The 121,446-nt window shown below is 36.4% G+C and overlaps 3 protein-coding genes across 3 annotated transcripts; 2 read left to right on the top strand and 1 right to left on the bottom strand.

Annotated features, from left to right (window-relative positions):
• Window positions 1-43,435: 43,435 nt before the first annotated feature.
• LOC140147827 (protein DD3-3-like) lies at window positions 43,436-62,871 on the bottom strand. The gene is made up of 14 exons (XM_072169581.1): window positions 62,721-62,871; window positions 61,510-61,563; window positions 60,741-60,827; window positions 57,729-57,824; window positions 57,094-57,232; window positions 54,730-54,846; window positions 54,108-54,269; window positions 52,826-53,034; window positions 50,301-50,408; window positions 49,056-49,196; window positions 48,027-48,197; window positions 46,698-46,933; window positions 45,061-45,277; window positions 43,436-44,001 (listed from the first exon to the last, which is right to left on the bottom strand). The coding sequence occupies exons 1-14, from the start codon at window positions 62,798-62,800 to the stop codon at window positions 43,503-43,505; spliced, it is 2,316 nt and encodes a 771-aa protein (XP_072025682.1). The 5' UTR covers window positions 62,801-62,871; the 3' UTR covers window positions 43,436-43,502.
• Window positions 62,872-67,352: 4,481 nt separating this feature from the next.
• On the top strand, window positions 67,353-87,200 carry LOC140147829 (protein DD3-3-like). The gene is given in 14 exon segments (XM_072169583.1): window positions 67,353-67,543; window positions 72,944-73,021; window positions 76,220-76,415; window positions 77,226-77,408; window positions 78,253-78,445; window positions 80,485-80,648; window positions 80,798-80,872; window positions 80,875-81,040; window positions 81,679-81,741; window positions 82,382-82,539; window positions 83,257-83,400; window positions 84,529-84,600; window positions 85,445-85,616; window positions 86,098-87,200. Coding segments are annotated over 14 exon segments (2,013 nt in total). The 5' UTR covers window positions 67,353-67,402; the 3' UTR covers window positions 86,306-87,200.
• Window positions 87,201-92,081: 4,881 nt separating this feature from the next.
• On the top strand, window positions 92,082-113,370 carry LOC140147830 (protein DD3-3-like). Its single transcript, XM_072169584.1, is given in 15 exon segments — window positions 92,082-92,538; window positions 94,643-94,793; window positions 97,514-97,591; window positions 99,230-99,407; window positions 100,281-100,460; window positions 101,740-101,840; window positions 101,842-101,933; window positions 102,973-103,136; window positions 103,790-104,039; window positions 104,240-104,302; window positions 106,895-107,052; window positions 107,928-108,071; window positions 109,084-109,155; window positions 110,971-111,142; window positions 113,098-113,370. Coding segments are annotated over 15 exon segments (2,001 nt in total). The 5' UTR covers window positions 92,082-92,536; the 3' UTR covers window positions 113,294-113,370.
• The last annotated feature ends 8,076 nt before the right edge of the window (window positions 113,371-121,446 follow it).

Consider the following 121,446-nt stretch of genomic DNA (forward strand, 5'->3'; position numbering starts at 1 on the left):
AGAAGGACATTCCTCGTATTCAGAATTCAATTCGATATGTCTGATGTGATGTGCTCTCATGTCCCACAAAAAATACTAGGCCGATCTAAACGTATTGACCACAACCCTTAACCGAACCCGTAAATAATTTCTTTGTTACTTGCGCGCCATAAAAAATCGTCAAGAGGATCCAATTTTTACAATCGGAAAAAAAAAACATGCTTTGTAAAAACGGATGAATACGAATCATTTTTAAGCTACTAAAACTGACTGATACCTGTAACTGCATACCGCCACCGTAAAAGAAGGTGGTCCGATCGTGAATTGCAAATGCCGCCACCGTAAAAGAAATTGTTCAAATTCCCACTGGTTTGCTCATACGCTTAATATTCAAGAATCTCAATACTTTTACCATTTTCAACATTCATAAATTGCTCACAGGTTTATTTGTGTATAAGTATAAACTTCGCCGATTATTATATTCTGAGCAGATCTATTCATACTTATCCAACACGAACGTCTCACTTATACCGTCCTCATAATATATCTTTTAAGTTTAAGCTTGTTCGGAACACAATCAGAAGACCGAGGTCCGTCATTAACATTGTGGAATTCTTTTGATGTTAGGTTAAGAAACACGAAATCACAGTTTACTTTTAAACGCATTTATCAGGGACTTTTGTTTTCGTCTTATAATTAATCAATTAAGTACTGTTATGTTATTAAATTTTGCATGCTTACATATAGACCACATGTAGATCTGTGTATTGATGAAGTAGTGCATTGCTTACATCTTCTGTAGATCTGTGTATTGATGAAGTGGTGCATTGCTTACATCTACTGTAGATCTGTGTATTGATGAAGTGGTGCATTGCTTACATCTACTGCATGTAGATCTGTGTATTGATGAAGTAGTGCATTGCTTACATCTACTGTAGATCTGTGTATTGATGAAGTACATGAAGTAGTACATTGCTTACATCTTCTGTAGATCTGTGTATTGATGAAGTGGTGCATTGCTTACATCTACTGTAGATCTGTGTATTGATGAAGTAGTGCATTGCTTACATCTACTGTAGATCTGTGTATTGATGAAGTACATGAAGTAGTACATTGCTTACATCTTCTGTAGATCTGTGTATTGATGAAGTGGTGCATTGCTTACATCTTCTGTAGATCTGTATATTGATGAAGTAGTACATTGCTTACATCTTCTGTAGATCTGGATATTGATGAAGTACATGAAGTAGTAGGGGAAGGTGGGGCATAACGGAACACTTAACTTTGAGGATGCTCTGTGACGTCACCATAAGTAATATGACTGTAAAAATTATATGTTCAGTTGAAGTTTGTATTTACCTTTAATATACCATTAACCAATATAACTTGAATCTTACAATTCTTTATAAAAATGAAGAAATATTTTCAACAAAAAAAAACCGTTTGCCCCACTATCGGGGCAAAACGGAACCCCCTATGGGGCAAAATGGCACCCTGGGTGCAAACTTATATCAGTTGTTCCATCGGTAGGCCCTAGGCCTAGTTATATGTAGGCCTATATTCAGTTACAATATTAAGTGGGCCTACCATCTCTGTGGAGTGAGTGGTTAACTTCTTATAGGCCTAGTAGGCCTATAATATGTATGACCAATATTTGATCAGAAAGAAATATTCAGTAGGCCTACCATCTCTGTGGAGTAAGTGGTTAACTTTTAATCATTAATTATATCTGTAGGTCTAGTTATATGTCTATGTTTCAGCGAAGTGTTTACCATGTTCGAGTAGGCCCCTAGATAACGCCTACATTTCCTTGAGTGAAGACAAGTTATGTCCAATTGGGGCAAAACGGAACCCATCTGTGGGACAAAACGCCCGGGGCAAAATGGAACCCTGTTCCGTTATGCCCCACACCTAGGGTTCCGTTTTGCCCCATACCCGATTTTTTAGAAATAGGTTGCATGCATAATACATCGTAGCATATAGGCCATGCACTTAATACAGCTCATGGCTAATACCTTCGTGTTTACAATATACACAATTATTTGGGAATCCGATATTAATGAAGTAAAATTTCAGCGCATTAAACATCTACATATCTTACACCAGACAGGTAGTAATTTTTGACTCGATCTTGCTCGAATGTCAGTGGATTGTTTCAGATAAAATTTTGTTGTAAATCCTCGTAGCCATACTTGTGTTCCTCAATATAATTTGCATAGACGGCAGTATTGCGAAGGCCTATTTTTCCAGGTGGTTCCGTTTTGCCCCGGGGGTCCGTTATGCCCCACCTTCCCCTACATTGCTTACATCTTCTGGAGATCTGTATATTGATGAAGTAGTGCATTGCTTACATCTACTGTAGTTCTGACTATGAAGTGGTGCATGCATTGCAACTGTAACAAAATCCCGAGCTAACCATATCATAACAGTGGGATTTCCCAGACAAATATTTTGTGTTTGCTGGGCAGGTGGTCTATATGTAAGCAATGTACAACTTCAACAATACACAGATTTACAATAGATGTAAGCAATCCACTACTTCATCAATACATCAGATCTACAGAAGATGTAAGCAATGTATTACTTCATCAATACACAGATCTACAGTAGGTGTAAGCAATGCACTACTTCATCAATACACAGATCTACAGTAGATATAAGCAATATACTACTTCATCAATACACATATCTACAGAAGATGTAAGCAATGTACTACTTCATCAATATACATATCTACAGAAGATGTAAGCAATGTACTACTTCATCAATATACAGATCTCCAGAAGATGTAAGCAATGTACTACTTCATGTACTTCATCAATATCCAGATCTACAGAAGATGTAAGCAATGTACTACTTCATCAATATACAGATCTCCAGAAGATGTAAGCAATGTACTACTTCATGTACTTCATCAATATCCAGATCTACAGAAGATGTAAGCAATGTACTACTTTATCAATATACAGATCTACAGAAGATGTAAGCAATGTACTACTTCATGTACTTCATCAATATCCAGATCTACAGAAGATGTAAGCAATGTACTACTTTATCAATATACAGATCTACAGTAGGTGTAAGCAATGCACCACTTCATCAATACACAGATCTACAGTAGGTGTAAGCAATGCACTACTTCATCAATACACAGATCTACAGTAGATGTAAGCAATGCACCACTTCATCAATACACAGATCTACAGTAGATGTAAGCAATGCACCACTTCATCAATACACAGATCTACAGTAGATGTAAGCAATGCACCACTTCATCAATACACAGATCTACAGTAGATGTAAGTAATGCACCACTTCATCAATACACAGATCTACAGTAGGTGTAAGCAATGTACCACTTCATCAATACACAGATCTACAGTAGATGTAAGCAATGCACTACTTCATCAATACACAGATCTACTACTTCATCAATACACAGATCTACAGTAGATGTAAGCAATGCACCACTTCATCAATACACAGATCTACAGTAGGTGTAAGCAATGCACTACTTCATCAATACACATATCTATAGTAGGTGTAAGCAATGCACTACTTCATCAATACACAGATCTACAGTAGATGTGAGCAATGTACTACTTCATCAATAAAAATAAAATACACAAATCTACAGAAGATGTAAGCAATGCACTACTTCATCAATACACATATCTATAGTAGGTGTAAGCAATGCACTACTTCATCAATACACAGATCTACAGTAGATGTGAGCAATGTACTACTTCATCAATAAAAATAAAATACACAAATCTACAGTAGATGTAAGCAATGCACTACTTCATGTACTTCATCAATATACAGATCTACAGTAGATGTAAGCAATGCACTACTTCATCAATACACAGATCTACAGTAGATGTAAGTAATGCACCACTTCATCAATACACAGATCTACAGTAGGTGTAAGCAATGCACCACTTCATCAATACACAGATCTACAGTAGGTGTAAGCAATGCACTACTTCATCAATACACAGATCTACAGTAGATGTAAGCAATGCACCACTTCATCAATACACGGATCTACAGTGGGTGTAAGCAATGCACTACTTCATCAATACACAGATCTACAGTAGATATAAGCAATATACTACTTCATCAATACACATATCTACAGAAGATGTAAGCAATGTACTACTTCATCAATATACATATCTACAGAAGATGTAAGCAATGTACTACTTCATCAATATACAGATCTCCAGAAGATGTAAGCAATGTACTACTTCATGTACTTCATCAATATCCAGATCTACAGAAGATGTAAGCAATGTACTACTTCATCAATATACAGATCTCCAGAAGATGTAAGCAATGTACTACTTCATGTACTTCATCAATATCCAGATCTACAGAAGATGTAAGCAATGTACTACTTTATCAATATACAGATCTACAGAAGATGTAAGCAATGTACTACTTCATCAATACACATATCTACAGAAGATGTAAGCAATGTACTACTTCATCAATATACATATCTACAGAAGATGTAAGCAATGTACTACTTCATCAATATACAGATCTCCAGAAGATGTAAGCAATGTACTACTTCATCAATATACAGATCTCCAGAAGATGTAAGCAATGTACTACTTTATCAATATACAGATCTACAGAAGATGTAAGCAATGTACTACTTCATGTACTTCATCAATATCCAGATCTACAGAAGATGTAAGCAATGTACTACTTCATCAATATACAGATCTCCAGAAGATGTAAGCAATGTACTACTTCATGTACTTCATCAATATCCAGATCTACAGAAGATGTAAGCAATGTACTACTTCATCAATATACAGATCTCCAGAAGATGTAAGCAATGTACTACTTCATGTACTTCATCAATATCCAGATCTCCAGAAGATGTAAGCAATGTACTACTTTATCAATATACAGATCTACAGAAGATGTAAGCAATGTACTACTTCATCAATACACAGATCTACAGTAGATATAAGCAATATACTTCTACTTCATCAATACACATATCTACAGAAGATGTAAGCAATGTACTACTTCATCAATATACATATCTACAGAAGATGTAAGCAATGTACTACTTCATCAATATACAGATCTCCAGAAGATGTAAGCAATGTACTACTTCATGTACTTCATCAATATCCATATCTACAGAAGATGTAAGCAATGTACTACTTCATCAATATACAGATCTCCAGAAGATGTAAGCAATGTACTACTTCATGTACTTCATCAATATCCAGATCTACAGAAGATGTAAGCAATGTACTACTTTATCAATATACAGATCTACAGAAGATGTAAGCAATGTACTACTTCATGTACTTCATCAATATCCAGATCTACAGAAGATGTAAGCAGTGCACTACTTTATCAATATACAGATCTACAGAAGATGTAAGCAACGTACTACTTCATCAATACACGGATCTACAGTAGGTGTAAGCAATGCACCACTTCATCAATACACAGATCTACAGTAGATGTAAGCAATGCACTACTTCATCAATACACGGATCTACAGTAGATGTAAGCAATGCACTACTTCATCAATACACGGATCTACAGAAGGTGTAAGCAATGCACCACTTCATCAATACACAGATCTACAGTAGATGTAAGCAATGCACTACTTCATCAATACACGGATCTACAGTAGATGTAAGCAATGCACTACTTCATGTACTTCATCAATACACAGATCTACAGTAGATGTAAGCAATGCACTACTTCATCAATACACAGATCTACAGTAGATGTAAGCAATGCACCACTTCATCAATACACAGATCTACAGTAGATGTAAGCAATGCACTACTTCATCAATACACGGATCTACAGTAGATGTAAGCAATGCACTACTTCATCAATACACAGATCTACAGTAGATGTAAGCAATGCACCACTTCATCAATACACAGATCTACAGTAGATGTAAGCAATGCACTACTTCATCAATACACGGATCTACAGTAGATGTAAGCAATGCACTACTTCATCAATACACGGATCTACAGTAGGTGTAAGCAATGCACTACTTCATCAATACACAGATCTACAGTAGGTGTAAGCAATGCACCACTTCATCAATACACAGATCTACAGTAGATGTAAGCAATGCGCCACTTCATCAATACACAGATCTACAGTAGATGTAAGCAATGCACTACTTCATCAATACACGGATCTACAGTAGATGTAAGCAATGCACTACTTCATCAATACACGGATCTACAGTAGATGTAAGCAATGCACTACTTCATCAATACACGGATCTACAGTAGATGTAAGCAATGCACTACTTCATCAATACACGGATCTACAGTAGGTGTAAGCAATGCACTACTTCATCAATACACAGATCTACAGTAGATGTAAGCAATGCACCACTTCATCAATACACAGATATACAGTAGATGTAAGCAATGCACTACTTCATCAATACACGGATCTACAGTAGATGTAAGCAATGCACTACTTCATCAATACACAGATCTACAGTAGATGTAAGTAATGCACCACTTCATCAATACAGATCTACAGTAGATGTAAGCAATGCACTACTTCATCAATACACGGATCTACAGTAGATGTAAGCAATGCACTACTTCATCAATACACGGATCTACAGTAGGTGTAAGCAATGCACTACTTCATCAATACACAGATCTACAGTAGATGTAAGCAATGCACTACTTCATGTACTTCATCAATACACAGATCTACAGTAGATGTAAGCAATGCACTACTTCATCAATACACAGATCTACAGTAGATGTAAGCAATGCACTACTTCATCAATACACGGATCTACAGTAGGTGTAAGCAATGCACTACTTCATCAATACACAGATCTACAGTAGATGTAAGCAATGCACTACTTCATCAATACACAGATCTACAGTAGATGTAAGTAATGCACCACTTCATCAATACACAGATCTACAGTAGGTGTAAGCAATGCACCACTTCATCAATACACAGATCTACAGTAGGTGTAAGCAATGCACTACTTCATCAATACACAGATCTACAGTAGATGTAAGCAATGCACCACTTCATCAATACACGGATCTACAGTGGGTGTAAGCAATGCACTACTTCATCAATACACAGATCTACAGTAGATATAAGCAATATACTACTTCATCAATACACATATCTACAGAAGATGTAAGCAATGTACTACTTCATCAATATACATATCTACAGAAGATGTAAGCAATGTACTACTTCATCAATATACAGATCTCCAGAAGATGTAAGCAATGTACTACTTCATGTACTTCATCAATATCCAGATCTACAGAAGATGTAAGCAATGTACTACTTCATCAATATACAGATCTCCAGAAGATGTAAGCAATGTACTACTTCATGTACTTCATCAATATCCAGATCTACAGAAGATGTAAGCAATGTACTACTTTATCAATATACAGATCTACAGAAGATGTAAGCAATGTACTACTTCATCAATACACAGATCTACAGTAGATATAAGCAATATACTACTTCATCAATACACATATCTACAGAAGATGTAAGCAATGTACTACTTCATCAATATAGGCCTACATATCTACAGAAGATGTAAGCAATGTACTACTTCATCAATATACAGATCTCCAGAAGATGTAAGCAATGTACTACTTCATCAATACATAGATCTACTAGATGTAAGCAATGCACTACCTCATCAATATCCAGATCTACAGAAGATGTAAGCAATGTACTACTTCATCAATGTACAGATCTCCAGAAGATGTAAGCAATGTACTACTTCATGTACTTCATCAATATCCAGATCTACAGAAGATGTAAGCAATGTACTACTTTATCAATATACAGATCTACAGAAGATGTAAGCAATGTACTACTTCATCAATACACAGATCTACAGTAGATATAAGCAATATACTACTTCATCAATACACATATCTACAGAAGATGTAAGCAATGTACTACTTCATCAATATACATATCTACAGAAGATGTAAGCAATGTACTACTTCATCAATATACAGATCTCCAGAAGATGTAAGCAATGTACTACTTCATGTACTTCATCAATATCCAGATCTACAGAAGATGTAAGCAATGTACTACTTCATCAATATACAGATCTCCAGAAGATGTAAGCAATGTACTACTTTATCAATATACAGATCTACAGAAGATGTAAGCAATGTACTACTTCATGTACTTCATCAATATCCAGATCTACAGAAGATGTAAGCAATGTACTACTTCATCAATATACAGATCTCCAGAAGATGTAAGCAATGTACTACTTCATGTACTTCATCAATATCCAGATCTACAGAAGATGTAAGCAATGTACTACTTCATCAATATACAGATCTCCAGAAGATGTAAGCAATGTACTACTTCATGTACTTCATCAATATCCAGATCTACAGAAGATGTAAGCAATGTACTACTTTATCAATATACAGATCTACAGAAGATGTAAGCAATGTACTACTTCATCAATACACAGATCTACAGTAGATATAAGCAATATACTACTTCATCAATACACATATCTACAGAAGATGTAAGCAATGTACTACTTCATCAATATACATATCTACAGAAGATGTAAGCAATGTACTACTTCATCAATATACAGATCTCCAGAAGATGTAAGCAATGTACTACTTCATGTACTTCATCAATATCCATATCTACAGAAGATGTAAGCAATGTACTACTTCATCAATATACAGATCTCCAGAAGATGTAAGCAATGTACTACTTCATGTACTTCATCAATATCCAGATCTACAGAAGATGTAAGCAATGTACTACTTTATCAATATACAGATCTACAGAAGATGTAAGCAATGTACTACTTCATGTACTTCATCAATATCCAGATCTACAGAAGATGTAAGCAGTGCACTACTTTATCAATATACAGATCTACAGAAGATGTAAGCAACGTACTACTTCATCAATACACGGATCTACAGTAGGTGTAAGCAATGCACCACTTCATCAATACACAGATCTACAGTAGATGTAAGCAATGCACTACTTCATCAATACACGGATCTACAGTAGATGTAAGCAATGCACTACTTCATCAATACACGGATCTACAGAAGGTGTAAGCAATGCACCACTTCATCAATACACAGATCTACAGTAGATGTAAGCAATGCACTACTTCATCAATACACGGATCTACAGTAGATGTAAGCAATGCACTACTTCATGTACTTCATCAATACACAGATCTACAGTAGATGTAAGCAATGCACTACTTCATCAATACACAGATCTACAGTAGATGTAAGCAATGCACCACTTCATCAATACACAGATCTACAGTAGATGTAAGCAATGCACTACTTCATCAATACACGGATCTACAGTAGATGTAAGCAATGCACTACTTCATCAATACACAGATCTACAGTAGATGTAAGCAATGCACCACTTCATCAATACACAGATCTACAGTAGATGTAAGCAATGCACTACTTCATCAATACACGGATCTACAGTAGATGTAAGCAATGCACTACTTCATCAATACACGGATCTACAGTAGGTGTAAGCAATGCACTACTTCATCAATACACAGATCTACAGTAGGTGTAAGCAATGCACCACTTCATCAATACACAGATCTACAGTAGATGTAAGCAATGCGCCACTTCATCAATACACAGATCTACAGTAGATGTAAGCAATGCACTACTTCATCAATACACGGATCTACAGTAGATGTAAGCAATGCACTACTTCATCAATACACGGATCTACAGTAGATGTAAGCAATGCACTACTTCATCAATACACGGATCTACAGTAGATGTAAGCAATGCACTACTTCATCAATACACGGATCTACAGTAGGTGTAAGCAATGCACTACTTCATCAATACACAGATCTACAGTAGATGTAAGCAATGCACCACTTCATCAATACACAGATATACAGTAGATGTAAGCAATGCACTACTTCATCAATACACGGATCTACAGTAGATGTAAGCAATGCACTACTTCATCAATACACAGATCTACAGTAGATGTAAGCAATGCACCACTTCATCAATACAGATCTACAGTAGATGTAAGCAATGCACTACTTCATCAATACACGGATCTACAGTAGATGTAAGCAATGCACTACTTCATCAATACACGGATCTACAGTAGGTGTAAGCAATGCACTACTTCATCAATACACAGATCTACAGTAGATGTAAGCAATGCACTACTTCATGTACTTCATCAATACACAGATCTACAGTAGATGTAAGCAATGCACTACTTCATCAATACACAGATCTACAGTAGATGTAAGCAATGCACTACTTCATCAATACACGGATCTACAGTAGGTGTAAGCAATGCACTACTTCATCAATACACAGATCTACAGTAGATGTAAGCAATGCACTACATGTACTTCATCAATACACAGATCTACAGTAGATGTAAGCAATGCACTACTTCATCAATACACAGATCTACAGTAGATGTAAGCAATGCACTACTTCATCAATACACGGATCTACAGTAGGTGTAAGCAATGCACTACTTCATCAATACACAGATCTACAGTAGATGTAAGCAATGCACTACTTCATCAATACACGGATCTACAGTAGGTGTAAGCAATGCACTACTTCATCAATACACAGATCTACAGAAGATGTAAGCAATGTACTACTTCATGTACTTCATCAATACACAGATCTACAGTAGATGTAAGCAATGCACTACTTCATCAATACACAGATCTACAGTAGATGTAAGCAATGCACTACTTCATCAATACACGGATCTACAGTAGGTGTAAGCAATGCACTACTTCATCAATACACAGATCTACAGTAGATGTAAGCAATGCACTACTTCATGTACTTCATCAATACACAGATCTACAGTAGATGTAAGCAATGCACTACTTCATCAATACACAGATCTACAGTAGATGTAAGCAATGCACTACTTCATCAATACACGGATCTACAGTAGGTGTAAGCAATGCACTACTTCATCAATACACATATCTACAGTAGATGTAAGCAATGCACTACTTCATGTACTTCATCAATACACAGATCTACAGTAGATGTAAGCAATGCACTACTTCATCAATACACAGATCTACAGTAGATGTAAGCAATGCACTACTTCATCAATACACGGATCTACAGTAGGTGTAAGCAATGCACTACTTCATCAATACACAGATCTACAGAAGATGTAAGCAGTGCACTACTTCATCAATACACGGATCTACAGTAGATGTAAGCAATGCACTACTTCATTAATACACAGATCTACAGAGGATGTAAGCAATGCACTACTTCATCAATACCCAGGTCTACAGTAGATGTAAGCAATGCACTACTTCATCAATACACAGATCTTCAGTAGATGTAAGCAATGCACTACTTCATGTACTTCATCAATACACAGATCTACAGTAGATGTAAGCAATGCACTACTTCATCAATACACAGATCTACAGTAGATGTAAGCAATGCACTACTTCATCAATACACGGATCTACAGTAGGTGTAAGCAATGCACTACTTCATCAATACACAGATCTACAGAAGATGTAAGCAGTGCACTACTTCATCAATACACGGATCTACAGTAGATGTAAGCAATGCACTACTTCATCAATACACAGATCTACAGAAGATGTAAGCAGTGCACCACTTCATCAATACACGGATCTACAGTAGATGTAAGCAATGCACTACTTCATTAATACACAGATCTACAGAAGATGTAAGCAATGTACTACTTCATCAATACCCAGGTCTACAGTAGATGTAAGCAATGCACTACTTCATCAATACACAGATCTTCAGTAGATGTAAGCAATGCACTACTTCATCAATACACAGATCTACAGTAGGTGTAAGCAATGCACCACTTCATCAATACACGGATCTACAGTAGGTGTAAGCAATGCACTACTTCGTTAATACACAGATCTACAGAAGATGTAAGCAATGTACTACTTCATCAATACCCAGGTCTACAGTAGATGTAAGCAATGCACTACTTCATCAATACACAGATCTTCAGTAGATGTAAACAATGTACTATATACTTCATCAATACACAGATCTACAGAAGATATAAGCAATGCACTACTTCATCAATACACAGATCTACAGAAGATGTAAGCAATATACTACTTCATCAATACCCGGATCGACAGTAGATGTAAGCAATGTACTACATCATCAAAACACAGATCTACAGAAGAGGTAAGCAGCACTACTTCATCAATACACAGATCTACAGTAGATGTAAGCAATGCACTACTTCATCAATACACAGATCTTCAGTAGATGTAAACAATGTACTATATACTTCATCAATACACAGATCTACAGAAGATATAAGCAATGCACTACTTCATCAATACACAGATCTACAGAAGATGTAAGCAATATACTACTTCATCAATACCCGGATCGACAGTAGATGTAAGCAATGTACTACATCATCAAAACACAGATCTACAGAAGAGGTAAGCAGCACTACTTCATCAATACACATATCTACAGAAGATGTATGCAACACTACATCATCACAGATCTACAGTAGATGTAAGCAATGCACTACTTCATCAATACATCAGATCTACAGAAGATGTAAGCAATGTACTGCTTCATCAATACACAGATCTACAGTAGATGTCAGCAATACTACTTCATCAATACACAGATCTACAGAAGATGTATGCAACACTACTTCATCAATACACAGATCTACAGTAGATGTAAGCAATACACTACTTCATCAATACATCAGATCTACAGAAGATGTAAGCAAATGTACTACTTCATCAATACACAGATCTACGGACGATGTAAGCAATGCACTACTTCATTAATACACAGATCTACAGAAGATGTAAGCAATGTACTACTTCATCAATACACAGATCTACAGTAGATGTAAGCAATGCACTATATATTCTTGATTAAGTTCATCAGGACTGTAATATTACATTAATTCAGCATTTTCTTCTATACAAGTCCAATTGAAACACTTACTATATGGGACGTTTCAAGAGCTAAGGTCTGCTCTTTTCATCAGCCAGATGATGCACTGATCTGCTTGGGTTGCCAGTTGACTTTTTGTTGGTATTGATTGAAGTAACACTGTCATCACCAAAAATCTAGACGTTCTAGCTAAAGGCCTCAACTTCGCTGTTAGCCCCAAAGAGTTTCCTGTGGATGATTACATAGCTGCTACTGAACAGGCATGTAAAAAACTTCCGTACAATGAGGCAGTTCAACTAAGAGCAGAAATAGTAGGGGCTGTTAAGTCATCTAAGCTGCCTAAACCTAACCTCACAAAAGTAGAAAGGAAAGCAATCTCTGACTTGAAAAAGGAGAAATCCATCATGATCATTGGAGCGGATACGGGAAAAGCGGTTGTCGTTGTTGACCAGAAAGACTATAATGAGAAGGTTTCCAACATGCTTGCAGATGAAAAGACTTATGAAAAGTCGAATAAGGATCCAACCGCTGTGTACAAATCCAAATTAATTCGCATCATAAATAGACAAACAGTAGAAAAGAAAATCACCACACAACAACGGGATTTCTTGTATCCTACCGCGGAAAACATTCCCAGACTTTACGCGACACCAAAAATTCATAAAGAAAATTGTCCTTACCGGCCGATTGTTGACTACACAGGCTCAATGGCTTACAATGTGTCCAGATCACTTGCTGACATTTAGTAGGGCAAACAATACACCATGTCAACAATTCGGGTCAATTAGCTGAAGAACTTACTAGCTACGTAATTGATGATAATGACATGTTCAACTCACATGATGTAGTGTCATTATTCACAAATACCCCAATCGACGAGGCGCTTAACATCATCAAGTCTAAGCTAGAAGAAGACAAATCATTAAAAGATAGAACTCTTTTGACAGTGGACGACATCATAGAATTATTAAAATTTGTCCTCACCACAACGTATTTTGTCTTCAGAGGCACCATGTACAGACAAAAATTTGGTTCGGCTATGGGAAGCCCGGTTTCACCGATTGTGTCAAACTTATTTATGGAGTGGTTAGAACAACAGTCCATCCATACTTCTCCCCTAGACTGTAGACCAAAGTTATAGAAACGTTATGTTGATGACATTTTGGAAGCAATTCAGAAAGGATCGGTAGACAAGGTTACACAGCACCTCAACCAAGTAGACCCAACCAATAGTATCAAATTCACCCATGAGACAGAGCAAGATAATCAGATTCCATTTCTTGACACGCTTATTGTGAAAAAACCAGACGGTTCAATTAAACTTCTTGTTTACCGGAAAAAGACACACACCAACCAGTATCTTAACTTCCAATCCCATCATCCGCTACAGCATAAGCTAGGTGTCATAAGAACTTTACTAGACAGAATGAACAAGGTAGTAACAGAAGAGGGTGACAAAGAGGCTGAAAAACAGACCGTCCAAACAGCTCTCCAGAAATGTGGTTACCCTCAGTGGGCCTTTGAAAAAGTGGAAAGTGCCATAAAACAAAAGCAGGAGCAAGTTAAACCAGCTAAACAGAAAGATGATACCAACAGGAATAAAGGACTTGTTGTTATCCCTTATGTTCAAGGTTTGTCAGAAAAAGCACAGCGGATTTTCAAAAAACACAATATTGCCACAGCAATGAAGCCCATGACCACTCTGCGTAACATTATGGTACATCCCAAGGACAAAAGAGAAAAGTATAAAATCACAGACTGTGTATATGAAATTCCATGCCAAGGTTGTGAAGCTACATATGTTGGAGAAACGGGCAGAGCGTTTGGTACCAGAAAACAGGAACATGTGAAATCAGTGGAAAAAACATCGAAAAACAGATTTACCAGGGCAAACAGAAAAGCATCTGAATCGGAATTTCTCACTTCTGCATTAGCTGAGCACGTACCTCAAAATAACCATGATATAGGCTGGGAGGATAGCGCAATTCTAACAACTGAAAATGACAAGTATACAAGATGGGTAAGGAATCCATTTGGATCCGGAGGCGGGGCACCCAATCTATGAACAGAGTTAATGGCACATTCAAATCAATCCACCTTTATGACGTATTGATTTCTGGTGATGACAGTGTTACTTCAATCAATACCAACAAAAAGTCAACTGGCAACCCAAGCAGATCAGTGCATCATCTGGCTGATGAAAAGAGCAGGCCTTAGCTTTTAAACGTCCCACACAGTAAGTGTTTCAATTGGACTTGTATAGAAGAAAATACTGTTAATGCACTATATACTTCATCAATACACAGAAGATGTAAGCAATGCACTACTTCATCAATACACAGATCTACAGTAGGTGTAAGCAATGCACTACTTCATCAATACATAGATCTACTAGATGTAAGCAATGCACTACCTCATCAATACACAGATCTACAGAAGATGTAAGCAATGTACTACTTCATCAATACCCAGATCTACAGTAGATGTAAGCAATGTACTACTTCATCAATACACAGATCTACAGTAGATGTAAGCAATGCATTACTTCATTAATACACAGATAGCTGATATAAGCAATGCACAAACTCATCCAATTATTTGAGCAGGTTGCCATTAATGTTGATGTCAAGGTCGACTTTTTGGCTGCTGAATAGTTGTACTTCGGTTTTACTAATGTTAATCTTTCATTTAGTCCAAGGTTTGAGCTGCTACGATCGACCTTGTCCACTGCGGTCTGTAGGGTACTGGCAATGTCGTCGGCGAAGCGGAGGATTGATCAGATGTCCCAGGATCAATGACGTAGAAAAACAGATCGCTCATGGATCGCTGCGCTCGAGCTGGTACGTTGCCGTTTCATTGACAATCACACACTGAATAAGCCATAATAAAATGAAGGGACCTAACAAAATCAGCATAAACTGCAACTAAAATGGGAACTGAATTTACTCTAGCATGTATGGATTAATAAAATTAAATAAATTACTTGTTTTAGCATATTCAACTGTACTGTGTACCATTTTTTTATCAAAAAATTGCTGAATAATGAAGGCAAGCACGCTCCTAAATCTGGTTCATTCGCCCGTTGCCATGAGGGCTCTACAGAGACGGCGACTGAAGGCGAAATTTCGAAAAGTGGTAGAGTTGTTTAGCGTGGCAACACTGGTGATATACCAGATTCAGGCGTGCGTGCCTTTATAATTCAGCAATTTTTGATAAAAACAATGGTATACTGGGAAATTTAATGCGTTTTAATACATGATTTGTTCAACTTTGTGTATTTATACAGTACCCAAACCGGGACCCAAACCGGCTTCACAGATTCGGCGAGCAGGGCACTCTATCCTTTCTACCACATTACCCAGGATTAATCCTATGTCGATGTCATGGGTTAGAGCGTAGAGCATAACAAGTTCAAGAACTATGTTGAAGAGTTCTGATGATATTACACGGCCTTGCCGCACTTCCACTGCTGTCAACCATTCACACGCACACTGTTCGATATACTGCATGCTTGGAAAAGCCTGATGATTTTACTGTGAAGCCGAAGAATCCCATTGATTTCCACAAGCCATCCTGCCATATGGTGTCGAAGGCCTTTTTAAAGTCAACATATAACAAAGATTCAGATCCTTACCTTTCTCAAGGATTTTCTCTCTGATTTGACGTAAGGTGAAAAGTTGGTCGACTGTTGATTTCTCAGGACAAAAGCTAGAGGGATTATGAGATGGCCTCCTCGTGTGAATAATTTCACCCGTGTGGCTCAGTAGGCTTATGCCCCTGTAGTTTGCACAGTTTAACTTGTCTTTTTGCTTGAATATAGGTGTCGTCATATTGTCATATCCAGGTGCTTTGCCATCAGTTAGTTTTTTATGGCGCTGGTAATCTCCTCCTTCAGAATGCCTGGCTCCTTCTGTCAGTCACGCATTTGTGGGATGATGTTTGCTAACTCTTTATTTTGAGGATTTTGATTGTTGTAAAGTTCATAATTTTCTCTCCGTCGGTTTTTCACATCCTGTATAGTTCAGTAAATGTATCTCTACTTCTTAGTTTTTAGTCTGAATTTTGATGCTTGGTTTATTAAGTGATTTTCTTTATTGTAGAATACACCTCTTTTGACTTGGCAGCTTGGTATGCATTTCTGTATAGGTCTTTAACAGATGTCGTTGTAGTCTGGTTTTTTGTTTGATTTCCCTTGTGAGATAGTTATACCTTGTCTTTTTCCTCGCTTATCCAGGGTGTAGGCTTTACGATACGATGTTCTTTAACTCAGGACTCAAGCTATAAAAAGAATGTTTGAGATCGAAATAACTTAGAACTATTCTAAGTACTTAGGAATAGTTCTTGGGGGAGAGCTAAGCTCTTGTTTATGTTAATGACATACGTGTCGTTCTTCCTTTTCTTTAAACAGTTCTCTTGTTCTTTATGCTGTTGATACTATTCTCTTCAAACATACTCTGCTCATGAAGATTACTTGACTTCCATCCAACATTGATGAATATTTGTACCAGGCCCTGATTCGCCCTATTCTGGAGTATAATGGTTGTACTTACCCAACCGTCTGGAGTCTACTCAAAGATACGCATGGCGCGTCATTCTTCAGTCTTGGAACCTTTCCATCGGACCTTCTCTTGAATTCCGACCTGCCTCTTTTCAGCAAGCGCAGTGATGTTGCTTCTTTTTGTCATTTGTTTAAAATATTTGCCAATCTTTGTTCTTCTCCCAATCCTTTCCAGGCTCATCCCAGACCCGGTCTACGCAACCTCAATTCATGATGCCGGACTATAGTTTGATCAGCTCTTAATCGGCGGGAATTGTTAGGCTTTTACCACTACTCGAACTGATATAGTTGGCATATCTGATCTAATTTGTGCGTGTTAAATAAAGTAGATAGAGTATAGGACTTTGAATTAATAATTTGTGATACTCTCAAAATAAAATATATTTCTAATAATCCGCGATGTTATAAGGCCCGCCAATATTACGAGCTGATCAAATATAAGGAGACATTAAGGAATCAAAGGGGCACTATTTCAAGAAGGACGCAACTTTATTTTCAGAAGAAACCCAAATTTTAAAATGAAGAAAGATGAGCAACCATTGGATCAACTTTAAAATGTCGAGCAAACTCGAGAGGCAAAGTGAAATATTTCGTCTGAGAAAAATGTGACTCCCGTCCATTCCTCCTGGCGTAAATATTTAATGATTACGTAACTATATGTTAATGAAACAATGATACAAAAGTTTTTGATTTTGATTTTATTAAGTTATACGTGAACCATGTAAATAAATACGCACATAAATGTGTATGTCAGGTAAGCTTTAACGTGCTTTAACAGTGACCTTACCAAATTACCACACAAATATTTATATAACAACATAATGCTAAATAATATTTACACTCTTAAAATTATCTAGTCGATATGACTAGATTTCTAGTAAAATAAGATCTCACCAGATTTTCGAAGTCAAAATTGACCCATAATTATGTCTAGAATCAATCGTGAAATCTTATTTCCCTTGAAATTTAGTCAAAGAATGTATAAACTTTATTATACCAAACTTTTATCAAATCAAATCCTTCATTTTACAAGGAAATACCTAGGGCTTAGAACGCCTATTACGTGTTGCTTCTGCAGGCACAGAAGTATTTTATTTCATATTGACCATATAAAGGAGTATTCGTGATCCTAGCATGCTCTTTTTGTGACATTTGTCAGTAGATATCCACGAAAAAAGCTTATTCCCAAAATGTCAGTTGATTCCGATTTTGTGTTTGCGAGTTATGTATGATTATGTGTATTTTACACTGCTCCATAGACAATGTGTTTTCTTTCTGGTGTACCAGAACGTAATTCAAATTTCGCGATATTTTTGCTAAACGAATTAATCTGCAAGAAATATTTGGTACATAAACATTATGCATGTTATGTAACCAAAGGTTTCCAGTGGTATAAAAATCTCAACTTTCTACTCAACTTTCTGAGCTATCTTCAGGACACAGAGGAAAGGGTCGACCGCTACTCCGCTTCAAGGATGTCTGTAAGCGTGACTTGAAAGCACTTGACATGGACTGGGTCACCTGGGAATCTGCTGCCAGTGACAGAAAAACTTGGAGGCAACATCTCTCTGAAGGCCTGAAAAGGGGAGAAGACGTCATCCAGAATGCTGATTATCATATGATGATGACAAACGAGCAAGGCGCAAAGCCAGTCAGTGAGAAACATTCAAACCAACCCTACCAGATGCATCAGTCTTCAGATGCCAGGTCTGCAACAAAATCTGCAAGTCTCGCATTGGTCTATTCAGCCACACAAGACGATGCTTTTCAACCACCTCAGACGGCGCTACGCCATAGTCTGCGAAGACTCAGGCGGCATAGGAAGCGCAACACGTGACGTACGAGGCTGGCGAAGATACAGGGCTGACAGCCCCATTCAAAATACACGGTTAGCAATTACAAATGGAAAATTAACATACTTGCAGTGTGGTACATTGTCGTACCCCGACGGTTTTAGAGTAAGATAATTTTGCTTTGACACCACATAACAAATTTAGAATTGTTTGTGAAGATTTCATGATTATGTGTTAATCCAATGGCGACCTCAAAATTGGCGATATCGCTTCCATCACCGCCTGCGAAGACTGACGGATGCCAACGAGGAATATAGTAATTTTTTAGTATAGAAGAAAGATATAAAGAAATACATCTGTCTTGTGTGTTTCTTGTCCTCTATCCAAAACTCAATTTTAATCAGATACCCGATTGCTAAATGGCCATCCGCAATGGCCGTATCATTCGTTTGTAACACATTCTTATATATGTTTACAAAATGAGAATTTGATGCATTTTTGTTACAAAATAATATTATTAAACCAAATATGCAATGCACCGTATTCATTTGGTCAGCCAATCGCCACATGCAATATAAAAAAGACTGCTGACAATATTTACCATTCCACATTAATTCCGAGCAAAATCGGCAATTTTATAAGACCTGACTCATTGTATATTGTACGACTAATCGGTAGTGTTTGTGGATTGACCGTTATTATTGTCCCATAATTAACGGAATAATTATATATTATTGTTTAAGGCCTAATTGGATATTTTTCAAGAACAAATATCAATAACATTGTGTACCTGACAAGGTATGATCTAAAACGATACCAGCTAATTCTTTAATTGAACATTCCAGGTCTACATACAATGTGCTGGAAAATTACTTCGAAATTGTAGTGGGAAAATGTTCATGTGCAGACAACAATAACATACCAAAGAAATTCTGTTTCTGGATCAGGCTCCATCTTTTTTGGTACTCTTCTCTCTTTGCCTCTCCCTCTTCCTCCCCCTCTTCCATCCATCCATCTCTTTTCACTGTATTTTTGTCTCTTACATGCGTATGCTTTCATACATCATTTAGGAGGCTTACATTCTTACACACATACATTCATCGATCCATTCATCGATTCATCGAGATTTATGCACACATTATTATGTATATGTATATATATTTATCAGTGGCCGGAACTTATTTTCCTACATACACATTTTACATTCCCCCAGGTTACACTCAAACACACCCCTGCACACCCCATATCCACATACACCCACCCCACATACAAAAAAGAAACACACAATCTCTCTCGCTCTCTCCTCCTTCATCTATTTCCCCTCCCTCTCTCCTTCTCTCTTTCTCTCCCACTCTCCCACTCTCCAACTTTTTCAGTTTTTCCCCCACTCCTTCCAGTATGTTTTCCTCGCTCACTTTCTGTACCTTTATACATCAAAGCTCTAAAAAAATTGACAAAGCATGATCTTTACACATTGGACTCTTCTGCCCTATTAGACGTAGTAGGCATCATGTCTTCTGAACGATGTTGACTTCTCACTTGCATATGTTGAGAAATAGACATACTTTGTAGCTCTGTATCTTGGGTATGGGATGGCTGTTGCCGCGATTCTTGCTGATTCTCAGATGGTGTAACTTGTGCTTGTTTACGACGCCTGCTGATGATGCCAGCAATAGTGTACAGATATGGGTTGATTGCAGAATTAATAGGTAAAATAACTGTTACAGACCATGCGAATACTGAAGGAGGCAGAGACGTGAGTACTCCAGCTTGCACCAATATCCCCAAAAGAATAATTGGCGCCCAACAAAAGAAGTCCGTAAGAACAATACCAGCCACTTTGACAGTCATCCTGATCTGTTCTGTCATATCTTTATTTAATCCAGCCCGTTTCGATGACTTGAAAACAAATCGTACAATCTCGACATAACACAGCAGTATGACGAAGTAACAGATGCCGTTAAGACCTAGGAACAAAGCTGTGGCATAATATAAGCCAGGAACATGACCGAGTGATTGAGATTTGACTAAGTACTTGTCATAGTAAATGTTGGCATACTCCGGGTAAATCAATTCTATAGATACATTCTTTGAGAACTTTTCTATCTGAGCCAGAGGGAGGCCAATGCACACGTGAGAGTTATCATAAAATTTATAATTTTTACCCGCTAAAACGGAGGGAATAATTCCCAATGCAAAGGAAATCAACCAAAGTATTATAACTATTGCAACCGATGATTTCTTTCTTAACTTGATACGGGAGTAAGGAAATCGGATGTTCATGAATCTGTCAATGCTGATTCAAATTCCTTCATCAATAAAGTTGATATCCGAGATGAGGCTGTACAAGCTACTGAGAGAGAAGATCAGCGAATAAGATCAGCGGAGTGCAGCCAAATGCAACAAGTTTTCTAACAGTTCTCGACGATTAAAACACACAGGGAAACCGCTTCTATGTCTCGCATATAAAATAACTTTGTCACTTCAATTACAAAATAATTGTAAATGATAACAGTGAATTTAAGCGTGATAAGAAAGATTCAAATTCCTTCATCAATAAAGTTGATATCCGAGATGAGGCTGTACAAGCTACTGAGAGAGAAGATCAGCGAATAAGATCAGCGGAGTGCAGCCAAATGCAACAAGTTTTGTAACAGTTCTTGACGATTAAAACACACAGGGAAACCGCTTCTAAAATGTCTCGCACATAAAATAACTTTGTCACTTCAATTACAAAATAATTGTAAATGATAACAGTGAATTTAAGCGTGATAAGAAAGATTCAAATTCCTTCATCAATAAAGTTGATATCCGAGATGAGGTTGTACAAGCTACTGAGAGAGAAGATCAGCGAAGTGCAGCCAAATGCAACAAGTTTTGTAACAGTTCTCGACGATTTAAACACACAGGGAAACCGCTTCTATGTCTCGCATATAAAATAACTTTGTCACTTCAATTACAAAATAATTGTAAATGATAACAGTGAATTTAAGCATGATAAGAAAGATTCAAATTACTTCATCAATAAAGTTGATATCCGAGATGAGGCTGTACAATCTACTGCGAGAGAAGATCAGCGCTGAAGATCAGTGGAGTGCAGTCAAATGCAACAATTGTTTGTAACAGTTCTCGACGATAAAAAACACCACAGGCTCGACGATAAAAAAAAACACAGGGAAAACCCGCTTTTATGTCTCGCATATAAAATGACTGTACAGGTACTGAGATAGAAGATCAGCGAAGAATATCAGTGGCGCAGTGCAACCAAACGCAACACGTTTTCTAACAGTTCTCGATGATACAAAAAAAAAAGAAGGGAACCCCCGCTTTTATGTCTCGAATACAAAATAACTGCGTCACTTCAATTACAAATAATTGTAAATGATAACAGTGAATTCAAGAGTGACAGGAAAGATTCAAATTCCCACACCAATAAAGTTGATATCCGAGATGAGGCTGCACAATCTACTGAGATAGAAGATTAGCGAAGACGATTAGCGAAGTACAGCCAAATACAACTTTTTAACAGTTCTCGACGATAAAAAGCACAGGGAAAACCGCTTTTATGTCTCGCATATAAAGGTACTGAGATAGAAGATCAGCGAAGAAGATCAGTGGCGCAGTGCAGCCAAATGCAACAAGTTTTCAAACAGTTTTTGATGATAAAACAAAAGAAGGGAAAATGTCTCGAATACAAAATAACTGCTTCACTTCAATTGTAAATGGTAACAGTGAATTTAAGCGTGACAGATTCAAATTCCCACATCAATAAAGTTGATATCCGAGATGAGGCTGTACAATACAATCTACTGAAGTACTTTGTCGAAATATTGGATAATAATTAAAGTAGTAAGTTTTAAGAATATAACCCAGAAAATGTCTCACTCAAACACAGAGAACCGAACATCCAGAAATAAATTCCCGAGCTGTGGTGTACAACAGTACCAAATGCCCACCTGATGAAACCGCACTATTTTCGCAATGTTACAAATGAAGAAAGATCAAGGTAAGATGGTAAGCAATCACTGTAACAACTGCTATGAAAAACCAATATCTTACATCATTTTAATCGTAGCATGCGAACTCATGCGAAATTATTACACACACCAGATAACAATGGCAAGTTTCTAAAGTTTTGTATTTTTCAATTTTTAAAATATTTAATAATAAATTCCTATTATACATCTGAAGTCAAGGCCATTTTCTGACGATAAAAATTAATATTAATACTGAAAATCTATTCACTGACCAAGGAACCAAAGGATGGTTAATATAGAGGATGCAACCGTGATATTAATTTGTAATGTAAATGAAATTATCACCGCGTCGGTTCACCAGACTCTGTCTGTTTGTTTGTGTGTTTGTGTGTTTGTCTGTCCGTCTCTTTTCTCGGCGACTGGGGATCGCGCGTTCCTCAAACTTGGTGGGTGGGTGTATCTTGACCCCAGGCAGAACAAGTTTGTATTGGTTGGTGGGTCAAGGTCACCCAAGGTCATCCAGGGGTCAAATTAGTAAATGTTTGTGTGTTTGTCTGTCCGCCTCTTTTCTCTGAGACTGGGGGTCGCACGTTCCTCAAACTTGGTGGGTGGGTGCAGCTTGGTATGAGGAAGAACGAGTTTATATTGGTTAGTGGGTCAAGGTCACCCAAGGTCATCCAGGGGTCAAATTAGTAAAAACTGTTTTTCTCAGGGACTGGGGGTCGCACGTTCCTCAAACTTGACGGGTGGGTGCGTCTTGACCCGGGACAGAACAAGTTTGTATTGGTTAGTGGGTCAAGGTCACCAGAGGTCATCTAAGGGTCAAATTAGTATAAACTGTCATATGGGCATGCAACTTGGTGGGTAGGTGCATCTTGACCTAAGACGGAACAAGTTTGTATTGGTTAGTGGGTCAAGGTCACCCAGGGGTCATCTGAGGTCAAATTAGTAAAAACTGTTTTCCGCCTATTTTCTCGGAGACTAGGGGTCGCACGTTCCTCAAACCATAGACCATTTAATGTCTATGCTCAAACTTGGTGGGTGGGTGCATCTGGACCTCAGACAGAACAAGTTTGTTTCGGTTAGTGGGCCAAGATCACCCGAGGTCATTTAGGGGTCATCTGCTCTCTAAATTCCAGGGACTTATTAAAATGACAAAACTTTGAAAAGACTTAAAATTCAAATCTAATGGATTTAAATTATACTCTTAAGATTTGAATTTTAAGTCTTTCAAAAGTTTTGTCATTTTAAATCTTAGGAATTTAGAGAGTGAGGTCATTTAGGGGTCATCTGAGGTCAAATGAGTAAAAACTGTCGTATGGGCATGAAACTTGGTGGGTACAATCAACTTTTAGAGTCAAATTTTTGGACGGTCATTTTGGGGTCATCCAAGGTCAAATTACTAAAACTGTCGTATGGGCATGAAACGTGGTGGGTACAGTCAACATTTAGAGGAAAAGTTTTGGAGGGCATTTTGGGGTCACCAAGGGGTCATCTGAGGTCAAATTAGTAAAAACTGTCGTATGGGCATGAAACTTGATGGGTACAGTCAACTTTTAGAGTCAAATTTTTTGATGGTCATTTTGGGGTCATCCAAGGTCAAATTACTAAAAACTGTTGTATGGGCATGAAACGTGGTGGGTACAGTCAACATTTAGAGCCAAATTTTGGAAGGTCATTTCAAGGTCACAGTGGGTCATCTGAGGTCAAATTAGTAAAAACTGTCATATGGGCATCAGTCACCATCAGCCAGGTAACCGCGACAGCCGAGAACCGCCAAATACGGGTAACCGCCTAGTAACTAATAATAAGCATGGGAGACCATATCTAATGAAATAAAACTTTACGGTACGGTTTTAACTTCACAACGCTGGGTTCGATCATTGGACATCTTTAAGTGAATACGAGTTATACACGATACACACTTGTTTCTACCATCCGCATTGCGTGCGTCTCAATCTTGCAAATGAGTCATGTCCAAAAGCTCAAGTCTTTGGATATGTAGACCTACTGTTCATATCAACCTCCACGAGTTTATTTAATTTTATAATCTGTAGTACCAAAATCTTCACTTTTATGCCAATGTACCTTATTATGATCGCTAAAAGATCAAACAATTCTTTAAATTTGCGTCATACATAACGTAGGGGATAGACTTAAAGAGTTGCTAGAAATTTTCAAAATGAGCCATGAGCGAATTGAAGCCATTTGGTGGACCCTTTGTACACTATTGTAATTGAAGTTTAGTTGGAAAATGTTCAAAATTGTTCAAAATGAAGGGCCCAATTGAAGCAATTCGCGATCCACTTTTTTTTGCAATGTGCCGAAGGTTTTTTGGTATACGTTCATATAATATAAAAGATGCGTTTTGCATGCTGAGGGGGAAGGCAATTCAAAGCAAACTGGTCGAGAAATATTAAATCCCTATCCATCATGTCCATTTGGTTGAGAAATATATTTATTGCTGAAAGTATCCTAACCATTATTGTAATTTAATCCGAAAAAATATCAAAATAACAGAGTCCCCTCAAATAAAAATGAATACCACGAACTTTAAAATTGATATCCATTCTCACACAGAAATATTCAGACAAAAAGAAAATAGTTGCAAATTGATTACTAGCTAACATACGGCGGCTTCGGGATATCATATAACGAGGTTTGCATCTGAAAGCTTCTAAATAATTATTTAACATTCACTGTCTGTGGAATATATTATCAGATCCAATAATGAAACAATTTAAAATTGCAGCTTTATGTTGGTTTCTGTTGAGGAACATAATAAATATTTTTGTTTTACATTAGAACCGTCTTTGTGCGTGTATTTTTTCCTTTCCTTTTGTCATGTTTGTGATGCGATTATTAATAATTTTCAATGAAATCTATCATGTGTACGGTGGAAATCGGGAAGATACGAAGTGTGCGTGGCAAAATATAATTTCAACATGTAGAAAAAATCTTCCCTTATAATTATTAAAAATGTACATAAATTGAAAGGACCATACGTTTGAATGCATTTTAACAAATATGACGAGTACATAAATCCAATGGATAAGACAGACGAGTCTGGTCGAGATGAAACAAATTTTGAAATAATTGAGAGTTGAACCTCAACACTGCACTCTTTTTCGCTCACCTGGAACGTTTTCACAAGCTCGACTAGCGTCTGCAGCAGATGGTGATGCTGTGATGATATCTTGTCTCATCGGGATATCCCTCACATGATGTCAAAGGATGTTACAATGTAGTGCCCCCCGGCATCAGCAGGTTATCCCAGATAGGGTCTATTTCTAGTCCTTTGTCATGATTCAGTCTCGGTTAGTAAACACAACTGCCGGCAGTTCCAAATCAGTGGTCAGAGAGCATCTCGTAATATCTAAAGGATACCAGATTGACTGTTCATCAACACACACATCTACAGTAGATAGCAATGTACTACTTCATCAACACACAGATCAACAGTATATAGCAATGTACTTCTTCATCAATATACACATCTACAGTAGATAGCAATGCACTATTTCATCAATACACACATCTACAGTAGATAGCAATGCACTACTTCATCAACCCATATCTACAGTAGATAGCAATGCATTACTTTATCAATACACACATCTACAGTACATAGCAATGCACTACTTCATCAACCCATATCTACAGTAGATAGCAATGCATTACTTTATCAATACACACATCTACAGTACATAGCAATGCACTACTTCATCAACCCATATCTACAGTAGATAGCAATGCATTACTTTATTAATACACACATCTACAGTACATAGCAATGCACTACTTCATCAACCCATATCTACAGTAGATAGCAATGCATTACTTTATCAATACACACATCTACAGTACATAGCAATGCACTACTTCATCAACCCATATCTACAGTAGATAGCAATACATTACTTTATCAATACACACATCTACAGTACATAGCAATGCACTACTTCATCAACCCATATCTACAGTAGATAGCAATGCATTACTTTATCAATACACACATCTACAGTACATAGCAATGCACTACTTCATCAACCCATATCTACAGTAGATAGCAATGCATTACTTTATCAATACACACATCTACAGTACATAGCAATGCACTACTTCATCAACCCATATCTACAGTAGATAGCAATGCATTACTTTATCAATACACACATCTACAGTACATAGCAATGCACTACTTCATCAACCCATATCTACAGTAGATAGCAATGCATTACTTTATCAATACACACATCTACAGTACATAGCAATGCACTACTTCATCAACCCATATCTACAGTAGATAGCAATGCATTACTTTATCAATACACACATCTACAGTACATAGCAATGCACTACTTCATCAATACACACATCTACAGTAGATAGCAATGTACATCTTCATCAATACACACATCTACAGTAGATAGTAACTGGGCCTATGGACTTTTTGCTATATATAAACGATTTGCCACTTAATATAAACTCACACGTGAAGCTATTTGCAGATGATTGTATTGTTTATAGGAAGATAGCTGGACCAGAGGATGCGAGCGAACTGCAAAAGGATATGGATACACTCACTGAATGGCAATCACGGTGGCAAATGAGTTTCAACGCAAAAAAATGTTTTGTGTTAAGGATAACACATGCAAGAACACCACTCATACATATACTCTCAATCATACAATATTAGCTGAAACAAATGAACACCCATACTTGGGTGTTACACTTAACTCAAAATTATCATGGAACCCACACGTGAATGGTATAGTGTCCAAAGTCCAAAGCAAACAGAACTCTGGGGTTTGTTAGGCGAAACCTGTTTTCATGCTCCCAAAATATAAAAAACATGGCTTACAAAGTTACAAGTCACTTGTGAGGCCGTGTATGGAGTTTAGTGGATCCCAACACACAAGAACTCAAACAGAAACTAGAGGCTGTTCAAAATAGGGCGGCCCGATTTGTATGTCAGGATTATGAACGAAAAAGCAGTGTAACAAATATGAAGACCAAGTTGGAGTGGGAGCCTCTGGAGGTGCGTAGGAAGATTTCAAGAGTGACAATATTCCACCAAGCTCTACAGGGTAGCCTCGCCATCCCAATGCAAAAGGTCTTGCGCCCAACCCAACGTTCATCAAGACACGTCAAATACACCCAGATTCAAACCAATAAAAACTGCTATAAGTACTCCTACATTCCAAAAACACTGGTAGATTGGAATGCCATGGTGCCATACCCGAACACATAACCTCAATTGAGGACAAAGACAAGTTCAAGGCAGCAGTAACTCAGTATTACGCCAACACCAAGTAACCAAGCGGTGCACCGCGACCGTCTTGCTAGTTTGGCTCCCGCAAGGGGGGCGTTTAGCAGTACCTGAACCAGAACCAGAACCAGAATGCACTACTTTATCAATACCCTCATCTACAGTCAGTCGTGAGCACGGTCGCTAATGAGCTGAATCGGCTAGTTGTGAAATGAGGATCTCGAAGAATCTCATGGTTTCTCGCTCGCAATCCGTGTACAATAATTTAGACAAAAACACGCTCAGCACTGGCTGACCTGAAAGATAAGGTATATACTGTCATCTGTTTTCTGAAAAACATTTCAAAATTGCTTCAAAATTGCTAAGGAGGCATGTACATTTAATTATGTGACAAAAAACGAGACCAAGTTTGCTTTATTTTTGTTGTTTTTGATCATTTAAATGACACTAACTTTTTGTTCAATTTTTCCAAATTGAAAACCTTAGGCGACATTCGTCTACCTCCCTCCGATTTACCTAATCATGAACTTTTTTGACTTCATTTTCACGTAGATCACATAATTCTGCTTCGTTTGGTATATTTATAGGTATGTGTTATTTAGATTAAGTGTCTAAATTGTTCTTCAAAAATGATGGAAAAATGCGAATTTTACCGAATTACAGGCCTTTCTCGTGGTGTTTTTTGCGTCACCTATCAATCAACATTCGGGTTGTACGCGCCCTAACACAAATACCGCGCCGGCGCGCGCTTAACTGTGCGTGACGCTCGCGCTATGCAAGTGGTGTACAGTGTGATACGCGTTTAAGTTCGCCAAAGCATAAATAAGTAAACAAAAAGTTTTAAAAAACCTGAATATTTTCAAAGCTCATTTCATCTTCGCCGATAACTGTCTACCTCCCGGGTGATTTACGTCAATTTGTACAACATTTTCGTGGCATTTGTGTACAAAACCGTTTTATCTTTCATATTTGTGATTTTTACGATTGTGTTATTTAAATTACAAATACAAAATTAAGTTTAAGTATGATGCTTTTTTTCCCAACTTTTTACTGAAATTGTTTAGTTCAAAACACACGTTTATTTTTCATCTAAATAATCTTTGATTTCCTTCTTTTTTGTGACATGCAAGTTCACTAGTTTGGAATGCTAATTTGAGAGAGTGATAATTTTTCGTGTTAAAATAAAGAAATTAGAGCTCTTCAAACAGGGAAATGTCATGGGCTGATTGTTCTCGAACCTCATTTTACCTTCCCATAAAAGTGTCTACCTCCTGGTCGATTTACGCCAATTCGTACGGATTTTTCGAGGTATTTGTATTCAAAACCTTTGTATCGGTCAAATTTTTGAATTATACGAATGTGTTATTTCAATTACCGCAGAAAAATGGAATTTAATACTGTGTTTTTCCGACATTTGTACTGAAATGTGCTAGTTCAAAACACACGCTATTTATTCATCCGAATAAACTTGGATCTACTTCTTTTTTCGCAACGTGCAAGTTCATTGGGTTGGCATCATAATTTGAAAGTTTCGTAATTTTTCGTGTTAAAACAAAGAAATGAGAGCTCTTCAAACAGGGGAATGTCATGAGCTAATAAGTATGCATAATTGGTGACGGAGCATTACGCGCACTGGTTGTTATGCATATTTACTTTCACACAGAGCAGCGTTTTGAGCGTGCTCACGACTGACTGTCAATACACACATCTACAGTAGATAGCAATGTACTACTTCATCAATACACATATCTACATTAGATAGCAATTCACTACTTTATCAATACCCTCATCTACAGTAGATAGTAATTAACTACTTCATCAATACACACATCTACAGTAGATAGCAATGTACTACTTCATCAATACACATATCTACATTAGATAGCAATACACTACTTCATCAATACATACGAAAATAAATCTACAGTAGATAGCAATGTACTACTTCATCAACACACATATCTACAGTAGATAGCAATGTACTACTTCATCATTCATCAATACACATATCTACAGTAGATAGCAATGTACTACTTTATCAATACACACATTACTACTTTATCAATACACACATTATCTACAGTAGATAGCAATGCATTACTTCACCTATATACATATCTACATGCAGTAGATAGCCATGTACTACTTCATCAATACACATCTTCAATAGATAGCAATATACTACTTTATCAATACAAAAATCTACAGTAGATAGCAATGAACTACTTCATAAACACACACATCTACAGTAGATAGCAATACATAACTTCATCTATACACACATCTACAGCATATCAATTTGTAAGCGCTCTTTTGGCAAAGTCATAGTTCATTGAATTTACAACCGTATGACAAACTTTTTGCACAAGATTTGCAATTTAAAGAGAATTGGCCATTGCTCATTCTAGTGACTCTAGTGTGTGGACAATATAAGTGTGCTTAAAATTTGACCAATATTGTAAGGAGCACTTGAGGTTTTGACTTTTAAAACCTACATTTTGGTCAAAAAATGTGCTTTGATAGGTAGTTTTCAACAGATTTACCACATTCGCCTTGCTATAACATTGAATTGCGTTATATGTTGACCTAGTGACTAAAATTGCTTTTAGGGGGAAGTGTTAGCTTTCGTTTGATATTTTAAAAAATCTGATTGGATGAAGGGAACACTTGTGGTTTCGACCAAAACCCAATCAAAGAGGCCCATTTTCCAGCTAGAAGCTCCACAGCTCTCACATTGCTATGCACTCAACCGTGTAGTGTAATCAAAGACTGTGGTGGAGACATTCACTGCTTGGAAGCTCTTGGAGGAAAATATGTGCTCAGGTGTATCGAGGTGGAAACTGCGCATGATGGTTTATAAGAGAATCGTTTTTGTATAGAAACCTTTCCATATGTATTGGCAATGTACTACTTCATCACTACATATCTACAGTAGATAGTAATGTACTACTTCATCAATACATACGAAAATAAATCTACAGTAGATAGCAATGGACTACTTCATCAACACACATATCTACAGTAGATAGCAATGTACTACTTCATCAATACACACATCTACAGCATATACCAATGTACTACTTCATCAATACACACATCTACAGTAGATGTAAGCAATGCACTATTTCGTCAATACAAAGATCTACAGTAGATGTAAGCAATGCACTACTTCGTCAATACACATCTACAGCATATACCAATATACTACTTCATCAATACACACATCTACAGTATATAGCAATGCACTACTTCATCAACACACATCTACAGTATATAGCAATGCACTACTCACTGGGAGAATGAGTTGGCGCAGCGGTTGTTCCCTCGCCTTGCACCACTGAGGTCCCGGGTTCAAGCCCCGGCCGCTTAATTTTTTTCTGCAACCATAACTGGACACAAAATTTTTATAACCCATAGGAACACATAGGAGAGGGTTAGGGTTAGGGTTAGGGTAAGTGTTAGGGTTAGGGTAAGTGTTAGGGTTAGGGTAAGTGTTAGGGTTAGGGTAAGTGTTAGGGTTAGGGTAAGTGTTAGGGTAAGTGTTAGGGTTAGGGTAAGTGTTAGGGTTAGGGTAAGTGTTAGGGTAAGTGTTAGGGTTAGGGTTAGGGTTTAATAAAATTTATGGTTGCAGAAAAAAAATACGCGCCCGGCCGTGCCCAAGGACTGTATGTGCACTTGGTTTATCCCGATTCCTTGCTCTTGCAGGTTTTCTCCGAGATCTCCGGTTTCCTCCTGCTTTCAAAAAATCGGTGATTAGTTGTTTGGTTATCAAAAACTTCCTTCACCCAATGGAATTTGGGGAGCTGCACAGATACTTGGTGGATGTTACATTCTAAGTGCGGATAGGTTTGCGCCATGTTCTGCTGCAACTGGCCTAGTTGATGCGATCTGTGATGATTCACCATGGCAGCGAAATTACAGGGCTTTGAATCCTCGAAGATCTGGAAAAAGGCGCTATATAAATCAGAAATTTATTTATTATTTATTATTTTATTTCTACTTCATCAATACATACATCTAGAATAAACATCTACAGTAGATAGCAATGTACTTCTTCATCAATACACATCTACAGTAGATAGCAATGTATTTCTTCATCAATACACACATCTACAGTAGATAGCAATGTATTTCTTCATCAATACACACATCTACAGTAGATAGCAATGTACTTCTTCATCAATACACACACCTACAGTAGATAGCAATGTACTTCTTCATCAATACACATCTACAGTAGATAGCAATGTACTTCTTCATCAATACACACATCTACAGTAGATAGCAATGTACTTCTTCATCAATACACACACCTACAGTAGATAGCAATGTACTTCTTCATCAATACACATCTACAGTAGATAGCAATGTATTTCTTCATCAATACACACATCTACAGTAGATAGCAATGTACTTCTTCATCAATACACACATCTACAGTAGATAGCAATGTACTTCTTCATCAATACACACATCTACAGTAGATAGCAATGTACTTCTTCATCAATACACACATCTACAGTAGATAGCAATGTACTTCTTCATCAATACACACATCTACAGTAGATAGCAATGTACTTCTTCATCAATACACACATCTACAGTAGATAGCAATGTACTTCTTCATCAATACACACATCTACAGTAGATATCAATGTACTTCTTCATCAATACCCACATCTACAGTAGATAGCAATGTACTTCTTCATCAATACACACATCTACAGTAGAGTGGCAATGTACTTCTTCATCAATACACACATCTACAGTAGATAGCAATGTACTTCTTCATCAATACACACATCTACAGCAGATAGCAATGTACTTCTTCATCAATACACACATCTACAGTAGATAGCAAAGCAATGTACTTCTTCATCAATACACACATCTACAGTAGATAGCAATGTAATTCTTCATCAATACCTACATCTACAGTAGATAGCAATGTACTTCTTCATCAATACACACATCTACAGTAGATATCAATGTACTTCTTCATCAATACCCACATCTACAGTAGATAGCAATGTACTTCTTCATCAATACACACATCTACAGTAGAGCGGCAATGTACTTCTTCATCAATACACACATCTACAGTAGATATCAATGTACTTATTCATCAATACCCACATCTACAGCAGATAGCAATGTACTTCTTCATCAATACACACATCTACAGTAGATAGCAATGTACTTCTTCATCAATACCCACATCTACAGTAGATAGCAATGTGCGTCTTCATCAATACACACATCTACAGTAGATAGCAAAGCAATGTACTTCTTCATCAATACACACATCTACAGTAGATAGCAATGTACTTCTTCATCAATACCCACATCTACAGTAGATAGCAATGTACTTCTCCATCAATACACACATCTACAGTAGATATCAATGTACTTCTTCATCAATACCCACATCTACAGTAGATAGCAATGTACTTCTTCATCAATACACACATCTACAGTAGATAGCAATGTATTTCTTCATCAATACACACATCTACAGTAGATATCAATGTACTTCTTCATCAATACCCACATCTACAGCAGGTAGCAATGTGCTTCTTCATCAATACACGCATCTACAGTAGATAACAATGCCCTACTTTATCAATGCATAAGATCTAAAGTAGATAGCAATATGCTACTTCATTCATACACACATCTACAGTAGATAGCAAAGCACTACTTCATCAATACATAAGATCTAAAGTAGATAGCAATATACGACTTCATTCATACACATATCTACAGTAGATAGCAATGCACTACTTCATCAATACACACATCTACAGGCCCAAAAATATAGATTTGTCTCATGTCCCCGCGCGCATTGGATTTCTGATGGTGAAAACGTTCAAAAATAAAATTTTATTTCATAATTCTTATTTTATTTTTTTAAACTTGCCATTGGCAAAACATAATTGGCCAAAACCGTTGAGTTTTCAAGGGGGTAACCTCCTGAACACCTGCTTTATTGATAAAATAAGAAAATAAAAAACCGCATTCCGCATTATATTTCAAACTCCCATGGGACATGAGACAAATCTATCATTTTTGGGGACGTATTAACATTTTATTTATTTATTTATTTATTTATTTATTTATTTATTTATTTATTTATTTATTTATTTATTTATTTATTTATTTATTTATTTATTTATTTATTTATTTGCTTGTTTGTTTGTTTGTTTATTTATTTATTTATTTATTTGCTTGTTTGTTTGTTTGTTTATTTATTTATTTATTTATTCATCAATCAATCATCCATTGATTCAGCTCTTTATCACTTATTTGTTACTTAAAGGAGGATTTCGTCATCCTAGCATCCTTTTTTATGACATTTTTCAGTAGATATCCACGAAAAAAGCTTATTTCCAAAATTTCAGTTGATTCCGATTTTGCGTTTGCGAGTTATGCATGATTATGTGTATTACAGCGCTCCATAGACAATGTGTTGTAATTTCGTTCTGGTGCACCAGAACGAAATTCAAATTTGGCAATATTTTTGCTAAACGAATTAATCTGCAAGAAATATTTGGTACATAAACATTATGTAGCCAGAGGTATCCAGTGGTGTAAAAATCTCAACTTTTTTTGGGAAAAGTGGGGGATGAGGCTGTGGATCACGAAATGCCCCTTTAACCATTTGCCTTCTACACAAGGGAAAGTAGAAATAAATCAAATTATTAACGCAACCCACTTTTGCTTAATAGCTGTTCCCCCTGGCAAGCTGGACATTTTTGGCCCTGGGGGTACTACTGTTGTCATAAGAGGTACATTGTTGACAGTTAAAAAATCATATCAATAGAGGCTTTGTTAATTGCTAATCTTCCAGATCACTTTAGATGGATTAATAGAATTAAATTTTATTCATACACAAGTGGAACAGTATAAAGCATGTTGACTACACCAGTCATGGTTAAAGATATTTCTTATAGATCATCTTTTCACAAGTGGAAAAGTATAAAAGCATGTTGACAACACCAGTTTTATAATAAAGATATTTCTCGTATGCTCCGAATTCACCTGTAGATAGGAGCTCCCCCTGACAAGAAACACACAGCTTACCAGGGGGAACAGCTACAAATGTTATGATGGGACATTCTATATTTGTTTTGCTGCAGTATTTTTCATTTTTGTTTGTTTGTTTGTTTTTTATTTTATAAAAGGTTACTTAACAAGTTAATTATTTTAATACAAAACACCAAATCAATTAATCAGCATACAGATCTACAATAAATTACTCACAGTGCACATGTCAGGCCTACTACTTCATTAATATGCATATCTATACTCACATTAGTTTTGAAAATTATTTTTTTAACAAAAAGACATTTAGGTTGACAATTGGCATCCCTTTAGAAAATAAAATAAAATAAAACAAAAGAAGATTTTCAAAAGGGATGCCAATTGTCAACCCAAATGGTTTTTTTAAGTAAATTTCAAAAAATAATAGCACCACTTCATAAATATATACATAGTATACTATCAAAATTAACTGTAATACACTACTTCATCATTACATGCATTCACCTGCAGTAGATATAAGGAGGCTCGTAATAGGTCTGTCACACTACGACGGACTGGATCAACGTACATCACCGAATACAAAAATATTTTATTCGGTGGAAAAATCACCAGTCCGGCAGAAGATTCGGTGGGATTTTGGGTCCGATTCCCGTTCGTCTCTCTATGCGTTGTGGCCGCTAATAATCCTGCAGGCGTCTTATATCCGATCGTTCAACGTCCGACAAATGACCGGATTTGGGGGTCCGATTCCCGTTCGTTTCTCTATGCGTTGTGGCCGCTAATAATCCTGCAGGCGTCTTATATTTGATCGTTCAACGTCCGACAAGCCGGATTTGGGGGTCAACGTCCGACAAATGTCCGGATTTGGGGGTCCGATTCCCGTTCGTCTCTCTATGCGTTATGGCCGCTAATAATCCTGCAGGCGTTTTATATTCAATCGTTCAACGTCCGACAAATGACCGGCGAATCCGTGGCATGTGGCACCAACAGGGACGTCCACCCTATCAGAAAAGTGGGGAGGAGAGGGTGTTTGAGAGGGTTTTTGACCCCTTAGAGGCAGTGACGTAGCAAGCACTTTTTCAGAGGGTGAACCTAGTGGGGAAAGACAACTTTTAAGGGGAAAATGGGGAAAACGAAAATGGTCAAATATTGGCTAATAAGTACAAAAGGGCTGCAAATCTGATATATCAAGGCAACCAGCGTCCGGGGGCAATAGAGGTGAGAAACCTTTGGACAATGAAGGCCCAATTGAAGCCATTTGTCATTTTTTGGATCAATTTTAGCACTATTATTGGGTACTATTTTAGTTTGAAACAGCCGCAAATTGGTGAAAAGAAAGCCTAATTGAAGCCATTGAAAAGTTTTTACCATTATTGTATAATATAAACAATTGTTTTAAAAATAACACGTGGATGTCCATAGCAGAAGCAATTGTGCCTATTGTGTAAAAATTTAGTTTTAAAGATGGAAAATTGTTTTTGGTGCATCATTTTTACACTATTATTGCCTTAAACAAAAAGCAAAGAAGACCCGAACTGAATTTGCAAAATTTAAAATGTTACACTGATCCACTGACACTTAGATATAAGACTTCAGACTCGTAATTTCAGGTAAAGCATGCATGGATTGATATGTTAAAGTCAGTAATAGACCTAAGTCCGTCTTAAATACTGATTTTGGTGACAAAATATCACGGGCCCTACATATCGACGGGCCGGCAGTAATTTTCACAGGCTTTTGGGCCAAGGAACCACATTTAAGCTCTGCCTATAATAATCACAGGACTATACTTAGGCTTACTATATACTATCCCGGGCCTACTCAATAACGTACAATTTAACCTTTTCCATGTTTTCTCTTCTTTTTTCTTTCTTGTCAATCACTAAAACTGGTAGGAATTTTGATATTGCGTCCTCTACCCTTCAGAAAGTGCCCCTCCCTCAATGCTACTTACATGCATAGGCCTACTAAATTACGTGTAATTTAACTTTTTCTCTTCTCTTCTCTCTTCAATTTTTCTCACTTTCTTTTCTTTTTCTCTCCTTTCCCCTTTTTTTCTTTTTTCTACTTGTCAGTCACTAAAGTACTGGGGGAAATATGATATTGCGTCACACACCCTTCAGAAAGTCCCCCCCCCCCGCCATGATCGATGCATATGTTCGCCATAGGCCTACATCCGGCACAAGCGCCTGCGAAACCTTGCAAACACCTGCGGTATATAAACGAAAGAATAACGAACAAACCCAGGGTATATATACAGAACAGTACGAACACACATCGGACAACTTCCGAACATGTGTATTCGGCACACTCCGTTTCAAGTTTTGTGCATGCACAAAACTTGAAACGTATTGTCGACGGACTAAACAAACATCACCTAACACGAAACGCACTTGGCGGATAATAGCAGGACATATGAAGAACATAAAACGAACATTGACGAACACTAACGGATTTGCTAAAATACCATCCGTTTCTTATACGGAAGACCGATCCGGTGTAGTGTGACACTAACACGGTCTGGGTCAACGTACATCACCGAATGCAAAAATATGCTATCCGGTGGTGAAGGCCTCACAGGAACGTATTTGCAACGAACACGGGCCGAGTGCAACGAACAAAGAACGAACATGAACGAAAGGAGAGCGAACAAACTCCGGCAATATGCAGCACTATACGAACACACATCGGATAAATACCGAACATGTGTATTCGGTACACTCCGTTTCAAGTTTTGTGCATGCACAAAACTTGCCGACGGACTTAACGAACATCACCTAACACGAAACGCATTTGGCGGATGATAGCAGGACATAAAAAGATCATTGACGAACAACAACGGATTTACTAAAATACCATCCGTTTCTTGTACGGAAGACCTATTCGGTGTAGTGTGACAGGCGCATAACCAAGAAGTTTGACACAGCACCGCAAAGAATTACTTTGTGCAACGTGGTACAACAGGCCTGAGAGTTGGTCGGCCTGAGACAACATGGAGGCGGACAGTGGAAAACTTGGTAATAACACAAAATGTATGCATTTTATGTGAGTTTGGATATTTTCCCCAATCCCAAATGTCACTGGGCCTGATCAAAAAGTGAAATTTGACGGACTAAGATGGCAGACTTATATGGTATACCTATATCTCACCATTTTTGCTGTGCTTATGTGTCACTTTATTTGCTAAAATTTTTCTGTTTTTGTTAACTCCTTGGTCAGCTTGATCAGGAGTATGATCAGGGCTCAATTCATATATTTACAACTTTTCTTGGTACCATTTTTTTGTTTTTGAATAGTGCAAAATAATGCATACTTCATGGATACTCTGATCTACAGTAGTAAGCAATGCTGCCTCCAAATTAAAATCCTAGTAGCAGGCAGGGCAGCGAAAAATAATTTCCTTTCTGGGAACGTGAACTGTTGTTTGAAATATTTTCTGCGAGCGTGGAGCCGGAGCGCGAGTATGAACACAATTATTAAACAGGTGGGGTCCAGGGGCAGTCTTAGAATTAATTTGCGCGAAGCGCACAAAAATTGGCACTTTTTATTTTAAAATGACCAAATATGGGGTTAATTTTGGTTAGAAACCCATATACAGGCGTCAATTTTGTGGGGATGATTGTATGGACCATCCCCTAACAATATATTGGGGGGATTTATGCCCCCTCCCACCCCGGATCTACCCCTATGTCATTAGCTAAAAATGACTGTTTGGAGTTATTACTCATTGGAGTCATAGTGTTACACCCAAATTGTAAAGTGCGCACATTTTGTTGATTTGTAGCTTGAGATTACAAAATTGAATACTTAACATTCGTAAAAGGAGCGTGCAAAATTTTGGAATGTACATGCCTTCTTGTACATTTTACTCCGGAATTTTACCCTCGAATTTTTTTGATTATTAAGGACAGAATTTTTTTTGATCACCCCTTTTTAGGACCCAAAATCCTAGTTATTGAACATTGATTTAGTTCCAAAGATGTGAACAGTTGAAGTTTTTCCAAACATTATGCAACAAAAAAAATTATTTCCCTTGGCAAATCAATGAAAAACCTGCTTTTCTGGGGAACGAATCCTACTTATGCTATATTCATTCCTGTCACTGGCATTTAGTTTTATTTATCAGTTATCGTCGCAGAAAGTTCGCAGAAAATATTTCACGAGTGATCGTGTTCACAGAATATTTTCAGAGCTTCAGAAAAATGATATTAAAGATTATTTTTCCCATCTTGATTTTTTTCTGCGACTCTGAACTTTTTTCTGGGAACGCCGGTACCACGATACCGGTGATTTCGTAGCCCTGGTAGCAGGTCAGCTGTTCCTCCTTTGAGAAAGGGTTGCTATTCCATATTTTTCCCCCTGAGATATAGCTTTTTTCTATCAAAATCATCAGACTATTATTCTTTTGTTTGTTCATTCTTTCTATCTTTCTAAATTCCTTTCATTTATTTTCTAAATTTCTTTTTCTTTCTAAATTTCTTTCCTTCATTCTTTCTAATTTTCTTTTGTTCATTCTTAATTTTTTAATTTCTTTGTTTCTTTTGTTCATTCTTTCTAAATTTCTTAATTTTCTAAATTTCTTTTGTTCATTCTTTCTAAATTTCTTTCATTCTTTCTGAATTTCATTCTAAATTTCTTTCCTTCTTTCTTAATTTCTTTTGTTCATTCTTTCTTTCTAAATTTCTTTTTTTTTTCTCAATTTTGTTATTTCTTTCTCAATTTTTTTTCTTTCTAAATTTCTTTCCTTCTAGATTTCCTTTATTCATTATTTCTAATTTTCTTTCATTCTTTCTAAATTTCTTCTAAATTTTTGTTCTTTCTTTCTAAATTTATTTCCTTCTTTCTTTCTTAATTTTTTTCCCAAAATTTATTTCAAAATTTATATTGATGAGGTAGTCCCTAAATGCCCCCTTGCCCACCCGTTTATATCCCCTGTGCTATCTAATTGAAAAGTTGGTTTGGTCATTTTATGTCATGGTACAAAAAACAAAACACAAACAAAAAAATCAGTACACAAAATATATATTGTTAGTACATAAAAGATCAACTTTTATTATACCTATGATTCATGACAAAAATAATAAACCATTGAATCTGCATGTATTCTAGCCTGCAGAATACCATGTACATCATGAAATGGATATCAACATCTTATAAAAAACACGTTTTCATTCTAATTAATTGTATAAAATGTTGTCTTCCACGTTATTACTTTTACCAAAGAGCATATGGTAATACACCCGGTAATACATTGCTCTCTATTTACCAAGTAAACATCTTAAAAGTACTTGACTTTCAATCATTCTAATAATACCTTGCCATAATGGGCAATTCCAGTTAAAATTCATACACCCCCTACAGAAGACTTGACCTTAATCTCCCACACAGCGAGTGTAGATTTTAAATGGTACACCATTTAAAATTCACACTCCATGTGTGCAAGATTAAGATCCTGTCTTCCATAGGGGGTGTATGGATTTCAACTGGAATTGCCCAATCCCTTTACATTTACACTTATTTTGAAAAATCAATCTCCAGAAAATACTGTAAAAAACAACTTGCTTCAATGGATTACTCCTGGCAACTTGAAACTCTGTTATGCAGTATGCAGTATTAGACGTACAATATTGTATGTAACATATCTACGTTATTTAATCTATTGCCATTCTATTTCCAGTAATGTTCTAACGAATGTTTGATGAAGTAAAATCGATAATATGTTACGAATAATATCTGGTAGAAATATATTATCGATCTTACGTCATCAAACATTCGTTAGAACTTAAACATTACTGGAAATAGAATGGCAATAGATTAAATAACGTAGATATGTTACATACAATATTGTAGTCTAATAAAAAGTCTGCATACTGCTTTAAAATCATCATAAGCATTAATATTCCAATGAGTTGCTCCAAATCTTTTTAAAGAAAAAGTGATTTTTTGTTGTTTTTATTTGGAGCATTTCCCTCATGGTGCCACACTGAAAACAATCTATTATTATCTGAATGAACTCTTCTGAAGTCAAACATTTTATTTTCTATAAACAATCCTGAGGTTGTCTTGTTCCAAATGCATAACAAATCAATTATGGAAGATTTATGCATCCATTCTCTCCCTCTTAAACACACATAAATGGACTTATGAGTTACATGGGCTGATCACACACTTCTTAAAAATACACAATAAACTTTGTATAGCCCCCTCATAGTCAAAACTAAATCTACATCCCCTGAAACAAGTTACTGTTTTACTGAAATTATTTGTACATAGTTGATCTTTAATGCTGTTAATCATTAATAAGTTAGAAAAATACTAAAAACATCGTAAATATGTTTCAAAATAGTGACTTCTTTGTTAAAGTACTATGATATAAGATACATCATCATACTTGAATCATCTTATAATTATTTACACAATACTTAATTTATTACACGACACAGGCCAACAGAGTATTAGCTAGCCACCTGTCCACTCCTCATTTTGGATGTGCAGTTTGCTCCTGGGACAGGCCAAATTAATGGCTGTGATATATGATAAATTATAAATATAATGCTTGTATAAGTTCTGTGAACTCAAAACAAGACTAGACTAATAAATGAAGGCTATAGTGAAAGCTTTATGAACTGACAGGACCCCTAGAAGGGGCAGAGGTCTAGTTTATGTTTTCAGGGTCAAAGTTTGGACAGGCAGTTTTGGTGAAAATGACAGGCACATGTCAAATTCTAGCTAAGACCCCGCAGGGCAATTACACCATTACAATAATCATGTTAACATTTTTAATAAATATCAAAACTTACATTCATTTTAAACAACATAATCCGAACTTGCAACAACAGCGTTTGAAGACTTCAGAAGCAAAATCCGATTAATGCCATTTTGAAGTTTTTTGAGTTCAGGCCAACAACATCTGCTCTTTAATGATAGCTTTAAATTGAAATTCCAAGTTAAAGTTTTGAAACTATAATTAAAAGTAGCACATTATTTTCTTATTTTCTTTATATTTAATCAGTTATATTATATATGTCGGATTGAGAAATATGGATATATCGGTTTCTGCATCTGAACTCATCATTTTGTACTGGTGGAGTTGAAAGACTTTGTTACTAAACACTTTTGACAAAATAATGTTACTGCTAAAAAACAATCCAACCTGAAATTTGTCACATTTTATCTACTGTTATAAAGAGAAAGAAACAGGCAGTACTTATTCTAATACCTTTGGCTTTTTGTACTCTTTTAACCCCATGGACACTACCGTATGATTTATCAGTCTCTAAGAACTATTTATCATATATTGAGCCAATCAGAGATATGGTAAGAATAGTCAGTATGGCTGAAAGGGGCTGAGCTTAGAATCACCAAGAGGTCTGAAAGCTTAATTCTGATTGGTTACTGATATGATTATATCATGTAATTAACCAATCAGAGGCACTGTAAGAAAAGCAGTAGTGTCCATGGGGTTAAGCTATATTTTGATTGGTTACTCAGATGATCATATCATGTAATTGACCAATCAGAGACATCATAACAAAAGCAGTAGTGTCCATGAGGTTAACTGAGAGCTAACTCTGTTAAAGGCCAGAATATAGTTGACATCGGTTTGCAGATTTTTTACTACAGCATATTTTTGCTGCAGAAAATAACAAAGCCCCAAACCAAGCTAGTCATTTGAGGGGAGAATCACAAATATAATGTATGTTGTAACAGAATATTTCTGGCCTTTATGCAGTTAATCTTTGAAACATAATTTATAAAAAAAAAGTATGACTAACTTAACACACTGAACCATTTCTTACTTTTTATTCTTAATTTATTGCATGTAGACTCAAAAAACAAATCCATCCTGACCAAGGTAGGTACATTTTAAACTTTCCCACCAGTACCAGAACATGCACCTGTAATGCTCGACCACTTCTCGGGATTTCGTCTGAAGAACACAACAGCCCCAACAATTAATACAACAACAGCTACCGCTACAATAATACCTACAATCAATGCTACATTACTTGTGGCTCCTCTTATGACATACGCACCGCCACCTTTGACGGCTATATTCGCCGTTTTCCCGCTTTGTTCGTGGTCTATCTTTTCCCACATGGCAAGATTGTATGGATCACTTCTGTACACACCGATGCTGTCATACGAGCTGCCAATAAGGTTGATTGAGATAGTAAATGTGGCATTGTCAGTAGTGAATTCATGAGTTGGCTCTACTATGATGTATTTGCTAGCATATCCTTCTCCTGGTAGATCCACCTCGTTGCCCTGGTCTTCAATCTCCCACTCTCCCCTTTCTGGCTCCCATTCTTCAAGTTTGATGTCTTCAAGATGGTCTAGTGTACCCTTTTGGAATTCCAGATTACTGGGGAAGAAAAACAAAATCGGGAGCATAAATAGATAGATGTAAAACATCTCTATAGTTTTCAGCAGAGAACTTCAGCGGTCTGCCAATTTGGTGCAGTTTATGGCGTATACAGGCATGAGACTGCACTTTCCTAAAAAAAACTGAAAAAACTGAAAATGCGCGTGAAATTGGGCAAAAAGTACCAAAAACAGGCTGAAATTAAATAAAGTTGCGGAAATTTTGACTATAAAAAAACTGAATTCAGTTTTTAAACTGAAAATTCTCATGCCTGCGTATCACGGAAGTGTGGTTCTGATTGGTTAATTGAATCACGTCATCATAACATTGGCACCTCATTCGCTGGTCAAACTGTGTAGCAATGCGTGACCTAGTTCTTTTTACGCGATAATCAGACAGAGCAGACGAACACCGCTGAAGTAATTTGCTGAATGGTATAGTAAATTAATCATTTAAAAAAATTATATGCCACCATGCACCCAATGTTTTAGAATTAGGACTGAAATATTTGTGGATTTAATGATGATAGTTTGGTATGGACAGGGATGGATCCAGGTATATGACAGAGGGGAGGCTCTGATTATGAAAAAAATGAGTCAGACAACTTTTCAAAATATATTTGAGCTCTATTGCCATTATGCCAGGGGGGGAAGCTGCCTTGAAATACCGGTATAAAATTGACCAAATATTGCAATGTGTTTCTTTCTTTGGCTCAGTTTTCGGCCACATTTTGACCCATATTTAGCGATAAAATTGCATATTTTCACACAGTGGGTTAGCGGGATGATTGAGAAATGTTGCCCCCTTTGGTTCGGTGGCCCAGGTAAACCCCTTCCCCTGAACCCACCCTTGGGTACCAGTATTACATCCAGAAAATAGGAAGGATTCAAACAAAAAATAGGGAGGTTTCAAGAAATATGGAGGTCGCCAAATTTGGGTGTCAAAATCCTGGGTCAAAATGGACAAAAATGTTTCCAAAAATAGGAAGCCACCCTCTAAAATAGGGAGGGTTGGCATCTCTGGTATTATTCTAGAACATCTCTGAAAACTATTACTTACCCAGATGGCCCAGTAACATTTCCTCCAGTGTACCCAATAGATTCATATTTGACCACCTCGTTCTTGGCGATAAGGCGTCCTTTTTGACTACGATTTGAAAAGTTGTTGTTTCTAGTGCACATGTAATGGTATGTCCCTGCCTGGGTAACTTTTTGTGGACCAAGATCAAAGTATGTACCGGCATCATCTAGCTCAGACATCTCACCACGGAACTGATCTGTAAATTATTGCAAAATTTAGAATCAACAATAATGACCTATTACCGTAAAAACTCGATAGTTAACACATGTGCTTACTATCGAGCGCTTTTAATACATGCAAACATGAAGTGCCCCATCTACAAAAGTGTAAAGGGTTTTGAGAAAATCATTGATACACATAGTTATATACAAACAAATAAACAAATTTGTGTCTCAACCCCATTAGCTCAGTTGGTAAAGTGCAGGACTTTGGTACAATTTCACATTTTCAAAAGTGCTTGATAGTAAGCACATAATGCTAACCATCCAGTTTTTACGGCATCATATTAAAAGGGCATTTCGTGATCCACAGCCTCATCCCCCCACTTTCCTCAAAAAAAGTTGAGATTTTTATATCACTGGAATACTCTGGCTACATAATGTTTATGTACAAAATATTTCTTGCAGATAAATTCGTTTAGCAAAGATATCGCGAAATTTGAATTTTGTTCTGGTGCACCAGAACGAAATTACAAGGTATTGTCTATGGAGCAGTGTAATAAACATAATCATGCATAACTCGCAAACGCAATATCGGAATCAACTGAAATTTTGGGAATATGCTTTTTTCGTGGATATGTTCTGGAAAATGTCATAAAAAGAGGATGCTAGGATCACGAAATACTCCTTTAACTGCCACAAAATATTTACAAAATAAAACATGTCCAATTCAGGCAAAACACTGTCATAAAGAAGAGACTTCGACCATATTCTAACACAGCGGCATAACTAGTGGGCTATAGCCTCCCCCCCAGTCATGATGGTCTGTTGGTATATTACTGGCCGTCATTGTATGATGGGTCCCTGGAACATATTAACAAAATCTTCGATGTGCTCTTTTTTTGGTCTGTTCAATTGAAATTAATGATTTTGTCCCAGTTAAACATGAATATTGCTAATTGTTTTTTCAGTGAAATTTTTAAAAGTTGCTACGCTACGCTACTGAAACTATTGAAAGGGAAAGGGACACTGATGTACCACGCTTAACAAAAACAAGTCGGTGATATTGTGTTTTTGTCATGGTACATTCACATGTTTAAGCCCCCATTCCAAAAACCCACATTTTAAAACCGCTATTTAGTACTACAATTGTTGGCTTAACGTACAAAAAAGATTTGTTGCCTACAATGAAGTGTTGAGGTACTTAATGCTGTACAATTTCTAGTCTACAATCTTAAACAATTAAAGTTAACAGGATTCCTAACAAAATAAGATCTCACACAATGTCTATATTCAAATTCAAATTCAACCAGAAATCATGTAAAATTAGACCAGCATTGTGTCAACCTTGGCATGATTTCTGGTCAAATGTGACTAAATATATCAGTAAGATATTATTAGGCCTATACCATGAAATAAAAAGTCACGAAAATTTCCAGCTATATAGTATCCACTTACTTGGCTGTGTGACTGCCATGTTGGTCATAGTTTCAATAGTAAATCCAGCAAATGTTGAGTTCATGATTTCTTGTGGATAACTCCTTCCAAAGTGACCATATTTGATGTTAGGTGCATAATAGGATGACCCTCCTTCTGAATACACCTGCTCTGCCAAAGGCACCATATTGGAACGGTCAGTACCGGGCAGTCCTTGACCATCATTGTTGTTAGGGTTGGTGTTTGAACCTGTCCATCTGAAGAAAAAATGTGAAAAGTGTATTTTATAATGTGACAAGAAACGTGAACATTCAACTCACTTGCCAATCTTTTCATATTGTTTTTTTTGTCTTACATTGAGGCTAACCATTCAAACAATATGTTTCCAACTTTGATATAAAATTGGATGGTTTGAACCCAATACACAAATTTATTGGTCAATCTATGAGTTTTAAAATATTGGACAAGAGGTAGTTGAGTCCAATATTTTAAAACTCATAGCGAGACTAATAAATTTTGTATTGGGTGAAAAAAACATCCAATTTTATCATTATTATGTTTTCAGAATCTTTTCTTGGTCAAAACATGACTTTTGGTCCAAAATGTGATTTTTTGGTCCTAAATGTGATTTTTGGTCCAAAATGTGATTTTGATCAAAAATGAGCAAGTCAAAAATGATTTTTGGTCAAAAAATTGTAGAAAACAAAATTTTTTGGGGAAAAGTGAGCCTATCCAACACAGTCCAAGTTTTGAGTCCAAGTGTTGATTATATTGGACTCTTAAACTCTGTACAAAGTATAGGAAGGAAGATTCTGAGAACATAATAATGAGTTGTATTGGGCCAGCAGTTTTGATATGAGAAGCGAAAATTTGTATAACAATGCCCCATAGGATAGTTTATACATTTCTGGTGTGGCTACCACAATTAATACACCATGTTTTTGTTCATGCCATATCTCAATGAATCATACCTCAAGCTTGAAATTTTTCTGGGGGGCTAAAATGTTTTCTGACAACCTTTGTATGTCCTCTTGAACATGTTATGACAACATTTTGCAATTGCTGGGAAGTCTAAATTCAAAAAAGCTCAGATTTAGGGAACAACCCAAAAGTTTGATGATGTTCTATAAATGAAAGTGCTTTCATTAGGAGGCTAACCCCTCCCTCCATGTAATGTAAGTGTGGAATATTGAAAATTCCTACCTCAAAAGATGAACTTTGATTGACATTTGAACTCTTTTTTTACAAACATAATTGGACTTAAACCCCCTTACGAAAGGACATTAGTTTTTCCGACATTGTTAAACTTTTGGTATATTTTCTTACCAACATAATTATAATAGTACTTACTGTGGATGTACATAGTCTCCAGGCTGGACCTCCAAAGTATTAGGGACAAAGTCATATTCCACTGCAGGAAAAACTTGTACAATGTTTCCTCTCTTTCCTCTCACATTCAAATTGTGTATAGTGGCATCCCTAAATTCACCCACTGGTTTGCGCACAGCAAATGTATGTGATCTGCAACAGATTCAAAATGAAAATGGAATTTGAAAGAAAAATGTAAATGTCCCATTTTATGATTTGATATAATCAGATCAAAGTTGGCAATAATGAAATTGAGATATTGGCAAAAATAAGTAACAAAAAATAATTAAAGGTGGGCAACTTGATTGACAGTCTCATCAAAATGTTGATTTTGGTATCAGGTGAAAGCTCCTATGTTTCTCATTAACATATTGAAATTAGGTGTTCCAAATCGGTATATTTCCGTAAAAATCATCCAAAAACTGTCAAATTAGTCTTGACTGTGTTATACCATATTTGAGACTAATTTGACAGTTTTTGATGATATCTTCAGAAATATACCGATTTGGAACTCCTGAGTTCACTATGTTAATGAGAAGAATAGGGTCTTTGATTTGATATAAGCAGGGACAGGCGATTTGCGCAGAAAAAAATAGCAAATTGCGCGGAACTTTTTTTTTCAGTGCAAATCATGTATCCCTAAATTGCGCGGAAAGAAAGTTCCGCGCAAATCGCTTGTCCCTGGATATAAGTATGCCTGAAGGATGACAATAAAATTGTTCACTTAATTTATTGAGAGTACATGGGGCCTAAATTCATATATAATGCTTGAATATTAACCTGGCTAATACAATAGGCTTAAGCCTGGTCCCATCAGGACCCAAGTGTGTCTGTCCACACACAGAGTGACCATTTAAACAAACATACAAACACATCTGCTTAAATCTCATGCTAAGTGTTTCTATTCTGATTTTAATCTATGGCCTTTGAGCTCAATGAGCTGTATTATTATAAACAACATTATCTATGACTACATCCTGGTTCAATGGGACATGGTATCATTTGACCTACCTATCTTGGAATGTTCTTCCATACTGGGCTGTGTTAATAGCAAGTTGCAATGTGAAATCATCTGTACCAAACAGATCAACATTGGGGTTGTTCTCAAACACATAACCTCTATCTTCAGCCTCATCCTCATCCAGCCCAAGTCTGTAAGAAATAATCAAAATACACTAATATTATTATTATTACACTTCACATTTGTATTATCCATACAAAATCTTCTGTCTTTTTAACAGGGGCGGCGGAACGATTTTGAAAGTGGGGGCCAGTCAGGGTGCTGTAAAAAGACGAATAATGGCCAAGAAGCGGCCATCGCTTTGCGCTTGCGCGACGCAAGGGGATGTGCCCCCCTCAGAAGTGAGAAACTTTTGCAAAATGAAGGCCCAATTGAAACCATTTGATGGACTATTTTGGTACTATTATTGTGTACAATTTTAGTTTGAAAAATCCAAAAATGCATGGGTTAGAAGCCATTCATGGATAAGTTTTCACTATTATTGTATAAATTATTTCTTAGTGTTGAGTGTCCAAAGCAGAAGCGAAAAGGAGAATTTGTTTATCCATAGGCCTACACACTGTGTATTAACACAGAGGACTCAAATTTTGCAAAATGAAGGTCCAATTGAAGCCATTTTGTGCATCATTTTTACACTTTCTTTAAGCATGTTAAGGGTCTAGAATAGAAATTTGATTATTTATGTTCACCCAGACATGGTACACACAGCACACTATGGGTTAAAAGTGGAGGGGCAGGCCCCGGTCAAAAAAAGTGGAGGGCCACTGGCCCCCTGCCCCCGGTTCCGCCCCGATGCTTTTTAATGAACAAATTATATCTACTGGCAAAGTTACAGAATGCAATTAAAATCAAGATAATAACCAATTTTAAAATGGGTTATTTTTGTCTCCAAATATAAAAATAGCCCAATTTTGCCATAATGGTGTGATGGTATCCTTGCAATATTATTCATAGTCTCACTGAGGGCACCCATGCAACACTAAGGTTTCGTATGGGGTATCTCTTGAAATAGAGGTGGTCTCAAATAGAGATTTTTTCCCTGTTTCTGGATTCGTATAGGGTCCCCCTAAAACGTCTTCGAACATGCTCAGTTATAACCAGACACTTGTACAAGGGACCCCCTGTAGTTTTAGAAGAACAGAAATAATCATCTACTCAAAGTAAAACCTGTTGAAAATCTCTTGCTTAATATACATTCAATCTTCAAAAATAAAATATAATGTAAATTCACCCACCTTTCTGCTACATTAAGTTGTGATGGATCGTTGCGATTCTGATTATTCAAATCTGCATTGATATTGGCGGGATCCCATCCATCATATTCCCCAGTTGATATGTTGTATCTACATGTGAAAAATGAATAGAAAAATAGAGGGTTAAACTTTGAAATCCCCAACATTTATTTGAGAGTTTTAGTATATGTGTACATCCATATCAAAAGGATGAACTTGTGTCTGATTTTACATAATTGCAAGGAACAAATGCCAGACTCATCTCAAGTGGAGGTCATTTCAAATCATCCGCAAGTCACATGGTTTTGGAATGTTCTCTGTATTCCTAAACCATGTGACTTTCTGGATGATTTGAAGTGACCTCCACTTGAGATGAGTGCATCATTTTGATATGGATATACACATATATGACATGATCAAGGGGAATGAGTCACATGTCAGCAATTTTCAATTAGAAGTTTTTTAAATCATGTTCTGGCAGTTTACGAATGCTACATTTTGATGCAAACCCCGTCAAAATCGGACATCTGGTTACCGAGTTCTGATCAATTTATCAATGGTTGAAAACAATATAAAACAAAAGAATTTGAACACCTTTTTTGCCAATATCTCGAAAACAACATTAGCGACATCCAACTCATTTCCCTTGATCGTGTCACATAATTTATGTTCATTCATTGGGCTAATCCATTTGAAATCTTCACCCCCACTGAGGAAGACTTTACAATTCCAACCAAATTCAACAGTTTATATATATAATTCCAGATCCAACTCTTTTATCCATAAAAAGTGAAAAAGGTGCACTAGGGGTGATTCTGGAATTCCAAACAAAATTTTCACATTGGGCTATTCCATTTAAAATCCACACTACCCCTGTGGAAGATTTAGCTAAAGTTGTCCACAGAGGGAGTATGAGTTTTGAATACAATAGACAATTGGGTAACTTCCATTTGAAATACTCACTCCAGTTGTGGAAGATATAGGTAAAGCCATAATACAGGGGGAGTAAGGGTTTCAAAATGATTTACTCTGACCAATTACATTTGAAAAACATGCTCCCCCTTTGCAAGATATTTCCAAAATCTTCCACAGGGGGAGTGTGGATTTTTAATGGAATGGCCCATTTGAGGCAAAAGTGTACAATTCAAATGGATTTTATCTATTGCAACATTTTTCAATTGGAATTTAACATCAAACTGAAAATTGGATTGAATTATAAACCGTTTATAAGACACACCATGAAATGATTAAAATCTTGCATACCCTATAATTAATTCTATTTCTCTAATAAAACCTCAAAGCTTTAGCTTTCATTTAATATTAACATAATTTTTGTGTCATATCTATAGTAAAATTGTGTCCAAGCATTTGAAGTTCATCTGAATTTTGTATTGAGATCACAGATGAACTTTCCTTCTATTTTTGCATCTCCTTTATGAAAAGGAGCTCTATCTTTTGTAAACTACTCAAAGGCATTTTACTTTATCTTGCATTCTATTACTCTTACGACCCATTATTCAAAATCGCGCACTGTGATTTATTAAAACACATCACGTGAGAGCCCATTATTCTGCAATAATGGGTCAAGCGCCGTAACACGTTCTACGCACAGCATTACGCTTGGTTGCTAGTGCAATATTTCCGCGATACGCGCTGTCACTTACGCGTACGCGCTCCACCTTGAAGTAAACAACTTAAAATATTTGTGCCAAAAAATGATATTTTCTCTTTAAATCGCACTATTTTCTGGTAATAGAATAGAAATAAAGGAGCAGCATTATCCTTTACGCAAATAATGTGTCCTCGGCAGTAAAACGTTTAAATAATGGGTTCGGCTGCGCCTCACCCATTATTTACGCTTTTACTGCCTCGACACATTATTTGGGTGTAAAGGATAATGCATTACCCTTTATTTCTTAATTATTTTGATTAATTTGACCCTCAAAAGTACATCCTAACATTGTTGTATCCATGTGTATAAATCATAGCTTAGGCTTCTATCTGTCTGTCTGCACGGTCGTTTGATGGGATCATTTATTTGTTTTTCAAACAAAACGTCATGTATAACCAAATGTTAGGCTTAAACAGCTAAAATTGATATCGTGCTAATGTATGCAGATGCTTCAGAGTCGTTCTGAACTTTGATTTCCCCTCTTTTACAAAATTATTCACTTTTGTAGTATATTTTAAATCTTTTTCGGATATAAAATGTATCTATTAATGACAAAATTGGTGGCGCTATTTAGTTACTGGAAATTACCCTTTCAAGCTTTTAATACAAATAATTTCTTTTATTGTTTGATAAAATATGTTTATAAAATGTCCTTGTTGCTTGTTTCACCTATTCCAGCTGTTTTAATGGCGGTATTAATCACCTAGCCCTTGCAAATAAAGAAATATGATTTAGGATAAATAGCGCCATCTATAGTTTGCATTTAGTTAATAATGAAGCCAAATCTATATACATCAAACAGCCGTGTCTGGGTGTCTGTGTGGGTGTCTGTCTGTCTGTCCATCTCACCCCTTACCTTATTCTCATTGCACATCTCTCATGTTCTAAGTTAGCTGGGAGTGTCCAGTTGTAAGTATTTGGTTGACCGCTGACCCCGTTACCAAGGTGATTATCACGTGACCAATGAGCCTCTCTGCAGTCTGGTGCTTCGATACCATGAGCAGGGAATTCAGTCCACTCACCTCTGGTCACGTTAGGATTGCCTGCCTCTTGGTAGTAAATAGACTGAAAACATACAAACAAGCAAAAGAAAAAATCAGTTATTACATCAATTTTAAAAAAAAAAAAAAAAAAAAAGCAGGGATTTATAGTGCGCACGCAGGCACAACACCTAGACGTTGATCCACAAGCCTCAGCACACTTTACAGGTTTGCTTTACTGTTTGCTTTCAATACATTTAAGATTAGCAACTAATTTAAACTGTTGCAATTTGGTAGTTCACAGCATCTTGCGAATGGTAGTGAGATTTGGCAAAAATTACATTGATTCATAGCAAGCATGTAGAAGAATTCAAATAGCACAGATATATATTCAATGAATATATTGATTTTGATAATGAAAATCAATATTTTGGCTGCTTCAACCAACAAACTCTAAAGTTAGCTCGATCAGTTAAACTTGTTAACTCTCTACACGCAGGAGTCAACTGCACATGACAAGTTTCACATACTCAAAATATTGGACCTGCCTGTCGTCTATCACACGGTATACAATGTCATCGCCATGGTAGGTTGAATCCACAGCCACGAAAGGGCATTTTATTCCTTATGAGACGCATATGATTAGCCAAGTGACCTGACTAAGGCTACTGACAATAGCCGGGGTAATTGATTTCTCGCTGTGTGAGTAAGCTTGTATACGACATTGCGGTCAATGGTCATACATACTGCCTCCACTCTGAGACGAATATACCTATGCGCCCTGTAGTCCATACAGGACCAACGCAATATAAAATTAGCGATTTTGGTCAGATTTTGAGTTCAAGACTCACTGCCGTTTCTCAAAGCGCAAACTAGCGACTATCATATCTGTTCAACACATATTTTCAAGTGTATGAGACCACATCTGGTTTCTTGAGACGAAATCATTTACGGGAGATATTCATCATTTTCTAACCCGGTATCCGAAGATTTTCGTCTGATGTCAAAATCGTGCATAGCAATTCACGTATCGATCCCGTGTATTCATTTTAGTGTCTCTGCTGCACCAAATAATTATTAGCCAGGCGATGTCGGTGTGCGGTAGAGGATAGTAAAAAAAAATTCCTATTAAAACGTTTATTCTCTAATTACACTAACCTCACATTCTGGCTGAGTGATTGGTATAATTGGATCATCTTCATTGATATTCTCCTGGATGTAACCTTGTGGTAAGACACATGCATATCTAGACTTGACGTTGGCACTTTCAGCTTGGTAGTACTCACATCTACTGGCATCATTTGTCATCACTACTATATCCTGTAGGGTTTAGAAGTTCAATCAAAATTATAAATGCTAGCTATTATGGGGGGGGGGTACTCATGTTTGGTTTTGGTAGGGGTGTGCCACTGAGAATTTGAAAGTGGACCCATCAATATACCAATTTTCAAGAAATTTGGACCCATCAAATAATCAAAAGTCAATTATTTAGTTTTCAACTGGACACCTACAAGTTTTGATTATATATGACAGTAGTTAAAAGTCCTGTGGGATGTTTTTGTTGCGTGATGTAACAAATCTTTACAAGAATTTTTCAAAAACAATTGTGATATATTTATACACGAGGCCCAGATTTTAGGCAAAATTTAACACAATTTCAAATGTGTTTTTAATCTGGGATCCAGTTATAGGTGTTAGGTGAAATTGGGTATTTTGTCAATTTTTTTTTTTAATTACACATTTTTACACCCAAATTGATGTAGACCTGCAGAAGACTTACCCTCCATGGTGAAGGCCTCCAATATGGGTAATAATCTCTCTCCTCTGGGCATTCATACGCACGTCTTGTACCTTTTGGATTCTGACGGGTGTACTTGGCGCTGTCCCCATTCAAGTTCTGTAAAAATATGACAAGAATAGGATGCCATAATAAGGAAAATTGGAATCTAACATGTGACATGATCAAGGGGAATGCGTTGGATGTCACTAATATTGTTTTTGAGATATTGGCAAAAAAAGTGTTCAAATTCTTTTGTTTTATATTGTATTCAGCCATTGATAAATTGCTCATAACTTGATAACCAGATTTTGTCGGCTTTTGATGGGGTTTGCATTAAAATGTAGCATTTATAAACCAATGATGTAAAAAACTTCTAATTGAAAATTGCTGACATGTGACTCATTCCCTTGATCATGTCACATATGTTTAGTTGTTGAGCAGAGAGTAAAGCCAAAATGTGTGGGTAGGTTGGATATTTAAATATCGTACCACCTTGAGGCCCTGACATGTCTCCCCTCCCCAGTTCTGACCCCCGGCCCCCACCCGATAGTTTCAAACTTATACAACTGGTTTGGAATGAAACACTTGACAAGTTGAAACTCAACCATTAATTAACCATTAAAATTAAATAAAGCAAATCTAGCGTGAAACCCAAACACATTGGAATGTGAAATACAATCTCAATGACACTGTAATTAGTTAACGACTTGAACAACACTTGTGAATGGTAATTAGCGGAGTGTGTGGCTACAATAACAATCTCAAAGTGGCGGTAACTAGGCACAATACATCTCTAACCAAACAATGTAATTACATTGGTTTTATTTAAAGAAGGCAAGGTGACATGATAAAACACTGAGACATGATATTATCTCTAGCAGTTACAAAACATTGAGGTCACATGTAACTTTTTACATTTCTTGATTTTAGGGATATGAGTTTTTTTTCTTTTGTTTAAAAGAAGGGCATTTTATGTAATGCAACTTATTTAGATTTGCTAAAATACACCCTTGAATGTGCTAAAATCCTTCATTCATATTAAAAAGATTGAATTGAACACAGCAAATTCATGGTTATATATTAAAGGCCACATGAAATAATTTGTTTCACATATGATTCCCTCCTCACTTTCTGAGTTCAGTTCATATATATTTTTTTCATATTAAATTCTTGTTTGCTGCATCAAAGTCAATTTTGCAACAAAAAATTTCCTAAAACAATTTTTTAATTTTATATGTGGCCTAACTATAAGTATGAATGACAAAGACAACTGTGATGAAAAAAAGCAAATTCATGGTTACATTTATAATAAATCTGTAAATAAATTATGTGACCCGCCAAAGCAAAATGAGGACAAATGTTACCAAAGTTGTTTACAAGTTATGTCAGATTCAAATTGCTCATTTTTTTTCAATTATAATCAAATAATAATAGATCACAGCTATAAGGAAGTAACCTTGCATGATAAGTTCTGACCTCATCACCCAATCAGAAATTCATGAGACTAGTATTTCCTCATTCCAAAAGGTCATTAAACATCTTTGATGAGGAATTTCACTTGCCAACAACAATGTCTACAATAAATATATAGCTTACAAAAGAAATAATCCCTTTTGAAGTAATTATTTGCTGAGCCTGTCCAAACTTAAATCTTCTTCAGATTTACTCACATTTTTTACTTCCTGGTTTTGAACAATTGGATTTTGATTTGATTCAGTGAGCAAGAAGGACAGGCAGAAATTGATTATCTTATAAATTGTCTTGTTTTTGCTTCCTTGTCTAGTTGCATAAATCATTTTATCACACAAAAAAGATAAGATGATTGATATATATATGTATAATAGGGATAGTCTAAAATTAATAACATTTTTGTTGGACCAAATATTGTATCAACCCCGGGTATCAACTCATCCACTTTGGCTAAATCGGCAACATCACAGAAACTGAATTGGTGCTCTTGCCTGCATGACAAGGCTATTATGTAAATTTGTAGAAAATCCCCCCTAGTCAGCATTTTAGTGCATACATCATAACATGGAACCAATATGAATATACAAATGATGAAACTGATATGAGAAATATAATTTCTCTGTTGATTGATTGATGATAAATCAATCAATCAAACGATCGAATCGATCAATCAATCAATCAGCTGCAGACATTTTTCACCTTGTGATTTGATTGTAGGTGGAGGTCTCATCCCATGGTCAAATATTTGTGCCTTTGTATTTGTTTCTTTTTTTGTTGACATTTTATAGGTCATGCAGTTTGTTGTTTTTTATTGATTGAAAACTGCACATTAATTCATTTTTTTAGCAGAAACTGTGTCTTTTAATAAATAATAATAATTGGATGATAGCCTACCTGATCAGCTGTGAATAGGTTTGCCTCCCTCTCTGTCTGCTTACAGTTGAGATAGTAATCGTACGTTTCATGCATTCCATAGCGGATGTCACGATTACAATCATAGTTGTAGCACTGGGCTGGGTTCTCTGGAATTGTGCTGTATGGAAAGAAAATCGGCAGAAAAAGAAAATAGGAAGTAATTTAATAAATGTACAATTGGCCTGAAGGTACTCAAGTTTGGTTTGGGTATGGTTGTGCTGCTGAGAGTTTGAAAGTGGACCCATCCATATACCAATTTTCCAGGAAATTTGGACCCATCGCTATATCAAAAGTCAACATTTTTCAGTCAAATTTAATGCAAATTGTCACATGTTTTACAACTTTCCCGACATTTTTGCCCTGAGGAGAGAGATTATTACCCATAATGGAGGCCTTCACCATGGAGGGTAAGTCTTCTGCAGGTCTAGGTTGATGTTGGTGTAAAAATGAGTAATATAAAAAAATGACAAAATACCCAATTTCACCTCAATTCAATACAAAATTGAAATTTTTTTAGGGGCAATTAATATATGCATAATGTTTAAAACACAAAACAATTTCACCCCTGAATGTTACTCTTACAAATGAAATAATGATGAAGTTCATTAACTTACCTAGTAGATGCACCATCTCTGACCCAGTCACCACACATGTACTGAATGATGATTTCACAGTGAGCATTAGGATCACCACAGCTATGTTGATTGGTCCTGTAGATGAGATCAATTTCAAATTTAGAGCATGTATAACATATATGTGATGCGATCAAGCAAAATCACTCGGAACTCTGAAAAATTAAATTTTCAAATTCTTATAATAGGATAGTAACCAGCATTTACAAAGCTGGATTTTGCAGAAATTCCCATTGGAATTGAAGAATAACCAGTTCCAAAGATATGAGCAATTAAAGAGTTTCCAAAACAAAAGGAAATAAAAGGAATATTTCCTTTGTTTGGCTATATCTCAAAATCAATCAAATTTGCGAGCTCCGACTAATTTTGCTTGATCGCATCACATATGTGTGTAAGAAAATTAAACATATTGTTATACTTCTGTATGTGTAATCCATATTTCATTACAATCATTTTATAGGGCAAAAAATTCTTTGTTATTTTATGATTTTATATGTGTCACTAACCTATAATTATATAAATCCATTTAATCTCTATAATTGGTCTATTCAGACTACTGTTAAGGGGGTACTACACCCCTGCCCAATTTTGTGTCTATTTTTGCATTTTTCTCAAAATTGTAGTAAGCATTGGGGACAAGTAAGATATGTATATTATAGGGGCAAGGACTACAACTACTGCACTGGAAATTTTATTTCAGCACAGACAACAGTTGTGGAGTTACAGTCAAAATGAGGAAAACCAATATTTGATCAATAAATCAATAACTACTTGCTTTGAGTTGCTGAATTTTCAGTACAGTGGTTGTAGTCCTTGCCCCTATAATATACATATCTTACTTGTCACGCATGTGCTATAATTTTTGCGAAAAATGCAAAAATAGGCACAAAATTGGCCAGGGGTGTAGTACCCCCTTAAAATTGGGTCAAAATCAGGAGCTGTGAGATATCCCCGGGGGGGGTTCTCAGTACAAATGACCATACGGGGACGTGCCGCAAATATGGGTAGCATTTTCAGCCTCTTGGTATATCAATGACCCCTTTTTCAAAGCCTATTTTGGTATATGAATGGGTCCTTTTTTCAAAATTTTCCCAATTTTTTCGAAAAATAGCCCAATTTTTCGTTAATTTAGCCAAAATTTTCTAAATTTTCCCAAAATGTTGGGAAAATTTGTAAAAACTAGGACAATTTGGGTAAAATTCGGCGGAAAATTTTGCGTTTTTGTGTATGAAGGGGTGCAAATTTCTTGATAAGTTGGTATATTTATGGGTCCACTTTCAAATTCTCATGCACGTCCCTACCAAAACCAAACTTGAGTACCCCGGGAGATATCATCTAACATCTGCACTTTGACCAGATTCCTGACTCATGATAGCCACCCAGGGTTGCCAAAAAATTTCGGCCCAAATTGTGGGTTAAATAATCCTAAAACTCACCCAATTTTGTCTTAACCATTGGTTACTATGGCACAGGAAACTACTGAAAGTCGCTGGAGCCAATGTTGAAAAGTTGCCTAATTTTTTTCTTAACAATTGGTTTCTATGGGACAGGAAATTGTCACAAGCAGTAGGAAACATTTTCAAAAGTCACCCAATAGGGCTACCAAATCATGGTTTTGGCAACCCTGTAGCCAGGTATGGAATGTGTGTCACACTATACCTTGTAGATAACATAACATAACAGACCCATTTAAATGCTAGCTTACATGTTTGAATTTTACCCTTTTGATCGAAATGTATGTATTCTTTAAAAACTCTTTAAAAAAGACATGGCTCCTTTGAGGTGAGGCTGTGCCATATATTTGTGGACACATAACTAAAGTGGAAAACTCAAAATAGGAAGAAAAACGATGAAGAAATTGCAGCCAATTTAAATCCACCGTAAGTTTAAGTTTCTACCAATTGATAAAGGCCATAATTTGATGCAGGTATGAGGTTCCTTTAACTTAGGATAAAACTTAAGGGGGTACTACACCCCTGCCCAATTTTATGCCTATTTTTGCATTTTTCTCAAAAATTATAGCGCATTGGCGACAAGTAAGATATGTATATTATAGGGGCAAGGACTACAACTACTGCACTGTAAATTTTATTTCAGCACAGACAACAGTTGTGGAGTTACAGTCAAAAATGAGGGAAAACCAATATTTGATCAATAAATCAATAACTACTTGCCTTGAGTTGCTGAAATTTCAGTGCAGTAGTTGTAGTCCTTGCCCCTATAATATACATATCTTACTTGTCACCAATGCGCTATAATTTTTGAGAAAAATGCATAAATAGGCACAAAATTTTCCAGGGGTGTAGTACCCCCTTAAGAGAACAACTACCGCAAGTGCAGGGGGATTTAATACTTGACAACTTAGGAAAACAATATCATGTTTTATCAGATTTAAGTACACTTAAAAGTATTCATTTGGAAGTAAGCCAACAGCACTTATAGTGTCTTCAGGGGAGGGGCATCTTATGAATATATATAAACACATAACAATCAATTTAAGGTGACAATGACCAGTTCAACTGTATTACATCATTTACATGTATTAGAAAGATCAATATCCTCTCAAAGGCTAAAATGGTACAAAATAAAAACATTAAGCCTCTAAAGTTAAACTAAACAAAATTATTGTACCAACATATGTCTGCTCTTGATTAGGCAAAAAATTGTTGTGTTACCCTCGGCGACCGACCCTAAATCCTGAAAAATCAGGGTCACAATGTTTATTTGAATGACGATTTTTACAGATAGGTTCAAAGAATTGATGTTTTTCACTTAAAATTAATATTTTATTGTCTTAAATTAATTACATACAAGTACCCAGTGGTCAAAATTGACAAATGACCCTAATGGAAGAAGCATTATTTAAAACTGAAGGTAAAAAAAAAAGATAATCGACTGACCGACTCAACTTTCAATTTTCCCACTTGAGGGCAACACAACATTTTATTTTTTGGCCTTATGATTCTTGTACTCCTAAATCATGCTATATCTTACCATTCTATTGGTAGAACAGATCCTGCCATGTATGCCAAGCTGCCAACATTGTATCCTCCTCTGTTATTGTTTTGTGAATCAAACATTCTGAAATTCAATTAAGAACATACACATTTTTTCTTGTATGAAATGAGATAGAAAATTAAAGATATTTGACAAATTAGTATTGCTACAGTGTTCATGAGCGTATTTTTTGAGAGGGGGTTCGGGGGCACGAACCCCACAGGGTAAAATCAAGAGGCAGCAAAAATGAAGGAGCGGCGGAAGAAGAAGGCGCGGAAAAATTGGGTCAACCTTTTCAGGCTGTTGATGAAGAGGGCGGCAAAATTTAGCTCCCTGGGGGAGAAGCGGCCACGGTATGTCACTTGTGTCTGCATGCATTTTATAGGGGGGTAAAATTGAGGGGGAAATGTGTCAGGAGGGGTTGGAGAAAAAGTTTTGTTCTAACCTGGAGCAGAAACATACCAACTCGGGGAGGGGGGCTGGTTTTAGGCCACAATTGTCCTAATTTTGGCCAATTTTGTGCACACATTTTTGTCACATTTTAAAAGTGGGTCAGAGGGACGATTTGTAATCTTTCCCTTATGGCTCAGTACATGATATATTTGGTGGCACCAGTATCGTTGGTATGCAGCTCTGTCCCTGGGTTCTGACGAGGGGAGGGGCAAACCTCAAGTTGTTGTGTTTTTTGGGGAAAGGAAGGGAGGCATAGAGGATCATCATGATTTAGAGAGTTGAATTTTCCCCACAATTTTCCAATAGATCTCACCTGTTTCCATTGTTTCTTTCTCTTCCAGCTTCATCCAGTCTGTTATTGCTGCCTCTGTGAAACAAAAACATACATCAAATGTTAGATCTATTACATAGACTATGAAAATCATAATTTGTAGACATGGGTGTTAGGTGGTCAAAATGTCATTTTAGCTGTAGGATATATTACATTCAAGTCAGTGGCAGCACCACAATATTTCCACTTTTTGTGTTAATTTTGTACAAAATTTTTGATTTTCCTCCCCCCCCCTGAAATTCATTTCAAACCCCCCCCCTGGAAAAAATTCTTGGTGCCACCGCGCCACTGATTCAGGTACATCCTAAAAACACCCATACCATCCCCTAGTTTAGCATCAAGGAATATACTGGGCTCAAAAAGAAACTTATAATTTTTCACAAGGTCATATCTTAAAACCCTGTCCATAAAAATGAACCAAAATTACACACAACAGCAAAATTAAATGACATGGAACAGCTTCCTGGACCACATTCACAGGCGAATAGTTGGCACCCGGCAAAAGAAATCTGTGAGAATGCGTACAAGATCCTTACACAGTTGATTCTTCTCAAAGAGTAAGTGGAATAGTGTGGAACGGGCTGCAGATTTCTTGTGTTGGGTGCCAATTATTGGGCTGTGAATGTGGTCCAGGAAGCTGTTCCATGTCAGTGCATTTTGCTGTTTTGTCCGTTGGACAACTGTTTGGTTACTGACCAGTGTTTAGAGTAGAGTATTGAAATAATCCTGTATGCAATTTTGGTTCACTTTTATTTATGGAAAGGATTTTAAAATATGACCTTGTGAAAAATTATAAGTTTCTTTTTGAGCCCAGTTTATAGTTCTAAAATACAATGAAATTAGTGGGATTTTTGGTAGCGTACTTGTCCTTGATTTTTTTTAAATTTTAAGTCAATAACTTGGGCAATATACACCAGGACTAGAGTAGCTACAAATAATGTAACGGATGAACCCTGTTTTAATGTGGGTTTTTTTTGGGGGGGGGCATTATTATTAAATGCATGCAATATATTCAATTTGATGATGGAGAGTATATACCAATTCACATAAATTGTACTTTAAGAACATTTGGCATAAACTTCAGGTTATGCTCAAACATTAAAACAATAATTATATAGCTACAATATGAAGGCCTCGGTATAAATTTAATACTACATTGTACTGAACGTATAACTTGCAAGTTGTAAGCTTACCTTGGGTTATGCATGTACATATCTCCGTGTATACCAACCATACACATTAATAGCCCTACCAACAGGACCAACGACTTCATCTTCAAATTCGTGTTTTGGTAAATCTCGATTAGGGCACAAGGTTCTTCTGTTACAACTCGCGATTTAATATAATAGTCTGATCTTTGTACGTTTGTCTTCTTCTGTACGGGACGTCAATGCGATACTACATAAAATATACTACTGCACTCACTACCACTACCATCGAACAACTTGTTGCTTTTGGTATAACCGCTGCACTGTCAATCGTCTTCCGCGTTTCAAAAACTAGTTTGTTAAATAATCGTTACAAAAAGCATTTGTTCTTGAAATTGAAGAATTGCTTTTATATTTTCACTTTACTTGCGTAAAAGAATTTGCATAATTTTGACACTTATTTCCTGGTTGTCTTGGTATGTCATTCAAATGAAGTAGCGTATTGATTTTAAGACCACCTATGGATGTTATCCGTCAAAGTGAGTGATCCACCTGACAGCTCTTCTGCTCTTTTTCGAGGTCATCAAATCAATGAGTCATATTTTATTACGCATGCACAAAAGCTATGCATTTTGACAGAAAATGAACTTGGCGTCGGCGAGTAATTCCTGAATATTTCCAAGAATGGAAGAAATAAATCTTGGAGAATGATTTCTATTGCCTGATTTTCATAGTGCACTTATTTTGACGTCAAAATAATTGTAGGCCAATAAAGTGAATGAATAGGGCCTATTGCATAAATTTAAAAAGAAATTAAATAATAAGAAATTTATAATAACAAACACGAGACCTAATAAATATAAACAAACAAGCAAGCAAACAAACAAAATCAACAAATAAATCAACAAATAAATGAAAATAAACTTGTACTGAGGCCTAACCAGGAAAGTTTGAAGCAAAAGTAGCCATCCAAAATGTTGCTTTGGCTTGTGGTGAAATACATTTTTCGCATCATAGGGACCCAGTTGAATAGGCCTATATTCTTAAAATCAAATTTCGAAAAAAAATACTAATAAAAAGAAGAACCTGAAACAGATGATGATGATAATGATGAGGAGGAGGAGGAGGAGGAGGAGGAAGAAGAAGAAGAAGAAGAGGAGGAGGAGGAGGAGGAGGACGACGACGACGACGACAAGGAGGACGAGGAGGAAGAGGCAGGTAAATAAGGATAATTATGGGTGGGCAATTTAATTATTTTTTCAGTGCCCTCAAATCAGGGAAAATAATTCTGGGTGGGCTGCTGTAAATGTATACCTGTTTTTTGCACAGAAATCAGCTTAGATTTAAAAAGTGGACTTTATCCCACCTCCACCAGCACTTTTGGCGACAGAATAAAACTTATGGTGCGCATAAAGTGAGCGAAAATTTTGGCATATTGAAGCTAAAATGGCGAAATATGGTGCAAAGTGGAACAAGATCATATGAAGCGTGCAGTAGCAAAATTAATTGGTATGGACCATCCCCTTTATCAATATACATGCTATATTGGGGTTAATATTGAAGTTAATCGGGTAATAATCCTGGTAAATACCTTGAAATGCAAATGAAAGTGCATTTCAAATGATTAATAATTTATACATAAAGTAGAAAAATCACCATTGGTATAAGGGAAGGGTTATTTATTTTAAATAAGTTTTTTAACTTTCACTGATTTATAACTTATCACAGACACACATTATTTACAAATTATGAATACATTTTATTACCTGCTTTGGCTGAGTGGAATTTTCTAAAGTGTTTTGAAATTATTTGATAAGAAATTATGAAAATATGTTTTGTGTAATAAACATGAAGGAGGAGGAGGGAGTGGAAGAGGATATCATCATTCGCTTATCCAAATAACTATGGATACTTGCGATGACGTATGAGTGGTAATAAATTATAATGCAGACGTAAAAAATATGTATTACTCCTGCGTTTGAAATCCAGTTCTTTGGAAAATGGTGAAAAACAAGAGTAAATAATTAGGTATTCATCATTTTTCTTAACATTGCATTTTGTTTGTAGAGTAGAAATTCTTGATTTGACACAAGTTGTCAATAAAAAAATGTTGATTACAAAAGCACGATAGGACCTACGTGCAATTCATCCCATTCACATGTAAATCTGGGATCAGATTTAACAGTTTGGAGAATTTATAGGCACTTAAATTTTACATGATATCGATAATTCATATAGTTAGACCTAAGCTCAGTCCAGAATGTCCATTGTCGGTTACCCCCTGAAGTGAGACAACTAACGTCACTCGTCAAAATTATTTGTAGGCCTATGTAAAAGTCTTTGAATTTGAGAATTTACCATTTTCGTCATCACATGGTCTGAAGTGTATACGTGCGTCAATCAATTATTGGTCAATCATCTTTTGGTCACTAGTTTTGCTAATCATTCTGAAGGGTCTGAAGTTTATTGGGTGCGTCAATCAATCATATTATATTAATTGTATTTCTTTTGATATAAATTGTCATGTTCAGTGATAGGCTAATAATAAACCCAGGTAAAGCTGAAAAGCCTAATTAATAGTTTTACATCACAGGAGAACAATAGGTCTACCAGACAATACACATTAATAGTACTCTAAGATATACGTCAATATTGCGAAGGCAACTGTCATTCACCCTGATTGGTGGAAAGTTCTAAGCCCATTCCTTATATGGTCATAATACCCACTCCTCTTACTCGGTGACTCATGGACCACTTCAGTGCATTGCTTGTACCGGGGTTACGGAACTACTTTTTGGGCAGAGATAACCTTTGACATCTGAAGATAATCAACAGATGAAGAAGAGGAGGATAAGACTTCAACAGGTAGATTTTTCGACACAGAAGTAAATTGTGACCGAGTTGTAGACTTCGTTAGTACAATATATTAATCATAGTCGTATAGCTAGCGAGAAGGAAAAGGTAAGTTGAATTTGTACTGTTGATGAATAAATAAGTCTTTATTATAAAAGCTTTACCTATTTGATATGTCATATGATATACACAGTATGGACGTACATTATAATCAGTGCAGGGCATTGTGAATGTGCAATCTCAGCCGGGAATCTCAAGGACCAATGCTATGAATTCAGTTCGGGTGTCAAAAACATGAAATAGTGAAAAAAGGGTAGCAAAATTGCAACTGCTAATACGCGGAAATGAAATTTAGGGTATGAAATTTGATGCAAGGAATAAAATCCCTGTTTAGGGTGTGAAAACACCTGTTTAGGGTATTGTTTTAGCCAAGGGTTAAATCCTTGTTTAGGGTGCTTTTCAAAAGTTGATTATCGCGGATGGTGAGCTTTGGTGTACAGGCCACAATGGGAGTGAACCCCCCGGGGCGTCATGTCACATAACAGTATCATATTTCAGAGACGTCTCATATAAAATCACATACTCCCTAGTTTCAAAAGTAATTCAAAAGTGCAGTGGGAATAATTTTGTGTATAGGCCTTATCAGGGTTGTAGCTAGCCCAAATTGAGCATGTTGAGTGCCTGCTATAAATTTTACTATCCAATTCATGAATTGGATAGTAAAATTGGGATTTTTTTACTTCAAAACATTTGATTTTGGCCATTGCAATCTAAGTGTGTTCTGGGACCATTTGTCAGAATTTGCACAGATAGATATAATTTATGCACAGGTACCCCCGGTAGATATTTGCTAAACATAGGAAAGCTTATTCTAATACACTCAGCTTCGTTCCGATGTGCTGCATCGAGTGCCCAGGGTCCGACCGTGAGTTCAAGTCCTCAAATGTTCAAAATTTGTAGTTACTACAACTAAGGTTGATATGATGATGATGTGTTCCAACAGCCAACTTCATGCCCGACTTCATGTTTACACCATACTGTGCCAAAATAGAAACTGTGAAGGAATTTAGCAAAAGATAATTGTGAACTATTTATTATTCTGGTAAAAGGGCATTTTCGTGATCCACAGCATGCAAGCATTACCCCCCCATACATTTCTCCAAAAATGTTGAGATTTTTATACCACTACTGGAATCATCTGACTACAAAATGTTTATGTAGAAAATATTTCTTGCAGATTAATTTGTTCAGCAAAAATATCGTCAAATTTGAATTACGTTCTGGTATATCAGAACGAAATTACAACACATTGCCTATGGAGCAGTGTAATACACATAATCATGCATAATTCGCAAAAGCAATATTTTAATCAACTGAAAGCTTTTTTGTGGATATCTACTGAAAAATGTCATTAAAAGGAGGATGCTAGGATCACGAAATGCTTAAATGCAATTTCTTTTCCATATAATTTTTTAAAAAAAAAAAAAAAAGTTTATACTATGGTACTGAAAACCTGGCTACATAATGTAATTGTTTATACAAAAAATGATTTCAGGTTAATTCATTTTGCAAAAATATCTTCAAATTTGTATCTTGTTCTGGTACGCCAGAATGAAATTACCGTACAACATTCGCAGTGGCCTATGGAGTAAATCATGCATAACTTGCAAACACAAAATCTAGTGACCTCACACCCCTACCCCAACCAAACTTGAGTACCACTGTCCACCCCCCCTCCCCTGGACAGGGAGGTATATTTCCTTGGTAAAATAATTGATATACTGAAATAATGATCATACCAAAGCAACTAAAATCATTATGTTTTACTTTGTTTCACAGGTGAAATTTTCACGAAAACCCAACCATAAAGCAAGATGAGGTGTATTTTAGTAGTGCTATCGGCACTGGTGGCTGTCCACGCTGATGTATACATGCATAATCCTAGAGGTTCTAACAACAGACTCAATGAGCAATCAGCGAACAGACAAAATGCTAACAGAGTGTTTGATTCACAGGTAAGAAAATTATATATAATCTTATTCATTTCAGGGACTGCCTTTTGAGGAGAGCAAGTGCAATCGCTCTCTACTGCTCTCATTAAATCTTATATAGGAGAGTGATTTTTAGCTCTCCTTAGTTGACCATTCTCTCCTTACATTCTATTGTAAATGATCTAAACAGCTCCCTTTGAAGGCTCCAGAAGAGTTATTGTATGCTCTCCTGCAAAAGACAGTCCCTGTCAATTTCACTATGTTTTGCAGGGTATTATTTTTTACAGAAGGGCTTATTTTTCTGTACCTTAATTTTTAAGAGAAGTTTATGTTTTTAACAAGTTTGCATGTTTTTCAGTGGGTATTGGGGCTTTTCCCTAGTAACTTCTAAAAGTAAAAGTGCATATTTTTTGGCATATAACAAAAAGTAGGGACTTAATCATTTTTATATACTATTTGTTGAGTCAACCAGTGTTCAGAACTTGATTCACTTTGTCCTAAAGTATAGAAAAGAAAGTATAGGCACATAATGGGGGTTTGTGACTTGTCCCAGATCGGGGGGCACTTGGAGTTTGTTTAGGTTCCAATATTCTTACAAGGGGTTCAAAAAGTGCCTCTTTGCTGAACCAACAATGAGTAAAACTGACCCTTTTTAATACACCACTAAGATTATAAAAGTGATCATAATTGTCACCCCTTCTCTTGGCCGTGTTTATCCATACCAATATAATACTGTTACCTTTTAATGAGCTCTCTTGAAAGTAGGGGAGAGGGGGGTTATACTCAATACAAATGACCATAATTATGTATCACAAACATGGGTCTCATTTTCTGCCATTTGGTATATTAATGACCTGTATCTTTACAATGTAGGCTAATTTTGGTATATGAAAAATAACCAAAATGTTGAAAATTTGCATTAAATTTGACTTGGGTAAAGCAATGCCTGCAATGGGTCAAAATTTCTTGAACAAGTCTCAGCGACACATCCCGACCAAAACAAACTTGAGTACCCCATGGGTTTCTATGTCACTCATCATTTATTGATCTTATTGTCACTTTTTGAACTTCATGTAACAACATCACCACTGACATCATAGTGACATCACTATGACATCACTGTTACATCAGTCAAACTAGGAAATAAGGAAAACTATCAATATGACAGATTCACAATCCTTGTGTCAAGTCATCTGTGTCAAAAGCTTGTTGTTATTCATTGTGAGTTAAACTTCTTAAAGTGGTTTACCTTCAATTGAATGATAATTCAAGGATGTATTGATTGAGGATGGAATTTGTATATAATTGTGGCTACAAGGAAGTACTTTGGATAAAAATATACATTTTGATTTGTCATTGAACACAATAAGTGGTTAATCTGCGGAGGGTTTGATGGAGACTACTCAAATTATATCATTTACCAAATATGGATAGTATAATGTTATTATGATATAGATGGAATTCACTTCCTTGATTTTAATGATTTAAATTATGTTACGAAAAGATCTTTATTACCAAATTTGGTTTGATTATAAAATGTCATTATATTTATGATGTAAGACCAAAATTTCATTTCATAACATAAAAACAATTTTTATGAAAACACAAGTATTTAAAATAAGTATTACTTAGATCATCGAGATAAAATATGCTTAGATAAAACTAAATTATTTTTCCTGGTCTTTTCTTAATTATTATTAAATCTTTTATTAAAAAAAAAAAAGAAAAAAGCGCAGTGATTTATAGTGCGCTATGCACAGGCGACGTTGATCCACAAGCATCAACACACTTTACAGGTAACTAAAGTGTTCTTCTGTTCAGGCAATAATTGTCAGCTCTGGCCTAGTTGTGGGTCAAATAATTGAAAAGTCACCCAAATTTTCTCTTTAAAACCATCAGTTTCTATGGGAAAGGAAACTACTGGACTCTGTAGGAGCCTAATTTGAAAAGTCACCCAATTTTTGTCTCAACCATTGGTTTCTGTGACAGGAATTGTTCAAACGTAGCAGGGAAAATCTTAAAAAGTCACCCAATTGGGCTACCAAATCATGGGTTTGGCAACCCAGTGGTCATGGCTTGATTCGTAACTGATACATCTTCTCATAATACGGCAAACTATCATCAATAACAGGCAGGAGCATTTTGGGCACTTCACTCCGCTCTAGCATCTTATTAGGCGGATGAAAACTTGTGCTGTTGAATGCGGCGCTGTAGAATCCTCCATCAGAAAGATGGTTGTTACCCTTGACTTGCTTTGATGTTATCCATGTATCCATTACATCAGGCCCTGATTCCCAGCCTAGAAGACTTGGGCTGAAAGGGATTCCTGTAAATTAAAAATAAAATTGCTATATTTAACATTGTTATTCTGTTGTGGCTATAAAGGGTAGAAGCTGTTAGAATGGAGATGAATGCATGAAGGAATAAATTTAAGTAATGAATACATTTAAAAATAAATGAAGGAAGGAAGGGAGGGAAGAAGGAATGGGTGAGTATGTGAGTAAATGAATGAATGAACCCTGGTATGAATGAATGACATGATGAAAAATAACAAGAAGTAAGCTACTTAGTTCTGCACTAATGTTTTGAGCCTTTTAATTTTAAATCTTCTGATAAACATTTCACAAGCAAGCTCAGATGTTTTTCTTTAATTTCTTTAACTTGAAAGGGCAAAGCTCTATGTTTTCCATCAAATATTAGGAGTGTATAAAACAGTACATGTACACTACTCAACAAATATAAAATCTTCCAGGGGGGAGTGTGGATTTTAAATGGACTAGCCCCATAAGTCTGATCCTTTTAATTTACTTTGATTAATACATGGATTTTGTATTTAAAAAACAAATATTTACCAATAGCTTGACAATACTGCTTCAATATAGATTCTGGATAATTCTGCAAATCATCAGCATCAATAATAATAGGGTGTGGTTCCCCCGAGTCTATCACATACTCCATAAGTTCAAATAATTTCTGATACCCATGATGCATCGGCTCAGGGAAATCTTTTTGTTCCAATTGCGTGAAGTCTACAGAACAGACACTCTCCGTGATTTTCTTGAGTGATGGAAACGTTTTCTGTGGATGTCTAATCAAGAACGTGTGTTTGTAGCCTTTAGGGAGCATGTGGTATAACCCATTTAGATTATACCCATGATCTTTACAAATGACCATATCTTTGCCCATGTATTCTCCTTCTAGTAACTCCTTGACCCATTGATACGTACTCAAGGCATCATCGTATGCGTTGTAGTTTGTCACGGATGTACCAGCTTGTGTGAATACACTTTGAAACATGTCTTCCACATTATTGTTCTTTAACTTTTTCTCCGGTCCATAGTAGTGGACAGATACGTATGGCTCATTGATGACTTGGAGGTTGAAGTTGCGCACGTAACTAAGACATTTGAGTAATATGGTAGAGAGGGATCGTGGTACGCTCCATAAAAATACTCGCTGCGATGGAGATTTCATATCAGCTGCTTGACTCATCTGGATAAAAAAAAAACACAACAATTACCATTTTAAAAAGAAATTTCTCCCACAAAATTCCACGTATTGGTACCTCCCCATGCCTCTCCCAGAATGGAATGGGCTGGGTAACATCCTGGGGTAACAGATATGGTGCCTCAACCCAAACCACCCTATGGCAAACCCGGGGTGGCAAACCCAGTCTGTAACAAAACTTTTAGTATTAAATTTGCATGATTTACCTTAAACGGGGGGATGTACAAATAATTAACCATAAATAATGTGCCGCAAATATGGGTCATATTTTAAGCTTTAATTTGTATATCAGTGCAGTGACCCTTTTTACTAGTTCACTTTTATTGTATGGATGGTCAGGATACCAACAATTTGTGTTATGTGGTGGAAAATGTAGCCTTTTGGTATAGGTCCAAATTTCCTGACAAATTTATATAGTGATCGATTCCCCTGTCACATTCTCAGTGACTCCTCATACCATACCAAGCTGAGTATGCCCTGAGCCATTCACCATAAACAGTAGGTCCCAGGCAGGAGTAGGTCCAACTAGATAGTAAAAGCTGAGTTAAACGCTAGTAAAGATCATACATACCTTGAGATAAGAAAATGTCAACCCCCGGTGTCAAACCTGCATTTAAAAGATGGAAGATTTTTGTGTGCACTGGCTAGAATTTGAGTCCAATGTAATTTGTGTTGCTCTAGCAGCTTCTATATAGCCATGTGCACAGCTCACATTAATACCTTGGCTGCTTGATCACTTTCCAAACCCCCCAGTAGGGTCAGCAGGGGGTCAGCATGGTGAAGGAATACTAGCTGGTGTTGGCTGCTTTAGATGATCTATATACTTTTGAATGGAAGTTTTATTGTGACATATCAAGGGATATAGTAGTTGTTCAATAAATTATGTCCTTACTTTAGTTCTGCATACATGGTAAGAGTTTGCCTAGCTGTAACAAAGTAAATCAATGAAAAATATAAAGTAAATCAAATATATTGATTTATTTGTTATTTTTACCCGTACGTATGAACTTTTACCTTTTAAAGCTGTGTGCATATTATTCCATCACTGCAGGTACAAGTGCATAGGCTTTAGGACAATTTTCACATCAAATCATTGAAATTGTAAAAGGTGGTGCGTATACAACTTATAGGCACCCCAATCGAGGGGTCATTAATTGCAGCCCAGCCCACTATGTCATAGGTTTACTATATCGACGGTCCATTATGTCATGTAGACCTGTTATTTCGAATTTGAAATAAGGGTTGCTGTACTGAAGGTCCTGTACTGAATAGAAATATTCATAAAAGTCTTCCGAACTATTTGGTCTCAATAAACTTGACTTTTGTACCGGTATTAAATAGTTTTATCATCATGCTGATAAGACATTGTTCAGAAAGAATTTATTTATTGACTCATAGAAAAGGTTGTTTGCTAATTGTTTCAGCCCAAAACAAAAAAATGCTAATCAACACTTAGCATAAGGGGCTGTATAATAATTATCAGCCCCCCTCTCGGCCCGCTAAAAAATCTTTGCCCCCCCCCCCCTTGAACATGCCAAATTTTTGGGATTCCAATTTGCAAACTTTTAAAATGGTCTAGATGTATGTTGCGAGCAGAGCGGGCAGGAAAATTTGCATATTTAAGCGTTTCCGTACTGTTTTCCTAAGCCTTTTTAGAGCGTTTTATTAAAAAGGCTCCCCATGAACGTGTGCCAAAAATTGCTTGCCCCCCCTCTCGGCTTGCCAAAATTGCTTGCCCCCCTTTTGGCTTGCCAAAATTGCTTGCCCCCCAATTTTACCTTCCCCAGGGCTCATAATTATTGCACAGTCCCTAATTCCCCCACACCCCCAAGTTTATGTGAGTGTTTCCCATATTTATTTATATTATAATTATTTGTTTGTTTATTTATTATTTATGTTTTCATTTGATTTATACAGAATAACAATCGAGGTGGTTACAATGTAGGGGATTCAACTGACCAGGCGGCAAATAATGAGGATCAGCAATACAGAATGGTAAGACATTTACTGTAAAAGTGGATATTTTCACGCTACATTTATTTTCGCGCTCTTCTTTTTCCAAGCTGCTCCTGTGAAAATAACATTGCGTGAATATATTCCTTTTGTGTGTAGGTCAATGTAAAGAAACTTGGAATCACAAATTATTTAAAAACAAGGGAAACAGTTCAAAATTGGCAAAACTCAAAAATTTAATCACACAAAAATTTCTACTTTTACAGTAGCAACTTTAAGGTGGCACTTCTTACAGTTTTTCTTTGTCTTTCTTTAAGTTAAACCTTGTTGCCGGAGCTTTTAGGTCCCATCAGAATGGTTATCAAAGACAAAGACATGTTTGTTGTTGGTTCTTCTATTTGGTTTAGATTTGAGTAAACTTCTTTTGAACTATAAAGACCAGCATGCTTAATCTAATTTCAAAGTGGCTTGTGTGTTTTGCACATCTGGACTATGGATGTATCATGGACCTAATATAAGGGTGTGTCCCCTTACAGGCCGACCTATTCTTGTGGTCTTGAATTATGTTAACTCCAAAAACCAAAGCATTTGCGAGAAGCCAATTTATTTCAGTTTTGCATGCAATAATTGAGCTCTTGTTTGAATCAGTGACATATAACTATGGACTAGGGATGAGGCTTTCATGAGAGTTGATAATAATGATTAGATATACATATTGTATGAAAGATTCAGTTTCTAAGACAAACTCAGGTGTTGCTAAAGTATACATTTTACTGTTCAATATGGCTTACCAGCTTGGGGGGGGGGGTCGTGATGGGAGGAGGAGACATTGTTCCTGGCAAAATAGATTTAATGTAATGTTTATCCTGTTAAAGACAAAAAGTCACTTTACATGAACCCAAATAATGTAAAATTACACACACACTTTACTAAAAAGTAATTTTGGTGTGAATCTGACAGCAGGATGACTACCACTCTTCCCCATAGGCACTAATACTGTCTGATGTTTTCCCATCATTTACTCATCATTTCCTGCATATAAGCAAACTTTGTAAATCTGGTATCTTAATGATCAAGCCAATTGGCCACAAAGATATAAATAGTGCAGTGTGATTTCCTACCACAGAAGTGTTAATGATGATGAGATCATGATTGCAGCTTTTGGTTCTGTTTTCGTACATGCGTGCATGTTTTATTTATAGGGCAATCCACAAAAATGGTAACATTTTATTACAGGACTTATACAATTAATTAGTTGCCTAGAATTTAATTTCTTTGTAATCACTATTATGCTGTTATGTACATCTCCTTGCTTTTAACATTTTGATATTATCCTGAAAGAAACATGTTCTTAGCCCTTTCTTATTTTGTCAAATCTGAATTCTGATTTTTTGTGTGTGATGAAATAAGGAAAATAAGTTTTATTTTCCTCATTTTTGCTATTTTGTCCACAAATCCACTTTAAAAATTTGGTATATAAATGGTGTATATTCCTTGTGAAATCAGAATTTGTACTTTTTTTTTATGATGAATGAGTTGCCACTTTTCACTTTTTGCTATTTTGTCCATTTAAAAACATGCTGCTGCTGTGCACTGGTAAGTTTTTGCTCATATGCAAAATAAGTATGGAATGGCCCAAAATGTTTTTTTTTTTTTTCCTCCTCTCAATCTAAACTAACTTTAAAATATAACTATTTGCAAAATTATGTCAAATATCTTCACATCAAAATAATTAAAAACATGAGAAATCAAATTTTGCAAAATGATGAAATTTTGCAATATGATGAAATTTTGCAAAATGATGAAATTTTGCAAAATGATGAAATTTTGCAAAATGATGAAATTTTCCTCTTTGAAAGAAAAACGTATAGAAAAGTGAAGATTACACCAACTAGAAAGATGTGGGAGATGAATAGGTTTTCTGACCTATATTAAAACGATCTCATGACATGATGATGAAAATGTTTCCCAGCTGGGTAATAACAAATCAAACACCAAATAAAGAAATTCAAATAGTCATTAGGTGAATAATTTACATAGCATCTACAAGCTACAAGGAAGTTAAATAACTAAAACAAATAAGTTTTTCATTTATATTTAGTTGTCAATGCTTAATTACACTTTTAATGCACAATTGTCATTAAGGAACAAGTTTTGCAACCTGCCAGATGTGGTTTCGTTTCTTCTCTTCTCTTCTCTTCTCTTCTCTTCTCTTCTCTTCTCTTCTCTTCTCTTCTCTTCTCTTCTCTTCTCTTCTCTTCTCTCTCTCCTCCTCTCTCTCCTCTCCTCTCCTCTCCTCTCCTCTCCCTCCTCTCCTCTCCTCTCTCTCTCTCTCCTCTCCTCTCCTCTCCTCTCCTCTCCTCTCCTCTCTTCTCTTCTCTTCTCTTCTCTTCTCTTCTCTTCTCTTCTCTTCTCTTTTCTTCTCTTCTCTTCTCTTCTCTTCTCTTCTCTTCTCTTCTCTTCTCTTCTCTTCTCTTCTCTTCTATCCTCTCCTCTCCTCTCCTCTCCTCTCCTCTCCTCTCCTCTCCTCTCCTCTCCTCTCCCTATCTTCTCTTCTCTTCTCTTCTCTTCTCTTCTCTTCTCTTCTCTTCTCTTCTCTTCTCTTCTCTTCTCTTCTCTTCTCTTCTCTTCTCTTCTCTTCTTCTCTTCTCCTTTCTTCTCCTTTCTTCTCTTTTCTTCTCTTCTCTTCTCTTCTCTTCTCTTACTCTACTCTACTCTACTCTACTCTACTCTACTCTACTCTACTCTACTCTACTCTACTCTACTCTACTCTACTTTTTCTTTCTTTCTTTCTTTCTTTCTTTCTTTCTTTCTTTCTTTCTTTCTTTCTTTCTTTCTTTCTTTCTTTCTTTCTTTCTTTCTTTCTTTCTTTCATATGTTCTTTCTTTCATTCATACATTCTTCCTTCTATTCTTACTTGCTTCCCTGTTTCCTTCCTTTCTTCCTTCCTTCCTTCTTTCCTTCATTATTCCATTCTTCAGTAGAATAAGCTCAGATTTGGTAAAATATTTACATCCTAAATTCTTATCCATCAATAGAGAAAAACATAATTTTGTTTGGGAGTCTTTAGTGGTAAATGCCTAAATTTTTCGTACATGTGCATAACATTACTTTATATCAGTTATGCCAGTACTGACTGGAACAAAACGACATAAATGGGAATTTAGAGGTCATCCATTCCAAACATATATACTGGTAATGGTAGTTTTATGAGATTTGTTTTTCTTTAATTCTTTATAGAAATACTTCATGAGCAGTAACATCAAACAGTTTACCGATGAAGCCGGTGAGCTGACAGGAGAAGGCGTGTCCGAGATGATGGTAGAATGGACCAATCAGCATGGATGCGGGGGTAGCGAAGACGCAGATCCACATAAACTCAATTGTAACATTGTCATCCAGTACATGTGTCAAGAAGATGTTGACAGTGCTACAGGTTAGTTGTATGAGTACTATCTGCTGATTGGTTACAAGAAGACTGTAATGATTTTTTGAGCCAATCAGCAACATGGTAAGAATGGCGGTATGTGTGGGACTGAAGAGAATAAATTTTTAGAAGCTGTATTTTAATTGGGTCACCCAGATAAATATGTCATGTAATTAACCAATCATGGGCACTGTAAGAAATGTAAATTTTGAAATGGTTTGTAAAATATTTTACAAGAATTTTCCAAATGTTTTAATAACATTATAAGGGCAGGTTATAAAAACATACAGGAATGTTTTGTAATATTGACATTTTATTATGGTAAAAACAATTTTGAAAATATATGTTTTGTCAACCCTGGTGGACTCGGAAGTACACCTGTGGCCTGAGTGACTGAATTGTGTCAAAAATAGGCTTTTCAGAAAACTCCAGGAGCTTAAGCGTCAAAGCCACCCCTTCTGGACCTAATTTCAAAAGAATTTTACATTCTGTAAAAGCAAAAGGCTCTAATTTTGACAAAAATTCAGTAAAAAATCATGCAAAAGTGGAAATGGTAAAAACAGGGTAACAATATCCAAGAAGGTTCAGATTAGAAAGAAAAAATAACAAAGGGAGATTTCCTTTTCTTTTAAATTGTTTAAAATAGCACTAGCAAGTCCATTTTAGGGGGTGAAGTGAAAGTCCACTTTTTGAATGCAAGTAATCATCTGGGGGTGGGGAAGGTCCTCATTTTGAAAATTCCTCACCCTTGTAAAAATCCTGCCCCTGGTCTAAATGTAATATTTATGACTCTTTTCATGTCCATCCGCTCATGTGTAGGTGATCAAGACACCCTTAGGAATGGAGCGAATACACAGACACAAAATCATAATCGCATTCAGAACCTTGACGAAAGCCAAAATACAGCACAGAATCGCAAGGATAATGCTGTACAGCAAAACAGAGTTCTACAGGAGAACTGGGATTGGTATGATAAGTGTTACAACAGGGAAAGGAATGCAGGTAAGTTAATTAGGCTATTCCAGTTAAAATCCACACTACCCCTGTGGAAGACGTTGGAAATATCTTCTACAGGGGGAGTAGGTTTTTAAAATGTAATTGGTCAGAGTTAATCATTTTGAAACCCATACTCCCCCTGTATTATAGCATTACCTATATCTGCACAACTGGAGTGAGTATTTCAAATAGAAGTTACTCAATTGTATATATTGTATTCAAAGCTTATACTCCCTCTGTGGGAGACTTAAGCTAAATCTTGCACAGGGGTAGTGTAGATTTTAAATTGAATAGCCTATTGGAGAAGTCAGAGATTATAAACATGGATGGCAGGGGGGTATCATTCACATATCTGATTATCTAGGGTATAACCAGGGAGGTACTGAAGTTTGGTTTGGGTAGGTATCATACTGCTGACAATTTGAAAGTGGATTCACCTATATATATATATAATTTATATATATATACATCAATTTTTCAAGAAAGTTTGACCCATTGCTACACCAAAGGTCTAATGCAAATTGCTAAAATTGTTGGCAAATTTCAAACATTGTGGCTAGTCAAAATTGGTTATTTTTCGGGAGAAAATGGGAAAATTTGTTTTAAAAAATGACCCATCAATATACCAAAATTGGCCTAGGGGACATTGATATACCAAATGCCTGAAATTGAGACCCATATTTTGACAGTACATCCTCTATGGTCATTTGTACTGAGTACCAAATTACCCCAGTGGACGGTGGCTCAAAACTGGACAGAAAGGATAAAAACTACTTTGCTCAAAGTCTTCTTTTCTTCTTTCTTCTCATATTTGTCAGGTGATGAAAATATTTGATTTTTTTTTCTTCAGGACTCTTCACAGCTGACCAAAACTTAAATGAAAACAACGGCAATGGATACAGCTCAGCGATCTATACTCGTCAAAATCCAAATGGGAACCGACGTGGATATGAGTGTCCTGAAGAACGTGACTATTATCCTTATTGGCATCCCTCCCCATGGGTAGATGCTGTAGTCATGGTTAATGATCTGTCTGAGTGCAAGTAAGTGTCAAATGTATAAAATAAGTTGTCATTCTAATAGTCATTTTGAATTGAAGGAGTATTTCTAACATCCTCTTTTTGTGGTATGTTTCAGTAGATATCCACAGAAAAAGCTTATTCCCAAAATGTCACTCGATTTTGATTTTTGCGTTAGCGAAGTTATGCATGATCGCATGATTATGCGTATATCATGGGCTCCATATTTAGGTCACTGTGTTAATAATTCTGTTTTGTTAACAGAATATAAATACAAATTAGTAGGTGATATATTTTTGCCAAGCGAATGAATCTGGAAGAATTTTTAGCATGCACACAAACATTATGTAGCCAGAAGTTTCCAATGGTATAAAAATCTCAACCTTTTTGTCTCAAAATTACTCTTTTTACATAACCATGAAAATTAAATGAATATACCTTACTGACGCTGAGTATAGTCCCACCCCGTTTTTGGGTGAACATTTTTCAAAATTGGGGGTGGGACTATACTCAATAAAAAAAAAAAAAAAAATCTTTTTTTTTTATCTTTTTTAAAGTTTTTATTTTTCGGTTTTGTAGTGTCCCTGGACCTAGACCTAAATGCTAGGATCATTCATGGTTGACCTAAAAAGAAAGAAAAAAAAAATCAAGATGTTTTGTATTTTTAATATGAAAATTGATCATTTGTATTCATGTCATACTCTATTAATGATTTCAAAATGCATTAAATTTGAATGCATTTTGAAATCATTAATAGAGTATGACATGAATACAAATGATCAATTTTCATATTAAAAATACAAAACATCTTGAAATTTTTTTTTTTTTTAATTTCTGAAATTTTTCGAAAATTTGGGGGTGGGACTTTACTCGAAAGTGGGACTATACTCGCGTCAGTACGGTAATTATTCTGATGGTTGGATTGCTAGTTTTGTGTTAGCTTGGATCTTGGCCAAAAAATGAGATGACTAAACAAATGAAATTTCATATCAAAACATTTTGTTCAAGGTTCCTGTGTGAAAATGTTAATGGTTTTCTCAATGATTTTGATGGTTGCAGTTCATATAGATACTTTCCCTTTCAGTAACATGCAATTGAATATAGGGTTTCACATTTTTTTGCACTACTGTTTTAGTCCTTTCATCAATAATATTGCTCAGAAGAACAAAATACTGAATGAGAATTTGATAGACTTGTCCTTCACATTAAAAATAATTATATTTTTTCACATTTTCCTGAATTACTGAACCGTACATTAAAGGGCTATTCCAGTTGAAATCCATACACCCCCTATGGAAGACATAACCTTAATCTTCCACACAGGGGTGTGAAATTCAAATGGGGTTACCTGAATGGGTGACTCCATTTGAAATCTACACCCCCTGTGTAAAGAGGTTAAGGTCATGTTTTCCATAGGGAGTGTATGGATTTCACCTGGAATAGCTCTTTTCTTATAGTGTGGAAGACATTATCCTTAATTAATCTTCCACACAGGGAGTGTGAGCGAAATCAACATTCCTTTTGTGGAAGATTAAGGACGGTTATGTCTTCCATAGGGGGTGTATGGATTTCAACCGGAATAGCCCAGCGTTGTTCTTTGTATTTAGTATACTGATGATTAGTATTGTGTTGCTGTAACATGGTTGAGCGGATTAATAAAAAACACATAATAAAGTTAAGGTTGAATCGTTTTATGCCAGGGTTATGTTTTTCAGGTCATTTACACATACAAATTAAAAAACAATTTTGCACAGTCATCTGGTGTTTTGTGTTCTTGGGGAAAAAGTCAACTCTTCAACAACTTGTTTGCTTTTTAAAATATTTAATATCAGGTCTTCATTTATCTGATTTAGGAATAGAAATTTGAAATCTCAAAGACAATTAAAATTAACAAGTCATAATAGATAGGATATCTACATGTATAGTCCTAAAATATACAAGTAATATAATCTGGCAATTTGTTCCACTTAATCTTTAAAATTAATATCTTAATATTAATATACAAAATTATGTAAATTATTTTATGTAAATTTTATTTTTTGGGTTTTTGTTTCTGATTCCAGCTACTACCGAAATGAAAGCTACAACGTCAAGGAAAAGTATGAATGTGTAGAATATTACGATAATGGTGATCGTAAGCACTGGTCTCGTTGGAATAATGAGGAAGACTGCACTGACAATGATGGCGACTGGCTAGCATTCACTAATTATCTGGAAAAACACCCAGGTAAGAATGACTTGGGAGTCGAGAACGTATAAATGTTAGTGCATTTGCTTGAAAATTAACCTATATTGTTTGTTTAATTATAAAAGAAACAAATTAAACACAACAAATGATCACAAAACCAAATTTCAACACTTTTTTTTACATAACAGATGACTTGAATGAGGCTCAGTGTGCAGCAGCATCAGGCGATGGTAACACATACGTATGGGGTATTGCTGAAGGTGAGCAAGACCGTCATGTCTACTAGCATTGGACCCCCCGGATTGTATGCAAGCACCATGGACCAGAGTCAATCATAATGGTAATGCAAGAGGTGGAGAGGCTAGCAGATATACAATGACATTACCAAACTTTCCATCTGGAAATCAGATGAGATGTGTCACGAGGCTGAGGTAAATAAAAATTCCTTTAAAAAGGAATGGGGTCCAGTGGCAGCTTTGGTGTGATGGGCTGAAATGTAAACGTTTTGATAAAAGTTTCTTCTTTAAGGCAATTGTAATAAAAAAGGTTTATTCTTCAGACTATTCATTTAGGGGAGGTCCAATATGTGTCTGTGCCCCTGTGGTGTTTTTTTTTTTTTTAGGGTGGGGGGGATGCATTTTTTACTGAGTCAAGTAGGGTAGGTTGAAAAGGGTAGGACAAGTGAATTTGGGCACACATTTTAGGGTACCTTTTCAATATTAAATTGCATGGTTATAAAAGTACAAAATGTGCAAACATTCCTGCTCCTTGACTTGCATCACATGATTATAAAAATGTTGGAATGTATGATGTTTCCAATAGTGTGTAGTAGTATGGGTGAAAGTGGTGGGCAAGATTTTTGTGCATGCTGAAAAGAGAGGACGGGGGAAGGGATTTTTTATCAAGCGAAAAGGAGATGCAAGCTACTTTTGCTATACCATTTTGATATCCCTCAGGAATAATGTGATCATAATTAATAATAATAAATACTTTTTATGAACTGAATATGGAGAAATCTAAACTGCATTATTAATGCATTGTTTCATACCTTAACCTTTTGTTTTTACAGATACAATATAACTACTGATGATTATGACCCACTCACCACAGATTCAAGTCAGAACCAAGACATGTAAGTAAATCCTACATACTGTTTGCGATTATCAACGTTATATGGTTGGAAACCTTTAGCAATATTGAGACAAATAATTGTGATTTGTGGTCTGCATGTGTAGTGTGTTAAAAGCTGGGGGAGTTACAAGGAGTGCTTCTGTATCCCCAAATGGCAAAATGTCAAAATCAAAGGTTGTAAAAAGGCTACTTTTGTGACAAAGAGAACAGGATTCAAGTGTTTACAACAAGTCCCAGCATATTGTCAATACTCAGTGAGATCTCTAACAGATTGGACCAGTCTCGGAATCAGCGCTCAATGGACTTTCGCGTTCACTTATAATACTGAGTATATTTCTATATTGCTGCATGGTTGACTGTGGTGGGTGTAATTAGTGGGGCCGATTTGTGGATGAAGAGGAATGGGTTTTTGGCATTGAAGAAAATAAGGGGGGGGGGTAGAGGACTTTGGCATTTTTTTCATAGGGCATTATGTAATTATTTATTGTTACATTATCCAGAGATGGAACCGAACCGAGACTGGGGGCCAGTCTAGTATACAGCAAGTCAACCAAGTGGTATTTTTTCAATTTTTGAACATTTCCAAAAAAACTTTGTACCATCATATTATTAACATAATGTGCTTTTTGTTGATCTTATAGTGCCACTGGTGTCCAGTCTCCTGTTCAGCAGAATCCCTATGTTGATGTAGCAGCAGACCACCAACCTCTTAGATTAGCCATCAATACAGCGCAATTTGGAAGGACCTTCCAAGATAGATCACATCTTTTTAAGCTGATGCCAAGACCTGAATCAGCAGGTGAGTTTGTAATATGCTAGGGTTGGATCCGGGGGCTTCTCTCCAAAAAGTACATAGAAAATCTGTGATTTTGTGCCCCTTACTTGCAACATTTTCCAATTCTGAAACCCCCTCTTGCTCCTCTCAACCCCAAAATGGCCACCATGAAAAAATAGGGGTTGACCAATTTGGGTGAACAAAGTGAGGCATATTTGTTTTTAGTGACTGCCTCCCTTTCATAAACATGGATCTGCACCTGATAATTATGCACTGGTAGATTCAGAATTTGACAAATTGTAAAATTTACAGGAATCTGAGCATGTATACTAGACCCACCTAAAATGGTCTAATTTTGTATGATTTACGCAGATTTATGCAAGAATTGTTAAACTGAGATAGGCCTATAGCCAAAATTTGAGAGCCAAAAAAAAATTAAATGTACATATCAGAAAATTTTGCACTGTGAAAATTCTTTAGTTTGCAACCAAGTATGCTAGGGTTAACAGAATTTCAGCAATTGTATACTAATTGGTCAACAGCAAGTTGATGATAGTATATGGTAACTTAATTTTCAAAATTGGCTCCTTCGGCCGGGTTGGGTCATATTGTGCAACACATTAATATGAAGCTAGCTTACTTCTAATTTTTCTCTACAGATAAAATGGTAAAAATGTGAAGCTCTGTAATCACCATGAGCAAATTTTAAAACTGTAAAACAAAATTTTTATTTTTAAACAGAAATGGAAGCAGCTCGTATATTTAACCTGAATGTCCGAGGCAAGCGAGGTAACATCGTGCAGACATACCCAGCAGTAGAGTATGACTTTATACCAAATGATCTCAACATTACAGCAGGAGACTTAGTACACATGCAGTGGACAGGTAAGGACAATACCGGGCTATTCCATTTAAAATCAACACTACCCCTGTAGTAGATTTAGCTAAAGTCTTCCACAGAGGGAGTGGAAGTTTTGAATAGAATGGTCAATTTGGTAACTTCCATTTGAAATACTCACTCCAGTTGTGGAAGCCGCAATACAGGGGGAGTATGAGTTTCAAAATGATTAACCCTGACCAGTTACATTTGAAAAACATACTCCCCTTGTGGAAGATGTTTCTAAAATCATCCACAGGGGTAGTGTAAATTTTAGTTGAAATAGCCATGGAATCAGCCATTATTTAAATTCCATCATCTTTATTCAAGCAATTTAAACATACAAATTTAAAAGAATAAAGAAACCAACAAACATCCAAGACAACTGGGTCCTTTACTGACCACCAGGCATGGCGTGAACGAAATACATATTACAAATATACACAATTCTTAAAACACCAAAAAAAAATATTAACATTTTTTTTTTTTAAAGTTTATTATGTTTATAGTTATACTACTTGACATAGATTGCTACTTGATATAGGAGCTAAAGTTTGTCCGTATTATAATAGGCAAAAATTATTTGGCTTTTGTTACTGCATGCGTCAATAAAGTCCCAACTTATGCCTACATCAATTCATATAAGCGTGCGCGAGTCATGCATTACGTAACGCACAACTAGCGTAAGCACTGCGCCCAACTGCGTGCACGCCATTCTATTATGAATACACGTTGTTATGAGTCTTATTTTTTCCGCCTTTTATAAACCGAACAAACTTTAGACTCAGAGGTTAGATCTGTGTTATCTTTGATTGATGTTGAATGGGGTATTCTATATTTCCCCTGTGGAAGATTTAGCTTAAGGAAAAAAAAAAAGATGTTTGCTTGCCCTCAACTGACTGACCCTAATTTTGGAAATCAGAAAAAAGTGTTTTTTTTTTCTATTTACTGTACAAAAGAATACCGACCCTATTTTTGGAAATTCCTGAAAAAGTTTTTTGCATTCTGAAGATGTGAAAAAATGTATTTGAGAGCTTGTGTTCAACATTTTAGTTGTTTTGTAATGTTAGCCGATTCATTTTGACACCAAGATATAATATTTTATTATCTACCTGTTACATCTCGTTTCATTTCAGGATCTAACACACATAACAATGGTAACCCAGGGGGTGACGGGCAGACAGGTGACGCAGGAGAAGGAAGAGGAGGTAAGGTCATTGTACTCTGTATTCAATAAGAAAATTTTGAAAATTTTGAAAATCGGTCTTAAACTGTCATTAATCTCACTATACACTACAGTATGCCTATATTTAATAAAAGCTTGTGGATTCTGTTTTATCTGGAGTGGGAATGTGGTCCCATTATACTCAAATGATTTCACCTGTTGCACATTCGACTTTCACTGTCACCAAAAAGCACAGAGCCACAGTACCATTGGAGCTCTTGTTGTATATTTGTGGGTATGCAATCTATGCATTGCTCATCTCTGAGCTTTGAAAGCAACTCTTTGCATCTCATTTAATAAACGTTTGAGTGAAAACTGCAGGAAAGCACTTAACACAAATGACCAATATGGGTATGTTCCTCTGGAAAGACCCATATTTTGGACTGGGCAGCTCCAAAATTAAGACCCCTGAATTTGACCAAATAGAGCACTGAAAGACCATTGATTTTGATTTTCTATGCAATTTTTAACTAGAAAGGCAAAAAAGACCCTTGATTTGGAAGCTTTGCAGCTCCTAAAGACCCCTGTTACCGATCACCTTCCCCATCCACCATCTCCAACTCTGAGGGGAACATAACCTGGGGAACATACCTTCTAACAAATTGATGATGTGCCCCTCCTGGGTGAAAACACCCCTTTCTGTCCAATTTGAATGTTTTGTCACTTTTGGCTTATGATCTTGCTATCAGCAGTAGATAGCACACACATCCTTTATGGCAGAAATCTGTACCGAGATGCATCAGGCACACCTGTATGTCTGTAAGTGAATTCATTAACTCTGTAACACATTTAGATGACTTGATTTCATTATCTCTTTTCCTATTCAGGTACAGACCGTAGTAACATCGTGCAGGTAATGAGCCGTAACGACAACTACCCTATCCCTATTGAGAACTCTGATATGTGGAATAATGCCGAGGTCATGTGGATGTACAATGGCGATACTAATATTGATGCCATGGATCTGGCTGTCAATGTGGCTAGCTCAGGATATTATGAGTAAGTTGCATCATTCTATTCTATTCATCATGTGGTTTTTTTACCCAATATGAGTAAATGATGGCAATTGTCATTGTGATCTGGGGAACAAAACAGTATTCAATCAATTTCATAGTATCAAAGAAATTTGCCCCCCTTTCAACCTGCAAAAATTTGCTTGTTCTCCCCTTTCAACCTGCAAGAAATGTTTATACTTGCCCCCCCCCCTTTTGGCCTGCCAAAAATTCTTTGCCCCCTCTATAATTCAACACCCTGGGGTAACATAATTATTGCACTACCCCTTGATTGGCTGGTTTTTGATTGGTTGATTGATTTATTGATCCAATCAACTTGATTGATCAATCATCAATTGACTGTCAATTATCAATCAGTTGATCAATCAAAAAAATATTCAATCAATTGGTTTAATCAATTAAAATGATACATGTGTGATTTGATTGACTAGGTGATTAATTAATCAATTTATTCTTTTTGGTTTCAGGTGCTTGGAAGCAGCTACTTGCGCTGGCGAATCAGCAGAAAACAAGAATCAACTCAATAACCAGTTAGACAACGCACCAAGCATCATACGAGGGCGCCTTTGTCAAATTTGCTCAAGCGAGTTCCATTACATCGGATCCCGTAATAATAACTTCTCTAACAGGAGCCAAAAGGGTAGCATCAGAATCACGCCAAATCAGAATAAGTGATTTTCATCTTGTGTAATTGTAGATTTACGTACTGTATTATTTATCATGAACTATAACATGTTGGATTAATTGCCATATTTCCGGCCCTATTTATACTCTGTGTACGTACCTCTTACTTATAGAATAGAAGAATGCCTTTTTGGGAAAAGCAATTTACACACAAATGCTACAAAATATCATTATGCTTGATGGAATAAGTTTTATATGTCATCTAACTCTTGTCAGGGACAAGTTGCACGTGCGCAAAGGGGGATGGGTGGCAGGGGGCCACTTTTGTTGGTTATTCGGGAGATTCTGGGGAAAAACATCAAAATTTGCCCCTAATCAGACTCCATTCGGGGGAACTGAACAACCTGCCCCCCCCCCACTTTCAATGTGCTGCGCACGCCACTGTCAGGGACTGTCTTTTGGAATTTGCAGGAGAGTATTAAATTGCTGGAGCCTTCAAGGAGAGCTGTTTAGAGCATTTACAATAGAATGTAAGGAGAGAATGGTCAACCAAGGAGAGCTAAAAATCACTCTCCCATATCAGATTTAAGGAGAGCAGTAGAGATTGCTCTCACTCTCCTCAAAAGGCAGTCCCTGGCTTGTAAAACTATTTATTACAGTGATACTCAAGTGACTAAAGTATTACGGAAACCAGCCAAAGAACTGCCAGTATTTTTAAAACTATAGTTAACTTAAGAGGGGATTTATAACTATGAGTTTAATTGATTATATTGTTTTACCTATCAAAATAGACTAGAGTCAGGACTTGTTGTCATCTTTGTTTAAAGCCAAAAAAAATAGTTTTTCTCAAAGCAGCCATGTACATTTGTATTACAGTGCTTTATTTGTCTTGGAGAAATTTACAAAGTTAAGTTTTTTGCCTGCAATTTTTTTGGGGGACACTTTGACCTCTGACATAGCGGGGAAATTGCTCTTAAATTATTATTCATTTAGTTATTATAATAATAATGTTATCATTTAAAATATTTAAATAATTAATTGATATAATAAACCTGTTTTTTGAATTTGTTTTTATTCTAGTAAAGCTTTTTAAATTATATTTTGTACGCACAAAAACCAATTTTTCTGAATTTTCCTACCAGGTCAGAGGGCAATGTGTCCTAAAAATGCAAAAACTGTCCCACAATGCATTGCAAACCTCAAATGCTGATTTGGCTTATTGTGTGAACAATTTAAATTAGTGCAAATATTTCAATATGTGTATAAGAATATGTTTTGAAAGCTAGAGTATCTCAAGCTTATTTTGACTGAGTTTTTAGTCAGGGTAAGGGGGAGGGAAGGGGGGAATATGATTCTGCATTGAATCTTAAAATCTTCACAAGCTTGAGACATACTTTTTTTTTTTTTTGCCTAAATCTGTAAAAATATAATATATTTTTTGTATGAAGTATCAATGTAGATGTGTGTGACTTAAATTGATATTTTTTCTATAACTTTGGAATCTAACCTCCTTTCTTTAAAAAAAGCAACAGAAAAAGCTTCAAAAAACATCATTCAGAGATGTTTTACAGTCATGTTATAAGTAGATAGCATGTTCTTACACATCAGCGATATTCACTATATGGTTCTTTCTACCCTTTCCAGAACCTGTTTCTCTTCTTTGTAGAACCATTTAAGGTTCCACATACAGGACAGTTAAAGAACCATTTTTAGGTTCTACTTCTAACCATTTATTCTAAGAGTGTAGAGCATTGATTACTGCTGTAGTTCATCATATTCGTAGCCAGGATTTATGTTGGGGTGGACCTGAAAGTGGACCTTTATTTGGGAAAATTTGCCCACAACTAAAAAGCTGACTTTTTGATAATTTTCATTCAAAAAGTAGATGTTTATGTGATTTTTTTTCTTCCAAATTGGGACCTTTTGGGGACACCTAATTCATAAAACAGTGAATTTTTTAGTGGATTCCATGGGTGCATCACACCCCTTTATCCTCCCAGGCTGTGTGTAAGTCATGATGTTTTGTAATTAAGGTGTAGATAGTGCAAATAGATTCTAACATTATCAATGGACCTCAAAATCAAAGAATATTTTTATAAGAACTTTTTCTTTATAAAGCAAACATGATGAAATTATTTCTTAAAAGTAAATCAGAAGGATGAAATATGTGAATTCCAGATATGAAGAGCTTATTTCCAAACCGTGTTAAGTCCACAAACCCATGTATCTGATTTCCCTGTGCGATATTGCAATGCTATAGGTATTATAGTTTTAGTTGAATGCACCATTACAAAGCAAACACACAGTAATAATACTGTGTGGGCCTTTGTTTCCCAAATGAGAACAATAGTCTGCATATTGTTATGCAGCATTGTTATGGTAAATAGTAGCTTGTAGAGGGTACAACTCATTGTTGCTAGTGTCAAACTTGTGAAGGTAATTGTGATTGTATCACACAAGTAAATGAGACATATGGGGTTGTGGACTTAACACGGTGTGGAAATAAGCTCTTCATAATCAAAAAAGATCATACCTTGATCAATCACTGATTAAGCAAAACCTTAGTTTCAATGAAACAAATGATTTTTATCATGTTAGTGCTGTTATCATATTTACCAGTACATTGTCTTTCACATTTTTAAGTATAAATCATTTCAGAGTCTGCAGGTCCAGACTGTGGGTGAAAAGGTTGTTAATAAATTTGTTAACTAAAAACTTTACAAATGTATTGTAAAATCTTCTTTTACCTTTTTGAATGTGTGTACTGCTGCTTACTGAACGAGATCTCCAATTAACAAACAAACAAACATACAAGCCCTAACAAATAATCTGAATGACATTGATGCTTCAAAACAACTAGAGAAGAAAAAAAAATGAAGCAAATAACCATTAACTTTTACTCGTATTTTTCTGGGAAACAAAATGTGATCAGATTCAACTTTGTTTGAATTCACTTCAACCTAGTGATCTGTGTCTTCATGGAAGTGGCAATACAGAAGCTGTTCTAGCTTGCTGACAATTGTCTAAATTGTGGGTTTAAAGTTTCAAAAAGTCCAAAACAATAGTTAAAACTTAAACATGGCAAAAACAGTGGACTTTAAACATTAAACTAAAAGTAATTCCTCATTCTCATTTTCTAGGCTCATTTTTTCATCAAGTGAATCAGTTTTTCTGGTATATATAGCAACTTAGATATCACCCTAAATCCTGGAGCACTAGCCCTAAACCGACTATAACCTGGAACCCTAGTGCTCCAGGAGTGTTATATGTTGACAAAATCTCAATTTTGCAGTATATACCCTTCATAGTGATTCCACTGTTGAGCTAAATATGGAATTACAAAATATTGATTTGATGTGATGACAAATAATTGATTTGTACAAATATCTAAATGGTTATAAATCAATAAGTTGTGATGTATTCATAGAGTTGCCAAACCCTTGATTTGGTAGCCCAATTGGGTGACCTTTGACAATTTTCCCCGTGACTTTTTGATGATTTCCTGCACCATAGAAACTGATGGTTCAGATCAAAATTTGGTAACTTTTTGGTAGCTTCTTGTCCAATACAAACCAATGGTTAAGTTGAAAATTGGACAACTTTTTAATTATTTGACCCACGATTTAGGCTAAATTTTTGGCAACTCTGCATTAAATTGACATTATAACCATGTGTGACAATGCAGTACTACTAAAATGTACACAAAATAATTGATAATTATTGCTTTAGTTTATGATTCAAGCTACAAGATTTTTAGGTAGCGAGATGAAAATGCATACTGTATTACCATCGAGATATAAATAAATATCTTGATGGTTAGACCAATCATATTTACATATTAATGGAAAACATTATACACCATTGCTATACACATAACTGAAGACAAGTTGTATAAGAATACCGTAAGTTTTACTACTATTTACTATTTTATTCTTGTTACATAGCTTTACATGTTCTTGTATTTTTTTTGCACATAAGTCATAGTTTACTGGTGGGGGGGGGGTTGCATCCCCAAAATGGGGTAATTCTATTATATTGGTCAACTTGAAACCACTTAGTTCAGGATAGCACAATTGCTGGTCCGTAGCCAAGATTCATAGGGGGTGCAAGGAACTAAATAGTGGACCTTTAGTGAATTTCTCCTTCAAAAAAGGGCTACCTGAAACTCTTCCCAAAAAAGCAAACCTCTTAGGAAAGTTTTGAAGGGCCAATTTTCAATGTTTTTTACACTCTTAGAAAAAACAGTTCTAAGTAGAACCTAAAATAGTTTTTGAGCTGTCCTGTATGCAGAACCTTAAATGGTTCTACAAAGAACAGAAAGAACAATTTCAGACCTGAAAAAGGTTCTGGAAAGATCAGAAAGAACCATTTTTGGTTCTTTAAATTTTCAAGAACCCCTTTCTCTTGAGGCTACTACATACAGGACAGCCAATAACCCTTTTTTCTAAGAGTGTACAGAAAAGGTGGATCTTTTTATTGGATTGGCATTATTTTGTGGGGGTGGGGTGGTGGGGGTGTGTTGATGCGTGTGCACCCCATGCACCCCTCTGACGGCATTGCATATCATATATGATCCATTCTTAGTCAGTGGGAGTGGTCTAGTTCGTAGACACATTTTTGATTGGACAATCGCAAGATTTGGTGCCGTTTATCAGGCCAGACGACCCCACGCCATTATGCGTCTTGATAATGCCATACACGCTTGTAGAGGTGCGCGTATGTATTGCGCTGTAATGCGAGACTAGTGCGGAATACGTGACGCGCTAGCAGTACGCATAACAGAATATGTGAAGTTGTAAACAAGTTTCGTTCATTTTATAATGAGGGAGTTTTATGACGGTAACTTAGTTTTTGCTTTAAAAATTGTTTACAGTTATTAAAAAATAATATTTAACTGACTAAGAATGAGAATAAGCGATAGGAATTTTTATTTTGCCTATATCTCTACCTATGATAGCGACAGGCAGGTCCAATATTTTTATCGTAGTGGATACCGCCGCGCTGGCATCCACTACTCAAAATATTGGACCTGCCTGTCGCTCTATCACACGGTAGAGGATAGGCAAAATAAAAATTCCTATCGCTTATTCTCTAATTCCTGGATCAAAACCATTCAGGATATCATTACTCAACAATTTAACATACTCAATGGTTAATCTTGTTTTAAACCAACTCACTTTTATAAAGCTGCTTTTTCAATTAATAGTAATCACTATTTTTGCTCAAGCTGAGTCCAGGATACTTATCACAAGTGGACATTATGAATCACTTAGTGGTCCACACCACAGTTAGGATATGCTCACTCGCCAGTTACCCACTGGCCCGGCCCACTGGTAGGATTTTCAGACTTTTTAAAACCAAACTTTTAAAGAGACATTTCCCAGATTTTCTTTTATTAATTAATATTATTCTAGTCAGACCACTGTGTCCAGGATATCTATGGTCACCATTACATACTGTGATTCATTTTGGTGATTGAAAGTAACATATGGTATTCCCTCACCAGTTAGGATACCATGTGAACTTTTTTTTGTACCAATCATGAGATGATTACTTTCGGGGTAATAGTAATGGAAATAGTACCACAATAGCCATTTTAGGTAATAATAGTCTGGAGTACAAAGACTGAGTGACGCATGTTTCCTGAATTAACCTGCCAGTGACGTTTGTGTCTGACTCACCGTGTATCTGATTGCGATGGTGACTTTCCAAAAAGTTTGGGTATTAAGTTAAATATTTTGTTTTTGTATTTTTTGTAAGTTAATAGCTTGTTTAAATATTTCTCATTTTACATTGTTGGCAAAGTCAAAGTAAGTAAAAAAAACAACAACAAAAAAACACCAAAAAACAAAACAAAACAAAAAACCTTTTCCACAACAAGCACTTAAAATACTGTTAATTATCATCCTAATACTGATTTATTGGGTTATTTATTGTATTTGGCAAGACCTGTTTCCATGTTCAAAAAACACAAAAATAAAGGAACTGCAAAAATTGAACATTTATACCAGAATATCAGTCATGCTTTGCACCTTGACCTGACGTATATGTATACACAAATCAAAGTCATACTATTTACATGGTTCACTGAATCAGGTTGTCTTGTATAAGGAAGTGCTTTACACCAAAGTTGCTGGTGTAAATGATTGGTATAATTGTGTTGTTTACATGCAAGCTGTTCCTATAGTATAGTTGCTGTGTGATTGTAATGAATAGTGGACCAAACATATCAGGGTCATTACTAGAGCTGAATTGAATTTGGCAGTTTAATATTAATTATTAATGTAAGTATTTCTTGTGAATTTAATTCAACTTGTTCAGTTTCAACTAATGTACATGTATATGCTGGGGTTATTTTTTGTGATCACAGTTGTACAGTTCATCAAGTGATAATTGGCTACCTTGTGTCCAGGTTAGTTCAGTTCCATACATGTAGTTTACTCAACATCGGCGTGGATCATATAGGCCTACCTTGCACGATTTGTGATAAATTTGATGGCCGCACAGACTGGTCCTATAAAGTTTGCTAGTACGAAAATCAGTTCACTAGCCCAAAACATAAAAGGGTTTGCTAGTCCAAAAGCTATAGTAGGGGTTAGGGTAAGGGTTCAGGTTAGGATAAGGTTTATGCGGACGTTTAATGTTAATTCAGATTAGGTCTAGGGTAAGAGTTAGGGTTTTTAGCAAACTTTTATTTTCACCTTAGGATCAGCGAACCTTAGGACTAGGGTATGTAGACCAAATTTGACTACATATCGACTGCTCGGAGCTGACCCAGAAGTGGGTAAGTGCAGTAGCTACCCCGGATAGCTACCCTGTGAACATAGGTAATTTGCACACCGTCTGTTGTACTCATCTACACATGGCAGCTATTGCACTTACCCAGCAAACACAAAAACGTTTTTAAATAAGTTATATTTTGGGTTTTGGTTTAGGTAAAAACGTTTTAATAACATTAAAATGTCGGGTTATATAAAGGTCATGAAATCGTTTTCAAACGTTTTGTATGAAAACACATTGCAACACTATTTTTAAAATGTTTTCGAAATGTCATTGTAAACTATTTTTGCAAACATTTTTGGCCAAATATTTTGTCAACACTTAAATAACATTATGTTAAAATATTAGCACCCAGCAAATACAGAAATGTTCTTAAAATGTTTTTTACAAAACGCTTTAATAACATTTAAACGTCGAGTTATATAAAGGTCGTGAAAACATTTAAAAACGTTATTGTAAATATTTTGGGCAAACATTTTTTGCAAAATATTTTTCAACCCCAAAATAACATTCTGCTTAGAACCAAGTTTTCAAAAATGTTTTTGGAATGCTATTAAAACGTTTTTATACCCTTTATATAACCCGACATTTAAATGTTTTCTGTAAAACATTTGTGTTTTCTGTGCAGTAAATTACCAACAAATGTTGTTTAATGTTACGAAAACGTTTTATACCATTAATGTACCCTTTATATAACCCGACATTTAAACGTTTTCTGACAACCTTTTATAACCTTTTGCGAATGATGTCAAAAACGTTTTGTGTTTGCTGGGTATCCACTGGCACTGAGCAGTCGATATGTGTTCACGATTTATTTGGGGGTACAGACTTCAAAAAAGTGGTTCTTTTTCGATTGAAAAGTGCAAATTGTAAATTAACGGACACCCGTATCTCAAAATTTCCCGTAATTTTTACGGGAACCAGCCATAATCAAAACACCTTTTTGTGATTAGAACCACCTACCTACCTCCACACACACCCCCACATCTACATGTAAATACTACAAACCCATGTGTATCACTAACAACCACTTAATCCTGCTTAAACACACTGAAAGTAAAATTAAAATTCCGTAATTTTACTGGTCCCCGTAATAGTATGGGGAAACCACTGGCAGCAAATTTTTCGGTCATCCCGTAAAAACAACAAATTGTTGAATGTGTTGGGTGATTGTGTTGGCACGCGAGGGGTCCAAGGTTTGAATCCCATGGGTGCCAAGTGACTTCTTTGTTCATTGTCTCTCCTTTTTCATTTCTTCTTGAACTTAACTTCCGATAGCAAAACGCAGGGTACGATCAGTGTTAGAGTTTAAGTGTCACCAGAAATGGACCATTATAACAAAGTGTAAAGTGTGTGCTATTAATTAATAAAAGGAAAGTTGGGTTACTCCTTTATGTCATATTACATGAAATTAAAATTAGTATTAGGATTAGGGTTAGGATTAGCTTACACGAAATAATAATAATTACTTGAAGGATCAACTGAAAGTTGGACATGAATACAATTTATTTGATGCATTTTTTTTACCACAATTTTCCTAGATCCTTGGCCTTTTAAATCATTACCACGTACGTAAGTACTTTAATGTTTTGCTTGTATCTTTTGCAGGGGCACCATGAGATTTCTACTAGGCCTTCTAGGCACATTTTTGGTTGCTGTCCATGGCGATATATACATGCATAATCCAAGAGGGTCAAATAATAGATTGAATGAAAAGTCGGCCAACAGAAAGAATGCGAACAGATGCTTTGATTCACAGGTAGGTTAGTTATTTTTTTTTTTTTTCGTATTTGGCGTATTCCTGGACCTAGCTAGAGCTAAAGGCTACAATCATTAATGGTGACTTTTAAAAAAACCATTTTGTTTCTGCAAAGTTATAGTTTGTGTTCATGTCATAGTCTTTTAATGATTTCAAAATGGATATATAAATCCAATGTATTTTAAAGTCATTAATAATAATAGACTATGACATGAACACAAATAACTTTGCATATTGAAGACACAAAATGTTTTTTGGGGGCTTTTTTTACTTTCAACCTTGAAAGATCCTAGCATTTAGCTCTAGCTAGGTCCAGAGATACTCCAAATCAGAAAAAAAATTTTTATTTATTTAAAACAAAAATTTGAAAAAAAAAGAAATTGGTAAGGCCTTAAGGTTAAATACAATTGATTTTCAAGGCTTGATTCCAGAGGGGCGTAAGTTAATAATGGAAACAGCCATGCAGAAAAGAATGAAGGGGTGCGTACAATAGTGTATCAATCTGAACTAGGGCCACGGACAAACCATGCTCGTGGAGTCATCCTATAGGCCCTATGTTGCAGGGATAGGGAGGGGGCGACCATGATAGGACCATATGGGCTGATGGGGGGGGGGGGGCGTTGATTGTGTGCAGCCGTTTTCGGCAATTTTCCTTTGGATTTTCTAAAATTTCAATTTTCAAAATTATCCTGGATGATAGGCCTATCTGTCGTGAAATAAATCAATGCTTCTATAGGCTATAATAGGCCTAGTAGGCCTACTTATACCCTGATTATGCAATACTGATATAGGCCTATAACAATAACTACAACAACAATAACAAAACCAACAACTAATATTTTGATATAACTAATTTGTAAAAATATATTCATAGGCCGCGCGCCGCGCCTATTAGACTAGTATAGCCTAAAAATTCCTGAATTATATAATGAAAAAAACGGGCAAAAACAATCAATCGCTGCAGTCAGAAAGAAAGAAACGAACAAGAAAAAAGAAAAAAAGTGAGAGAAAAATAAAATAAAATAAATGGAATGGACCACATAGGGACTCGAACACGTACCAAAGTTTTCCAGCTCAAAACTATAGTATTATATAGTCGAACGTGAGCCCTGTGCGCTAACCGATTGAGCCACTGGGGGATACATGAAATTGATCGATCTCAAACTAACTATTATGGAATAGTGCATACCAGGCTCTTGATAAACAAGCTCATTACCGCTGTAACGGTCGGAGGTATCAATGGCAAAAAACCTCGTGTTTTGCAAAAGTAGCTTAAATTTGGAGTGAAATTCAAATGGTAAAGTAAGCGACAGACATTTGAGAAATAATGTAGGCAGTTAGAAATCAAAATTAACGTTCCACAATCCAGATATCGATAATGTAACATAACAGTGTTTTGTGGTACAAGATTCTCGAAAATTGTTCCCAAAAACGGACTAATAAAATTTAATCGGTACTGTATTTGGTTCTTCCCCATGGCAACATTATTTCTTTGGTCGATTTGTAGTACAATACAAAAAAGGAGAAAACAATCACTCGATGTGGTTTTATACGGAGTTTAACGTTTGAAAAAACTGCATGGAACGCGTTTTTGATCTTGTGAACATGGTGCGTAAAAATGATTTAAACGAAGGATTTTCAAACGGATTCTAAAAATTTGTATAAACACACATAAATAATGTAAAGATACATCCATGCACCAACATTTGACTCACTGCGATATTTGATTGCTGAGAAAACGCGGTTTTAGAGAACAACTTTATACGTCTTTTATACGTTTTTTATACGTTTCTTCGTGTAACCTTAAGGGTGGTGGAGGACAAATAAACAACTTTTTGGGGGGGGGGGCCTTAAAAGGACTTTCTTTCAGAGATCTGTCAAGAACAAAAAAAATTGGTAGAATCTGTCAAATTGTCCGAAGTTGCTTACAAATGGTTGATAAATCTATATGAGGTATATAATTAGTACTAAAAACAATGTGAGGACCCTCCCCCCACCCACTCCCCACCACCACCACTATCTCGATTCTTGACCGCCCGGGCGAAAACAAACTGGGATCTACAATTCACAATTTTATTAGGTAAAAAAATATTTCCGTCTGCAAAATATGCTGAACACCCCCACCCCCCGTCCGACTGGTCTAGCGACAGCCCTGGTGATATGATGACCCAATAACTTGGTTACAAACCCTAGGCCTTTTAAAAGGGCATTTCGTGATCCACAGCATCATCCCCCACTTTTCTCAAATATGTACAAAAAATTTCTTGCAGATTAATTCGTTTAGCAAAGATATCGTAAAATTTGAATTTCGTTCTGGTATACCAGAATGAAATTACAACACATTGTCTATGGACCAGTGTAATACACATGCATAACTCGCAAACGCAAAATTGGAATCAACTGAAATTTTGGAAATGAGCTTTTTTCATGGATATCTACTGAAAAATGTCATAAAAAGAGGATGCTAGGATCACGAAATACTCCTTTAAGAGTATTCTCTCTCAAATGAAAAGATTGGTGTTTAATCTTTAAGTCTGTGGTGACTGCATAATCGGAAAAAGATTGAATATTCAATATTCATTGAAGAGAGAAAATTTACCCTAATTACCAATGCCCTAATCATAAAATGCCCTATAAATCCTAACACTGACTCTTTTTGGACTAATTACCCTTTGGACTATTCCCAGATAAATATGAAGGAATGATTGATTTTATTGCAGAATAACAACAGAGGAGGATATAATGTAGGAGATGCTACAGACGCAGCTGCTCAAACTGAAAACCAGCAGTATAACATGGTAAGTACTAGTATAAGTTTGATTGCATGTAATTTTAGTCGATTTTAGTCATAATGTACAATCATTTTTTATAAATCATAGTGAATTTTGTTAATTTTTTTCAAACCCGATTGTTTGGCATATTCATAATGTTTACATAATGTCCCAACTTATTGGATTCAGCCAAATTCAATGTGCTTATAAGAAAAATTTGAATATTTGAAATATGGTCCTTAATTTGTAAATTTCATTTTATTTGCTGAATTGACTTTTGTTATCAAATCCACTAGCAGTGGCGTCAATCTGTCTTGAATAGTGGTGGGCGAACATTTGGTCTAAATTGATGCCAATGTCAGCTACAATTCTCTGCTTATAAAAGACTCCATCGTCGAAAAATTTATGATAGGCCTAGTCCTTGAGTTGTATTTGAATTTGATGTTATATTGAAGTTGGAATTTTGTTGTAAAGTTTTGATCCCATCAAGACAAACTACAGGTCATATTTTCATGTGACCGATTTACATTCTATAGCCCTGGATTTGAGGTGGTCCAAATAGGAACTTGACATCCGCATCAAGTTGTTATCTTTCTCTTGAATGAGGTTGTTGTTACACCACCTATCACTGCTATCACTTCCTTGTAACATTTGTGGGTTTCCTGTTAACACATTAGGGTGAAACCTACAGGTATTATTGTCTAGGGTGGAATTCAGCGGATTAGTTTGTATTTATTTCAGAATTTTCTCTAGGATTATATAGAATTTTTATGAGCTAAAACACTCAAAATCTGTCCCATTCAGTCAGTTTTATTTGAGCACAAAAACAGTGGTTTGTTTTTAGCTATTTTTGTGCAAACTTTTGCAAAATATATTTCATATGAAAGTTGGAACTTTATCGAATAAGATAATGTGAAAGTTTGCACCGAATAGATGAGGAAGCAGGCTCACTCACCATTCTCTATTCTCTTGTTGGACTTGTTTATGTATATTATTGTAACATGGTTTTGAGCATAGGTTAATGAAACAAAATACACCTTACCATTCCAGGAAATGATAACATGTTTGAATTTAGTATCAAAGTAGCCAAATTCAAGTGATATTTTTATATTTAGTCTGGGAGAAGTTTCTAACTCATTATTATAAGGCCGTTATAATAATATTATAATAATAGTACAGTTGTTGAAATGAAATGATTCATAATTTCAGTGGCATTGGAATAACTGTAGCAATTTAGACAGGTGGTTTGGTTTGTGGGTAGGAATGTGTCCCTGAAAGTTGGAAAGTGGCCCCATCAATATACCAATTTTCCACAATATTTTGACCAATTGACTTATCCGTATACCGTAAAACCTCATCTACAAGCTTTTATATTGTTTTTGATGAAAGCTAAATTAATCCAGATACTATCCATTGACAAAATTATAATATTATGGAGTTTGAGCAAATTAATTACTGATACAAGCATACAAACAAGTATTATTGTAAGACCATCATTTGTATTGGCATATTTACGGCTGTTTCGTATTAATTTAACTTTAATCTAAAACACTCTATATGCTTGTAGACAAGGTTTTACAGTAATTATATACCAAAATTTGCCCATCATTAGAATACCAAATGTTCAAAAATGATCACTAACTCATCAACTTTTCTGTTACACAGGAATACTTCATGAGTGGTAACTACAAGCAGTACACAGATGGTGAAGGAGTATCACAACTGGTTATAGAATGGACCAACCAGCATGGGTGTGGCGGTAATGAAGACTCAGATCCACATAAACTCAACTGTAATATGGTCATCCAATATCTGTGTCATGAAGATAACTTAGGTGCTGCAGGTATTAAAGCGATTATTAGGCCATCTTAATTTAATAGTTCGTCTCAAAGCCCTGTGCGCGTTAGTGAAATCCCCCGCTTTGCAATAGTAAATTTGCTCGCTTTTTGCATGTTTAATCCGCTGGATTGAGTAAGTTTTTGCTGCTGTTTAAAGGCCCATTCAGTGATTTGCTCAACTGGGCGATAAAAAATCATCAAAATTCAGATTTTGGTACCTTTGTCATTGGCATCGATGTGCTAATAGCCTGCTAGGGGTTCAGCCAAAAGCTGCATATTTAAGACAAAATAAGACATTTTACATGAATCTGTAATTTATAGTATATAAATTAGCTACATGTTTAAACAATTTTAATTTTTTTACACTTGTGCTGGGATCACTGAATGGGTCTTTAATTTCCAAAAACATGGCTGTCTATATGGACTGCCATTTTGCAACTAGATGTGAAAATTTAATTCCAAATTTGGTGAAGAATGTAGTGAGCTTTAGCTGGGGCAGCGCTACACTGGGCATTGCCCTCCCCATTTTTTTCTTGCCCTCAAAATTATTATTGTGCAAAATTTGTCAGTTTTGCCCTCCCAAATTCACTCCCCGAAAAAAATCCTGACGCTGCCGCTAAGCTTTAGGAAGGCATTGTTAGCATATTTATTAACCCCTGAGCACTACCTGCCGATCTAACATTGCCTCTGATTGGTCAATTACATGATATCTTCATTTTAATCACCAATCAGAATGGAGCTTTGCAAATAATTCACCCCAATTTTGCTGATTGGTCCAATTGATAATGAAAACTTCTTTATGGCCAATCGGCAGGTAGTTCTCATGGGGTTTTAACTCTATAGTGATGGTTTCTATTTCTATTTGTCATTATTTACAGATACAGACAGACTAAGAGATGGAACAAGCACAGATACACAGAAACACACTCGGATTAAGGATCTTGATGAAACACCTGCAAACGCACGGGATCGTAGGGACGGGGATGTTGATCAGGATGAGTGTCTACAGGAGCCATGGGATTGGTATGATAAGTGCTATAACAGGGAAAGAAACGCTGGTGAGTACAGGTGCTCCCCTGCTCCTCATCATGATCATGGACTGCCTGTAGCCCTACATTTTAGGCCATCGTTGGTAAAAAAAAAAAAAAGACAATAGAAAATTCTGTGTGCACTGCTTGTGCAGATTGAAGAAACAAAGTACATGTTTCACAAATGTGGGATGTGACCTTAACTTTTAATATTTGTATAAAGGCCTAAATGTGCCATTAAAAAATGTTGCAAAACCCCACCCCTCACCCCCATAGATTCCTGAGTGAAAAAAGATTCTTTTGCAGTGGGCAACAAAATTTGGGGTCAGTAATTCACAACTTCCATCAGCTAAAAATATATACAATGTAGGTATGTCCCAGCAAACACAAAGTCTTTTAAAACATTTTTTTAAATCATGTCATAGGTGATAGAACATTTAAGCAGGGACCTTGTATGGAGGGACTGGAAACAGCTTCCACCCATTGTACCATGCGAGTTGCTGGTTTACAACTTATCCTCAGTTGAGCAAGCATGAATAATACGTTAATCGATAGACCCTGGTACGATTCCAAGCACAGTTACAACACAGCGCGTGGCTTGTCTTGTACATTGCGAAATGGGCATACATGTTTGCCTATAAATGACAGACTCTAGAAATGCCAACATAAATCTTCAAAGAACGTCATCTTAAGAATTATTTTAGTATCGAAATCAGTAGGAATACCAAGCGTCACGGTATACACATTCCAGAAAAAATATAATTTTGTTTGTTCTAGCATTCTGTATCTCCATAAAATTATAAAATTTTGTCTCCAAAATCCTATGTAAATGATTCTCCATGCTACACAGAAATTGTGTTCGACAAAGGATAGATATTTTACACAATTTGACATAACTTAAAAAGATATTGGAATATTTTGATGTGTTTTTGATATTTTATAGGGCAACATGAGTAAATAATAAAATTCGAACATTGCGCCCTCGGCGCAACTCGCATACAATCGAAGGTCGTAAAAAATAATCTGATAACAATAGCTTGACAATAGCTATCAATAATCCGTTTCCAGTCCCTTTATACACGGTCCCTGATTTAAGTAACTTTTAAATGCTGGGTTATTAAAAGATTAGGAACATATTTTTAAAAAAAAATTCTATACCAAAATTGTTTTGTTTTTAGTTGTCAAAATGATACTGTAAAACATTAAAAAAATTTAAAACAAATATGTTTACAATATTTTACAAATCTGTTAAAATACGGCTCCTGCCATTGGACTCACCTTAAAGGGTTTGTTGGTATTCAATCAACAGGTCTCTTCACGGCTGATCAGAACTTGAACCAAAACAATGGCAATGGATACAGCTCGGCAATCTACACTCGTCAAAATCCAAATGGGAACCGGCGTGGCTACTGAGTGTCCTGAAGAACGTGACTATTACCCTTATTGGCATCCCTCCCCATGGAAAGATGCTGCTATCCTTGTTGATGATGAAGAGCAGTGTGGGTATGTACATTCAGTGTATTCTTAATATTATTGTTATTTGGTATACCATATGGTTTCACTATACAGCATATTGTTGAAACCGGGGTTGAAACCCTTGCCCTAACTCTATAATTATAATTCGTAATTACCTTTCACAGTGTACATTGTACACATGCATGACCAAGATATTTTCAAAGCATACCCTAAAGAATTTGTCCTTACGACCACAATACACCCCTAAACAAGATTTAGTGTGATTTCTTAACAAATTTTACCCCATACAGGATTATACCTGTAAGATATATATACCCCATAGCAGGATTTTATCTGAAAGGTACCACCCTTACAGGTTTTTGATGATATTAACCCTTATAGTACATATTTTTGTTTATAATTTTCTAATATTTATGCTTGGGTGATATTCCTAAATGCAAAAAATGCCAGGAAGACGCTTTGTGAAATAACAGAATCCGAAAATGACTCCTAAAGGCACCAACTAGATGTCTAAAGACAACCCTTTTCCTTGAAAACAGGCGTTTTTGACCCTCTAAATGGGATTCGCACGATTCACATTCATTCTCTGAAAAGGACCCTTAAAGCAATATTGTGTGATTTGCATAAAAATAGATTCCTATTTAAATAAGAAAGAAAAAACAGTTTACCAACCCAAAGTGTTACAATTAAACAAGATAACAAATAAACACAAATCCTGACCGGCACACAACCCAACTTAAATAAAAAAGCAAGGGAATGTGCCGACATGGGATTCGAACCCATGACCTTCCGATCAATAGAGCGGACCGGACGCTCTATCCATTAGGCTACCAGCTCCCACTGATAAACAGTAGTTAAAACTGGGTTTAATGTCGAGATATACAATACACACAAACAAATATTACGTAAAACAAATATTATTCAAAATGCAATTCAATATGTCTGATGTGCTCTCAGGTTTCACAAAAAATGTGTGAAAACATCGCTATCCGAGGGGTATCCGAGCCCTTTAGCATTGGTATGGGTTCAAATGTTTTGATCTTTGATCTTGATGTTTTTCTTGCAGATATTACAAGAATGAGAGTTACAATGTGAAACCTAAGTATGAATGTGTAGAGAAATACGGCAATGGTAATCGTAAACATTGGTCTCGCTATAATAATGAAGCAGACTGTAAGGCTAATGGCGGAGAATGGTTGGCATTCACTAACTACCTAGAAAAACATCCAAGTAAGTTTTCTATGTGGTGTTTTCTACTTTACATGGAGGCCTATTTAAAACAGTGTAATTCCAAGTTTTGAGTTGAATTAGTCAGTGTGGATATTAGAAGCAAGAACATATCACAACAACCTATAAAAAAAACCTACGTATCTAAATATTTTGTTAAATTATTTTGATGTACAAAAAAATGTATTTTGATGTATATTTTAATGTGACCTGGGCCTCCTGGAAGAACAGAGGATACCTTAAAGCATCCTCTCACTATGGACCACAATAGCCTCACCCCAATGGCATAGTCCAAAAACCTCAATTAAACAATCATAGTGCAAAATTTGACCTCAAGTTGCAGAGTATGAGTTTTTGTACCCAAATTTTCAAACGTTATTCAATGGATGTACAAAATTGGGGTTAAAGAACAGCTGTGCCCAGATAGATGAACATGTTGTGGATCCTAGTGTCTGAATGAGTAACCCAGGCAAAAGAAGAAATAAAACAAACAAACTAAGAAAGGTCAAAAGTGCATGTTACACAAAGAAACACTATGTCGCTCACTTTCAGAGCGCATACATCGATCAGAGCAAGGAAGGCTGTTCTTTTTTGCAAGCGATTATAAGTCAGTAGGCATATTTTATAACTTTATGCATAAACTTGTTTTGAAACAGATGCAGATAACCTGGATGAAAACCAATGCAAACAGCAATCTGGTAATGGTAACACATATATATGGGGTATCCCTGAAGGAGAAAAAGAACCAACATGCCTACTAGCCCTAGATCCACCAGAATGTATGCGCGCACCATGGACACGTGTCAATCACCTTGGTAACACACGAGGGCGTACAGCTAGCAGGTATAACTGGACAATACCACACTTTCCATCCGGGACGGAACAGAGATGCATTTTGAGAATAAGGTACATATTATACAATGATCTATATTTGACATCCATCAACAAAATTATTTTAAACCAAACTACTATTTGACACCTATCATAAAAAAATTAAGACAGAACTATTATTGTTTCACATCATAAAAAGCTAAAACAACTATAGCTATACTACTGTCATTTAGAAATTAAGACATGCAAATAAAGATGAAATGTCTTTTTTTCAGATACAATATTAGTACTGATGACTATGACCCCTGGAACACCGATTCAAGTCAGAATCAAGACATGTGAGTATACATTATATGGATGCTTTTCATATCAATTGTGTTAAGGCGACAAAAAAAGAAAACCCTGTTCTACGGACCCGACCGACCCAGATTTTGAACAAATTGGGGAAAAAAAATTTTCTGTATAAATGAATGCCGACCCAAATTTCGGAAATTTCAGGAACAAAATTTTTTTTTGTATTTCCTCAAATTGCAAATTATTTACAGATTTTGGTGAATTTTTTTGGTCATTTCCAAAAAAAAAACCTTGAAAGGTCCGTCTGCCCTTAGAACAGGGTTTCTTTTTTTCGTCGCCTAATGCACAATGGTATATCATGCACTTTTCATCCCGATGTGGTATGTGATGTCAGTGAACATTTCACACACATTGCACACACTTGAAATAAAAGATGCTGAATATAGATATGTGTGCGACAAATGGTACAGTGGTGTTTTGCATGTTAAATTAGCTTTTAAATAATATGTGACACAATCTGGTCCATGGGGTCAAAGGAGGCATTTTTGACAATTGAGTTACTGTAATTATTACATTATACAGTGGAAACTCGTTAATACGAGATCGCTTAATGCGAGAAACCGCTTACTACGAACAGAAACTCGTGGTCCCGATTTTCCCTAGTCAAAGCTTTTGTTTTCTATTGTTTTTATGATGGATAAAACGAGCTAATTTCCCAAGGTAAATTTATGATGTAAATCATGTGAGAAATTGACAAAATACTCGCTCGAGACATCACTTTAGCGTCAAATGAGGATTCCGTTTCCTATTTTTAGATGTTATTAAATCAAGTCATGACGAAATTTGCCATATAAGGCCAATTATTGCTGACGACATTATCAGACTAGCTAATCGCAAACGCGAAGTCCGCCCTTGGATCAAAAGTGGGAAACCCTTCAAGGCATGTTTACTAGCTGCTGGAAGTAGGGGAAATCCCGATATCGCCGTATAATTGTTTTATTTGTTTACGATAATCAGCTTGAGAAAATCATCTGAATTTCATCAAAAAGCTGTGAGAAAAATGCCTCTTACCGAAAATCAAAAACAATTATTAGCCTATCATACCGATTGAGGGAATTTCGAACTGTGACATTGCTCGGAGGCTGCAAATCTAGTATAAAATAATGAAGACGGCTATGCAGACTCGACCAGTGAAGTTTTTTGCGTGTACAGCCCACTGAGCCGACTTTAGGCTTAAACACATGCAGTCTTCCGACACATATTTTGTACCTGACTTTTAAAAGCGAACTCCGCTTAATGAGCTAAACATGCCGACCCGGCGATCTCAGATAACGAGTTTCCACTGTACATACAATAGGCTATCATTTACTGAAAAATGAATGGTCCAGCATACTTGGTGCTAAAGTTATGAAGTTTTTTTGAAGTCTATTTTCTTATGTATTTTATTGTTTTTGTACTCCATATATTTACTTTTATCTCAGTTTCAAATTTGCCGCCTTTGGCCCCCATGGACCAGATTGTGTCACATACTATGATAATTTGTGTTTCAAAAATACATCTGTAACTTCAAAATTCTTTCATTTTCTATTGATTTTTGGCATGTTTATTTCATAAAGTCTTGGTGACTTTGTCTGGGTTTTCTGGGAGCTGATCTTAAATTATAAGTCACTTTTTAAAACGATAGGCATATTCTATTGCACCCCGTACACCCACTTTCAAATGACATTGGGCTATTCCATTTAAAATCCACACTCCCTCTGTGGAAGATTTGGCCAAAGTCTCCCACAGAGGGAGTATAAGTTTCGAATAGAATATACAATTGGGTAACTTCCACATGAAATACTCACTCCAGTTGTAGAAGATATAGGTAAAGCCATAATACAGGGGGAGTATGGGTTTCAAAAAGATTAACTCTGACCAATTACATTTGAAAAAAATACTCCCACTGTGGAAGATATTTTCAAAATCTTCCACAGGGGTAGTGTGGATTTTAACTGGAATAGCCCATTGCAAAGAAAGGTGCAATGAGCTATTCCACTTGAATCCATACACCCCCTATGGAAGACATGACCTTATAGCTTCCACACATGCTGTGCAGATTTTAAATGGAGTCACCCATTCGGGTAATCCAATTTGAAATTCACATTCCCTGTGTAGAAGATAAAGGTCATATCTTCCATAAGGGGTGTAGGGATTTTTACTAAAATAGTCCAATTTGGACATAAAAGTTATATGAGGTCTTTTAAGAAAGGGCATTTCGTGATCCACAGCCTCATCCCCCCACTTTTCTCAAAAAATGTTGAGATTTTTATACCACTGGAAACCTCTGGCTACATAATGTTTATGTACCAAAAATTTCTTGCAGATTAATTCGTTTAGCAAAAATATCGTCAAATTTGAATTTCGTTCTGGTATACCAGAACGAAATTACAACAGTGGCCTATGGAGCAGTGTCATACACATAATCATGCATAACTCGCAAACACAAAATCGGAATCAAGTGAAATTTTGGGAATAAGCTTTTTTCATGGATATGTACTGAAAAATGTCATAAGGGTGCTAGGATCACAAAATACTCCTTTAAGCTCTATGTGGTAATGATCTACTAATGTACAACACTGTTCATTTGTCGTCAGTATCTTTGGTGTCCAGTCTCCTGTTCAGCAGAATCCCTATGTTGATGTAGCAGCAGATCACCAACCTCTTAGATTAGCCATCAATACAGCGCAATTTGGAAGGACCTTCCAAGATAGATCACATGTCTTCAAGATTGTGCCAAGACCTGAAGTACAAGGTGAGTGTGTGTTTGTGTGTGAGTGGGGTTGTGTGTGTTGGGGGTTCTGGATCATCAGTGCCGGGCATCAGTGATCCACAAAAATGGGTATAAATATTTGCAATTTCCAGAAATAGCTTGAAAGGGAAGGATGTGTCTTTATAAATTATCATGATTGTATTTCTTTAAAATGAAAAATGGATGAAAAGGAAGAAACCCATAATATACGAAGCCCCATTCAGTTGGGTGTTGCAGTCAGTGGCCATACATTCAGAAATGGCACTTGCAGGGTTTGTTATCACATTATGTATAGTACTTTATGGGTGGTGCAATAACCCCAGGGTGATGAATTTTCATAAAGGTCTGCTAAAATTGCTTCTCCTCCCCTTTTAACAGGCCAAAAAATCTTTTCCCCCACCATTTTGATGTGCCATAACAAATCCCCCCCCCTTTACACATGCAAGATTTTTGGGAACCCAAATTAAAAACCTTATATTGTCTTATCATATGATGTGAGTGCAGCAAGCAGGAAATTTTGCATATTTGAACATGTTCTAATGTTTTTCTACAGCTTTTTAGGGCGTAATATAGAAATGGTGCTCAAAACATCTGTGCCAAATACTGCTTGCCCCTCTTTCGACCTTTCAAAAATTGCTTGTCCCCCCTTTTACCAAGAAAGGCTTGCCCCCTCCCTTGGCCTGCCAAAAATCTTTGATCCCCTATAATTCACCACCCAGTGGATACACGTGATTATTTCACAACCCCTTACAAAAAAAAAAGATTTCTAATGATGTTTTGATTCATCCATGGCACAGTTAGGCAAACTATTTGTTACAGAAAATCTCTAAATTTATGGTGACAGCAGATGTAAGTAAATCTTATATTTTGAATTACAGGTATAGATAAAGCAAAGATATACAACTTAAATGTCCGAGGCAAACGAGGAAACATTGTGCAGACGTACCCAGCGGTAGAATATGACTTTATACCAAATGACCTCAACATTAAAACAGGAGAACTAGTACATATACAATGGACTGGTGAGTTTCTGTAATGGTATTGATCGATCGATCAATTAATCAATCAACCAATCAATCACTCAAAGGACTGCCAATCAATCCAGGTGACAATCAATGTGTCAATCAATCAATCACTGAATTAAATGATCAATCAAGGTGTCAATCAATCAAGGTGTCAATCAATCAATGAGTCAACCAAATAAGTTGATTTTACACTCTTAAGAAAATATGGTTCTAATAAGAATCTAAAATGATTCTTTAGCTGTCCTGTATGTGGAACAGGGTCTTAGCTAGCCACCCGTCTGGCCGTCATTTTAGACGGCCAGTTTGCTCCTGGGACGGGCAAAATTAATGCCTTTGACAGATGCTATATCATAAATTGTATGTTTTGAAAAGCTAATTGCCCTTTTTAGTAGACCCAAATTGTAGAACAAGGCCATATCAGCACATATTTGAACTCTTTGAACCCCCAATGGGCTATAGATGTCTGGTAAATATTTTAAAGGTCAAATTAGGACAGGCAAATTTATTCAAATGACGGGCAACCCTCAATTTCTAGCTAAGACCCTGATGTGGAACCTCAAATGGTTTAACAAAGAACAGAAAACATTTCTGGAAAGGTTAGAAAGGCCCATTTTAAACTTGAAAAGGGTTCTGGAAAGGCCAGAAAAAACCATTTTGGGGTTCTTTCAATTGTCAAGAACCCTTTTCTCTTGAGGGCTCTATAGATGAATCCGACAAGCCACATTCCTACACCTCACTGGCGGCCATAGCTGGGGGCCATCCGTCCATTTTACACGACGCCAGTATCATAGACGTAGAGCGTTTACTGCTCCTGTGACGCCGCGCAAGTGTTACACGCTCCAATGCGCTTGCGATAGTGGGACAGCAATAGCCAATAACCCTTTTTTAAGAGTGTATACATAAAAACAGTTGAAGATAATAGTGATTCAGAAGGTGCATGTCGGATAAATAATTTTACAATGCCATCTTTTTATGCATATTTTTATGTTTCCTTGATATGACATTTCAGGATCTAACACACATAACAATGGCAACCCAGGGGGCGATGGACAGACAGGTGATGCAGGAGAAGGGAGAGGAGGTAAGTCTAATAACTGGATCTAGACTAACACACATAACATTCAAACAATGGTAACCCAGGGGGTGATGGACAGACAGGTGACGCAGGAGAAGGGAGAGGAGGTGTATTCACCACTTCATTTTATTGATCCTAGTCAAGTTTAGATATAATATAATTGGAGCTAGAGATAAAAAAAACAAACTATATTGTATTTGACATCACCTGACAAGAAACAGTTTGTTTACGATTTCTTGTGGTGATTGAAATTTCTGAATGCAGCGGATCACAGGGCATGGTATTGGCTCAATATATGTGAGATCCCAAGCCTCAATGTAATGGGTTTTATTTTGATGATTTTTCCTGGGGGAATATCAAAACCTTTTTGTTTTGGCCTATTATTTGTCATTTGTATAGATGTGACCAGTGGCTTCCTCAACTCATTTCTTATAAGATCAGTGTATTACCCTCCCGGGGGGGGGGGGCACTCACATGTTAAGGTGGTACAGGTATGTGCGGCGGTCAAGGGTCCCTTTTTCAGGCTCTCCGGCAGTTCCCTAAGCCCCACATTTGAATCTAATCCAGTTCTTTGAGCCCCAAACTCTGACAATTGTAGCTCTTTAAGCTCAAATTTGGAAAAAAATTGGAAATTTTTAGCTCAACAGCCTATAATTTGGCCCAAATTTCAGTTCTTCAAGCCCCTATTTTGCCCGAAAATCAGTTCTCAGTTCCCAAAGCACACCCCTACCAAAATTTAAGTTGAGTGCCCCCCCCCCCCGGGATTACCCTCCAGTCATTATTTTTAAAGCAAAATTACTGATACTAGAAAAATATGGCCTGAAGGGTCCGATATGCCTTATATTGAATAAATGAACTATGGTTTATATATCTATCTCCAGTCAGCTGCACTAGCTTTGAATTTTAGTGTGTGCTATGTTAGCTTAGTGTTACATATTTTTTTGTACACGATCAAAGTGGCACATATGTACTTGCAAGAAACAATGCTAAACCAGCGCAGCACATGCTGAACTTCAAAGCTAATGCTGCTGACTGGAGGTAGGTAGGTATATAGACTATATCAAATATGTGATGTGCTGCCCACAAAATTGCGACATCTGCCTTTGATTAAACAATAGAACTCATACCGTAAACGTTCGCCTAATGGCGCTCCTGGGCTCCTGTGCCTTGGGGTAAATTTCATGTACAATTAGGGAGCTCAATCCTCTAAAAATCCCAACTAGAATTAAGGGTATGTGCCCTTATTTGCTGGTGGTATTTTTTATGGGAGGGCACTTTTAGTTTGTGCCCATTAGGCTAACGTTACGGTATATTGTTATAATTTTATTTCCAAAGTCGTGTTTCAAAAAAGTCCAGGGGGGCCACTCAAGTATGATAGTGTACACATAATGTGACCACATGTTTTTACACCCCCGAAACTAGTTTTATCCTACCAGCAAATTTAGCCCTTTAATAAGGTAATTTAATATAAAATTTACCTCCTAATGAGTTTTTGGCTAGTAAAATGCAACAAATGGACCCTTTTTGGACTCCTAATTTACCAAAAATTTGAAAAGGTACCCTAAACAAGTTGTTCAGTTTCAGAAAACTACCCTTATTCTTGAAAATCAATGTTTTTAGACCCTACATCACACACGTAACTTGCCTGCCTATTTTTGCCTAAAAAAACACACCTCTTGTTACTTGTTTTGTTGGTCATGAATGGTAACAGACCATTTATGTGAGTGCCCCCGGCAAAAAAAAGTTGAATGAAATTAAGAGCTGTTTGTCTCATCATTGATCTGACTGAATTTCATGTTTTAATTCTGTTTCATTTGTTAGGGACGGATCGTAACAACATTGTGGAGATTCCGACACGAAATGACAACTACCCGTTACCAATTGAAAACACTAACATGTGGAAGGGTGCTGAGGTTATATGGATCTATCATGGCAAATGGGGTCTATCAGAAACAGATCTGGCAGTCAACATGGCCAGCTCAGGATACTATCAGTACGTATAAATTTGACATTAGGCGACGAAAAAATCCGTTCTACGGGCGGACAGACCTTTCAATTAGGTTCAGTCAGAGCTTTTTTTTCTTCTTTTTTTTTTAAAGAAAATGACCCAAAAAATCGCCAAAATCAGTAAATATTTTGCAATTTGGGGAAAACCAAAATTTTTTTTGAGAAAATGACCAAAGAAAATCACCCAAATCAGTAAATATTTTGCAATTTGGGAAAAACCAAAAAAACAATTTTGTTCCTGATATTTTCGAAATTTAGGTCGCAATTATTTGAAACGGAAAAATCTGTTTCCCAATTCTTGTAAAATCTGGATCGGTTGTGCCCGTAGAACAAGGTTTTCTTTATTCGTCACCTTATAGCCAATAGGGCTGTTAGTTCTAAAAAGTTATCGGACCAATTGAAAAAAATCACTTGCATTACTTCCACTGATCTATACTATCTTCCAGAGAAAAATGATTGTCACTTGCTCTGATCGATGCATGCTGCCTGATGAGTGACATAGGCAGGGCTTTGTGTTCCAGGGGGCACTCGACTTTGGAAGTGACAGGGATGTGCGGACAGCAGTTCGAAACTAGGGGTCTTTCGGTGAGAGCCTAGACACCGAAAAGCGGGGGTCTTTCAGTGTGAAGGTTCCAAAAAAGGGGGGTCTTTCCGTGAGACTGGGGAAAATCTGACCAAAAAGGAGGTCATTCAGTGAGATTTTGGGTTAAGAAATAAAAGTTGAGAACATTTTTCCAAAAATTTTCAAGAAAAAATGGGGTCATTCAGTGAGAGATTATCAGAATTTTCCCCAAAACTTTGAAAAAGGGGGTCTTTTGGTGACAGGAAAACAAACAAGGGGTCATTGGGTGAGAGGGAGTTCAGTAAAACAAAAAAGGGGGTCATTGCGTGAGAGCGAGTTGAAAAATGGGGGTCAATGTGGCCGCACATCCCCGTCACCCATTTTTAGTGAGTGCCCCCAGGCTGAAGTTTGACCGTTTATTTATCACTTTTAATTTTCACTAAAAGCCATGTTGTAATATTAGTTTTAATGTTAGTTTTTCATCATCAGATTTGTCCATTTTTAATTTTGACCTGAACGGATTAGGTAAAACAAAGGAAACCCTACTTAATACCAGTGCATAATGTCACCAAGCAATGCATGTCACTCTGTCTATCATGACTAAGTTTGGTTATTTTGACCTTCCCGCACGCCATGTACGTACAGTTTTATATGGGTACGCTTTTGATTAATATTTTGGTCATAAAACAATGGTTTGTTAACAAATCACAGATTTTGTCAGAAATACATCATATTAGACTTTTTATATGGATATCTTAGTTCATGAAACTACATTACATCTAGAAAAATTGAGGGCTGGCTTGTGAGAAAATATTACAATATGGCTTTAAAGGGCATTTCGTGATCCACAGCCTCATCCCCCACTTTTCTCAAAAAAGTTGAGATTTTTATATCACTGGAAACCTCTGGCTACATAATGTTTATGTACAAAATATTTCTTGCAGATTAATTCGTTTTGCAAAGATATCGTGAAATCACAACGCATTGTCTATGGAGCAGTGTAATACACATAATCATGCATAACTCGCATAAGCATAAAATCGGAATCAACTGAAATTTTGGGAATAGGCTTTTTTCGTGGATATGTACTGAAAAATGTCATAAAAAGAGGATGCTAGGATCACGAAACACTCCTTTAAGTCCCTCAGGTTAAGAGTGGGTAAATAGATTTTCTGGGGGAAATTGGGGGACCCCCCCCCCCATAGCACCGCCACAGTTGACTGAGGGGGTACATCTTAGCCTATTTTTTGTACAACAATCCGCTTATCAATTCATGTAGAACACAATAATTGCTTCATGTTTGCAGAGAAGATCTTCTCTGATATTTGTGTGAATGTTTCTTTCCACGACTGACTGTTTTTGTTCACTTCTATTTCCAGGTGTATGACAGCAGCAACTTGTCAAGGTCAATCGGCAGAAACAAAGGGTAAACTCAACAAATTGCTGGATAATGCACCAGCATCATATCAGGGCGCCCTGGTCAGATTTGCACCGGGAACCTACCACTATATGGGATCACGAAATAACAACTTTTCTAATCGAAGTCAGAAAGGAACGTTGACTGTTAGAACATGATGAATTATATATACATGTGTGAAAGTTATTTATGCAATAGCTGTCTTCTTTTAGAGGCTGTGCAATAATTATAAGCCCCGGGGTAAAATTTCGAACGGCTCACCAAAATTGCTTGCTCCCCCCTCTCGGCCTGCCAAAGGTCGCGTGCCCCCCCCCTCTCGGCCTGCCAAAAATCTTTGCCCCCCCCTTGAACATGCCAAATTTTTGGGATCCCAATTTGCAAACCTTAAATGATTTAGACATATGTTGCGAGTGCAGCGAGCAGGAAAATTTGCATATTAGAGCGTTTCCGTACTGTTTTCTGAAGCCTTTTTAGAGCGTTTAATTAAAAAGGGGTGCCATGAATGTGTGCCAAAATTGTTTGGCCCCCCCCTCTCGGCTTGCCAAAAATTGCTTGCCCCCCCCTTGCCCCCCCCCCATTTTACCCTACCCTACCAGGACTCATAATTATTGCACAGCCCCTTATAGTACAAAGAATGCAAAGGTTCAATGAAATTTGACATACCTGTGGAAGATTTTAAAAAACATCTTCCACAGAAGGAGTTTTTTAAATGAAATTGGCTAAAGTTAATTATTTTGAAACCCATCCTCCCTCTGTATACGGCTTTCTTTACCTATATATAAATTAATCTTCCACAACTGGAGCAAGTATTTCATATGGAAGTTACCAAATTGTCTGTTCTATTTGAAACCTATACTGTGCAAGATTTTGGCTAAATTTTCTACAGGGGGAGTATGAATTTAAAATGGAATAGCATATTTACCCAGCTAGGGTTATGTGGTAGATTTGTTATATATTCAGTACAAATGACCATACTGGGATGTGCAGTATTTGGTATATCAATAAGGGGCTGTGCAATAATTATGAGCCCTGGGAGGAGGGTAAAATTGGGGGGGGGAGAAATTTTTGGCAAGCCAAAGGGGGGCAAGCAATTTTTGGCCAGCCAAGAGGGGGGCTAGCAGTTTTTGGCACACATTCATGGGGCACCTTTTAAATAAAACGCTCTAAAAAGGCTTAAGAAAACAGTACGGAAACGCTTTAATATGCAAATTTTCACGCTCGCATAACATATATCTAGACCATTTAAGGTTTGCAAATTGGGATCCCAAAAATTTGGCATGTGTAAAGGGGGGGGCAAAGATTTTTGGTGGGCTGAGAAGGGGGGCAAGGGATTTTTGGCAGACCGAGAGGGGAGGCCAAGCGATTTTTGGCAGGCCGTTTGGAAATTTTACCCCCACCAGGAGCTCATAATTATTGCACAGCATCTAACCCCTTTTTCTAGGCCAATTTGCAACTTGCATGACAACGTTTTTGTACAAATCTGAGGTTGAGAGCCAGAAAGCCTGAACTCACAATCACCTGCTCCCACAAAATGAGTATGAAGTTGCCAGGGTAGTAGGGCACTATAGAAGATACAGTCCATTAGTCATGACAACATTCAATAAAACAAAAAAAAACATTGTGGAGGAAATATTGGTTTTTGAAGACCAAAGTAAGGAGCCAACTTCATGTTCATTTTGTGAGAGCTGGTTAGTGAGTTACAGCTTTCTGGTTCTGAACCCTCAAAATGATAATATCAGCATTCCCCATCTCCATTATATATAATATGTATATAATCTAAATTTATATATACACTTGTATCTTGCCACTACTAATTCACCATAAAATGAAAAGAAGTATCACCATGGCGTATGCTGGGTGTAATTAGACGATTAACAAAGGTAACAAAATAAAGCCCATAATCCGTCATTGGGCTATTCCATTTAAATAAACATTATTTTTCATCAGGTTCGCCGTCGCAAATAATAAAGGAGACAAGTAGAAAAAGTGATCCCGCCTGGGAATCGAACCCAGGACCTCGGGTTTACGAGACCTACACCTTAACCACTTGGCCACGGGAGCTTCATGATTAGGCTGGTTGAAATTCGAACCCACAAGCGGTCACTTAAACTTATCTCCTCCCCGCAAATAGCCCATAGTAGCTATATAGGGCCGTAAATGCGAGAAATAAATTGCCATCCTCCCTGTGAGGAAATATTACACGGAAAAACAGTGGCATGATCAACGGGAATTATATAAATAAACATTATTTTTCATCAGGTTCGCCGTCGCAAATAATAAAGGAGACAAGTAGAAAATGTGATCCCGCCTGGGAATCGAACCCAGGACCTCAGGTTTACGAGACCTACGCCTTAACCATTCCATTTAAAATCCACACTACCCCTGTGGAAAATTTGGAAATATCTTCCACAGGGGGAGTATAAATTTCAAATAGAATGAACACATTAGGCAGCTCCGTTTGAATTTCATACACTCTCTGAGAAAGATTCATCCTAAATCTTCCATTGAGTCCATTAAGGGAGGGTGAGTTTCAAATGGAGCTGCTAACATGTTCATTCCATTTGACATTCATACTCCCCCTACAGAAGATATTTTCAATATCTTCCACTGGGGAGTGTGAATTGTAAATGGCATAGCCCATTGCAATCTATACAACAGGTGATATGCTTTTTTCAGTGGCGGCGCCAGGGGGGGATGGGGGGGGGGCAAATGCCCCCAGTCAGAACTCTTGCCCCCAAAGAAAAAAAACCCAAATTACGAACGAAAATGTCCACTTTTTGCAGTAATTTTGCATAAATTTAGTTGATTTTGCCCCCCCTGAAATTCACTTTGCCCCCTAATGCCCCCCAAAAAAAAAAATCATGGCGCGCCGCTGGCTTTCTTACAAAGCTACCCATGAATTTTCAAAAGTGCAATTCTAATAAAAAATGACTTCTTTACTGAACTTATATGAAGTGTTTCGAATATCTTTTATTTTCAAAATCATAATAACAATATTATGAAGTAATAGAATACAAAACTACAAAACTTATTAAAATAAATATTTTCAAAATGTACTTTTCTACTTAACCCCATGAGAACTACCTGCCGATTGGCCAAAATGAAGTTTTCATTATTAATTGGCCCAATCAGCAACATTGTTAGAATAATTTCATCACACAAAAAAATTGGGGTGAATTATTTGCAAACCTCCATTCTGACTGGTGATTAAAGTGAAAATATCATGTAATTGACCAATCAGAGGCAATGTTAGATCAGCAGGTAGTGCTGAGGGGGTTAACAATCAGATAAGTGCAATACTCTTTAAAGTTACAAATCAAGCATCAACATTTATGGAAAATGGAAAATTTTGGTTTGCCATCTGTGAATGTGAACTTAAATATTAATTTGTTGTAACAAATTTTTCCATTGGTTTTACATGTTTATTAACTGTATAACGATGACATATTGTAATATTTCAATTATGTCAGGTTGCTGAAAATGTCTGTTCCACTTTCAAAATTTAGGCTATTCCAGTTAAAATCTATACACCCCTAACAAAGGCATGACCTTAATCCCCCACACAGGTGTAGATTTTAAATGCAGTCAGCTGCATTCAGGTAATCCCATTTGAAATTCACACTCCCACAGTGAGGAAGATTAAGGTCATGTCTTCCATAGGGTGTATGGGGATTTCAAGTAAATTTACAAGACCTATTGAAAGCACAAAATGTAAGTTTCTTTTGGGTGACAAAATATCTCACCTGTCCTACCGGAGGACAGACCTTACAAGGGTTGATCTGAGGGCCATTCCGGTTTTTGCCAGCTCAAATGTATAAGCCACAGGCCTTGACATAAGATTAGGGCCATTTGTGCCCTTGCTCTTAATTTTTTGAGCCCTCACACATTTTTCAGGGCCATGGGCCCTTGGACCTGCCTTATTTCAAGCCTTGTCATCGATACCAGGACTTATACCGTGTGCAATAAGTAAATCCCCCCCTTAATACAAGTGTAAACAGTGATAGAAAATCATAGAAACTTATCCATTCCTTAGTTTTGTTGACTATCTGATCTGAAGTTGTTGTCACCATTGCGTTCAAAAACATTTCGGACTCTTTTGACCCAGTGCCGGTCGACAAGCGCCCTCAACTCATTATAATAGCCATTTACTTTGATACAGATTTTAACATTGTCCAATCATACCGGAAATATTTTGTGATTAGTACTTTATAGAAAATGATTTTTTTCACAAAAATGAGACCAAAATCAGCATTAGTAACAAGCCAGTCATAAATGGTAACCACATTGAATAGTTGCAGGAAGTGTTATACAACTTATTTTTTTACTGAAGACTAAGAGTAAAATTGCCCACTTGATTTTTGGAAGTGGTCTTTCTTTTCCTTGTTCTTTTTTCTTCAATTCTGTTTCTTCTTTATCATGCTTATATGTGATGCGATCAAGCAAAATCAGTCGAAACTCGGATATATTAAATTTTCAGTTTTTTATAGGATAGTAAAAAGCATTTACAAAGCTGGATTTTGCAGTTGTTTGGCTACATCTCAAAATCAATATTTCTGAGTTCCGACTGATTTTGCTTGATCGCATCACATATGAGATTTAAAGCTTAACACTTGCCCGAGCCTGGTCCCATCAGGACCCAAGCGTGTGTCTGCCCGGACCAACTGGTTAAACAAAAGCATATAATAATCATTACATTATACAACTAAATGTAACGGAACTGGTTTTGTATGCTATAAAAAATAACGTACTGTACATAAAAAAGTATGTAATATAAAACTGGTAACATTCTAGAAGAAACTTTAATTTGTGTATAGAGGGAATGTGTGTAAATAAACAAGATGTTTTTCTATCAATCTAAAAAGATAACATAGTGGAAGTTATTTATTTTACTGTGTTCAGGGGCATAGCCAGCTTTCTTGGTCAGGTGGGGCAAAATAAAATTTTAGCGGCACAGCTGAAAAAAATTGCAGTTGCAATGGGATGATATGCGTGCGCTTGAATTTTTGCCCATGATTAACAAAACAGTACAGAAACAAAAACATTTGGCATGTGCAAAGGGAAGGGGCATTGTTTTGGCATGCTGAAAGGAGGGGCAAGCAATTCTTTGGCAAGCCGAGGGGGGCTGGGGGCTGGAGCTATTTTGGCACAAGGTTTGGGGCAATAATTATGAGCCCTGGGGAGGGTAAAATTGGGGGGGGGGGGAAGAAATTTTTGGCGAGCCGAAAAGGGGAGGGCAAGCAATTTTTGGTAAGCCGAGGGGGGGCAAGTGATTTTTGGCACACATTCTTGGGGCACCTTTAAAATAAAGCGCTCTAAAAAGGCGTAGGAAAACCGTATGGAAACGCTTAAATATGCAAATTTTCCTGCTCGCTGCCTGCGTGCGCTCGCAACATGTATATAGACCATTTAAGGTTTGCAAATTGAGATAGCAAGTACACATAGTTCATCAATGTCCTATTTAGGCTGATAGCAAGTAGTTCATCAATTCGCTATCTACTGCTGATAGCAAGAAAGTTGCCAATGCGCTAACTACTAACAGCAAATAATTCATCAATGCGTTATCTAATGCTGAGAGCAAGTAGTTCATCAATGTCCTGATAGCAAGTACTTCATCAATCGCCATCTACTGTTGGTAGCAAGTAGTTCGTGAATAGGCTATCTATACTGCTTATAGCAAGTAGATTTCACTACGCCATCTACTGCTTATAGCAAGCAGTTCATCAATGCACTATCTACTGCTGATAACAAGTTGTTCATCAATGCCCTATCTACTGCTGATAGAAAATAGGTCATCAATGCCCTATCTATTGCTGATAGCAAGTAGATCATCAATGCGCTATCTGCTTCTGATAACAAGTTGTTCATCAATGCCCTATCTACTGCTGATATCAAGTAGTTCATCAATGCGGTATCTACTGCTGATAGCAAATAGGTCATCAATCAATGCCCTACTGCTGATAGCAAATAGTTCATCAATGTCTATCTAGTAGGCTACTGCTGAGCGCGAAGTAGTTCATCACCAATGTGCTATCTACTGCTGATAGCAAAAAGTTCATGCGCCATCTACTGCTGAAGTAGTTCATCAATGCTCTATCTACTCCTGATAGCAAGTAGTTTATCAGTGCACTATCTACTGCTGATAGCAAGTAGTTCATCAATGCAGTATCTACTGCTGATAGAAAATAGGTCATCAATGCCCTATCTATTGCTGATAGCAAGTAGATCATCAATGCGCTATCTGCTTCTGATAACAAGTTGTTCATCAATGCCCTATCTACTGCTGATAGAAAATAGGTCATCAATGCCCTATCTATTGCTGATAGCAAGTAGATCATCAATGCGCTATCTGCTTCTGATAACAAGTTGTTCATCAATGCCCTATCTACTGCTGATATCAAGTAGTTCATCAATGCAGTATCTACTGCTGATAGCAAATAGGTCATCAATGCCCTATCTATTGCTGATAGCAAATAGTTCATCAATGTCTATCTATAGTACTGCTGAGCGCGAAGTAGTTCATCACCAATGTGCTATCTACTGCTGATAGCAAAAGTTCATCGCCATCTACTGCTGAAGTAGTTCATCAATGCTCTATCTACTCCTGATAGCAAGTAGTTTATCAGTGCACTATCTACTGCTGATAGCAAGTAGTTTATCAATGCCCTATCTACTGCTGATAGCAAGCAGTACATTGTGTTATATACTTCATTAATATATTCTTGTTCATTGATTGGTTAAAAGTGGATCACATGACCAAAAATAGTTCTACCATCAGTACTCCTATCCGTAAATAGTACCTCTAAGCCGTAAATAGTATTTTCAATGTCCCGGATGAGCCGTAAATAGTACCTCCAAGCCGTAAATAGTACTTTTGACCATGCCTTCTTCGGCGTGCGCGCATTCGATGCGACGGAACAGTTCACGCATACCTTGAAACTGCCATAGCGTGATTTCGGCGCTGCTGTAATTGGTTAACCCGATTTTAGCCTATTCAATTTTTTTGAAGGGCAAAATATAGGGTTTGCTTAAATTGGTCGTGCTGTTCACTCAGGATAGAAGCTGGAGAGTCAAAACGTCAAATAAAATTCTTTTAACCAATCAATGAACAAAGAATATATTAATGAAGTATATAAAACAAATATATACTGCCTTTATTCGAAGTTCTGGTTAAAACTATGGTCCCTCGTTGAGATCAATTAATACTATTTTCCTTCGGGGCTGCGCCACTCAGGAAAATAGTACCAATTGATCTCTCCTCGGGCCCATAGTCTTAACCAGAACCTCTCATGGCAGTATATATTTGTATACTATCTACTGCTGATAGAATTTAGAAACAATTTAAATTTTTTTACACTTGCGCTGGGCATATCAAAACCTTTAGTAACATTTCAGAATCAGTGAATCCACGACAGACTTGGCCATTCAAAACGCAACAGAAAACTAGCTAAAAATGGCCAAATTTTTCTTTAAATCGCCGTCAATTTCGAACTAGTGAACTCAGAATTCTGTTCTCACGTTTATATTACCTTGAGATATTCCTTAACCCTAAAATTATTTTTTTGAAGCTGTAGGTGCTTCTATGAACCCGCCTGAATTTTTATTTATTCCATGTTTTCACTAAATTGTGTTCCTTTCCCTGCGTGGAATCAAGTTTTTCTGGGTTTTCCTGTCAAACCTGCCCTGTTCCAACAGTCACTGTCGAAATAGCGCCACGCTATTAAAAATGTCCTCGGGTTAATCGACTGTATAGATATTTTCCTAATGGTCATCTAAAAATGGTTATGATAGACCTGAATTTAGTCTCGCCAAGATACAAAAAACTATGGGTACCCCTAATCAGAAGTCAATTCTAGTCCTTCGATAACTCGCTGGGTCTGCTAGTCTTAGTCACAGCCTATATGGCACAGCATAATTCGCATTACAGTGAAATGCGACCAGCGTGAGACTTTGCATAGACTATACGATCTATTTTAGCATGACTCCACATAGCTCGCGTTGATCAAGGTCACTGTAGCTTTTCATTGCGCAGTGAATATTATTTTGGGTAAAAAACATGTTACTTTTCACATAGAAAGGTTTTGATATGATCACTGAATGGGTCTTTAAGTTAGTTTTTGCGGAATATCAATTTTAAACGTCTTAAAAAAAAAAAAAGGAGTCATTTTCATTGTCCTCATAATATTAGCTTATCTTTGGCGACAGAATAAATTTATGGTACAATTTTGGTTATTTTGAAGCTAAACTGATTAAATATTGTGTAAAAGTAGAATAAATGCGCGCTAAGCGTGTGGAAAATTTGCACTTTTGGGGC

This window comes from Amphiura filiformis, chromosome 3 (assembly GCF_039555335.1).
Source record: "Amphiura filiformis chromosome 3, Afil_fr2py, whole genome shotgun sequence".
In the NCBI taxonomy this organism is placed as follows: domain Eukaryota; kingdom Metazoa; phylum Echinodermata; class Ophiuroidea; order Amphilepidida; family Amphiuridae; genus Amphiura; species Amphiura filiformis.

Coding starts and splice junctions, on each gene's coding strand:
- LOC140147827 (XM_072169581.1), bottom strand. CDS start 62,800: ATGAAGTCGTTGGTCCTGTTGGTAGGGCTATTAATGTGTATGGTTGGT. Junction 54,847..57,093: donor ACCTATTCACAGCTGATCAG/GTAGGCTATCAT, acceptor ATATTTTTACAG/AACTTGAATGGGGACAGCGC. Junction 50,409..52,825: donor AGATGTGCAATGAGAATAAG/GTAAGGGGTGAG, acceptor TTTCACATGTAG/ATACAACATATCAACTGGGG.